The sequence below is a fragment of the Tachypleus tridentatus genome, chromosome 11, assembly GCF_004210375.1.
Source record: "Tachypleus tridentatus isolate NWPU-2018 chromosome 11, ASM421037v1, whole genome shotgun sequence".
Taxonomy (NCBI): Eukaryota; Metazoa; Arthropoda; class Merostomata; order Xiphosura; family Limulidae; genus Tachypleus; species Tachypleus tridentatus.
In genome coordinates this window covers 67,275,938-67,407,369 of record NC_134835.1, presented here as the reverse complement: position 1 = coordinate 67,407,369, position 131,432 = coordinate 67,275,938, and the positions used below count along the sequence as shown (strand labels likewise).

General features: G+C 33.4%; 2 protein-coding genes across 4 annotated transcripts; one reads left to right on the top strand and one right to left on the bottom strand.

Moving 5' to 3' along the window:
• The first annotated feature begins 12,873 nt into the window (after positions 1–12,873).
• LOC143232369 (apolipoprotein D-like) lies at positions 12,874–23,569 on the top strand. The gene is made up of 5 exons (XM_076467711.1): positions 12,874–13,117; positions 15,502–15,632; positions 20,516–20,601; positions 22,385–22,480; positions 23,193–23,569. The coding sequence occupies exons 1-5, from the start codon at positions 12,989–12,991 to the stop codon at positions 23,324–23,326; spliced, it is 576 nt and encodes a 191-aa protein (XP_076323826.1). The 5' UTR covers positions 12,874–12,988; the 3' UTR covers positions 23,327–23,569.
• A 13,952-nt stretch (positions 23,570–37,521) lies between these two features.
• Positions 37,522–119,037, bottom strand: LOC143232368 (neuropeptides capa receptor-like). Of its 3 annotated transcripts, none has more exons than XM_076467708.1 (5): positions 118,739–119,034; positions 117,226–117,602; positions 54,345–54,899; positions 44,459–44,590; positions 37,522–38,298 (listed from the first exon to the last, which is right to left on the bottom strand). In XM_076467708.1, the coding sequence occupies exons 2-5, from the start codon at positions 117,476–117,478 to the stop codon at positions 37,628–37,630; spliced, it is 1,611 nt and encodes a 536-aa protein (XP_076323823.1). In that variant the 5' UTR covers positions 117,479–117,602; positions 118,739–119,034; the 3' UTR covers positions 37,522–37,627. The 3 variants fall into 3 exon arrangements, with proteins under 3 accessions (XP_076323823.1, XP_076323824.1, XP_076323825.1); XM_076467709.1 differs by lacking the exon at positions 118,739–119,034 and adding an exon at positions 63,917–64,170 and having other exon boundaries at positions 117,226–117,349; XM_076467710.1 differs by lacking the exon at positions 117,226–117,602 and having other exon boundaries at positions 118,739–119,037.
• Between the last annotated feature and the right edge of the window lie 12,395 nt (positions 119,038–131,432).

Sequence of the window (131,432 nt, the reverse complement as noted above, 5' to 3'; positions counted from 1 at the left end):
AATCAGGTTATCCAAGCTTCTTGTCCAGTGGTTGCTGGTATTTCCATGTTTCTTACATGGCTTTCTTGACAAGATGTGTTCAGTCTCCTCAATATCAGGTTATCAGGCAGCCCTATCACATACCTTCCATTTTTCTAGTTATTACAGGGCATAGAATTCCCCTGTCCTTGCCATTCTGATTCATTCTTTACAGATATGTCAGCTGTCTATACATTCGGTACTTTTGTACTGTAACATTAACATGATACTGCATCCCCTTGCCTTACTTCTGTTTGTGTTATTGTCTCATGCTCTTCGTTTTACTTATCTCTTAAGCCATATTTCTTTTTCTTCTTGGCCTGCAGATGGCACCAGTTGAATTTCTTTGCTATTGAAATTACTCACATACTACTCCTTTTTTGCCCATTTTCCTTCCTTCTATTTCTCATCTCTAGCCTCATCTTCATATGGAGAGACGTTTACGCTTGGTGTGTGCACTTTTTTTTTAAATTGCCTGCATGGCTTCCTTCATATGTCCTTCTTCCCATCTCTTTATCCTATGGCAACCTTCTTTCTCTTGGAATCTTTCTCCCTTTACTCTTACTAGTTAGGTTTATTGTTTAATCCAGTTGGCTTATTTCTTTTTATCCCCTTCCCGATGAGCTTTGGTGCAGCCATGACACAAGGTAAGTCTTTATTAATGCTTTCTTTTCTTTCAGTGGCCCATGCTTCATATTTCATTTCTTTGATTCCACTTTGTAGTAATTGGTGCCTCAACAAATATTCTTTACACAAACAAATTTGCACTATATGCCATATTGGTTTTTGTGCCCTTTGCATGGCTCCACACACTCACCTATGAGATAGGATGTTTCACAAGATCACTGAATGGTCAATAATAACCTTGTAATATTTGCTTCATAAGTAGGTCACTTCCAGACATTACCATCCATGAAAGGCATGGATAAAGCAAGAGGTGTTAGATTCCCCTACCTACCATTTCTTGATTGAATAAATCAGGATGGTCTACCTTTCAAAATAGTTTTATGATCAACCATTGCCCTCTCGCGGGTGTAACTATTCTTCCAGTCTCTCCAATGCTTTTTTCTCCTCTTTCTTCCAGTGGAGTATGGAAGTCCTTGCCTATTCCAAGTTACTGGAGTGGTTGACCATTGGAAGCATCCTGGTGGCTGGATTCTACAGAGATAGCCTATAATCATTCAGTTCAGAGTCAGATGGTTATGTTTAGCTAGTGTAGAAGGCACACCTTCCTTTGGATTTAATAACACATACTATGGAGTGAAATGTTTCAATGCAATTCATCTCTTAGATTTGGTGTCCTCACTCTACCATTGCAATGATGTCAGTACCCCACAGGCTGGTTTTGGATATTGAGTGAACCAATCAACTTAAGTTCTCACACAGGTTTGATGTTGTTCATCTTCCTCCCTCAATTTTTCCTTCTGTCTAATGAGTCACTATGGGTGTAAATGGGATGTTTCCATTTCTATTCTGAGCACTACCTCATTCTTGCAATTGGGATGTTAATGAACTTTGGACATTTCAGACCAGTCTTATGGTCATGAAAACTGATTGCATGGGACTGGAGTTTATTCTGATACTGGTTGACACATTCCCAGATCTCTGGCTCAAAGCTAATCCTGTATCGTGCTCTAGAATTGGTGTTTTCGTCCCATCCACAATTTTAGGGCTTGAAGCTGATATGATTATCATCCTACCCTCGTGCAGTCTTTTGTACGTAATGAAGAGGTTTTGGATGTATTTGACTTATAATTGCAGTCCACTGTGCTATAGCCAGTCCACACTACGGGACACATTCTCTATTATCCTCTTTATGGGATAGAGTATCCACACTTATCCAGTTGGGATCACTTTCCTGACTTATCCTCTTCCACTCGAATGTTCTCCCTTCCTGTTACACCATGTTTGTTTCTGGCTGGTAATGGTGAGAAACCTGGTTCAAAAATACTGCAGTGCCCCTTTTCTGATCGTCTGATCTGTTTTTTCATTTACAGAAATATCATTCGGATGTTTTCAGGGGGTATGTTTGTTCTTCCCTTGCACAGGGATCTTTTCTTTTCAATGTGGAATTATAGCTTTTCTTATGAAAAGAGGGAAGTACCTTATTGGAAATTATAATTTTCCTATACTGAAAGTGTATTTCCAATAGACACTTCTCTGTCCTCATACTTCCCACCCTTTCTCCACAATCTTCCAGTGCTTACGTCTTCTACCAAAATTTAAAGTGATGGTTCAGTAGGATTGCATAGAGGGAGTCACGTACGTCACGTGAAAGTAAGGATCTCCTATTGGTGGATAGATGACACATGATGATCTACATAAGAGACATGCTTGAACCTCTTATGCCAATGGACGGAGGTGCTAAAGCCTGTGGCATGTGTTATAAAAAGTTCACACATAGAGAGCAGCACAAAACGGGAAAAGTATATCTTGTGAGAAATGCCTATCAGAAATACATTTTCACTATATGAAGATTATAATTGACAGTGAATGCTACTAATGAGTTACCTTCAGTCATATGTTAAAATGTGTGATATTATAACTCTTATATTTAGCACTCAGCAAATAAACACAAAATTATTCTGTCTGCATTAGTTTTGTTTTATGTTTAAATAAACAGTTGTAACGTTGGGTGGTGTTGACTGGCTGTCTTTCCTCTGGTATATCACTGCTAAATTATGTATGACTAATGCAGATACCGAAATTCGAAACAAAACAAACCAATCTTTCACTTCACAGTTAAAAGTACTCGGCAGTTGTTTTAATATCTATTTATGCAAAAGTCAAATGAAGAGAAAGTGGATTGATGATATTAAATACTACTATGATTCAGCCTTGTTAGGAATCAACCTGGCACAATCAGTGATCTTCGTGTTGTAATAATACTTGTACTATCCTTAAAAAACAAAACAACAGCATAAAATGTACACAAAACACTCGTCAAGGATGGAAGAACAGGCCAAAAACGCACCCGATTCTTCCTGATTCTATGTATCACCAAAAGACCTTTTTACCCCATGAAGAAGAAACAGCTTACAACTCGTACAAAATTCATCTAGTATCAACAATTGTAAATTATGTAAAACATATTCGATGACGTGATTGCCCGCTAATTGTGAATCTTGCTCCCTAACCACCAAGACTATTAAGAGTGTATATATTGCGCAAAGCCGAAAAAGTAAAAATAACAAAATAATTATTTTATTAATATTCCATCAATTACAGAATAAATTATTAACGATATTTAAATTACGTAGTTTAAAAAACGCAAAAATCTCCAATTTTTCAATGGAGACAGAATAATGTTACAGGTAAACATCAGTTTTAAAAATAGAATAACTTGTGTCTAATATAAGCTGAGTCATTAAATAAAGCCGGATGTTACGTCATATACTATATATTGTTAATTTTAGTTCATTTCTTAACTGTAGACTGTGAGAGCCATGTTTCAAAATTAGCTGCCCAACGGTGGAGTATATAACGATATTAAAACGTAAACAACGTTTTTACTGCGTTCAATAATTCGTCCATAACATTCTTTATTATGAAATACGTTCAATAAAATCCAATACGGCGTCCTATATTTTACAATGTGCTTTTTATTTCGAACTTTGTCTCTTAGCTAGTCTGAGTTTTGATACAAAATAACCTCTCATTGGCGAAACTTATAAAGACTAGACAACATAATAAATATATACCATGTGTATAATGGTTGATTCATTACACTACTTTAGATCCTTCTTTATGAGGTACGTTAAAGAAAATCCAAGACAGCCTCCTGTACTTTATCAGTTTCACTTTTTACGGAGCTCCAACATTTTGATAGTGACATTTAGTTGCAATATAATACAAAAACCCTGCTTTCAAAATATAATAACTTGTTCATAACATTATTTTAGATTCTTATTTATGAGATATGTTAAAGAAATTCAAGATAATCTTTTATACTTTCCACTATATAGTTCCATTATTAACTATCGTTAAATTACAAAAAATTGAATTAAATATGGTCGTTAAATTCAAATATTGAATAAAAAGATACCGACGACAAGTCACTAAAGTGTGTTGTGTACATATAAACAGAAGTTATTAAACATAGCAGAACTTGCTGAATACATTGTAATAATCTAAGTCAATCTTTCTAACGCAGTTAACTAGATGTTCCTCTGGTTCAGTGACCACCTAAGTAGGTGAATAATTCCAATGTTAATTGTCGTGTCGTTAGTAAAATATGAATAAATAATAACATCAAATTTCAGCAGTGTGAAGATTACTGCTACCGAATAGGTGTTATTGTGTGTGATTATAGTAGTTATCCTCCTTTTATGGTTGTTTGTTGGTTTCTGGTGTATCCTGCGGAAACATATATTCATTGAGTTATTCTACATTCCCAAACAAATGCTTCTGTTTATTGTTGTAGCTCATTCTAAACGGAGCAGAAGTCGTCATGAAATTATCTTTGCGGAAGTACCAGGCGTGTTGTCTTTCCATACCAATCGTATCGTATTCGAAAGCGTTTATTTCAAAGTGACTATTTTATACAGAATCTGCCGATGCAAGCATGGTATCTTGATATAATTAAATTTAAAAGTTGTGTTTATACATAGTAATAAATTAAAATATTGTACATTGGTTACATACTCGTAATATTTATCGCAAGCTAAATGTCTTGCCCTCCAGTGGCTCAGGGATAAGTCTGAGAACTTATTACACTAAAAATACATGTAAGTCTTGAATCATATGTTGTTTTTATTCAGACCTTATGTAAATGAAAATGTGCAAATTTACCAGTTTTTACATAGAAAGTAAGTTAATTTTTAAATTTCATAATTCAAGTCACAAAAGCAAAGTTTGAAGGGAATAATGGCTACTTTCATAAGCAATTAAGAAATAACACATACTAGCTAGGAACAAAATTTGTGTTACATAGTATAAAACATTATGTAGCTTTGTGCTTAACAACGAACAGACTAAATGCCAGTATAGATATTGTGATTCTTATATGGATATATATAGGTATTTAAATGGTCACCTGTGGAGCAAAGGGGAAAACATTTCAAACTATTAATATTCATATTTGTTCCATTACGTTACAGATGATGGCACTCGTATTTGTGAAGTCCATCACACTGACAAAATCGTTGGATACTTTTGTTTTAGGGTGATCATAGATCTATGATATAATTCATGTCTTGGATTCTTTTTCTTCTTTTTTAGGTTTTAATAGCCACAAGCATCTATTACAGTAAGTCTTCAGATTCAAATATCTGTATTATATTATAAGGGTAGGTTATTTTTCTAAAAAAATATCTTCAACAGTAGGACGCTGGTTATGAGTGAGGTCCTTTTTTGTTATAGCATTTTTAACACGAAACTTCAGCGAAGGTGAAACAATAGTTGATAAGGGTATATGGAATACAGGGTATCGCATTTGAGAGATCAGTTAGAAAAACAAGCTCTTCAACCTTTTCCCTTAAGAAAACCGAGACAACAGATATAAAGCATACGAGTGTTATCAATGCTTAGTAACATTAGTATATAAATGTAGTCCTCCGCTGAGACAGCGGTAAGTCTTCGGATTTACAACACTAAAATCAGGGGTTCGATTTCTCTCGGTGGACACAGCAGATAGCTAAATGTGGCTTTGCTATAACAAAAGCACACACATGTAAACGTAGGCTTCCAGCAGTTGCAGGTGAAGTAACTAGATGTCATAACACCAATTTATGTAAGGCCTAGTGGTAAGGGCATTCTGTAGTTTCGGGCTTTGAATCCCATAATCAAACATGTTAGCCCATTCAGCCGTGGATCGTATTTATGTGATGGTCAAACTCACTATTCGTTGGTAAAGAAAAACCTAAGAGTTGGTGGTGGGTGATGTTGACTAGTTGCCTTCCCTCTAGTCTACAACTTCTAAATTAGGTACGACTGGTGTAGATTAGCCCTCGAACTTTATGATACCACACAGCTCTTCTTCGCCCACAAAGTCTTATCTCTTGGTCTTCACATCGCTGAAAATTCTAACAACTCTTCTAATTTCAATTCTTGAAGAAAAACACGGTTAATATATGTACATCTTATTAGAAGAAACTTATAGGCTATTATTTTTTTTTATATGTAACTACACAAATAACACTTGATAATGCATATAGTTAATCTATAGGAATTAAGTGTTTACAGTTTTTTATGTAGTAGGTAAAATGAATTGGTTTAATTTGGGAACTCTGGACTGGAATGTAGTTTTAAGAAAGCTGGTAGTGAACAAGTACAATTTATCTGTATAATTTATTAGTTGAAGAAGAAGTCAGAGATTATCATAACTAAAGTAGAATCAATTGATAACGAGAATGGTAAACTGGAAGGTAAAATAACAGCAGGATTTCAAGAGGAGCTTAAGATTTTACATGCAAGGAATACATCAGCTAATAAATACATTAATGGAGTTGAAAAGAGATACTAGGGTTAAAAGTAGTGGATTTAACTATGATGAGCTTATTCTATTGAACAACAAATTTCAGCCCTTGGCTTTTGCAAACGAGAAACTATCGGAAAGAAGGAAAATAAAAAGGTCAGAGAAGGATGTGGATGACAAAGAGATTTTAATTATAGGTGATTCCTTGCGAAGGAATGTGGATAGGATTGTCTGTTAGGTAAATAGGAAGAAAATAATCAGACTATGCTACCCACTGGCAAAAGTGGAGGACATAACTAACCAAGCAGAAAGTGTAATAAAGGGGGCTAGCAGAAATGTAGTTTTTGTATTGTGCACATAGGGACTAATTGTGCAGGGAAAGGTAGATCAAAGGAGCTAATTAATAATTACAAGGGTTTGATAAAAGTATTTAAAGAAAAAGGCCACAACTTAATTATATCGGAGATAGTTCTCAGAATTAACAGTTAAGATGAAGTTATAAATGGGTCACTAGGACTAAATGCTAGGCTTGGCTTAGTAAGTAAAGATGAGTAGATTAGTTCTTCTGATTTGTGGGATCAGTCCAATGAAAGAAGTGAGCTTTCTGAGACAGATGTTTTCAATTGATACAAGAGACAGATCCTGCCATATTTAGATTTGGATCTAGCAGGCGAGTTAATAGCTCTAACAAAGATTTAAACTAGGACTAGACAGTGGTAAGTATCAGGTTAAATTAAATACAAAAAAGAGCTGTAGAGAAAACTTTAGTACAGGAAATTAGTATAGAAGTAGTTATAAGAGTAGGTTTAATTGTTGCTATTGTAAAACTAGAAGTACAAAAAATAAAATAACTTTAAATAAAATAAAATGACTTTAGAGCATTAGTAGGAATGAAGGATTTTGATACGATGAGAATAATAGCACATTGTCAAATGTACACGATTTAGATGATAGATATTTCTTTGAAATACAATTTTACGGGCTATTTAATAGGAATAGAGAATTAACGGGAGGGTGAGAAATGGATTTATATGAAAAATGTGAGTCACATTCTGTGGGAGTTGAGGATTTGGAAGATAATAGCAAAGAGACTAAATTCATGTGAGTTTCTATTAGTGGATATAAAGAAAAAAAGTTTTTAGTAGGATTTCGTTACCCAGATGATACTAAGAAAATTAGTGGGAAACTCTAAAATAATATTAAGATTTCAACTCTTAATGAGGTTATAATTATGGGTGAGTTTAATTTCAGGCATACTGATCAAGAAATGCTTAGATCAAACCATAAAGAAAAGGACTTTTGGAAACTATTAAAGATAACTTTCTTTGCCAATTAGTCAAGGAAGCTACTAAAAAACAATGATTTTTTTTAGATTTATTACTAAGTTCAAATATAGAAATGATCGAGACAGTGGAAGCTGAGGAACGTCTGGGTGCAAGTGACCGTCGTTCTACTTGGTTCAATGTTTTGCTGCGTAAGGAGATAAGGAATATTTTGGTTACAAATTTCAGAAACGCAAATTTTGATGGGATGCGACAAGAATTATCTGTTGTGACTTGATCAGCTGAATTGTTTGGAAACACTAATCATATGTGGAAAATTTTTAAAGATAAATTTTTAAACACTTAAGGTAAACATATTCCTTATAAAGAGAAGGGGTAGCATCAAGTAAACAACCAGATTGCCCAACAAAATGTACAAGAGATAAAGTTAAAGAAAAGCATCATAATTAAAAAACGTTAATTGACTGGTGTGAGAGGAGATTTAAAAGATTACCGAAGATTCAAACAGTATTCCATATCTTGAACAGTTGATAGATCGAAACAGGATTGAACAAGATGACTGTGTTAATTGTGAGCGAGTTAAAAAAATTGAAAAGTTTAAAGAATGATAAGACTTCTGAACCAGATAATATTTCCCCAAGAGTTTTGTAAAAGGTTACGGATTGAATATGTAAGCTACTTGAATAATTGGCAAATACTATATGTTTGGAAGTTAATGTCACTCCTCTTTTCAAGAGACGTGATTCAAATTGTCCCCGTAACTATAGAGCCATTAGTTTTAGACCAGCTGTAGGAAAAGGTTTGGAGAGCCTGATAAAAGATGCTTTGCAAAGTCATTAAAAATGTAGAATTTTATTGGATAGTCAGAGTGGTTTCACTAAAGGGAAATATTTATATGTAGAAACGGCTGCTATGAGTTGAGAAACGTTTTTTATGGAGAGGAGCGAACAGCGTTTCGACCTTCTTCGGTCATCGTCAGGTTCACAAAGAAAGAAAAAGGTAACTGAGCGAGAGCTGACCACATGTTTGAAGGGGTTGTGTAATTGAGTATAGAAATGTAGAAGTGCTTAGATGTTGGATTATATTTATTAATATAGATATAAAGGTGTTCTTTTGTATTGGTTTATTTTGGGCTTGAGTTGTTGTATAAGTAAGGCTTCTTTAATTTTTCGTTTGTTTATGTTTGTTTCTTTATTTAGTATTTGAGTGATTTTAAAATCACGAAACCATATACTGCTGCATACCATATATTCCCAACATCAGCAGAAAAATAACCAATATTTGGCAAAAACTAGTAACAAAATACGACATTCCAGTTAATACCAAATTTATTCAAAACCCAGACACAAAACTGAGGTCTATACTGTATAAAAACTACACTGATAAACACCAAACCAACATTATTTATAAAATACAATGTGATAACTGCCACGACTTCTATATTAGAGAAACAAGAAGAAAAATGAAACACAGGTTCAAATAACACAAAAAGTCACTTTCACATGTTTTAGAAGACTGGAAATCAAATAAACACAATATAACCATAAAAACACCAAAATATATGATAGAGTTCTAAGTTTGTGATTTTCTTTTAATCTTTACTACTTTTATTCAGGTTCATCAATGAGCAACTTTTGAATATCAAGGTAAGTGACCAATGACTATAGTAGATTATATTACATAGAAACATGTTTTGTATCACAAACAATTTATTTGCATTGTTTAATGTAAAACAACTTTTCATATATACATACAGTCATGTGAAAAAATTAGGACACCCTATGAAAGCCTGTGTATTTTTGTAACAATTCTGGATATATAGATATTTAATCTCAATTTTAACAATACTGAGAGATTATAGGAATATAATTAAACAATTAAAACTGAAGAAAAGACTTTTCAAGATCTTCTGTAAAATGTAATTTGACAAAAATGCATATTATAACTGAGGAAATAGTTTGGACACCCCCACATTCATACCCACATAAAATGGCTCAACTCACACACAGGTGTATCACACCAGGTGCACATGATTAGAAGATCGTTACTCAGCATTGTGAGTAAATTTTGCCCTATTTAAACCTCAAACATTTAGTTTGGTGTGCTCCTGACTGTTGAAGTGAAGTGAGCACCATGGTGAGAGCAAAAGATCTGTCTGAGGCCTTCAGAAAGAAAATTGTAGCCCCTTATTAGTCTGGTAAGGGATTTAAAAAGATCTCAAAAGAGTTTGAAATCAGCCATTCCACTGTCCGGAAAATAGTCAACAAGTGGAGGGTTTTCAAAACAACTGCCAAGGTCTGATCGTCCAAGCAAGTTCACCCCGAGAGCAGACCGCAAGATGCTAAAAGAGATCTCCAAACACCCTAACATGTCATCACGGGACCTACAGCAGGCTCTGGCTACTGTTGATGTGAAAGTGCATGTCTTTACAATCAGAAAGAGACTGCACAAGTGTAACTTGCATGGGAGGTGTGCAAGGAGAAAACCTTTGCTGTCTAAGAGAAACATCAAGGCCAAACTGAAGTTTGCCAGAGAGAATGTAGACAAAGACCAGGACTTCTGGAATAATGTTATTTGGACAGATGAGTCCAAAATTGAATTATTCGGACACCAGAACAGAGGACATGTTTGGCGTAAACCAAATACAGCATTCCAGGAAAAGAACCTCATACCAACTGTGAAGCATGGAGATGGAAGTGTCATAGTTTGGGGCTGCTTTGCTGCAGCAGGATCTGGACAGCTCACAATCATAGAATCCATCATAAATTCAACTGTGTATCAGAGAGTGCTTGAGGATCATGTGAGACCAATTGTACGAAAACTAAAGCTGAAGCGGAACTGGACCCTGCAACACCACAATGACCCAAAACATACCAGTAAATCCACAAAGGACTGGCTGGAAATTAAGAAATGGAGAATCCTGGAATGGCCGAGTCAAAGCCTAGATCTTAATCCCATTGAGATGCTGTGGGGTGACTTGAAACGGGCTGTATATGCAAGAAGCCCCTCAAACATCTTACAGCTGAAAGAATTCTGCATTGAGGAGTGGGATAAACTTTCTTCAGACCGATGTCAGAGACTGGTAGATGGCTACAAAAAGCGTCTCACTGCAGTTATTTCAGCCAAAGGGGGTAACACTAGCTATTAGGGCGTAGCATGTCCTAACTTTTTCCTTAGTTCGAATATGCATTTTTGTAGCATGACATTAACAGAAGATCTTAAAAAGTCTTTTCTTCAGTTTTAATTGTTTAGTTACATTCCTATAATCTCTTAGTATTGGTAAAATTGAGATTAAATATCTATATATCAAACAATGTTACAAAAATACACAGGCTTTCATAAGGTGTCCTAACTTTTTCACATGACTGTATATGTACAGTCTTGGACAAAATGTTCGCATATTTCGTGACAAATAAAATCATTATGATTAAAATAGAATACAAATACACTTAGCACTGTTAAACTGAGAGATGTATGCTATGTTAAACAGCTACACATGTTATTTGTATAACAAGACAAGTTCAATGGACATCGTAAACAACTTATAAAAAAAAAACAAGTTTATAAGAAACATGTAGAAGGGAGTCCGGCGAGAAGGGAGCAATCGACTCGTACTCCGAGAGCCGTGGGTTCGAATTCCCGTCATAGCAAACATGCTCGCCCTTTCAGCCGTGAGGACGTTATAATGTTACGGTCAATCCCACTATTCGTTGGTAAAAGAGTAGCCATGGAGTTGGCGGTGGGTGATGATGACTAGCTGCCTTCCCTCTAGTCTTACACTGCTAAATTATGGACGAATAGCGCAGATAATCCTCGAGTAGCTTTGCACGAAATACAAAAAATAAACAAACTACCTAAAGATCTCCGACTTCTGGTGCGAGCTGTTTTCAGTAGAGAGCTTCAACTTTAATGAAGTACTCATCAGTGGCTCAACAATGAGCTTGGAGGTTTAGAATGCTAAATGTGAGGAATTAAACCCTCTGGAGGGTGAAATGCAGACAGTCAATTATGCTGTTTTGCGTTTAAGTAAACAAACTTTAACATATACTTTAGTGGTCATTGTAAAAAGGCAATAACAACTGTAGTGGTTGTATAACATTTCAGACATTGTTGTATCAAGTCTTACAAGAATTATGTAAGAGGTATAGGTGATTTTATACATGGCATCATCACAGTTAATAATGACATACTGCAAACAAAAACATTTTTCTTGTGTCATCTGGTCTGATAAGGATTGCGTGACAGCTTGATTAACACACTTTTTTTTTGCTATTCAAAAAACATAATTGCGGAACTGTCCGTCACTAAATCATGTTGAACTTTAGGAGTGTCACATTTAATATGATTCATTGACAAACATTCCCAGATAAAATAATGTCTCACACTCGATTTATCTGACTAAAAACGTAATAATATGAGCAGATCTCAAAGAATTAACCGCTATTTAAAATGAACTACAGTTAACATTTTTTAAAAAAGGAATACGCAGTTACACCATATGTTTCAAAATGTTCTCTGTTTCGCTTCACAACTTCTTTAGGAAAGTTAACCGAAACACAAACCGAAATTGACAGTGAAAAGCTTTAAATGGTTTGTGCTTCAACGAACGCCCCTGGAGAAACTGATACGTAGAGTGTCTAAGTAATAAAAAAAATATAAGTAATGTCATTTATTTGTCGTATTAATACGATTTAATTTCAGTATATTCCCTACAAAAATACAATCCTAATAATATAAGGATAAGCGATGATTGTTCATGCAATTACACTCTTCTCCCTCTCTGCAAGACACACAACACTCCACAAAGTAAATACTGTCTATACTTTTTAAAATATTAGGACAGCATATCAATGTGTTCTACTATTACTTTTCTGTGAGAGACAGACATGTAGTCGAAGTTGCATGACATAAAAATTAAGAAAGTTAAAGGTGAACCCTAGAGAAAGCACAAGAGAATGAGCCACATAAATGAATAAGAAAATGTTCGTTTTTATTTAAACTGTATGTGGTCCTTATTTGACAACCGTAATTAAACACTGACTTGTTTGTTTTCAAGGCCAGCTACTTTACTTTCTGTCTCGTGATGAATAACAAGGAGATATATTGCACAATTATACGCCACAGAAATGTCACGAGGAGCTTACGAATGCATCACGTGGTAGTTTCAAAGCGTGTGAGGTTGTTCGATGTTGGTGTGAGAAAGTTTATTTCATTGAATATCTCTTGGTATATAAGACCTGACAGATTCTGATCGTTTACTGTTGGAAACACAATGGGATCGTTGTTACAAATTCCACTCTTTCTTCTCTGCATTCTTGGTCCTGTAGAGGTCTTTTCTCAGGTGCCTGGTTTTGGTCAATGCCCAAATCATCCAGTAATGGAGAAGTTTAACTATCGCAAGGTACATAATTATATAATTAGAAAGAAATAGCAGAATTTAGGCTTTTGTTGGATTTTTTATTTATTCATCTAAATGTTTTATTTGTTTGTTTTTTGGAATTTCGCACAAAGCTACTCGAGGGCTATCTGTGCTAGCCGTCCCTAATTTAGCAGTGTAAGACTAGAGGGAAGGCAGCTAGTCATCACCACCCACCGCCAACTCTTGGGCTACTCTTTTACCAACTAAAAGTGGGATTGACCGTCACATTATACGCCCCCACGACTGGGAGGGCGAGCATGTTTAGCGCGACGCGGGCGCGAACCCGCGAATTACGAGTCGCACGCCTTACGCGCTTGGCCATGCCGGGCCTAAATGTTTTATAGTTTGTTTTGTTTTTTGAATTTTGCGCAAAGCTATTCGAGAGCTATCTGCGCTATCTGTCTCTAATTTAGCAGTGTAAGACTAGAGGGAAGGCAGCTAGTCATCACCATCCACCGCTAACTCTTGGGCTACTCTTTTACCAACGAATAGTGGGATTGACCGTAACATTATAACACCCCCACAGTTGAAAGGTCGAGCATGTTTGGTGCGACGAGAATTCGAACCCGCGACCCTCAGATTACGTGTCGAACTCCTTAACCACCTGGCCATGCCGGGCCACTTGTTTTATAGAATTTTAATTCTTTTTAAATATAACCCTATGCATTGCAATATTATTTCTATGGTTACCAATAAGTTTGTTTTCGGGTTAATACGAACAATGAGTGGTATAACTGTTCACATGGTGCTCAATATCGTGAAAGTAGTACACGATACATAAGCTATGCTTCCTTTACATTTATTTTTGTCACTACGAGGCTGATTAAGGTTTTTCATTTTTCACCATAACTTAATTGTTAAACGTTACTTGTATGAAATAGCAGAGTGTTTGAAAATACACATAAGGAAGATGTTAAGAATACCATTTCTCAATATACCAACGCTAATGCTACAACACCTGACCATAAAAAACGAAACTAAGACGGGCCAAATGCTTGTTATTGTGTGGAAACTTTAGTAAGGTGTCGAAAATTATAATTGTTAAAATCTTCATAAGGTAGTGCGCCCTCCTGTGACTCAGCGGTATGTTTGCGGACTTACAACGCTAGAAACCGGGAATCTAGACTCGTGGTGGGCAGATCGAAGATAGCTAGCCCATCGTGTAGCTTTCCGTTTAATTACAAACAAACACTGCCATAAAATAGTGCTGCTGACAAAATCCAATTAGGCACGGCTTGGCCAAGCTGTTAAGGCACTCGACTCGTAATCAGAGGGTCGCCGGCTCGAATCCTCGTCACACCAAACATGATCGCCCTTTCAGCCGGGGGGGCATTATAATGTTACGGTCAATCCCACTATTCGTTGGTAAAAAAGTAGTTCAAGAGTTGGCGTTAGGTGGTGATGATTAGCTGCCTTCCCTCTAGTCTTACACTGCTAAATTATGGACGACTAGCGCAGATAGCACTCGTATAGCTTTATGCTAAATTCAAAAACAAAATACAATTTAATCATATTGTAAACGAAACTAGGTTACTGCAAGTCAGATTAATATTCAGTGTCATTAATATATTGATTTCAAGATAAGTATCATATTACTACATCAAATATATTCAGAGAAAAAGTGATAATCATATATTATCCATCATTGAAAGATGCCCGGTCGCGCCAAACATGCTCGCCCTTTCAGCCGTGGGGGCGTTATAATGTGACGGTCAATCCCACTATTTGTTGGTGAAAGAGTAGCCCAAGAGTTGGCGGTGGGTGGTGATAGCTAGCTGTCTTCCCTCTAGTCTTACACTGCTAAATTAGGGATGGCTAGCGCAGATAGCCCTCGAGTAGCTTTGCGCGAAATTCAAAACAAACAAACAAACATTGAAAGATGAATTTTGTGAACCTTAAGAAAGGTTAAATTAAAAATAGATTTATCTTTGTTTGAGAAATATAAGCTACTACTTTAATCAAATAACAGTTCAACACTTTGGAACAGAATGACATCAGATTTAATTCCCAAAAACTACTGTGCAGAAACTACACACACAGATATACATATATATCCTACTAACCCTGAAGAAATTTAAAGCGATAATTTTACAAGTATTGGAAAATTCTAAATCTGTTAAGATACTGGTAACAGACTTTTATTTCTGTTTGTATTCTTCAGATAACTGTTTGTTTTTTTTCTTGTATATCATTCGGTTCAATCAGCTAAAAGCTACCAAATACACATTAAATGGAACAGACAATATTTTGATAATACTTGTTATGGATTTATCACTCAATGAAAAAAATTGCACAAATACAGTAAAATTGTGAAATGATTTCAGTTACGAGATACCTTATAAAAATTTCTTTCATGTTCTCTCCAGTTTCTGGGTGAATGGTATGAGGTGGCAAGGCAGTTTACGTGGTTTGAACTTGGCTGGAGATGTGTGTATTCAAACGTTACCGATCTAGGAGGCAAGGTTCTTGGATTCATGGACAAGGCGGTAACCATTTTGTGAGTATATCGAAACTTTACTAACATTGGTTAATTAAATATAAAAACAAGCTGGAAGAACATTGTGGACAGACAGAATCGGTTGTATAGCATCAAATATCGTTATTCTTTTCTCACGTTTACGAGGCTGATGAGAAGTTAAGAGCCTACGGATAGGTTCTTATACGTCATAAACGTTGTGTTAAAAGACCACTGATTTTAAGACAAGTAAGGAGTGTGTGGATAGATTTCTATACGTGATAAACATTGTATGAACATACTATTGATCGTAAAAAGAAATCAAAATGCTGATCAATATTTAGCTGAGTTATGAATAACAGCTTATGTAGCAAAATTTATCCATGCATAACAGATAGATTGTTTGTTTGTTTTTCGCACAAAGCTACTCAAGGGCTATCTGTGCTAGCCGTCCCTAATTTAGCAGTGTAAGACTAGAGGGAAGGCAGTTACTCATCACTATCCACCGCCAACTCTTGGACTACTCTTTTACCAACGAATAGTGGGATTGACCGTGACATTATAACGCTCCGATGACTGAGAGAGCGAGTGTGTTTGGTGTGACGGGAATTCATTTAGCTTGTAATTGGCAGGCAGCAATCGAATTATTCTATCTGAATAGATGCATTTTGGTTTTTATGATTCCTTTTACTTCGAGAAATGAAACCTAACGTGACATACTGTTTTTATATAGTCTGGATACGCCACGAATTTGTTTCATGAGCGATCTTAATTTTGATTGGTTTACAAAGGAATTTTTCAACGTTCGACTGGCTCGACTGCTCTTTTTTATCTCATTGTCGGTCAATCTTTATTTCTCAAATTGTATTTATTTCCGTTAGCTATGAAATATAAGATTAGGGTAGACTATGGAAGTGTGTATGGTAGTGCTTGGTCTTACTCTAGTAGTGGTATGAATGTTGAAATCTGGAAACATATTTTTTGCTTGGAAGTATTATTGTTTGCTTAGAGCAATACGGTTTTAAAATATCATACCTGATAAACGTTTAAGAGTTTTATTTTATTAAGATTTTATCGAATAAGTTATATAAACATGATTTTATTTTGTTTTTAATAATTGAAAAAAAAATAAGCAAAAAAAGAAACTGACTGATGACCTCGATAGCCTTTTGTTAATTGCATCTTATGTGTTCCTAATTTATTTAGCTAACACATAGTTAGTGATATTAATCGAATAATGTAAATATGAATATGTATCGTTTGCTCGAAAGTGTGCTCAAGGCCGTCTGGCTGGGTCTCTTGTTTCAACCACTTGCACCACTTTACAATGATGTGTTGTCTATCACTCAGTCAGTAGACTCATAAAGGACGCTTAACGTTGTAATTTATACTTTCATAACGTCATTAAAACGTCTTCATGAAATGAATCACGAGGAGAATTAATTATGCCCTCTGAAAGATACATGCAACACAGCATCAAATGTACTTCAAAAGCAAATACAGTAAAATCTGTATTAGCCGAAAACTGCATAGAGCGGAAACCTATTCAAGCCGGAAATATCAAAATTTTGCAGCGTTATCTTAAGATTTCTCTTATAAAATGCCCTCTACATGGCGGAACCTGCGTAACGCGGACGGAAAACTATTTCACCTACCTCATCCATCAACAATTAGGATTATAACCTGAGTAAGGCGGAAAATATGTTTTTGATTAAATATTAATTTCTCATTTAATTCATAACTTCTTTAAATATTAATAAATTCTTGTTCAATTAATAATTTGTTTAAATATTAATAAATTCTCGGACATTTTGTAACAGTAAGCATTGGTTAAATATATTCTGTTCTTTTTTCTGTTGTCATTACTTTGCAGTTAAATTAGATTCATTTCATTTGTCTTTTAAGAGCACAAATTCTACTCTTTAAAGAGTTTTCACAAGCTCCCCCGTTAGTACAGCGGTATATCACCGGATTTACAATGCTAAAATCAGGATTTTGATTCCCTTTGGTGTGCTGAGGAGATCGACTGATGTGGCTTTGCTATAACAACAAACAAACTAGTTCTCACGAGAAAAATAAATTCCTCTATTTGCTAATTTAGGAAACATTTATTTAATACCATCATTTTAAAAAAAACTACTAAATACTCTCATTTTTTTAAGTTGTTTCTTTTGACGATTCTAGTGAAATCCAAACTCTGATTGAGAAGATTGATGCAGATGATTCTGTGGACAAAGAACGTTTTGAGAACGTTGACAAGAATGTTTTAACAGAAACTGATGAAATTGAGTTAAAATCGCAAGATGGTAACAGTGTGATATATTCAGAAGATGAATAAAATGGAAAAGATAGTGAGGAAATAGAAATTTCTACTTCATCACAAGTGCTAAGTTATATCAACTCTATAAAATTGTATGGAAAAATAAAGGGAGAAAATGAGCTTCATGGAAAGACCGTAGAATTGGCGTTCTCTTTTAAGCGCATGAGAAAGCCCATTAAAAAACGAAACAGTTGAAATTGGACATTTTCTTCAAATAAATTTGACTAAGATTTTATGTACTTATGTATATTTTGAATGTCTATTTTTGTTTTTATTCTAATAAATATAGCATAAAGAGTATAATAACTTTATTCACAATTCAGTGATGACGAGAAAACCCACTTGTAAAAACGGCGGGTTTGGGTTGAGAAAAATTTTTATGTAGAGGAGCGAACAACGTTTCGACCTCTTCGGTCATCGTCAGGTTCGCTCCTCTACATAAAAATGTTTTTCAACCCAAACCAGCCGTTTTAACATATATATTTTTATTCACCGTTGTCTTACTTCCCTTGAGTCAAGCAAGTATAACGTTCCGCTGAAAAATTATATATAATTAAGGAAATGCATGTTCATTGCATAAGCCGGAAAGCCAGCTTAAGCCGAAAATTTCGCTCGGTCACGTGCGATTCTGCTTAAAACAGGTTTTATTTTATTTGTTACTCTTAACTATGGTCTTATTTACTCTGGAACTAGAACACGTTTGGTGCCTTAAGAAAATACATCTAGAATTTTATATATGTGTTTGTGATTTTAGAAAGAATACGTATTTACTATTAGTCCAATGGTCCTGGTTCTGTATTACAGCAAATCATGTGTTTAGCATGTGTTTATTCATGTTAACTACAGTTTCTCACATATCAATAAGCCGCACTAAAGCACTTTCGTTGCTATTAAAACTCTTTATTAGTTTTTAATAGTAATAACTCGCTGCAAGAGTAAACTGGTTTTCAGACGCTTGTAAAATAAATAGCATAATTTTGTATGTTCGTGATAGTCGCTCAGGGTTATTTGCGATTTTTGCTTTTTAATTCTGCTACTGGTTTCATACCTTATAGAAAGTTGTTCAGTCACGTTAAATTAAAAACCTAACACCCAAAGCTCATCAGCACATTAGTAGTAGCGCCAAGTGGAAAAATAAATATATTGGAAGTATATCGCAAATGTTAATAGCATTTCTTACTTTAAATAACTTCTTGGTTAACTTCTTATCAGTGTTAGAAACTTTTTAATACAGGGAGAAGTAACTAATTCATTAAACTAAGATTTCATGTTGCAGATTATTTCCTGAAACCTCAAGGCTTTTTCATGGTTTTTAATTGTTTCATTATTCAAAATATCTTTAAATGCTATTGAACTAGTTTGAATACATAGTATTTGTTTTCGCTGAATTTTATTTCGTGTGTTTCAAATTACGTGACGTGATTCATAAGATTGGAATGGAAGTCACGAACAACCTTGTAGCTGGAATATGTTTTAACATACTAGAATTGGTCTGCATTTTGTTATTTCTTTTTCACAGATATCAAACACATGTTGATATACGAGGGCTGTTCAAAAAATACGCGGACTGTTTGAATTGCGCGGCTCCAGTTGGTTCCAGGGGAATCCGCTTGGTGTCGCTAGGTTCGCACAGATCAGCTGATTACGACGCCATATCTCGATTGCAGATATCTTCATTTGTGTATTAGCTACGCGGTTTTAAGTGAAGTGCGATTTTTTTTCGTTTGGCGGATTTCAGAATGAATGACCTGAAGGAGTAACGACCTGCTGTAAAATTTTGTGTTAAACTTGGAAAATCTGCGACTAAAACTTTTGCTATGCTTAACACGGCTTACGGTTATGTTGCTATGAAGCGTACGGCATGTTTCAAGTAGCATGAACGTTTTAAGGATGGTCGACAGTCCATTGAAGATGATGAGCGTCCTGGACGTCCTTCCACGTCAACTGACGACCCACACGTCGACAAAATCAACACCCTGGTGCGGGCAAATCGACGTCTGACTGTCAGGGAGCTTGCTGAAGAGTGTGGGATATCAGTTGGATCTTGTTACAAGATTTTGACCGAAAAATTGAAGATGCACTGCGTTGCTGCGAAATTCAGCCCTCAGAACTCGTGAGTTTTTGGCCAAGCACTCGATCACTGTTCTTCCCCACCCCCCTACTCATCTGACCTTGTTCCTTACGATTTTTTCTTGTTCCCCAAACTCAAAAGACCCTTGAAAGGAAGAAGATTTGAGACGATTCCCGAGATTAAGGCAAATGCGACGAAGGAGCTGGAGGACATTACAAAAGAAGCGCACCAGGACTGTTTCAACAAGTGGAAACACCGTTGGGATAAGTGTGTGCGTTGGGGAGGAGAGTACTTTGAAGGAGTCCCAGACCTGTAACTTCTAAATAAAGTACATTTTGTTTCATGACGTCAGTCCGCGTATTTTTTGAAAAGCCCTCGTAACGGCTGTGAGTAGGTAACTAGAATAATATATTTTTAATAAGTTTCATTTAGTAAATTATAGCAAACCGTGATTATGTATTATAATTTATATTCAATATTATCAATACACAAAACTTATATATATATTCATATATACATTTTTTTTTTCTGCAGTAGCACGAAACTGTTTTTTTTTGAAAGGACTAACCCTCTCGATCCGAAGGATCCAGCTAAGCTTGTTTTCCAACCGTTTGATGTCGGTAAGTCACCAGTAATAAAAACTAACACATTTTATACGGATAGGAAACAGAAAGTTAAATTCATTGGACATGATAAACATGAGATAAGTATGTAATAAAGAACTACAATGATAGCTGGAGCTTCAGTGACAAACCCAAAACATAGATAGCAGTGATTAGATCAAATACCTGACTGAAAAGTAGAAAATGTTCCTGAAAGATGTTATTAACATACGTTTCTAAGGTTTATCAAAATAGGATAACATATTCATAAAACAAAATAATGTATGAGCTAGAGGCATACCTTCTTTATTTGATATATGAAAACAAGTTGACATTGATCAACCATTAAATAATGGAATTAATCTTAGCATTATATATGACACAGATTTAAGGCATAAGAACTAGTTTTGAAGTTTATATAATTTATTTCTTTACACCATATTCAAAACTTAATTTTTTTAAGTTTTAATAACAGCATGTTATGTTAAAAACTAACTGTACTTCTTTGTAGCATTTTTGTATAATGGTGTACACAATCTTACAGACTTTAAACTTCAAAACTTATTTATCATACGGACAATTAAGTTGTCTTTAGGTGCTTAAAAGTCTTAGGCTACAAAATATCTGGCGCTTCAACATGATATCGTTTATGGATTTTTTATTCTGACTTTTCAAAACACTAACCGTGGATCCGAGGCTCTGTCAAATAGAATTTGAACACAGGTCTCTGTTAGATATATATACGACTGTTTCAGTTTAAGTTGAATGCGAGTATTATGAATTTGATAGTTTATCTAGCGCGAATGTTATATTTAATTATTTTTAGATGTCGTAGTTCATCGTAGGTTTGTTTACATAATGTTTATCAATCATACGTTGAGTGGTTCAGGCGTTGTGAACTGATGTTGTTATACTATTGCGTCATGCAACTAAAACCTTTTGAGTTTTCTCATTGTTTTAACCGAGTATTATTGCGTTATAATTTCTAATAGTGTGTGGAACAAATTAGGCTTCTCTCGGAGGATAAATATACGTCGGAAATTTCGTTCGACAGATAAATGTAAATTGCATGATTATGAATTTAGTCACAAATGTTGTATAGTGGCAGTTTTTAAAATGAAATTATCATAGATTTTTATTGCAATGACAGAGCAGAGAATAATAATTCGTTTAGTGAATTGTTTTCTAAAATAATGAACCATCTTGTATGGACTTTGACAAAAGAGAGACAATTATTTAAAGCTTTGAATACAACTGTGCAAAGAAAATTTTTAGATATGTTTGACTTGTTTTAATATATTATTTTAAATTGAAGGGACTGTATGCTCTTTGTTTATTATCTAAATTTATCACTAACAATTCCAAGACACCTACCGTGAAAAACTCGGTCCATACCTAAAACCCTGACAGCCTGATTTTCACAGAGACGACGTCTCTTTATATACTTGTAAAAAAAAAAAAAAACACTTCTGTTAATAATACGGCCCGGCACGGCCAGGTGGGTTAAGGCGTTCGACTCGTAATCTGAGGGTTGCGGGTTCGAGTTCCCGTCACACCAAACATGCTCGCCCTTTCAGCCGTGGGGGCGTTATAATGTTACGGTAAATCCCACTATTCGTTGGTGAAAGAGTAGCCCAAGAGTTGGCGGTGGGTGGTGATGACTAGCTGTCTTTCCTCTAGTCTTACACTGCTAAATTAGGGACTACTAGCGCAGATAGCCTTCGAGTAGCTTTGCGTGAAATTCAAAAAATAAAAATTCAAAACTGTTAATACATCCATATTGCAATGCCTTTATTTTCAGTTCCTTTTCGTTTAAAGCTGTGGATATTGGACACCGACTATAAGGAGTACTGTATACTCTGGACCTGTGTCGATTTTTTGAAAGTAGCACATGCAGGTAATTATCTGAATTTTTTTTATTGAAAGTCCATTCAAATTAATTTACTTTTTGCTTATTATGCTGCTACATATGTTAATATTCGGGTTAAATGTCTTTGTCCCGTTAATGCAATGAAAAAAAACAAAACGTTCCGTTCGTTCGGTCATGAGTACCCAATAAGGCATTTGATTAGACATGAGCTGTCCCAACAGTTTGAATCAAGTGTCGTTAATTTCCTGCATTCCTGTAGCCTATCACTTGTAATTTAGGAACTTCCACCGCAGATGGCGCTTGTGTATTTTTGCACAATATCTGCCAAAAGGTTTTTGGATAATTTGTGCGAGATAAAATAAATATTAATCTTAAACGTGTTAGAAAATATTGTCTAAATAAATATAACACAATTTTTGTAAGCACTTGTCTGAAGATAAAGCATCCATTATTTTATATGAAAATATTGTGTCTTTCTTATATGTTGGAAAGTTCAAAGGTTTATTATATCCAAAATAAAAAGTTAATTTGCTAGACTATCATTACGTCGTTTTTATGATAGTACAGGCTTATTAACCCTACTGAAAATAAGCTAAACATTATATTCTTGTCTTTATTTACGTTTAAATAAATAAAATACTTCATGGTTTTATTTTTTTTTTTTTGAAGTGTACATTTTTTTGCTATTAATAATGTACTTTAATATAATTTTAACCTTCTATTTTTCGTTTCTTTGTAGAGAACCTTTGGATATATTCTCGGAATAAAACCGTAAGCCGGACTACTAAAAAGAAAATCATTAAGTTTTTAGATAAAAACAAAATTAACAGACATGGCCTGAAGCATACTGACCAAACCAACTGTCCGTGGTAGAGAACTTAATGTTTGGTTTATTTTAGCTTTTGTTTAGCTTGAAATTTGGAAAATAACCAAGAAAACGTCTAGAAGTAATCTTCTTCATTTAGAGCTTACTTTTAAATAGTGTTTTTTTATCTTATTTTGATACTATTATCATTAACGCAGCAAAATATATTTTTTGTAGTTAATATAAACATTTTTATATCGATACAATAAAGTTTGTACCTTCTTGTCAACAATAAGTTACAGTTACTAGCATATGCTCGTGACCTTATTTTTATCTTCGTGTACGTCAACGTTATTTTGAAAAAAAAATTAAAACATGAATTTCAGTTTTGAACGACTTGTCACGTTCAGAGAAGTTTGGAGTCTGTAGTCTCAAGCTTCGAGGCTTCTTCACGAGAACAATCAAGTGATTTGTGTAATAACATATATTCAGAGCCTGATTAAAGTTTAGTGGGGCTCTAGGCCCAGGTAACAATGGTGAATAACAATAACGATCATGACAATGATAATGACTCTTTTTAGGCTCTATTCTGTCAATTTTACGAGCCATAATTTTTCTACTTGAGTGGCCGATGGGGTCCTAGGCCTAGGTGGCCTATGCGTTAATCCGGTACTGCATATATTAATATATATTCTATAATCCGTGTTGTTAAAACAGAACATCAGGTAACCTGCAGCTACTTTAGTAGTAAAAACATTACAACTGAAAAAGAATTTTACTCGGATAACAAAAAAATCTTTACATGCGGCCTTAACACATATACCCGAAAAAAACAACTTTTTTTAATACCAAATTTTTTATGCAAACAAGTCGTTGTTTTAATTCCCTAAGTGTATGAAAAAACTAATAATTGCGTTAGCTTTTACATATCAAGTTTGATGTCTAATTTCCTAAAGTTTTAAACTGCTAAGTACACAGACAGTTGGTAAACAGATATATCAAAAGATAAAATTATGTTGCATTTCAAAGCGTAAATGTACTTGAGTTTAAATAATTAAATGAAATACCCTGTTATGTAAAATTTAAAACTTGTTTATTGTTCAATATACAGAGTGTAATATTTATGCTTACAATATTCTACCTTTCCTCTTCAGGTGTAACAACTACAAAGATTGAATTTATGGTCCAGATAATAGAAAAAGTAAAGGGTGTATACATTAATAACGTTTAATTGCTTGAGCCTAACAAGACAGCAAAAAAAAACTATTGGAAACTGTTATAAAAGTAATATTGTTTTTTATACGTGAGAAACCTGCATCACAAAATTAACTGGAAATCAGCCAAATTAATATATGAATCTGGAAATTATTTTTAAAAATATGTGTTGAAAGTTAGTCAATCCAAAGGTTGCCAGACTTCAAACACCACAGAAGGTTAGCTGAATTGAACCTCCCGTTCTGATATAACTTACAATTTAGGGATCTGGAACTTACGTTATTAAATAAACAGTTTATGTGTTTCAACATATCAGTCGGTAGAGAGATAAGAAGACGTGAAAGTATAGAAAACTGTATTCAAATCGATTTTGTGTTGTTTCGTTAGCGTGATACAAAACATTATTTTAGATTTTACCCAGAATTGTGTATCACCTGCTGTTAGATTGTTAATATTCTTATAATCGTCCGAATAAAACAGTTTCGACTATCTTGCATTGTAAACTATGTGTTTGAAACATAATTCTTATATATATTACACATTTTCAAAGACTGATATAGTCTGATTGTGCTATTTTGTTAAAAGACAACTCCATTGTAATCATGGATCATTATGGTTATATCACAAAAGTTGAAGAAATCCTCCAAGATAAGATTTGTTTCACCTAATTGACAACGAACTTGACACCCACCTGAGAAAGGTATCTACTTCTGAAAAACACATTAGAGCTTCTTTCAAACAATCTGTATAACATTTCTCAGAACAATTAATTCAAGAACTCTGCACATTCATGATATTGCCAAAACTAAACCCCCCTCCTCCAGTGGCACAAGTGTATGTCTATGGACTTACAACTCTAGGAAATGGGTTGCGATACACATGCTGAGCAGAGCACAGATAGCCCATTGTATAGCTTTGTGCTTAAATTCAAACAAACAAAAACACAAAAGTCACAGTTCATAAATCTGGTTTCCGTCTACAACCTGTTGTCTCTGTCAACGGATTCTTCATTTTCAATTGTCAAATGTGACTCATTTGTCAGAAATTCAGAAATATTTGTCAAAGCTGAAATATTTCGAACGACTTGCCGTTATCGTCAGTTTCGAAGTGAAAAGATTTTTTACACACAAACCAGTTTCCGAAGCAATAAATTGTAGTATTGACTGTTTCACAAGCGAACTATTTTCTGGCATCATTACTTTCTTGGGAATTTTTTAAAAAATATTCCATTTTACTTCTTCCTGGAACAACGTTCAACATGAACATCTCGATTATGGCCAGATCGAAGGAATAAGCATGATCTATCCAGTTGCTTCTGTTCTCCCAAACACGTTCATGATTAAAATCCAAGATCAAGTTATTTCCACGCTCCTTCATCCACCGATCTTCTGGGTAAGGTATATTGATGACATGTTTACTAGTTTCAGTGATTCATCATCCGTTGAAGAGTTCTTTTCGAACTTGAATCTAATCAATCCTGACATTGTATTTACCAGTAAACATGAAAAAAAATCGTTTACTTTCTTTTCTGAATGTTCTTGTTAAAAAACACGATAAGTTCCATACATCCAGTTATCAAAAGAATACTGTTAAAAAACACGATAAGTTCCATACATCCAGTTATCAAAAGAATACTGTTAAAAAACACGATAAGTTCCATACATCCAGTTATCAAAAGAATACTGTTAAAAAACACGATAAGTTCCATACATCCAGTTATCAAAAGAATACTGTTAAAAAACACGATAAGTTCCATACATCCAGTTATCAAAAGAATACTCAAATAGGTTTATACATACTTTGGAACTTCTACTATGGCTCTTCGTCTGCCACCCCTGGGACAACGGTAAGTCTACGGATTTACAACGCTAAAATCAGGGGTTCAATTCTCCTCGGTGGACTAAGCAGATAACTTATTGTGGCTTTGCTATAAGAAACACACACACTCACACCATGACCATTTTAGAAAATCAAGACTATTTGTTCCGGTATCGAACATTTTCAATTGGAACTCGACAAATTGAAAAATAAATTAGCAACCCAAGACAGTTTTCCTTTAGAATACGTTAACAAAGCCAATTATAAACTTAAGGAAACATTCAAAGTCTCAGCGCAAGTCAACTAATAATGAAGGTTGTAATTATTGCACAGTTCTTTTTATTCGAAAAATTTTACATTCAGTTAGAATGTTTAGGGGAAAAATTGTTAAAAATTCAAAGTAACTTGTTCTTATGGATCGTGTTTCTTTATGGCATAAAACTAAAGCAATATCTATAAAAGAATACCATTATTTTGATAGCTTTGGTCCCATGTATCGAATGAGCAAAGGGACGAGTTTACATGGGAGAAACAAGTTCCTACATGTGTCAAAGAAGAAAAGAAAACCCTCTTCGCTTATGAACACGTGACCAAACATGGTCGTTCGTTTCAACCTGAAAATGTTGAATATCTCAACAGAGGAAAAAAACACAAACCGGCAGAAAAATAAAAGAAACCTTATTAATATAGTACAGTTTTATTTTTCTAACCTTTGTTTAAATCACCTAATTTTGAATTTCTTTGGACATTTCTTTCATCTTCTCTATTTTGATGGTGAGTTTATAACGTCATACAATTGTATTATATTAGTCTATCGAAAATGCCAACTGTGCATTAGGACATATGTCATAATTTAAGGTATTCGAAACTTTTTTTTACCAAGTTTTATTAAAGATTATAAGTTGTTTTTTGTAGTTAGTTAATCGCAAGGTTACACAATGGGCTATCTTTACTGTGCCAATTAAGAGTATCGAAATCCGGATTTTAGCGTTGTAAGCTATAGACTTACCATTGTGACATTGCAGGTTAAGACAAACAACTATAAAATATTAACAGTCTTATAGCAGGTTATACATAATACCGGGTAATATCTAAAATAATGTTTTAAACCACAATTTCGGAATAACACAAAATCGATTTGAATACACTTTTCGAAAGTTTTACATGTTCTTTTCTATGCAACTATCGATAGTTAAAACACATATACTGTTTATTTAATAACGGAAATGTCAAGTTCCTATATTGCAAATGACGTCATAGAAGGTTTCAGCCTGAACTGACTTTCAGTGGTGTTTGAAGCTTGGCAACATTTAGGTTAATGTTTAATGAACCTTCCACAGTTTGTATTTTGACATATTTTCCAGTTCTATGTATTAATCTGGTTGCTTCTCAATTAATTTCTTTATCAAATATTTCCTGTAGAGAAAAGTATTACTAATTATTTGACAATTTTCAACGTATTTTTCACATCCCACAGCCTTGTTGCACTCAGCCAATCAAGTGTTGATGTATATATCCGCTATTTTTTCATATTAACTAGATCACGAGTTAAGTCTTTATACCTTAGTAGTTGATAAGGTCTGGTAGAACGTTGAAACAAATAGATATTATACTATATATATATAATATATCCGGCAATAAACAAGTGTTAATGTATTCCAGTGTGCTCACTAGCTAGCAGCACAAGCGCTAGGAATAACAAATAACTCATTGAGTGAATAATAAATCAAACTGGTTAGAAAATTTCACATAAAAATTTGTACAAAACCAAAAACAAAGATTTTCTAAATGTTCAAACATTTCGAACTATTTATTAAAAATGTTTTGTTCCAAAACTGTAATTATATGGCTTGTAATTTTATTGATAAATGCTGATTTCGTTATTGTTTCTTTGTTTAGAATTAAACACAAAGCTACACAATATGATATCTGTAGCTTGCCCACCACGGTTTCTAGCGATGCGAGTCCGCAGACATGCCGCTGTGCCATAGAGAAGAATCTCGTTATTCAATAGGTTTGTTTGTTTGTTTTTTGAATTTCGCACAAAGCCACTCGAGGGCTATCTGTGCTAGCCGTCCCTAGTTTAGCAGTGTAAGACTAGAGGGAAGGCAGCTAGTCATCACCACCCACCGCCAACTCTTGGGCTACTCTTTTACCAACGAATAGTGGGATTGACCGTCACGTTATAACGCCCCCACAGCTGGGAGGGCGAGCATGTTTGGCGCGACGGGGATGCGAACCCGCGACCCTCAGATTACGAGTCGCACGCCTTAACACGCTTGGCCATGCCGGGCCAATATTCAATAGGATTAAATGAAATGTGGAAAACCCCGAAGAACGTTTTAGTTTTCTAACATTACGAACGACAAAGACAGTGTTGAAAAAAATTATTTTAATACTTAATATGTCTAAAAAATGAATTGATTTTGTTAATGGTTATTGTTTGTCATATGACAAGTGAAACTACTAAATATTGAAAACTTAAATGTTAAATACTTTGTTTTTGCATATTCATGATTTTACAATTAGGAAGTTTTACATTTTTATATATAAAAATATATAAATATAAATTTATATATATATTTGAATTTATGTACTTAAATACCGTAGAACAAAGCATTTAGAGTGAGTAAGGGGACTAGGATGAAATGTTAGTTAACATATTATTAAACTATAAAAGGGACTTTTTTGTGCGTATAGAACATCCTATCCACTAAACTGAACTGAACAGTAAATAACCCAAAGCCAAACCTTATCATTCAAATATTTTTCAAACTTTTCCATAAAATTTCTTAAATTAATACATCTACCACATACGAAGATAACCAGCTCTCAAGGTTAACCACCCTGTTAAGAAGATTAGGCTCTGTTAGCTAAAAATGATCTATGTCCTGCCAAAATTTATATTTGTTTCTCTAGACTTATCATTATAATTAAATATGAAAAAAGATAACACATCAACACTATTAATTCCCTCAAAACTTTCAATCAGATACTCTCTAGCGCTTCTGTTTTTAAAGGAAAGCAAGTTTAGAGATTTTAACCTCATATAACAACCTTTCCATTCAATGTATAACCTACGTACTTTTTCTCTGAACCCTTTTCAACAGTTCAATGTTCTTTGCGAGGTAAGAAGCCCAAAACTGAACAAGCATTCTATATGTGACATATAAAATGACACAATAAGAGTCTTTAGACTTGTGTTCAGTATTTCTGTAGATACAACTTGAAATCTTATTTGCACTGACAGCAGTAACGACTCGTTGCTTGGCTGGCTTAAGAAGCTGTGAAACAGAATACGTATGTCATTGATGTAAATAAAAAGGAGCAAAGACTCTAACACTGAGCTCTAGGGAATCTGAATTGCAGGATTAATCCAGTTTGAGTGCACTCCATTTATAACAACCTTTTACTTTCTTATATCCACTCAGCTTCTTATGCAATGAATTAACCTACCCCTCATACCTACAGAGATAGTATTTTAACAAGCCCTTTATGTAATACTTTGTAAAATGACTTTTGAAAATCCAGATACACCAACTCCACACCATTGCCCTCATCTAGATATGCAGTAACCTCTTTAAAGACTATCAAAATATTAGCAAGGCAAGGCTTTCCCCCAGTGAAACCATGCTAACTACCCAATAAAACTTTGGAAAGCATCTTTGATCAGAGTTTCAAAACCTTTTCCCACTACTAGTGTAATACTGATAGGCCTATAATTACTATGGCAACGTTTATCAACTTTCATTGAAAGAAGAAGTAACATTAACCAACTTCAATTATTTTGGCACCTGCCCACTTTTCAAGGATTTATGAAAATAGTAGTAAGCGGCTCACGTATCCAATCCTCAATCTTCTTCAAAATCCTTCGGTTACCTAAATCAGAAGTTTTAACATTTTTTAAACTTCCTAATTACTTCTTAACAAGGTCACAATTAATGTGATTATTTTGTCCAATCCTCTTACCATCTAGCAACTGTTCAGAATGAGGAATATTGTTCAAAACCTCATTAGTAAAAACCTATAAAAAAGTATAGTTTAAGAGTTTAGTCATTTTATTAGCATTTTATATCAATATTCCTTTATCATCTCTAAAAGACCCTGTTTCAACCCTAATACTTTGCTTTATGCTTGAATAAATCCTTACTATTTATTTTTACATTTCAACCAACTTTTTATTGTTTTTGACGTAATAATTTTTGTTGGATAATTTTCTTATATTTGCAATGTTTCATTTTTTTAATTTTTATCCTTTACATCGTATGTGAGCCAACCTACGTTTTTTTAAATTTACAACCAATTTTTTCTCTGTAAGAGCATGTCTTTCGTAAATATATAAGAATTTACTTCAAAATATTTTCCACATTTGATCACCATTTTCAACCAATTCCTTTGCTTAATTTACAGCAGATAATTCTTGTCTCATTTCTTCAGTATTCATTTTTTGTAACTTGGAACCATACTCTTATTATTCTATATTTAGTATCCAACAAAACATCAAGTCTTAATGAGGAATGTTCTCCACTCTCTACCACATCATCAGTTTCTTCATTAAAAGTTAACAGTAAATCTAAACTAACATTGTTCTTAGTGATTCGCTAATCAATTGTTTAAGGAAAATTTGAACCTCTTCTATAAAAATCTAACTCTTAACATTTCCTAGTCTATATGCTTATATAACCTCATTAATAGTTGAATTTTAATCTCAACGTGTCACTAAGGGTCCTTTAAACACCTGAGAAGTGATTAGAACTCGATACACGTTTATGTACAGATGCTTTAATAACTTATAAAACTGTAAATAATAATATCTACCTTACGTTTACACAAGTGCCAGTAAGGATCCTTTAAACACCTGAGAAGTGGTTAGAACTACGATAAACATTTATATACTGATGTTTTAATAATCTGTATCTTATATAACCTCATTAACAGTTGAATTTTCATTTCACTGTAGAACATCTCATTACTGTCATCTGTTTTATTTGGTTATCTGTAACGCTTCTAGCTAATAGCATTCTCCCCGTATAACTACTGACAGAAATCCGAATAGATTCAAACTCATTGCTGTTAGCTTTAGTATCATGACTTGATGAAGCTGTAACTTATATTTTACATTTTAAGCCATTCTCACGTTTTTAGAACTATATTACTATTAAACAGCCTGTAAAAGTTTATTTCAAAGAAATTTCTCTCATACCAGTTGTCAACATTCAGCCAGATTGCTGTTCCAACAACAAACACTTCACTACATCTTATTTTTCTTCATTATTCTGATCATTTCCATTGTCTAATCGTAATATAAAGATATCTTTACAGTTGAGTCAAAAGCCTTTCTAAACAAGCTAATCCTTACCTAATTTAAACGTAAACCACCCATTCCTCCAAACTTCTTTTTGCAATTGAGCTGATCCTACAAATCCAACCACCAAACCGTTACATACCCATGTTTAGCATTTAGTCTTAGTCACTCATAATTTCATTCACATAGTTAAGTATTGAATGGACTATTAAAGTGTTTTCATCATATTAACTTTAGCAATTTTTAATTAATAGTGAGGTGATTTTGATTCTTGATCATTTGTTTTAAAAATTCTGGAGCCTGTGATGTTCCAGTGAAATTCAATTAAGTTATAATAAGCCCACCTGTGTCTCAGTCTAAGGGATAAAAACATTAGCAACTATGGATGTATAAGAAAGGAAGAGGTCTTCGGAGAATCTGATCCTCCCATGTCAGTCAAATACTAAATAATGATCTACAATATAATGATCAATGTAAAATATTGAGCTACAAGTGGGCCACCTATCGACAGGTTTTATTTATTTTCAAGTGATAATTCGATAATTGAGAGCCATGGATGTGTGGCTGTTCGGAAAAAGTTGTGAATAATCCCCAGGTTTTAAGGTATCTGTTTTTTTTTGCATTTTAATAAAGACATCTTTATAAACTGTTGTTTTTTAATAAATAATGTTTTATTTTATTTCCCCAAAAGTGTAATAACTTATTACAAAATGACATATTCCGCAATAAGTTTATTTAATTACTCCAAATCGTTGTTATTATAGTCCAGTGGTCGGTAAGTTCACCCGTTAAAATTCCTTTTAAACGAATTGTAGAACTTATTTTTATCCTTTTTTCGCTCATCTCTGCTAACAGCCAAGTCATTTCAAGACAAAAATTGCACTCACACAATAATGCCTTATTTATTTTCTCTCATACTTTTTGTTACTGTAGTTTTCACTTTCTGGTGTCAGCTACAACTACTGGGGATATTAAAACCAGAATTTACAAAATATATATCTTCTTTTCATAGCCGCTATTCTCGCGCCACAGAGTTACCATGGATATATTCAACTCTTGTCACTATTAGGCTTGATAACTAAATTATATCTGATGAGTACTGTCACTTGAAGTCCAGTTGTTAATTTTTTTTGTATATATTTATATTTACAGCATAAAATTGGCACAAACTAAATTTTATGATGAAATTTATTTTAATTTTCTGATTTTTTTCTTTCCAACTTTAGATGAAAATACTCTTAACAAAATCAACAATTTAAGAAAACTCAAATAAGACAAGCATTAAGATGAAGTGTTTTGTTTTTTTCTTACTCATAAAATATTGCTTTTATAAGGGGAAATTTCTTGTATAATCCAACTGTTTTTTTTCAAAATAAACAAATATACTGCTATTAAACAACACATCATACTTTTAAATAATTCACTCTTTTGTTATTTATCCAAGAATATATTTGTATCGTTATCAATTATATCTGGTTGTATTTATAAAATTTCATTTATTGTAAACGCAAATTGTGGGCTTTGCCTCCTGTACTTACACAAATTAATTAATTTATTAATAATTTAAATGTAATGTTAGTAAAACCACACTGAAGAAATATTGGCAATACTATTTCAAATAAGGTGTGTGTGAGTTTTTCTTACAGGTTGTTGTTTTCAATTAAACACAAAGCTACACAAGGGGCTATCTGTGCTCGGCCTATCACGGGTAGCGAAACCCGTTTTTTAGCATTAGAGGTCACAGACATACCGCTGAGCCACTGGGGGTGTTCGTATAGCAAAGCCACATTGGGCTATCTCCTGACTCTACCGAGGGGAATCAAACCCCTGCTTTAAGCATTGTAAATCCGAAGACTGACCGCTGTACTAGCGAGGGACTCTCAAATAAGGTCTACGTTTAAAATATGACCGGTTTATCTTAAATAACATGAATTAATGTCAAATGTTCTTTACGCCTCCACAAAATTGGTGAGATAATATATTCAGAAATGTTACCTTATTAAGTTTCTAAAGATTTAAACAGTTTGTTTGTTTGTTTTGGAATTTCGCACAAAGCTACTCGAGGGCTATCTGTCCCTAATTTAGCAGTGTAAGACTAGAGGGAAGGCAGCTAGTCATCACCACCCACCGCCAACTCTTAGGCTACTCTTTTACCAACGAATAGTGGGATTGACCGTCACATTATAACGCCCCCACGGCTGGGAGGGCGAGCATATTTGGCGCGAGTCGGCGCGAACCCGCGACCTTCAGATTACGAAGCGCACGCCTTAACGCGCTAGGCCATGCCAGGCCCGATTTAAACAGCATTTTAAGTACATTTCACGATCATAAGTTGCATTTTTGGGCTAGTTTATGTACTTGAGACTGACATAAACATCTTGAGCTAATTAAATTACGTAAGATATTGTGACTGCAGGTAAAAATACTTTTAACAGTGGATGATTAAAAAAGCATGCTATTTTTAGTTTTCTTTTGACCATAAATTAGTTAAAATTAAAACATATTACGATAAAGACCACAGATACTCATGCAAAGTGATCATGAGCTTGTAACTTGCTTATTACGTGATATGTATTAGAATTAAAAGTGTAAGTTTGATGTTAGTAATATTGTTGGGCTATTCACTGTAAATACTTGAGTCAAAATTTTTCTCTACGTTACGTGATTGGCACTAAAGATGTCTTACATCGTGTTATATAGAAATTAAAGGAGAGCAAATCGAACATTTGAATTAATGCTAACCGACTGTTCTCTCAATATTTACACCCTGTTATCGAAATGTATTCAAGTATGGGAATAAATTACCAGATTAGTTTAAATAAGAGAATAAATTACCGGATTGGTTTAACGTAAAATAATAAATAAACCACTGATATAAAATAATTTAAGGAGTTTGTTTTTTGTTTCACTTATTAGCGCAAAGCGAACAACAGGCTATTTGTGCTAGCCAGTCCTTGTTTTGATAGAGTAGAGAGAAAACAGACCCTCCGCCAACTCTACTTCAATGGAATAGTGGGATTCAACCATCACTCTTGCAACGCATATATGTACCCAAAGTAAAAATCGCAATTTTTTGACAACAGGAGGCGAACCAAGACTACCAGACTCACAATATAGTATAGTAATCAATAAACCGTTATCAGATCAAGCCAAAAAACAAATAAAGACAATGTTAAATGTATAATTCAAGCCTACAAAGGAAACTATGAGGTTAGCTTAAGTGAGATGAGATAAGGCTAACTTATACCTTAATGGGGAAAATGAAGATAAAACTAAAAGAGCATAAACATGGAAAAGGAATTATGATATTAGAGTAAAACTATTTGAAAGAAAAAGAAATAAAATAACCAAATTATGTGATGTAGAAGTACAGTAACTAGAACATAAAAATAAATTACAATATTACACTAAATAAGGCTTTATATGGTTAAAGCATACCTTAACGAATTTATCTGTGTATATGTAGCCAAGAAGGTTGGGGGCCAGCAGAGGTTTACGCCCTCTCTTCGGCTGGGCGATACGAAAATATAGTGATGACTGGTAATATGGATGTGCAAGAGATGAAATTCGTTATATGATGAAGATGGATGATGCACAAAATATTCCTGTTTCGTTTTGCAACCGAGGAGATGGAATGGTGTTGAATCAATAGTAGATAAATTCAACCAAAAGTTAATCCACAGAATAAATACAGTTTGGTTAGTTTTTCCTTCGAGTATCTGTATCAGTAGGATAGCCTGGCTGCAGGAACCTTGCATAATGGTTTAAGAAAAGCTGAGCAGACAGTAACAAACAGGAAGAAATAGTCCAGAAGAGCGATGGTTCTCTGAAATATACTAAGATCTATGCAGGACTAAGTAATTGTACGCTGAAGGCTATCAGGAAGGCGTGACGCTCCAAAATCTGTTATAGTCTGTGGTAAAAGAGACAGAGGCAAAGACTTGAGCAGTGTAACCATATGTCAGACAAGGAAGAATGTAGCAGAAGTGGTAGATGCAAAACTTAGGAAGAGGGTGACTTTGGATTTTTCAGCATTGATAGTAAGGTATCAACGGTGTTTACTGTAGCCTGTAGGATTTTGTTGAGAATCATCGTTTTGTAGATACCAACGAAAGCTATATCATTACTGTATTAAACAAAACCATGAACGCGAGATTAAGGGACAAGCATATCAACAACATATACTATATAAAGAAGAGATAACAGAATAGAAACTCGTGAAAGGACAATGAAAACCCTTGTGAAGATATTCGTCCGTCAGGTAAGGATAAAAGAGTGTATGGAACATATCTATCTATTTATAGATATCGTGATGCCACAAAGAACAGAAAGCTCGTTCAAGTTAAACAGCAACATACGTGAAAGTTTACATCAGTTCAGATTATAAAATTATTCAGATGATATGTGAAAGTTTAGAAGCTTATCCAGAATTAAAAATAGAAGACGCCTAACCAAGAATTAGGTTGTGTAAGATCGAGTAAAATTAACAATTTTGTTTAACTTAAGTTCTAAAGCGATTATATAAATATATTGAAATGACAGACCAGTACTAGGTGAAAAATTATACTTTAGTTATCAGTATTGATATTTTGAAAATGTTTGTGTGTTTAAACGATTGTTACAGTTTATAACAATGATCTTATTTTGTAGGATTTGTTTTTTTTTTAGTTTAAATCTACACAATGCGTTAAATATACTTTCCCCGCAGCGGGTATCGAAACCCTATATTTAACATTATAAGATCTCAGACTTACCGATGAGTCACAGTAGTGATTATTTTTAGAGGAAAAAAACGAGCAGAAAGACAAAAGCGTTTAATTATTGAATAAGACAAAACTCGTTACAATGAAAATAGACCACTCAGATAAAAATAGAAAACTCGGTTTCTAGCATTGGCAGTACGCAAGCATACCGCTGTGCCACCAGAAGACTGTCTAATGCAATCAGCTTTCAGACAATTTGCATATCATTTGTGTATGTATGGGACAATACATTTTTATCAATTTAAAGTAACGAAGCTTCATTGAACCGACGTGGTTTGCTAAGTAGTATAAAGTTTAATAAATGTTTCTGATACTGCCAGCCTATTATTAATGCTTCTTAGAAAATCGTTGATTCAACTATTATTTATAAGTTCACTCAATTAATAGTCCGTTTCAAGCCATCTAGTTTGTTCTGATTACGAAATGAATAAGCTGATTTCATCAGATTCCAATACAACATATAGAATTGATTGATTTAGATAAAACAGAAAAAAACAGCATTTGTAGCTTACAAACAGTTACCACTGGGGAAATATACTCACTCTTATTACTTATCCTGTAGTCAATGTTCACCAGTGGCACAGCAGTACATCTGCGGACTCACACCGCTAAAAATTGAGTTTTGATACCCGTGGTGAGCAGAGCACAGATAGCTCTTTGTGTAGCTTTTTGCTTAATTACGTACAACAACAATCCACAGTTAGTTTGTTTGTAGATTTAGAAATTAAACAACGTGGCATAAAAGGAATAACGTTTCTCTGAATATAACGGTTTTCAATAAACCTATTTAATAGTTGGTTCCTTTTATGATCAAGTGATATTGTTACTGACCGTTTAATTAAAAATAATATGTCGTTTTAAAAGTTCTACATTAGTTCCTTATCAACATTTTGAATAGACCTAAACTAGCAATTGCATTAAGTAATTACGATTAAAGTTATTTCAGTTACAATAGAATACAATTATACTATTAAGAAGTGTGAGAGCTTATAGTACTAAAAATTAAATTAAGATACTCGTGGTGAACATAGCAGAGATAGCCCGTTGCATAGATTTGAGCTTAATAACAAATAAACGCTATCAACAAAAAGTGAAGCCTTGAAACACCATGACTTCAGATTTATTACTGACAGACAAAATTCATTAAAGAGAAACTACTACATTTAAGTTAAATTCAATTTTATTGGTTCATATTTACATTTTTATAACTGACATTGAACGTAAAATACATTGTAATATTTAAGTCCGGAATTATTTTTTTATGTTATTTACAACAACTCTGACAATTTTCTATTGTTTGCTGGAAGTTGTTCAATGTTACATTTTTCAGAATCATATTTCGTCACAAGAATGTTCGGTATGTTTATACCACCGTATTTTCGCACATGGAACTTTTTATGGCTGATTTTACCATTGTGATACTCAGAAATGTGCGAACACGTTATGTCATTTTGAATGGAAGACTCTCCCGGGACTGGAAGTTCAAGGCCCAAACTGACACCGTTACGATTATTGTTCAAAAACGTATCCTCATTCGCTTCCGCTTCTTTGTCATCATGAACTGACATATCTCTCTCAGGTTCTTTGGTATTATATGGAGACGTGGTTGGTATTTTGTTTTCTGTTGAAACAAAGTTTTGAGCACAACTAAATCGTCTGTGTGGTAGAAGATTGGTTTCATTGGCACTAGTGCGTAACTTGTCTTCTGCAATCTTACCTTCTTCGCTGAATTTGCGCTCACTCCGTATTGAATAATGACGCTCACTGGGACCCAGGGTGTTCTGGCTTGGACGACGTGGATCCCGAAAGGTCGAGTGATCTCTGGGACGAGTCTCTTTTGATGAAGAGCATAAAGCCGCCTTAAATGCTTCTCTGTATTTTTCTGACATCAAAGAGTAGAGAATAGGGTTGATGGTAGCACTAAAATAGTAGAGACAACCTGCAAAACAAGCAAAGAATGTAACAATCGGTAATCTTGTTTACCAGGATTTTAAAAGCATTTCTATTTGCATTAATGGATCGTATTAAAAACAAACAGTAAACAAAAAAAGACTTTTGCATATGCATATAATTTTGAACAACTATACCAAAAACATTGAAGAAGTCATCAGAAGTGAGAAACTCCCAACGTTCACTAATCACTATTGTGTTTGACCAGCTACAAACGGTCGCCAAAACAGCCGAAATATGCAAATATACAAGTTTAACAAGTGGGAAAAAAAATATTTGTTTTATTAGTATGAACAATTTTCTAGTTTGGTCTTGCATATGTACATTGATTCTTCATTAACAAATTAGAGATAAAAAAAAGCTTTAACATAAAATGTGGGGTTGATCCTCAGTCTGGTGTCTTGAAGTCAAAAGTTGCTGTGAGAGTCCTCTAAACAAATCTGTTGTTGAAGAAACTTGATAAAGGGACTCACGTGTCCACTTTTTTTCTCTGAACAAAAAATGACATTCCAGTAGATAATTAACCGGACAAACGGTTAAAATTTTGCAGCCTTTTCATTTTTAACTACGTGTAGCCAGTATCAAATTACAGCGATCATTTGTTGATAGTCCTTATTCAGTAGACAAACAAGCTGTGATTACATTTATTGTTATATTTATGTATTACAGTGATATAGGAATGCATGTGAAAAATACGAAGTACACATATTCCTACATTCTTGTCTGTAGATTTATGATTTATGGTATTTATAGAGAAATCTCAAAATTGAACGCTTACGTTTTATTATCATACTGTTCGTATGACTATGTGACCAGTATGGATGTTTGAATAACAATTTGGAGCCTCAGCATGGCCAGGTGATTAAGGCACTCGACTCGTAATCCGAAGGTCGCAAGTTCGAATCTCCGTCACACTAAACATGCTCGCCCTTTCAGTCATGGAGCATTATAATGTGACGGTCAGTCCTACTAATCGTTGGTAAAAAAGTAGTCCAAGAGTTGGCAGTGGGTGATGATGACTAGCTGCCTTCTCTCTAGTCTTACTCTGCTAAATTAGGAACGGCTAGCGCAGATAGCCCTCGTGTAGCTTTGTGCAAAATTCAAAAACAAACAAACAAAACAAACAATTTCAGTATTTAACCTAGTTCAACAGAGCTGATAGGACTTAGCTAATGGGTGTTAGCCAATCAGAGAATAGTGGTGAAGTTACTATAATAACTAGTCTGATTCATTGATCCAGGTTGTAGCTACGAAAGATGGCCACAGGGGCCTGGCTCTTTCAAAATCATCTAAAAATAACCGGATTGGTACAAGTTACATTAATTTACTGTTCAGTTGTGTTAAAATAAAATGTGAGTGTTGATGACGCTTCTAAAAATGCCATTTATTGTCCTTCCCTCTCAAAGAAAATATCCTGGCTAAGGGTTTAAATTATCCTGATAATCCTCCTGTAGCTTTGTGCGGAATTCAAAACAAATTAAACAAACCAAAACCAATTTTGAAAGGAAGTTTTTGTTCAATCATTCCTATTGGATTGTTAATAATTATCTATTTCACACCATTTTTTTTTTATTTGGTTGTAGCTACTAATTTTGTCTTCGTAAGATTGAGTTCAGACAGTTCAGACATAATTTAAGATGTGAGACGTGGCCTTTAGAATAAACTCCTCCATTTAGTTTTAAATTTCTAATTTCCTGCCACATATCACACTGGAGAGAAGAAGGCGTATTTCTTCCACTGTGTTATTTCTATCTCAGCAGGATAGCTGTTTTCTTAAACACAACAGATTACACATACACTATAGTTTGTCCATAGTTTTATTTGCATGATATATGCAACGTTACTTGTTTTATGGCTTGGTTTTGTGATTGAAATTGAACCCAATGAATATATACGAAATTGTGACTACAACTGAAATTAAGGATAATTAGAACCATATAGAAATAATTAAGGTTTAGGTTTATGCAACAAAATTAATTTTAATATAATACATTACACAAAATTGTAATAATCAATTTCACCGGTCAATACAGAACACAAAATGACTAGCGACTAATGTACATCAATTCACTTTAATTGGATATTTCTGACTTTGATACGGTTTTAAGAAAGTGCTAGTTTTGTTTTGCGTTTTCGTATTTTACCAAATTAGTGTATGTATTATTGTTATTCTAAGATATCTGTATAAAGATATCCAATAAATACAAGTCGCCATTTTAAAGGTTAGGTTCCGTCATAAAGTTCGTTCATAGAGTTTAGTTATCTCCGATTACACCATAAATTCCCATCGTACGTTTTAATGTGCTAATGAATTAATTTTTCAAGTTTAAAAACACTCGATTGTAGATTTAAAAACAAATCCGATCAGAAATGACGATAAGAGCAAAGTTAATCGAACCGAAACTCTTATCACACAACGATGTCTTTTGTTAAGCTGAGAAATCGATAATGTTACATTAAATATTGATAGTCCTTTCTACAATATTACCCTTGATACTAGTAATAGAGGGAAAACAAACTGATCAAATACTAAGTGCTCTACTTGATTTAGTCATCTTCAGCTTAGACAGTTTTATTTTTTAACAGATCATCTGGCACTCTTCTGAGACCGATTGTAAGTTAAAAGAAAACTCTAAAACATTTTTTCTATTTTTCTTAGAAATTATCCAAAGTAGAAGGCGGGTAAAAAAGAAATCTTGAATGTTTTTAAACTTGGCTTATGACACGATATGTTTATAAGTCAAGGGATCAAAAGCTACTTTAGATGGGCTGGGCATCAGAGCATTTATTATTTAACAATATAAAAAAGGAACTAACACAGTGAGAGGTCACTACAGTAACTGACTTTTAGACACGTCATGAAATTCAGATTCATTCTCGCTTGTGTTGCTTGATAAAATCAATGGAGGCCTCGAGCACATGAAAATACTTGAGCGTTAACACTCTCTGGATAGAAGTTATTAAGTCAGAGAGTATGTCTATGGAAGAATAAACATGTATATTCAGCTACTGGAAGTATCTAATAATCAACAAAAAGCCTGAAAATCCTTGTAAAACGTATCATCACTGTTAAGTTTAACAGTGGATTTAATCTAAACGAAAGTAAACCCCGCATAAAAGTGGAGTACTATAAGGTTTCTATCAGTTGATACACACCTACAAAACTGGTGTGAAATAAGGTTACTAGTGGTTTCTGGGAACCACACGTAAAACTGGTGTGATGTAAGGTTACTGCTGGTTTGAGTACCTTTCACATGAAACTGATGTAATGTTAGGTTGCTACTGACTGGTGTAGACTTCACATAAAACTGGTGTGATGTAAGGTTGCTGCTGGTTTGAGTACCTTTCACATAAAACTGATGTAATGTTAGGTTGCTACTGACTGGTGTAGACTTCACATAAAACTGGTGTGATGTTAGGTTGCTGCTGGTTTAAAACTGATGTACCTTAGGTTGCACATAAAACTGATGTAATGTTAGGTTGCTACTGACTGGTGTAGACTTCACATAAAACTGGTGTGATGTAAGGTTGCTGCTGGTTTGGGTACCTTTCACATGAAACTGATGTAATGTTAGGTTGCTACTGACTGGTGTAGACTTCTAAAACTGGTGTGAAGTAAGGTTGATTCAGACAACTAAAACTGATGTAATGTTAGGTTGCTACTGACTGGTGTAGACTTCACATGAAACTGATGTAATGTTAGGTTGCTACTGACTGGTGTAGACCTCACATAAAACTGATGTAATGTTAGGTTGCTACTGACTGGTGTAGTCTTCACATAAAACTGATGTAATGTTAGGTTGCTACTGACTGGTGTAGACTTCACATAAAACTGATGTAATGTTAGGTTGCTACTGACTGGTGTAGACTTCACATAAAACTGGTGTGATGTAAGGTTGCTGCTGGTTTGAGTACCTTTCACAAAAAAATGATGTAATGTTAGGTTGCTACTGACTGGTGTAGACCTCACATAAAACTGATGTAATGTTAGGTTGCTACTGACTGGTGTAGACCTCACATAAAACTGATGTGATGTAAGGTTGCTACTGACTGGTGTAGACCTCACATAAAACTGATGTAATGTTAGGTTGCTACTGACTGGTGTAGACCTCACATAAAACTGATGTAATGTTAGGTTGCTACTGACTGGTGTAGACCTCACATAAAACTGGTGTGAAGTAAGGTTGATTCTGGCTGGCAGAGACGTAACTTAAAACTGATGTAATGTTAGGTTGCTACTGACTGGTGTAGACTTCACATAAAACTGATGTAATGTTAGGTTGCTACTGACTGGTGTAGACTTCACATAAAACTGATGTAATGTTAGGTTGCTACTGACTGGTGTAGACTTCACATAAAACTGATGTAATGTTAGGTTGCTACTGACTGGTGTAGACTTCACATAAAACTGGTGTGAAGTAAGGTTGATTCTGGCTGGCAGAGACGTAACTTAAAACTGATGTAATGTTAGGTTGCTACTGACTGGTGTAGACTTCACATAAAACTGATGTAATGTTAGGTTGCTACTGACTGGTGTAGACCTCACATAAAACTGATGTAATGTTAGGTTGCTACTGACTGGTGTAGACGTCACATAAAACTGATGTAATGTTAGGTTGCTACTGACTGGTGTAGACCTCACATAAAACTGGTGTGATGTAAGGTTGCTGCTGGTTTGAGTACCTTTCACATAAAACTGATGTAATGTTAGGTTGCTACTGACTGGTGTAGACTTCACATAAAACTGATGTAATGTTAGGTTGCTACTGACTGGTGTAGACCTCACATAAAACTGGTGTGAAGTAAGGTTGATTCTGGCTGGCAGAGACGTAATTTAAAACTCTGTATATTAAATAGAAAGCTGAACGTAATGTAAGAGAATATGATTAAATCCATGTATGTATGTGTGTGTTTGTCATGCTTCATAGTTTTTGTTGATCGATGAAAACTGTATTAATTAAATGAGCGCCACTGCAGCTGGGTTAGTCTTAGCGAAGTTAAACCGTTTAGTTTTATGTAACGTGTACTGTTTTCTGAGTTCTACTTTCAACAAAGATATTGAATAGCTAAAAATCATTTTAAGTCTTATGTTACTTTGCGTGATTGCTACTATTACTGATGTCAACGAAAATAAAAGTGACCTAACAAGTTGATGATTTGCTCTGTTCCTTTTGTTGAAGCTATTCAAACAAAAGAATAAAAGATGACGGTTTTACATAGGCTTTATCTTATCCATGTATATGAAACTTATATTTCTTTTTTGTAAAAAGTAGTTTTAGTTAATTGAAATTTAATGTAAATCTTTTCTTCTTTCTTTGGCTTTCTTACAATAAAACATAACTTACGGTATTATCTATTCCTTACTATATTCGGATAAATTCCAAACAAAGAACATAAATGTTAAACAAACTATATATATTATTCTCTTTTCTAACATTCCAAGTGAATGACGTATCAGATAAGATCTGGTTTAAATCATTTCAAATAAATTGTCGTATGTGTTTTAGATTTAGTAAACTTTTAATTATTTTGACGTGTTTATTTTAAGTAAATTACGATACATAACAGTTATGTGCACCAATGGTACAATGATAATTCTAAAAGCTTATACTGTTAAATATCCATTTTCGATACCAGTTGTGAGCAAAACACGGCTTGATTTACACAGCATTATGTAACTCTGAGATTAACGAGAAACAAATAAATATTTTTTCTATGATTTTGTTATATATTTATATACAAGCAAAATCGCCCGTCCCCAGTGAAGTGAAAACTTAATCTATTTATACTGCTCACCACGAAAACTAATTGTTAAGCATAGTAGTCACTCTTCTCAACAATAACGTACGGTATATTTACATTTTTATTGTTTAAGTTACGTCACACCTCACCTTCAAATGTGAATGATAGTATTATTAATTCTTAACAATTTAGTGTAGAATATCCTGATTGTGAAATAAAATTTGATATCAGTATTATTCATTTTTGTTCTCCCTTCATTTTTAACGTGAATTTTGAGGCTTACTTGAGTATAAAGCTTTTCAAAGGGGAGACAGACGAACGCTGGGACATAAACCACGGTTCGCAATATGTATAAGATATAATATTTTATTATTATAATTATTATGATTTTAATACCTAATACTCACCACCAAGATAATACAAAACCTCATTCAGGGTACGTAACATCATAGTCCATTGTTCCCTATGGACATAAACGACAAGTAGACGTTGGACGTGAAAAGGAGCCCAGCAGAGAAAGAATGCAATAACAACTGCCACTGAAATTGAGAAATACTTGAAACATGTACAGATAGTAAATAATGTTTCAACATTTAAAAATGATAAAACAAGAACAACAAACCCATTTATTTAAAATAATTTATTTAAAAATATTCTATAATTATGAACTGACAAATTAGAGATAAGGCAACTAACTAGTCAACAACATTCACTGTCAACTTTTAGGCGACCCTTATCCCATTTAACATTCGGATTAGACAATCACTCTCACAGCATATCCAAGGTTTCAAAGTTCAGAGCAAATGCTGCGCATACACAGTCTGGGCCATGCTTGCCCTATAGTATTAGGAATAACATAGTAACAACACCTTATCTAGGCTTATCTAGGTATCTATTTACCCTTTAATAATAACACAAGGATAAATGTTTAAAAGGTAAGACATAATGTTAATGGAAAATAATATTGCTTGAACGAGTTTTTTATTTCCAAGTTTCAATTATCATGGTATGAACTCTATGTGCTCCTAAGAAGTCCGTATTAATTACTTAGCTGACTGTATGATACTCATACGGCACTGAGTAACTAAGGAACTTAATTAAAAAGTTAATTAATTCTTCATTGAGTGAGGTATTGACAATATCTTGTGTCTCGTATGCGTTTACGCTGTGCTCCAAATGATACGCGATACTTCTAAAACAAATAATTATCGGGCGACATTTGTTTATAAATGAAACATGAATAATATTCAGAGTTCTATGGATTTTACTAAAGTTGAAAATGTACAGTTTAAAGCAACAAACATGCTAAACTATAAAAATAGCGGGAAGTTTGATAAGATTTGCTAAACAGAGTTATATTTGTTTTCAGAAAAGCAAACCAAAGAGCAGAACACTAATTTATTTCAAGCCACTTATTTATGGTTGTTACTTAAGGATGTGGAGACAGTTTCATCAAACGATCACGACAGCAAATCTAAGCGAGAAATAATTTTGTATAGAATTATATTCAATCTCAAATTTCACAAAGTGTCAAGCCACATACCAGAAGCATACTAGACAACCTGTCGTGTCTCTCAACAACACATGCAGCAAATAGACCCAGTACGAAAATAAATAAGGTCTTGGTTTTGCCTACAGGCGTGTGAAACGCCTAAAGGTAAGATCAATGAGTTCAATTCTGGTCACGTCCATTTCTTCTAGAACTTATAACTAAGTACAGAAAACCGACAACACAAGATGTCAGGAAACTTACACAAGGGAGCGTGTAACGTACACCGATTTATACACACTAAAATTAAACTGTAATGAAGCAATAAAGAAATACATATTATATAGCAAATCAGAAAACAGAATAAATATTACTAATAAAATAATATTAAAGTGTAATACTATAATACCATAAAAATTTTAACACAGAATATTGCTTTTGTATATATAAGAAATACCAGTTAACATTAAATTATATACATTTAAATACACAATAATCGAATCACATCATCAAAATAAACTGATATGCCTTATATCAAGCAATATATTTTTTACTTTTATACGTCATGTATCAAAACGAATACACTTTACTGTTTTACAAGACTCGTACATCAAGAAAATTCACATTTAACCTTTACAAACTGAAAGATGTATCTCAGAACGCCTTACAAGTTTTATATATATTTCAAGGGAAACATGCACATCTTAAATCGTATTTTTTGTATGTGTGTATGCACAAATAAAATTACATTTTTTTATCTTCTATGCAGTGCCCCCCAGTGGCACAACAATATGTCTGCGGACTCACACCGCTAGAAACTAGATTTCGATATCCTTGGTGAACAGAGGACAGATAACTCATTATGTATCTTTGTGCTTAATTCAAAACTACCAATCAATCAGTATTCTATGTACTAGTGAATAATCAAGCAATCTCAGTTGTTGGATTTATTGAATTTGATTAGAATAGAAAAGACTCATGGTTGAAAATGATGGCTTAACTCGACCTCACCTCAGTCGTGCCAGAAATTCAGTCAGCAAGATATGGCTAAATGTTGTATCTTGACTGTAACCTAGAATGTTAGCACTAAAACAGAATGCTGTGCTTTTTAACAGTAATTTTATATGCATATATTCAACATCTACAAATGACTTCACAGCACATATGAAAATGTTGATTGAACCAAAAGGAAAACTTCTATTACCAGGTTCTATACCCCACTAATTAGCAACAACAACTCCTACAAGATAGTATAGCTACGTTTTCACATGCATGAGAGTATCTCCTACCACTTCATGCTTGTCCTGGCAGATATATATTTTCAGTGAAGAAGGGCCAGTCATAATAATAAGCGTTCTGGGTTGTAGATCGAGAAGTCCAATGTTACAACCCAAAGTATGATATACACTTCACATTTTCAACTATGGACGTATTGTAAAGGTAAAAGTCAATCTCATTATTAGACTAAAAGTGGTATGACATAGCCTTGTGGTTAGGGCTTTCAACTCGCAATTATATGATAGCAAGTTCGAATCTTTGTCTCGTCAAATATGCTTACCCTATCAGCCGTGGGGCGTTATAATGTGTTAACCAACCCAATATTCGTTGGTAGCCCAAGAGTTGGCGGTTGGTGGTGATGACTAGCTGCCTTCCCTCTAGTATTTCACTACTGAATTAAAACAATCTTAGATTTAAAATGCTTAAATATATGGTGGGTACTACTAACCAGATATCCTCAAATAAATGTGAAAGCTTATAAATTTCTTACTTTTGCCAAACTAAATATATTTTTCACCATCAGCAGTGAAAACATCAGGCAGACTCTCGATGAGACGTAAGCTACGATAACATGTTTACTTTACGAGTTGAAGGCTTGCAAACTTACATGTGTTTCAGGCCAACTAAACTGATTACTCACCAGAATCAATGATATTTATATCTCAATATTCTGACCAAATATTTATAAGATGATTGTGTTCTTTGCATATATATATATACGTTTCTATCCGTAATTCACAACATAAATAAAGAAATTCATACATGACCAATTAAAAACTGTATATTTCTCTACACAGGATATGTATTGTCCAGCATAACACATTTAATAAATGTGTATATATCTAGAGTATATGACGTACCAACAGTGATTCATCTGTGTTAACAAGACCAACTATCAATACTTGTTTGATCCCGCATGAACTTGTGGTTAGGTCGCTCGACTCGCTATCTAAGGGTTGCGGGTTCAATTTCCTATTACACAGGCGTTACAATGTGATGGTCAATCCCACTACTCGTTGGTAAAAGAGTAGCCCAAAACTTGGCGGTGGGTGGTGATGACTAACTGCCTTACTTTCACTCTTACACTGCTAAACTAGGGACGGCCGCTGATAGCCTTCGTGTAGCTTTGCGCAAAATTCCAAAAAAACAAAACCAATATTTGCATCTGGAACCCCATCATCATGCTGCCATCTATCAGCTAGAAAACCTAACTCAACAGGTATTACGAGGGAATAATTGCACACAAAATTCAGTGGACTGAAGCTTTTAAACTGCAATTCACGCAATTTAGACTTGATAAGTAAAGCTAATTGATTCCTTTAGTTTTTATATTTATCTAATATCATAATAATTATTATAAACCATTCATTTTAGCTGTTAACGTTATAAGTACTGAATTTAATATAATTAGTTGTTTTATCTGTTAAGATCAAGTGGCCTAGAATCACGTATAAACTACATTCATTGTGCTAGAAAGTAAGAATTAATAAATGCCTTCAACTGTTGACCTCATATCTGCAAAAGCTACAAATAAAATAACTGCTCATATTGCTGTAATTGAGTTGCTAATATCAAATATCCTTTAGATATTGTGCACTAAAAACATTTCAATATAACAGAAATTAAGAAATCCAACTTCTGTTTGGTGTTAAAATTCTACGTGTGTTTACTGATGAGCTCGCACATCATCTTCACTTATTGAATGAATCTCAGATGGTCTGCCCTGTAGGAACACAGAATAACTATTTACCATAGTTTAGAATATGGAATATTCTCTGTCATATCAGGTATTAGGTTTCACCATCAACGCATGGTTGTAGCCAACAGTCATAGCACCATATATATAGCTGGTCAGCTCAGTCTCAATAACATTAATTGACAAGTCATTGTTGATGTCATCACTGATGCTCTGATTAACTGAATCAGGCCATTCTTTCCTTGATTCACAGTGAATACTCATGGAAGAACTTGTGCTATCTTCCTCGTCATCCCTCAAGTTAGATCTAGTGCTATCACTATATTCTGTTTTATCAGTCTTTTCAAACACCAATATCTTCTCAAGTAAATGCATGAGAGGTTTATAAATAATTTATATGGCTTTTGTTTGTTTGGTTGGCTGCTGGTTGGTTTGTAATTAAGAACAAAGCTTCATAATGGGTTGTATACGCTCTGAAAACCACGGGTATTGAAACCATCTTACTAATGTTGTAAGCTCCAAAACATACCATTGTACCAGTGGAGTGTATTTATATAATTTTATCTGTCAATGTCACATATGCTATGACTTATATAGCCCGTTAGTAAACTGGATGTTAGGTACAAAATCTGGTCCTTAATCCTGCCAAAAGTGGACCATTACGGTGTTCCTATTGTATACCAAAAACAAATCTGACCTATGTGTTCGAACTCATGTGCATTCGTTGTGTTTTCATAATTTTAATGCATACCTTTAGTACTCGTTTTGTGAAACATAATTTCTTATACACTACCCATAACCACTTCACATTTTCTCTAGGCACTTTGACACATCTATTTTGAGTAGTGTAAGCTTGTTTTAAGTTCAAATATCAGTACATTTGGCTAAAAAACATACAACAGTTGTTCCGTTGCTTTATACACTATCATGAAGCTTATGATTTAAATCATATATGACTAATTTAGGTGTGGAAGTATTTTGCTCCTTAACCAGACTTTAAAAGTTTGCTCTTTAATTCACATAGGCTTCTATAAATGTTTGAATCATTCTATGTACTATTCAGCTAATGCCTTATTGACACAGTAAGATGTTAACCAGTGGATGAAAAGCTTTGGCTTATTTGATAAAGTAATTAATAATGACCATTATTTCTTTATTACCATTAGCAAGTTAGCAAAAATATTCAGGACCCTTCTCTGTAAAAAAAAAACAAAAAACGTCGTAATTCTCTACCTAAGTTGGTTTCTAGCACGAAATATTCTTTCTCTAAACAACATATACATACACACACAATTCTGTGCTTAAATAACCTTCCATTGTTTCAAAATTTACGAGATTAAAAGAAAACCTTCAGTGACTTTACGGTGTGACACTTCTTGACGAGTTTTAGTCCTTAAAATGCGTAAAGTACGAAGTATCTCCAGCCTCTTAAACTTCAGGACCAGTAGCTACACCTCAGATCACGATCCAAGTTTCTGTTTTCATAGCACTAAATCAGTACAAAAGTATGCAGTCGTATCTACTTGCACAAGTACCAGTGATGTTGTGTGCTTATCTTATGTTTAAAACGTATGCACACTACTGAACATCAATAAACACCCAAGCAGCATCTAACTTCACTGTCTTCTCTCCTTGAAATTCATTGGCTGTTATTCGCGGACTGCGTCTACTGGTGAAATTATCATTGCCACTAATATTCAGCATCACTACTGCTACAATAACGGTTTCGAAATAATGAACAAGATCACATCATATCGTGAAATAACATCTTAGTATAATGTTATCCTAGATGATGCTGTACACCAGAATTTTGGTCCTGCACCATTGTACTTCATGTGATCAGATTTTTTTTTTTTAAGTTAATCAAAGATTTCAGTAATGCATTGTTCACTCGAATGGTAAACTTGTTTTCTTATACAAGTAGAAGAGGCAGTGTTTGATAAATACTACAGTTGCAAGCACTTTGATCTTTGTAATGTATTACCAAGATTCAATACTTGTCAACATAAAACTGGCATATATTATTACAAGTTGCACACCTTCCATTGCCTTTTATAACGTCATTGTAATTTCACTATTACTAATTACTAAGATTAATGAAATTTGTACCTGTGATGAATGAATGTTGGATCATTAATTAAAGAATATTTTAATGAGTCAGATTTAAGTACTTGATTACAGTCTTTAGTCAGTCTAAGACGTGAAATAAGTTTAGTCAGTGGTACTGACACGTTTAAAACATTAGCACGTTGATAATATAATCCACAGTATAGAAAGCTGATGGCTTACTTCGAAGATTCAGGCTAGAAATGATAAATCTTTAACCATCGTAATGTTAGTTGGATCAGTGGACACTTATTCCTTTTATATTGTATTATTAAGAAAATCTACACTTATATGCATGATGTTAGAGAAATACTTAGGCTCAAGAAGTCTTGACAGGAATGGACCTTTTGAAAGAGCTCGGGTTATAGGGTTTTTATTTGTATCTATCTACATTTATATATATTATTGCACACTTTAAGTTCCCACCCATCTTCTTCATTTGATAAAACATTTCAATAGGCTTAAATGTGTAAACAGGAATAATTATCTCATTAACAAGTGATACTGCTCTTTCATTGCAAGATACGTTATTGTAAACTACATCAGTCAGGTTGAATTACATGATATGAAATTAATACAAGTGATCTTGAGTGCTCAAATCATTCATATTTTTTTCATTTACAGTGATTTTAATCATTACAACTAGAAGACGAACAGCTGTTTGACTACAGTTACAATTAACAATGGCATAAAACAGTATGTTGAGCAATAATTCTCTGAGCAAATGCAGTTCAGTTGCTAAAGAGCAGTGTGTTTTTGTCTAAATACAATCATCCCAGCAGATAATGGCAATACAGTAGATTGACTTTGCAGTACACCAAGCACAGCACCTGAACTTCAAATATGCTGAATTATTTTTCTATATATGTAAGTGTTATCTATGCCCCACTGTTCATGGGTTTTCACTGTTCAACATCGGATGATTTTTGTGAACTGCAACTTACCTGTACTACAGACATTGTTTATTGATAAGTTCTGCACCACATCTACCCCTATACAGCCCATAACAACGTTAGAGACCACGACTTTTACCCTGTGATAGACAGTACCAGTAACCAGAATGAGTCATTATGTTTTGCTTACCATGAACTTACCTCAATTAGTCATAATGAAGACAGTTTTGTTTAGTCAAAATGATTGGTTCACTTGCAGTGTCTGATACAGGGCAATGATTAACAGCTTCAATGTCTACCAAAATTTCACATTAATTTCAATATATGTTTACAAGCACATATAACAAGTTATGTCTAGTCCTGGATGAACGGAGCTGGTAGACACAGATTTGGAAACAAGTAAGTAGCTGCATGCACCATAGTTGGTAGTCAGAACCAACACAGACTTCTCTAGGTTGATTTAATCAGAACAGCAAATATCACTGCTTTTTAATAATCCTTCTTTTCTTATCTAACAGTTATTTTGAAATAGTCATGCCGTCACTTCTATTAAACATACAGAGTATTTCTTCTTCAATGTCCAATCAGCTCACGCATAGAGCAGGTACTTTATTTGTCTCATTCAGAGTTTCATCAGTCAGAACCTTATTTCTATAGAAGCAGAGTTGCCATGGAAACAGAAACTATGTATCTCTCACTGTCCACTGATAATTAAAAGTATAATTTGTCTCACCTATTGGAGAAGTTATTGCAACTCGCAGCTGCTATCCTAATGTGGCATCTCTAAATACTTCTAAGTCACCAGTAGGACGAGTAAGTGATAGAAATTGACAACCTGGAAGTTATATAGAAACCTACTTTCCCATAATAAGGTGTTCAATATTCCCACATATTAGGGGTGAGATCGATAAAGAGACTCTAGCCAGAAGATCTCGAGGTACCAGGTTACAACTCGTAACCCTAGTATAAAGGTCAAACAAAACAATACTTCTGCATGTCCCTCTGTATCCGAGGTGAGAAACTTAGTTTAAGTAAGAGGATCGTCGAGCCCATTGCAAGCTTTTCAACGACTACTGCACTCCAGAAATTTTTCTCTTTCATCTTAGAAATTATCTTTCCTACTAACAAGTTCAAAGTGCAAGAAAATAAAAAGAATATAAAACCAAACAAACTTAAATTCTGAAACCAATATTCATTTTTTGTGGCACCAAATTGCACTTAAAAACTTAGTTTAATGTATTCTAAGATATAATTGACACCAACAGGCAAGTTTAGACCGTGATAAGATCAATAACATTTGATTAACAGAGTTTTAAGTAAATGTAGGTGGCTTGACTAGAGATAAAGAGAATAAACACAAGGTTTTCAGTAAGAAAATCACAAATGAACAGGGGAAAAAGAAAATTATATTATGGATTCTTTATTTCAGAGCCAAGAAAACATATTTCCAAAATGTTCTATTATATTAAGCTAGCCATATTTGCCACCATATCCTAAATGACAAGCAGCCAATTTCATCAATCGATCAGTGATGTAAATATGAGCTTTGTTTAAAACTGTATTACATCCTACGAACTTCAACATACAATGTTTCCACATCATCAAAATAAGAGAAACCATAGTTTCCAGCTTCTTTAAATTCACGTGCTACCAATATACTAGACAGCTTATTGAAACGTATTCAGCAAACAATCTAAGTATGAAGACAAATAAATCTTAGTAGTTAGCCAAAAACGAGTGTGTATACCCAGTTAGTCTAGAATTCGTGAACGAGTACAAAAATATTTGCTAAAGATTTTTAGTAATAAAGATGTGTTCACATAACACATTATACAGAGAATTAATTTATTATATCTGCATATCTGTACATTTTGTTATTTCATATAATTAATATATTATAACAAAGCCATTACGTCTCTCTTTTTGCTCGTTAAAACTAAATCATCTCTATCTGTGTTTTTCTCTTTCAGAACTCTGTTCTTATCTTAAATGTATTAGTTATTCAAATCACTATTACTTTCAAAATTGAAGGGTATTTTTCATACTTCCTTACACTATGTTTCGTGTTTCCAAAAGTAACAAAAAACTTTAACTAACATTACATCAAAAAGTATCAAACATGATACGCGATATTTGAAGCATTTCGTTATTTCTTGTGTTACTTTGTAGTTTTTATTTCTTAAATAAGCTCTTTACTACATTTTTCAGAGTGAAGTAAATATCAAAAAACTGTATTTTATTCAATACGAAATGGTAGCTCACGTTAGGTAACGAAGTTCAAACCATAAATAACTGAGGAATAAAAATTAACCCTAAAGAAAGTCATATAATAAAATTTTCTATGAGGGTAAGTTTAATACAAAATATTCTCATGATTTGCACTAAGTTTGCACACATTAACATGTATGTGTTTAGTTTTTACAGTTGTTTTTAGAAACTAATTTTGATAGTTAATTCACTTTTACTACTTTACAGTTTACGGGTGATAACTTTTTAAAAGTCACCAGTATGAGCCCGAAGGTGTTATAGTTATGTTTATATTAGATATAGTCTGGCATCATAAATCCAGCATCTGTGTGGTATGACTTCCGGCCTGTAAATCTGAGTAAGCATCGCGTTTTATGGTCAACAGATGCCTGTACTATTACGCTAACGTTTTCACGTTTTCATTCTTTTTTTGTGTGTACCAAACTTTACACGTTATCTTAACTTATGTTTTAAAATGTGTCTGACTTGTTTATCTATACTTTCATTTCCTGCTTTGACAACTATCTGTGCATCAAATTTAAACAATAATTTTAAAAATGTATTATACGATATTATTAGCATACCTAACATTTTGTGCACCGATCGACGACCACGAAGTTTTCTGGAATCATCGCCAGACGATGACCGTTTAGAAGATTCTCCAGATGATACACGATTGAAGCGTGAGTTTCTCAGCGTCAGTCCTATTTTCACATACAGAATTATGATCAATGACATCGGGAGAATGAAAAAGGCGAAGATGGAGAATTGCAGAAGAGGCAAGCTAACAGCATTACTTTCCATTGGAAGTGCACAAAAGGCAGAACCTTCAAGATTGTTCCCTGATCCCTTAGGATATTCCACGTAGTTGACTTTGGTGAAGATAGCAAACGGTATTGCACTAATGCACGACACAATCCACACAGCCGTAATTATTTTAATCGCTCTGGAAAGAGAAGATAATGTCTGGATACTTAGAGGATGGCATATAGCAATGTAGCGTTCTGTTGTAAATGCGACAATTGTCAGTACTGAAGCATAACTTGTCATCTCAGCTACCATGGCTCGTAGTTTGCACACTGTCTCTCCCAACAACCAGGGATACTGTTGCCAATAAAGCTTTAGATCGTTTGGAATTCCTGGAAAAGACAAATATACTTTATAAGCTTTATATTCCGAAATACAGTTGATACTGGAATCCAACATAAAATTCGAATCCAATCACGTCACTTTATTTGAAAAAAACACACACACACAAAACGTTTTTAGCAGTATTTGTATTATGTAACATGCAACTCAAGCTAATGATAAGACTTATCATGCTGTTCTTTCTCATCACATTGGGTTTACAGCAAGGATAATGTATATAAAAATAATTATATTTCGTTTGTTATACATTGCTGCTGACGAGGAATTTCACTTAGTTCCATAATTCAACACTGGAATGAGTTTCAACTGGCAAATGCTAAGCTAAACTATCATTTATATCAGCCGTTTATGACACAGGATACATAATTTAACCTATCAACAGTGTTACTATAATATAACAACACACTTGTGGTTTTACGTTATGCTCTGCTAGCTGAGCTAACACGACTTTTAACAAAAGTTTCCCTCCTCATATTCTCGTACACCACAGTAGGAAAATTTTGCAACTTTCTTATTATATTTTATACCCAATAAACCTAGTAATAAACTTTGAAATGTTATTATTTAATGAATGTAAAATTTAGCTAGACATGATTTTTTTTCTGAAAATATCCTTATAGTGTATAGCCTAATGGTTAGGGCGAATCCCACTCATACCAAACATGCTCGTCCTTTCAGCCGTGGGGGCGTTATAAAGTCACGGTCAATTCAACTATTCATTGGTAAAAGAGTAGCCCAAGAGTTGGCGGTTGATGGTGATGCCTAGCTGCTTTCCCTCTAGACTTACACTTCTACATTAGAGACGGCTAGGGCAGATAGCCGTCGTGTAGCTTTGGGCGAAATTCATAACAAATAAACAAGGTCCCTTAACTGTTTGACGGTATTTAATGACTCAAAAATACATCTGATAACATATAAACATATGAACAAAACATCTGATTAGCTAGTTACATGAAACTTAGTACGGTAAAAATTTAAAAAAAAACGTTTCTTTCAAAAATCAAGTCATTTTAAGCTGTTTAAAATTAAGATGTACAGAACTGCGTTTATATAACTTGAAATACAGTGAAGCATGGAACATCTCAGACTGACTGTGGATGAGTAACGTGCCATCTCAATTCTCAGATGCGAAAACCTTAGGAGCCTTCAAGGAAACATGTGTTCGAAAACATCAGCAATATGACGTCATGGAAAACATCAAAAAAGTCTGATATGTGGTTAAAAACATTGAATTTTTTGTTACACTTAAATTAATGATATTTCTTAAATACTTGTTCTAAAATAGCTCATTAGTAACTTTACGTATTTTAGTACTATAAATACAACTCCTTGATTGCAGAATACTTACAAAATCTTATTACGCTTTCACATTTATGTCAAATCTCATCTTTTCTGCCGTCAAAATATTCACTACTACGGGTTTAATCTCAAGTTAGGTCAGTATTATGGATTTTATTGAACCCTTTGTTAACTGCATCTTTAATCAGTTCTGATACAAAGAAAGATCACACCAAGTAATTTTTCTTTTACCCCGCAACACTGTTACAGTACATCCTACACTGATTCTTTTTTTAAAATAGTTGTGTTTAATTTGAACAATAACGTATCATTCCAGGAGTTTAAGAGTATGTTTATTAAGGCCCAACTACTCCTGTTTTGGTTCATTTTTACACAAAATTTCTTCAACAAAGATCTGAGGAAGTAGGAATATCGTAAACAAGTTGTTTTGTAGCCAAAGTTTCTGTTGTGTCAAGAAAACAGTCTCTAAAGAGATATTAGTGTACATTTCAAGTAGAAAAAATCTTGGGCTACTCTTTTACCAACGAATAGTGGGATTGACCGTGATATTATAACGCCCATACTGCTGAATGGACGAGCATGTTTGGTGCGACCGGGATTCAAACCCGCGACCCTCAGATTACGAGTCGGACGCCTTAACCCACCTGGCCATGCTGGGCCGTAAGAGAATTGGAACTTAATCATTTGAGATATCATGGATATGGATAAATATCTATTACAATAAGTGATACAGTAAGTACAAACTTTAGGTTAAAGAATGATTCGGGCATATGGGTCAACAATGACTTTTTTTCTCAATAAACTAACCAGTGTATGTCAGGTGAATACAATTCCAGGTTGGTGCTTGGTTAGAACTTTAAGTATGTTAAGTATTCTATGATGAATTCACCATGGAATTAGAATATTTATTACACTGAAAGGCAAGATATATAGCAACTCATCACTCCAGAAAGATCCTGTTCATTCATTGAAGCTTCCAGTTACTATCTAATCTTTGCTTTAATATTCACTTCAGATTCATTATTGCATATGTACTTCACCCAAACCCAACAAATGTAGATCGTAATATACATATCTCCTTTTTGGTTGTTTGTTTATTTTGAATTTCACGCAAAGCTACACAAGGGCAACCTGCGTTGTTCGTCCATAATTTAACAGTGTAAGACTAGAGGGAAGGCAGCTAGTCATCACCACCCACTGCCAACTCTTGGGCTACTCTTTTACAAACGAATAGTGGTATTAACCGTCACATTACAACGCTTTCACGGCTGAAAGGGCGAACATGTTTGGTGTGACGGGGATTCAAACACATGATCCTCAAATTACAAGTAGAGGGTCCTAATCACTTGGCCATGCCGGGCTTTTTTTTGTCAATTGTGTTGAAAACAGAATACGAGCCAGTTCGGAATGACATCGTTCATTTTTTTGAAGTGTGTTTAGAACAAAGCCATGCTGTACTATTTGTTATGTCTATCGCGTAGAGTCAAACACCAGATTTTATCATTTTATGTTCGAAAACGTAGCACTGTCCCACCGGGAGAAAATAATTATTATTATTTATATTTTTGTAGACTTATTAAATACCATTTATTCACAGTTGCAGTGATAAAATTTCTATGAGCATGAACAAAAACTATAAAGAAAATCTTTTTTTTGCTTGGGTGTGATTACGAGTTCTATCTAAAAACTCATTAAAGAAACTTTCAATCTGGCTTAGGATTAGGATTAACATTTGTGAGATATCATTTTATATCAATGCAAGTTTAATTGTTAATGAGTGAATTTCGTATTATAATCGCACATATTAAAACGTGATATAATTCATAAGTGTATTTATGTGTTTTTTCTTATAGCAAAGCCACATTGGGCTATCTGGTATCCAACAACTCATACGAAAAGAAGAAAACAAGCAATGGTCCCGTCTATATCAATAAACTTGTAGGGTAAATTTGATTAAGAAAATTTCGTTTAGCTCAACCCTCATTTTTAAAAAATACATTAAAGCTCGTATCACTAGGGGACTTCAAAGGATTCGCCTGTAATTTTAACACGTTTTAACATGAATTGTTTTGATGCATCACGGTTAAAGGCACATCATATACACTTTTCGTATAATCGACTTCTCTTCATACTTATTAAGCGCATGGTTCCATTTCTGTTGATAAAGTGACGTGTGAAATGTAAAAGTAAATTTGTGGTGCTTCTTTCTTAGATGCAGATAGAGCTCAATGTGTCATGATGCGAAATAAAAGAATCCGACAAACTACAGCTTTAAAAGCAAATAATAATTATGAAAATATTATGTTTTATATTTCAATTTACTTACAATTCGCTGCAAAATTTTGGCATGGTAATTTACATACAACTTAAGCAACATGATTCTACCTGGTCGTGGAATGTCTGTCATCATAGCAACGTGTCTAACAATGTCTGTAATGATACAGAGCGTGTGTTAGTTTCTAAGTGAACTTTAAACAGGTATTATCCAATGGAAGAATGGCACGCAACATGCTTTAAGCGTGAGCTGAAAACAGATAATGACTGTTGTTTGTCCTGATTACCAGAGTCAGAATTCTATAAAACTTAATAAAAAAAACTACATTCGAGTTCGGCATTTCGAGATGGCATGCCGTTTGTGACGGATTTACCGTTATACGTTTATTTTAATACGTGCATTTGTTTCACCATAGTTTTTTATATGTATGTTGTTGGCTATGTATTGCGCAACTCTCCTCTGTTCTTTAAGTTTGTAGAAGATTCTTGAGAGTAAGAATCAACAATATTTGTTTTATAAAAACGCTAGATCATTTTCGAACACTGTTTAAACTTCGAAAAACTTGCGTCATTTGTATAAAAATAGCTAGCCGAGAGACTGTTATAGAAAATTATTATTAGTTAGCTACAGTCAGTGTGCTACAGGCCTCGGAAGCTAAAATTGTGATTAACACCTATTAACTGGAAACTGCAGAATTTGACCAGGGACGTTTATAGATTTTCAACATTACAAACCATTCAATTTCAGTGAATTAACTTCGGACATTAGTAGTTCTACTGGGAATTAAATATTGTCTTCAGTGAAAACTTACGGGTGCTCCAATCTGAGCCAACCGTCAAAAGAAGTGTATAGCTGTATCAACAAAGGATTAATTTGTTCTCTGTGAACGTCGATAAGGATAAAAGATTCAGTTCCAGATATAAGATTGATTATTATTTTTAAGTTTGTAAAACTGTTGTATATAAATCATTATTTGTTATAAATTGTATAGTCTTTTTGTTTGTATATTAAAATATATTTGTGTTAAGGATGAAAATTGAGTGTATCAACCCTGTTGGCAAATATCATGAAATTTAATAAATATTAACATTTAATTAACTTCTAAATTAAAACTAAATTTTACAGTTATTAATAAAACGTAGTAACTCGTCCGAAATAAATTATAACACGTAACAGGTTTAATCTTAAAACACATTGCAACACTCATGAAAAACTAACTTTATATGAGAAATATCCTGGTCGTGGCTAAGGAGTTTAATAAAAATATATTTGAAACCAATCTTATGTGTAGTTTGCCCGATGAACTGGAAATAAGTTGAAGAGTAAGTATTTACAGAGAGTAGTTTTTAGATAATTTATTTAAAAAATTGGGAACTGTGAAAATTGTAAGCGAAAACTGAAGAAATCTGATAGCCATTACATGAATAACTTGTAATGTGTGAATATATATATATATATATACACACTTCGTGCAATGTTGCCATCTGTAGACAGGTTTCCCATTAAATGAGATACTTGTGTGTGTTTTACTAGTATTTATCACGTTTCCATATACGTTTGGCATTTTGTGATCGTTTTTTAACAGTAGAATGGGATGAAAGTAACTGGTTATTTTAAGAAAGAGTTTTTGTCATTAATTAACTACTATAGAGCAAGAGACCTTATAATTTTCATTAGGCAATGTTAATGTAAAAATAGGAAGAACAGTTTTGCAAAATATAAAAACAACAAGTCACTGACAACTTGAAATTTCCATTTTTCACGAGCAAGAGATCAGTTTTCCCGCCCTTTCCCCGTATCAAATCAAGAGTTCTGAATTAAGTAAGGATGTAGGTGCTGATGGTGATAAAGGGGAAGAACGCTATCAAATAACCATCTTTTGATGTATGGTGTTTTCTGTTGTAACAAGAAAAAAAATTTTAAGGACTGGCAAAATCGCTTATATAAGGAATTTCTTTAATATAATATTCACTACACAACCATTCATCCAATTCTTTATTCTCCTGTAATACAAGACAGGTTTTCAAGGTTAATATATGCAACTTTATGGAATTTTTTCGTTTAAGTTGTGTCTTTATATAAATTACATGATAAAAAGTCATGATTTATGAAATATCTAAAAAGTTTTCTCACATTTATATTTGTATATATTTCTATCCTTATCAACGTAGTCAGAAAATTGTGTGTTTGTTTTCTTATAGCAAAGCCACATCTGCTGAGCCCACCAAGGGGAATCAAACCCTTGATTTTAGGGTTGTAAGTCCGCAAAAAATGTGAATATTATTCATATAATATTCGCTGTAAACACTGCCCTATGACTGTGCATCGTTGAAAGTACGAAGACAAAGCTATTAATAAATGCATGAGTGTCCAATGAGAATTCAATTTTAAAATTTTCGACCCAAAACATGAGTAATAAAGCAAAAGTTTCTTAACGTATTTATTGTAAATTTAGAATTACTTTTTATACATTAATTCAATGTGCAATACATTTCCATCCAAGTATTTTTAATCTGTTTATTTTTTTGTTTTTCATCTTATTTTAACCTAATAATAACAAAAAATACATGATGGATGTTGTTTGAATTAAGCACAAAGCTACTCAATAGGCCAGCTGTGCTTTACCCACCACGGGTATCGAAACTCAGTTTTTAGCGTTGTAAGTTTGCGGACATACCGCTGAGCCACTGAGGGGCTACACGATGGAAGATCTCCTTGAATAGTTATAATATTTTTGGATTATAAATGTTTGAATTTTACTAATCCTCCATTAGAGTTTTCACTAATCCTCCGTTAGAGTTTTTACTAATCCTTCGTTAGAGTTTGCGCTTTATATTCGTATATTAAATGGAAAATAAAATCAGTTATTATTAGATTCAACTGTGTGATTAGTTTGTCACTTACAATCTTTTAGTTAGATAAATAACTGATAAAATGTTGATTCCCTGATCAAACTCTGATGTGAAGGAGCAGCTTCTTGCCAGCTGTAACCAGACCTCTGACAATGATAGATAATAATATATTTTTTTACTTCTTTCATATGGTATCAAACAACAGCTGTAATAATCAACATAGGTGTTCTATATATTATTGTATACGAGTGTATGAAGTTTTTAATATTGTTTTACTGTTTGTGAGACGTAGAATAAAAGCTCTTTATCTCTAGGCCCAAAAATATCAAAGAGCCTGTCATCAATAATTTTACAATGTTTGAAAACGTAGTATTATTGTGTACGTTACAAAAAATGGCAGTGTTTTTTAACAAATATTTCCTCAGAAGGCAAGTGATTTTGCTGAATTCTGGGACTCTAGAAGATTTTATTTCTCTTGAGCTATAGCTTAACGATATTCTAGACGAGTTTCTTTTCTGTTGAGCTAAAATTAATGGTACTTTAGAATACTTTGTTATCTTTTGAATTATGGCTTAATGGTATTCTAGATTAATCTATTATCTTTTGAACTATAGCTTAATGGTATTCTAGAGTAGTTTGTTTTCTGTTGAACTATAGCTTAATGGCATTCTAGAATAGTTTGTTTTCTGTTGAACTATAACTTAATAATATTCTAAGATAGTTTGTTTTCTGTTGAACTATAACTTAATATAACTTAATATTCTAAGATAGTTTGTTTTCTGTTGAACTATAGCTTAATGGCATTCTAGAATAGTTTGTTTTCTGTTGAACTATAACTTAATAATATTCTAAGATAGTTTGTTTTCTGTTGAACTATAACTTAATAATATTCTAAGATAGTTTGTTTTCTGTTGAACTATAGCTTAATGGCATTCTAGAATAGTTTGTTTTCTGTTGAACTATAACTTAATAATATTCTAAGATAGTTTGTTTTCTGTTGAACTATAGCTTAATGGCATTCTAGAATAGTTTGTTTTCTGTTGAACTATAGCTTAATGGCATTCTAAGATAGTTTGTTTTCTGTTGAATTATAGCTTACTTAATCCAAAAATATCCTAACACTGATTGACTTGAAGTCTTCCTCACTAAGAAATCGTAATTTGTTTACGCAAATATTCTGTTATTCTGATCAAAAGTAAACAAACTATATGGAATAGAACAAAAAGCATCTTTTAAGCTATCAGCTAATGGTGGTAAAGCAACAGCTCTTTGCCGTTATGTTTAAAAGTAGAAAAACTGATTTGCAACGTATGTATCAAGATCGTTTGAAGTCAGTGCTTTCAGAACTGTTTAAATCGAATTACTCGTTAATGTACCATTAGAGCTAGAAAGTTTTATCAACACAAAGTTTCAATCTTTGAAACCAAATCAATATGTTATTACTATAGGAACTAATGTATTATGCTAGAACTATTCAAGGCATAGTTTTCATATAGAGTGGTTAAAACAAAAACCTATTAATAAAATAAATAAGTACAAAAATATTATATATATATATGTTAAATATGAAGCATAGTTCTAATTTATCTACTGCGGTGGATATACAGGATTATTTAAAGCATGGTAGATAATTTTATGCTCTCTCCCATTTGATATGCAATTCAGGGGTTTCTGTAAATAGTAATAAAACTTCTCAATTTTTAAATAATATTTTTAAATATGTTGCTGAGTTTCTATATCATTTAAGCCTTTTTCAAATTCCTGGTAAATTAATTTCGGAATTGAAAACAATAACCCGCTTAAAATGTCAGAAAACTTTTCTGTATAATGAACAGAATTCTTCTCTGTGATCCTTTAATTCAACATGATTTTTAGCATTTTTTTGCAGGGCGTGGTATAGTTGTTAACATGAAGAGTTGCATATCACGGAGTCAAGATCAGATCTGTGATATATTGCCTTAGACATTTGTGATAAAATTAAAACCGTGGTTTAGAGCAGCCACTTAGCTCACGTGCCACATAGAGTGTGCCCATGTTGAAAATTACGAATTTAAAGCTTTACGTAATACACAGATATATTTTTAATAAACATATTCTCTTCGAAGCTAATGTAGCTTGGTAATAATTTCGGAGAGTTGCTCAAATAATGGAACTAGGGTATAATATATAATAAAACAACTGATATGTTTACTTGAAATGTTTGTTTAATCTCATGTGCACAAGCCAGATTGAAAAAGCTACGGTGCCTGTATGTAAACAGTTTTATCTAAATTGAAGACAATAAAGAAAGGATACGTCCTTCGAAACATTTACATAGATTTACCTTTTCAATTGGAGCTGCATTTCTGGGATAATCAATCAGAATTTCTTTTGTTAATATTTTGACAATTGGTTTTTAATAAAATCTACTTGATGATTCTGAACGATAAGCTTGTTTTTGAAAATAAGAAATGCTTTATAAATCCAACAATGCTTATCAAACTACTTGAATGACGGAGAGACTAGCTGAATTGAAAATTCTATAGAGAATCACTATTATCGACAAAGATCTGTTAGCATAGGAGGAACGAGTCATCCATACCAATACTGTTCACATCCATCTTTCTTAATCTTTTTTTCCTTCGACGTTTTCTTAGAGATCGTACTGTGACATTGGTCGATATATAAGACCCGTTCTTTCTTTCTCACTGCTACATGAAGCTCCATTCTCTGCACAGAGCTATTCTATGTCCGGAAATCTTGTTAATAGGCTATTTTAGACCTCTAACAATACTTAGTCAGTAGAATTGCGAAACGTCGTGGAGTTATTTCCTAAATAGTTTTGAAACCAGTTTTCTACAAATAGAAAATATTTTATTAATTACTGTAAATAATCTTAGTAGAGTTCAATGCCAGTATTTAATGACATTTCCAGATAGTTTATTTACACGAGTTGTGTTAATACACAGGTAGATCGATCTGTGCTTTGCGTCATATTAAAAGTAATTTGAAAATCGCTTAGAAGGTGTATTCATCTTTCAACAAACCACACGAAACAGTCGTGAAAATACAACATGCAGCACATTGTTTACATATGTACCAGTTCCTTGAAATTCAAAGAATCTTCTGAAATGTGATAACGAAGAATCTCTGTTTATAAATAGGAACAACATGTTCTTGATATCAAATGTAAGCCTTCAAACATATTTGCATGGCATAACTGCACTTGCAATTGCTTAGAAACTCTAATCAAGAACTTAGAGAAATTTTGTTTCTTTTTTTGACGACTTTTAGGTTAAACTAGCTCCACGAGACATCACTACATAAATGAAGTAACTGTGTTTAAATACAGGAACAAAACAAAATAATTGGTTCAACCCTTAGGTTCTATGATTTATGAGACGCTCATTGCTAATGCACGTTTCAGAAACAAAAACAAGAAACGTATTGATATGTTTAGTTAACATTAAAAGAGAAGTTATCTTTGAAATAAACTAGAACATTTAGGTTTTACGTTGTGACGCTCGCTTTGCATATTAACCTACATTCTAAGTCTAGCAAAAAAATAATTGTGATTTTCAACTTTGACCCCTTTTTGCGTCCAAAACTAACATTATTCCAGGGTAAGTAAAGAAACGTGTATTCCAAGTGTGCTACTTTATCTTTCATTTATCATGTTGTGAATTAGTTAAAGAGCAGTAACAGCTGAGAAATTGATTCAATTTTAAAGTATTAGGTTTTGCTTTTCAGAAAACGACACTACAAATCTAACATTATCAAACGGACTTAAATCGATGGCGAATTTAGTGATAATTTAACAATTAGCATTTTTTAATAACCTAAAGATAATTTTTTAACTGCTTGCATGAACGGAGATTCACAGTCCTTAATATCTGTATGAGTAAAGAGAAAATAAATGAAATAATCACTGCATTTTTTATATAATACCAAGGAGAACAGTCGCCTCACGTACGTCCTGCTGCTATTAAAGAGAACAATTCCAAACTCCCTCGGGTAACATCGTAATTCCGTTTGAAAACAAAAACATTTTCAACTGAAGTTTAAGTGCAAATCTTAACTTGAAATCTGACATTTTTGTTTTTAGGTAATTTTTTCCCATGTCATTGTTTAATTCTACATCAGTTGAATTCAAATTTAATTATTTTCATTGTAATTTAAGATTAGAAAATTATATTGGAATGATATAATATACTGGTATATTTATTATAAAACATTTCAATACAATACAAACTTCACTTTGTATTTAAGTATGAAATACCATTGTTCTATGGTATAAATATTGAAATTTGAAATTGAACTTGGTATGTTATTGTTGTATTATATAAAACGTTAATTTTTAGTTGGACTAATATTATTATTGTTGTATAATATAAATATTTAGTCTTTGATTGTGCATTAAATACTGTACCTTACTATTTTAGTGGCAATATTATGATATTATTGTATAATAACAACAGTAGAGACTTTGTTCTATAATATTATCTCTATCTCTCGGTCCAGCATGGCCAGATGGTTAAGGTACTCGACTCGTAATCCGAGGGTCGCGGGTTCGAATCCCTGTTCCATGTTCACTCTTTCAGCCGTGGGAGCGTTATAACGTTACGGTCAACCCCACTATTCGTTGGTAAAAGAGTAACCCAAACGTTGGCAGTGGGTGGTAATGAATAGCTGTCTTCCCTCTAGTCTTACACTGCAAAGTCCCCCAGTGGCTCAGCTGAATGTCTGTGGACTTACAACGCTAAAAACCGGGTTTCGATACCAGTGGTAAGCAGAGCAGAGATTGCCTTTTGTGTAGCTTTGTGTTCAATTCAAAATAACAACTACTACAGTTCAAAATTAGCGACGGCTAGCGCAGATAGCTCGCGTACAGCCATTTGCGCGAAATTCCAAACAAACCAAATTTATTTCTTACTGATTGAGAAAATTACAACCTCAAAAGAGACCGTGTTATCCCTCATACTTTCTATGGATATCATACAACAGTAATGTGTGGCATCCTTAAACTGTCTATGGATAACTTACAGCATTGTTACTTGAAACAGACATAGCCGCAGTCATGGCAGCTCTAGCATATCTTATGTGGTCATGCGCATTGTGGTGCTACACATATGATGCATGAATCTAAAGTTTTGATAGTAATTGTACTTATTTTTTCTCTAATATATACATATGTATAGGACCTCTAATGGCACTAAATTTTTTGCTTTTATATAGTGTCAAGAAATCTTTCACAAATGCAACCAAAGAAACATTTAGTTTTAAGTAAATTAATTTCGTGAAGCAAAATTAGCTATATTTCGGAGATTTTAACTGGTGATTTTGAGACATTCACAAGAGTTGTGTAACTGTACAGAGAAGTAATATTAGTTTTAAAATGCTTTCTCTTTACCATCAGTCACAATAATTCCATTACGTTCATTACTCTGCGTGCTTTCTTTACGAGAGCTCGGCCGACAACTTCACACTTCAGTAAGAAAGACAAGCTTACTAGACATTTAGTCTCCAACGGACGATCAATAGATGAAGAAAAACATTAATTTGTTATCTCAAACATGATGGACAATTTGCATAAAGAACTTTATTTTCCAACTTGATTTTGCTTCCTATTTGAAGTAAAAACAACTTTTGTCAGGGCACTACACAGTATTTTCCTGTAAATGTACTTCAAGATTAAACTAAGAGATGTTATTCTTTAGTGTCAGCACGACATGATCAGCTGTTTAAAGCACTCGACTCGTAATCCGAGGGTCGCGGGTTCGAATCCCCCACACAAAAAATGTTCACTCTTTTAGCCGTGTGGGCGTTTTAATGTGACGGTCAATCCCACTATTCGTTGGTAAAAGGGTAGCCCAAGAGTTGACGGTGGGTGGTGATGACTAGCTGCCTTCCCTCTAGTCTTACACTGATAATTTAGGGACGGCTAGCACAGATAGCTCTCGTGTAGCTTTGCGCGAAATCAAACACGTTGTCGCTAGGTCTTTCATTAGGTATTATAAACCTTTTTTCTTATTCACTTTTAGAGCAAGAACATAAAAAAGATAGAAACGAAAAGAGAACAGAACATACTGTTGAGGGTCAAATTTGTTTCATATTATAATATTTTTTCCTTTCAACATTTCATTGAACATTTTGAACAAAAAAGAACATTTTTGTCTCATGAATTCAATGAAAGCTTGCTTATGTTTGTAAGATTTCTCTAAGAGAAACAACAAGTTCTGAGTCTTTGATTCCCATATGCTTCATGTATGTGAACCGTGTTTTGAAATATGATGAGCTTCAAAAAAATTTGATTTTCACTGATAGACAAACTTTATTATACCTACATTGGTGTCCTTACCGAAGTTGTGTTCTAAACTGTGTGTAGTGTTTACAGATAAAAATCATGTATAATTAGCGACTGTAAGATAAAATACCTTATCATAAGTAATTTTTGTTTGTTTGTTTGTTTTGGAATTTCGCACAAAGCTACTCGAGGGCTATCTGTGCTAGCCGTCCCTAATTTAGCAGTGTAAGACTAGAGGGAAGGCAGCTAGTCATCACCACCCACCGCCAACTCTTGGGCTACTCTTTTACCAACGAAAAGTGGGATTGATCGTCACATTATACACCCCGCGGCTGAGAGGGCGAGCATATTTAGCGCGACGCGGGCGCGAACCCGCGACCCTCGGATTACGAGTCGCACGCCTTACGCGCTTGGCCATGCCAGGCCTTCATAAGTAATAATACGATATAATATATTGCTGTTTGAAATAAAAACAAGTGTCAAAAATATCAATGTACGTTCAGTGTCGTTCGTAAAGATCCATCTACAATATTGAGCCCGACATGGTCAGGTGGTTAAGATGCTCGACACATAATCTGAGGATCGTGGGTTTGAATTCCCGTCACACCAAACATGTTCGTCTTGCATCCGTGGGGGAATTATAATGGAACAGTCAATCCCACTATTCCTAAAGTTGTCCAAGAGTTGGCGATGGGTGGTGATGACTAGCTGCCTTCCCTCTAGTCTTGCACTGCTAAATTATGGACGGTTAGCACAGATAGCCCTCTTGTAGTTTTGCGCAAAATTCAGAAGAAACCAGCATTTAAGTACATAAGATTCATGCAAATTTCTAGTAACATAATTCATTGTTTTATTTATTATAAAAATGTTTAACAAATAAACTTTAAGATTAATCAAGAACAATAGATTATCGTTTGGGATTTTTTGCATGAATAAACATTGATGAGGATGACCTCGTGTTGATCATTTCTTCTGTCTTTTTAATGTTGCATAACTTCTTCAAAATATACATTAAATAAGTATAACCTATGAAAGCTTTACAACAACAAGCCTATTAGAAGTAAAAGCGTAGTGCTTAACCTTAAAAGAGTTATATACAATATAACTTAAGGTATTGAAAGAAATCCGCGGTAAAACTACCACACTTCAAAAATGTTTGCTTGATATCAGTGGAAACCACAACAACTAATAGAATCATAGGTAATGTTTCATTGCAAGTTTCGATTAAACAATTTCAAAAAGTTTGCCATACATAGTAAGTACCTTCCAAAATGTTATCACAGAAACACTTGTTTACAATTTTTGTGAATTAAACACATAAATGGTTCATGCGTTATTAAAAAAAAGTGTAATTACTGTTGTTTATTTCACGTTAGTTCCATGCATAGGAAAAGTTGTAAGACAAACGTAAGATGGTGAGAAGGATAGATTAAAGAAACAGCCCGAAAAAAATTGTTTTGATACCGACCCTCGAATAAGATCAGGAAAGAAGTGAACTAAAAACTAAAAACAAGTGATCAGGAGAGTGATACGCCTAATGCTGCATATTCTATAATACGTACGAGTACTATTCGTAGAGTTCACAGGCCCGGAATGGCCAAGTGGTTAAGACGCTCGACTTGTAATGTGAGGGTCGTTGATTCGAATTCCCGTCGCACCAGACATGCTCGCTCTTTCAGCCATGGGGCATTATAATGTAACGGTCAATCCCACTATTCGTTGGTAAAATAGTAGCCTTAGAGTTGGCGGCGGGTGATGATGACTATTTACCATTTCCTTTAGTCTTACACTGCTAAAAATTAGGGACGGCTAATACGGATAGCCCTCGTGTAGCTTTGCGGGAAATTAAAAAAAACAAATGATCTACAGTTCACAAAGTACACTGTGCAAAGTTTTCCACTTACAAACTAACAATTATTAAATTTATTACACGTCTTTCTAAAATATAAACCTACATGGCAAAAAATTGGCATAAAATGAACCTTCTTCACAAAAAGAACAAAAAGCGTCCATTTTGTGCTGCATGCTATTAATAGAAAATTAGGTACTGCATTAAGCAGGATTGAAAAATTCACAATTGTTTTTCAGAGGTGACGTTAAATCATTGAGAATTTTTCCGGTAATCAGGCGCTTTATTTTACCTCCAGGATCGTTAATCAACATTAAAACAAATCATTTTCACTTTGCTTTTGTTGTTTTCTTTTTTATTTGTTTTATAAAAAAAATAAGGTTGGTAATTAATATGTTCTCTTGGACCAGCAGATATCTGTGAGGTTACAATTTTAGAAATCGGGGTTCTGTACCCTTGCTAAGCATAGCACAGACAGCCCATTGTGTTTAACATAACAATATAATCAAAACAGAAACATTTTTTTTACATAAATTTTTGTCAATTTAGAATTAAATCTCTTGCTTTGAAAAATGCAATGAAATATGTGCATCTATATAAAAAGGTCGGTTGAAAATTTAATAATTCATACTAAAGATTTTTTGAACCAAATTAAGTCTAAATGAAAGGTTAGAATAGTGACAGGACCCTCTAGAGATGATAAAGGAAGACATATATAATGGTTCTGAGATGACTCGATCACTGAATCCTGCTTTTTCTTTAGTTTTTAGTAATGAAGATTTAAGTAATATTTTTCACCTTGAAAAATTGACAGATAGAAACTAGATCAGACAATATGATTGAATTAATTTTGAACTCATTAAGAAGAAATTGTGAGATAATATTTGGCCAGATAATATTTCCCAAAGGATTCTGAAGGAGCTTAAGGATTAGATATGTGAGCTACCTGGTACTATGTTCATAAGTAAGTGAATATTGGGCAGGTTCCAGAAGATTAAAGTTGACTAATGTAACTTCTCTTTACAAGGAAGGTGATAAAATTGTCCAAGTAATTATTGACATGTTAGTCTTACATCAATTGTGAGCAAAGTGTTTGAAAATTTGAAAAAGAAAAAGATGCTTTGCAAAGTCCTTTAACAAATTTTAAAATTTTATTTGGATAGTCAGTATGGTTTCTCTAAGGGAAAAACTTGCCATAGAAATGTTTTGACCTTCTTTGAAGAGGTTACTGCGTATGTAGATGAGGGTAAGAGTGTTAATGTTTTTATATCCTGATTTTCAAAATGCCTTTGACAAGGTGTTACATAAAAGGCTTGGAGAAAAATTATCTCTTTCGGTGTGGAGATTAATTAGCTAATAGATGGATGACTGGATGTAAGAAAACAGAGGGTTGTTATAAATGAGGTTCAGTCAAACTGAATTAATACTACAAGTGGGATATTTCAGGGTCAGTCTTAAGATTTTTGTGAAGCGTAGTGATATTTCATGCTCTTTTTTAAAAAATCAACGACAAGCAAACCTCGTTTTAACCTCTTTAGATTTTTGATACTATAGGTGACACGCTTACTGGTGTACTAGTGATTTCAATAATTCATTTGTTACACAGAGTTGCCTTCACTAATGCTAAAGATTTTATATTATTTCAGATTTTATTTATAAAATTATTCTACTTTTCACCAGAAGTTTAAATAAATAGATTATTAAACGCAACTAATGACTTTTATAGTGTAGAACGTATTAGATTATTAATGACAACAAACATGATTATATACAGCCAGGACAGTCACACAATTACCAAACATCTGATAGAGTTACAAGTGCAGTCGTACAACCACCAAACTTGTAATCGTATTACAAGTCACACAAACTCAGAACTTGTTCTCTTATTAGAAGCTCAGCCCCAGCACCAGATCTGTGGTAGAATTACAAATAATTCAATACAAACCCAGAACTTGTGTTGGTACTAGAGATATATTCATAAGATAATCAAATATGTGACAGAGTAATAAGAAATACTTTCTAGTGACCATCTATCAAAACGGATTACATACCTACAAATGTTGTCCAAATTTTTTAATCAGACAAATTCTTGATTGAAAATTCTAGCATATGTGTTAATTGCAAGTAAACCCACACAGCCCCAAAACCAGTGAGTTGCACTTAAACCATTCAAACATACAACTATCATAAATATATTATCACATAGACACTGAAGGAAAATCATATTTTGAAAAGAAGATTATTTCCAGATAACTGATAGATATATTTAAATATCATGATACACATCAACAGAACTCAACGACGTCTCTATCTTCAATACACGAAAAATCGTCATAACTTTCAGTTATCTCTAGTTATAAACTTTAACACAAAACATCGTTTGCCTAAATAGCAGAGGTAGGAATAATCCACACTTATTCCGGGTCTATGATTTATATGCAAAAACGGCTCGTTTGGGTTGAGAAAATATTTTACATAGAAGAGCGAACAACGTTTCGACCTTCTTCGGTCATCGTCAGGTTCACAAAAAAAGAGGTAACTGACCGGAAGCTGACCACATGTTTGAATAGGGTTGTGTAACTGAGTGTCGGAATGTAGAGGGCGGTATTAGATTTTTGAATATATAATTTTATTTATTTTATTATATTAATATAGGTATAAAGTCGTTCCTTTATATTGGTTTATTTTGGGTTTAAGTTGTTGTATAAGTAAGGCTTCTTTAGTTTTGCGTTTGTTTATGTTTCTTTCTTTATTTAGTATTTGAGTGTTTTCTATGGTTATGTTGTGTTTATTTGACTTGCAGTGTTCGAAAACGTGTGAAGGTGACTTTTTATGTTCTTTGAATCTGGTTTCCATTTTTCTACTTGTTTCTCCAATATAGAAGTCCCCAAACCTCATAAACCAGATTGTCCATTACGACCAATAATGTCCACATATGAATCGTTTAATTACAATCTTGGTAAATACGTAGCATGGGCATTCTCCAAATATGTAACATCAGCCAGCTTATTCATAAAAGACTCTTTTAGTTTCAAGTCTAATCTAAATCAACTTAATCATAAAGCCTTAATGGCCAGTTTCGATGTTATATCCCTCTTTACAGAAGTTCCAACCACTGAAGCCTGCAAGATAGCCTTAGAACTCCATATCCGAGACCCTAACCCAACTATAGAAATTCCCAGTGACCAGTTAGCAACCCTCATAGAATTCACCACGATAAAGACAAACTTCATGTTCAACAACCAAAACTATATACAAACAAATGGCCTAAGCATGGGCAACCCAGTATCACCAGTTCTAGCCAATATTTTTATGACACAAGTTGAAACACAAGCAATTAACACAAAATTACATCCACCATTATACTGGTACAGATATGTAGATGACACGATTGCGGGATTCAAACCTACAGAACACATACTTAATTTTTTCAATCACATTAACTCTATACATCCCAACATTAACTTCACATGTGAACAGGAAGAAAGCAATCAAATATCATTTCTTAACCTCAAAATTACAAGAACCGATACACAATTTAAAACAGAAATCCACCGAAAAATCACCCATACTGGACTATACATTCCTTGGGACTCAGCACATGAAACAAAACAAAAACTCAACATACTAAGAAACCAAATAAACACAGCCATAAAACTATGCTCACCAGATAAAATTAACGATGAATTAGACAAAATAAAACAATACTTCATCAACATTAATAAGTTTCCTCCACAAACCGTAGAAAACATTATTCGCACACACCTAGACAGAAAGCAAAATCAACCAACTACAGTAAATACAGCTCACAAATCAAAAAATCACGAAACCATATACTGCTGCATACCATATATTCCCGACATCAGCAGAAAAATAACCAACATTTGGCAAAAACTAGTAACAAAATATGACATTCCAGTTAATACCAGATTTATTCAAAAACCAAGTATAAAACTGAGGTCTATACTATGTGAAAACTACACTGACAAACATCACACCAACATTATTTATAAAATACAATGTGATAACTGCCACGACTTCTATATTGGAGAAACAAGTAGAAAAATAGAAACCAAATTTAAAGAACATAAAAAGTCACCTTCACACGTTTTCGAACACTGCAAGTCAAATAAACACAACATAACCATAGAAAACACTCAAATACTAAATAAAGAAAGAAACATAAACAAACGCAAAACTAAAGAAGCCTTACTTATACAACAACTTAAACCCAAAATAAACCAATATAAAGAAACGCCTTTATACCTATATTAATATAATAAAATAAATAAAATTATATATTCAAAAATCTAATACCGCCCTCTACATTCCGACACTCAGTTACACAACCCTATTCAAACATGTGGTCAGCTTCCGGTCAGTTACCTCTTTTTTTGTGAACCTGACGATGACCGAAGAAGGTCGAAACGTTGTTCGCTCTTCTATGTAAGATATTTTCTCAACCCAAACGAGCCGTTTTTGCATACAAATTTCTCAACAAGTGGGTTTCTCGACATCACTGGGTCTATGATTTATGTTGACAACTTTGCTAGGACGCTCTCTGCGCATGTTCGGTGCTTATAAGTGGGTCATTAATTTTGAGAAACGCGCAACGTCTTGTACAGGGTGTTCGAAAAGTCACTATGCACTTATATATTTATTAACAGACAAAACTGCACAGTGATTTCCGAACACTCTGCACTTCGCCACTAGTTTGATGGCTTCTTCTGTTGCTTCTTTTAGTTGCACATAACACATCTTTCTAGTGTACGTTATTGTTCACTAGGATCTAAAACACTTACAGGAAACCGGCGATGTTGCGGAAGGGTAGGATAAAATTTGTAAACGCTTAATTGATATTGACAGAGGAAGGCTAACTATTTTTGTTTTAGTGTGTATGTAAAATCACACACAGAGGTGCATAGCCGTTCTTGATTTTGAGCTGATAGACTAGAAGGAATGCGGTTAATAAACAATATCCACCAGCCAACTTTAAGGCTAATCTTGTGTGATCAAGTAGTGGGATTTGGGTTGGGTTGTTTTGAATTTCGCGCGAAGTTACACGAGAACTATCTACGCTATCCGTCCCTAATTTAGCAGTGTAAGACAAGAGGAAAGGCAGCTACTCATTACCACCCACCGCCAACCCTTGGGCTACTCTTTTACCAACGAATAGTGGAACTGACCGTAACATTATAACGCCCCTACGACTGAAAGAAAGAGCATGTTTGGTGCGACGGGAATTCAAACCCACGACCCTCGGATTACGAGTCGAATGCTTTAACCACCTGGCCAATCCGGGCCGTCGTGGGATTTGACCGTTACTCTTACTGATTAATCATGACCCAAAGTTCGGAGAATGCGTTGTGGCAACGGAAACTCAAACAATGAATTTTCAGATTTACAGTCCGGGCGCGATAACTTTGATACTTTTATGAGAGAAACTAAACTATTTCAATGAAACGATTCTCTGAACTGTGTGTGTTAAGGTTTATAAAAGTAGTAATTATTGCCAAAAACAAAAGATAAACAAGAATAAAAATTTGTAAATCTTATTTCGAACAAGTAAGACCATCCTTAAGAAAGTTTTGATAAAATAACTAGTAAATATCTACCCCTGAGGGAAAGACATGAATTATGCGTTTACCAGCAGTTTCTACCCATATACAGTCAGCTTTAGATAATTTTATGAGAGCTACGTGCTGTCAGTGGGCAGGTAGAAATTTATAGTTAGTGTACGTCGTTTCAAAGACGTTCTTTAGAATTCAGCACAAATGTAGCGCCTTTTAGCATCGACTGGATGAATAGAACATGATTTAACGTTTAGCAAGTCTCCTGTTAACCTTGTTGGTTACCGTAATCACAATTTCGCACATGATTAACAAGGTGTTTCCTACAATATAATTATTGGGTTCAAAGGCTGCAACTTTCAATGTACACTTTTACTCAGGAAACCTGTTAATTCCACTCTGCCTGTAAAAATAAAAAAAATATATTTACTTTCCTTTCGACAAAGATAAATTTTGACTGAATGTGAAGTAACAAGTAGGAATGATGAGGTTTTTTATTTCAATTTCTTTATGTTTATAATTTCCTAATGATTAGGGACGTAGGATCGAATCTTGGTTGATCTCAATTTCCATTTGCCCAAACATTTTTCGTAACACTTTTATTGCACTGTGAGCTACCTCTAACACATAATAAACTTCTTCAGCCTACATTAATCCGTGTTCATTTGTAATAGGTAAGCCTTTTTAAACTCAGGTTGCTGACCTTGAAAGCAACACCAAAGGGCGAGCATGTTCGATGAAAGGTATTCGAACCTGCGAACCCTAGCTTGACAGACGATAGCTTTAAACACCAAGCCTCTCTTATAAATAATCAAAATAAACTACCTACTCAAGTTCTGAAGCCCCAGTGGTATGTCTTCGGACTTATAACGCTAGAAACCTGGTTTCGATACTCCTGGTTGAGAAGAACACAGACAGCCCATTGTGTAGATTTGTGACTAATTACAAACAAACAAAAGTTGTACCTCTGTACTTTTGTTTACAATGTATAGTGGATTTCCTGTCCTCTCAAGTATTTAAATAACTTTTATTTAAGATGTACTTTAAAGTTAAAAGTTTATTTAAACGTTTCTAATAAAAGTGCCCTTCAACAGCTTAACGACAAGTTTGAAGACTTACAACGCTAAAAAAAGAAAGAAAAAGGTTTTCATTCCCGTGGTAGTTACAGCACAGATAACCCATTATGTAGCTTCATCCATAATAGTAATTTACAAAAAATAAAATAAAAATGGAGATTAACGAGGGTAAAAGGTTATTACTCTGCAAGTTCTTTTCTCTTATTACTCCTGGACTAAAGTTAAATGCTTGTAGCCTATAGTTATGATTAAAAAAGTTTATATTTGTGTAGTTCACTAAGGTTTCTTTTAAATCTAGCAATGTTTATAAGCATCATGTTACATTACGAGAAGATATAAAAAGACAAAATTTAAGTTGTAAAAGCGTAACACCAATAAAATAAGTAAATGTTGTCTTATCCGAGGTTTTCTTCGTTAAAACCAAGCAACCATACAACTTTATTTAAAGGTATAATTACTGTAGAGGCTACGAAGGAATTTATTATTGTGATATATTTTTCTATATAATGTTCTATGTATAATAATTGAATTATGCTCACAAAGTATAGTACCTTTTCCCTCGCGGAAAATTATAAATAAAAGGATATAAACAATAACATGCGTAACCAGCTTTATGGAGGGGTAGTAAAATGTGTTTCTGACTTAAGCTCGGTAATTTTGCACGTACACGTTATTCAAATATAATTATAAATTAATGCTTTATAATATTTTTAATTCATTTCCATCCGCTCTTTCCTAAACTTATCCCTTTTAATACAACTTTCATATCCTTAAAACTCGAAAAGATAAAAGTAAATATAAATAACCTACGATGCTCTACAATATTAGAGGACTATGATAAAAATATGTTTATGCTTACCACTCATTAGTCCTGCACAAATATATCTTAGGGCACATATAATCCTTAACTATGATGTGTTTGTTGTTATATGCAAAGCTACATAATTACGCTGTCTCTGCTCTACTCAGTGCATCTATTGAAACCCGATTTTTAGTATTACAAGTTTTAGACTTACCGTTGAGCAACTAGAGGGTACTTAATTATGAAAACATTGTTCGTTTTATTATCGTTAGAAAAGTTTTTGGTCTCTGTAGGGAAACAAAACAGAAGATATAAACGAACTGCTGAGTGTATGAAATAAACAATGCAGAACCTTTTAATACATTAAAGAATTAACGCAAGGTAACGAACCAAGTTGAATACCACAACAAACACACAGTCCAGATCAATAAAATAATAAAACGTAGTGACTAGTTTAAAGAAAGAAAGTAAAGATATGGAGCGAAATATATAAGTGATACACCATAAATAAAATAAGAAACAAAACTAAATTATGAAACAGACTGGCGAAAGAAACTAAAAATATTAACCAAATTAAAAAGTAAGAGAAATAAATACGACAGGAATGTTGACTAAATCAAAACACAAAATATATCAGTGAATAACGAATTAACTCAAAATCATTGGTCAGATTAAAGAAACAAATACTTATCTGATGATAAAAACAAAGAGAGAGAATAGTGTACCAAACAAGTAAAGAAACAAAGTAGAGAGACTAGTGTACCAAACAAGTAAAGAAACAAAGTAGAGTGAATAGTGTACCAAACAAGTTAAGAAACAAAGCAGAGAGAATAGTGTACCAAACAAGTTAAGAAACAAAGTAGAGAGAATAGTGTACCAAGCAAGTTAAGAAACAAAGTAGAGAGAATAGTGTACCAAGCAAGTTAAGAAACAAAGTAGAGAGAACAGTGTACCAGGCAAGTTAAGAAACAAAGTAGAGAGAATAGTGTACCAAGCAAGTTAAGAAACAAAGTAGAGAGAACAGTGTACCAGGCAAGTTAAGAAACAAAGTAGAGAGAATAGTGTACCAAGCAAGTTAAGAAACAAAGTAGAGAGAACAGTGTACCAAGCAAGTTAAGAAACAAAGTAGAGAGAACAGTGTACCAAGCAAGTTAAGAAAAGAAACAAAGTAGAGAGAATAGTGTACCAAGCAAGTTAAGAAACAAAGTAGAGAGAATAGTGTACCAAACAAGCCAAGAAACAAAGTAGAGAGAATAGTGTACCAAACAAGTTAAGAAACAAAGTAGAGAGAACAGTGTACCAAGCAAGTTAAGAAACTAAACAAAAGCTATAATCCAGCTTAAGATTTTAAATCTAAGGTATAAATCAGACTAAATTGATTTGATGGACCTGATGTGCAGGATATACTTAAGAATTTCTCATTGTATCGTTTAAAATATCGAATCTAAAAATTGTTAAAATTACTTAATACATTACGTTTCTCTTTGTCAGAGAGACGTGCTGTATTTAATCTTTAGAAAGATAATTTTTAAACTATCATTTAATTGTGCTACAAAAACAACTTTATAGAGAAATAGTATTTATATTTTAGGTAAAGCTGACTCAAAATATGAGCTAAAAGTGATGAAAGATTCATATCTATCACCGCAATAGTTTGTTTATGTTATGAAGTAGACTTATTTGATATAAAACTTATGAGATATAAAATATCTTGAATTTGGTTACAAGAGTGTTCTTAAAAAAACAATGAAGTTAGCACCAATAAGCTCCGCGTGGCAGAGATTGGTGAGTGTACTTTATTATTTTAAAATCTAAAATTAAGAAACCTAAAATGCTTGTTGGAATTATCTTCAAAATCAGTCATAAAATTATCCACTAAACCTGTGCAAATATATTAATCTAATATCCTTTAATACTTGTAGCTGTATCGAAAATGAACATTTTTCCAATAATAGCAACTGCATGTTAGCTACTCTATACATACATATGACCTGATGTATTGTGTGTGCTAGCCGTCCCTAATTTAGCAGTGTAAGAATAGAGGGAAGGCAGCTAGTCATCACCACCCATCATCAACTCTTGGGATACTCTTTTACCAACGAATAGTGGGATTGAACGTAACATTATAACGTCACCACGGCTGAAAGGGCGAGCATGTTCGGTGCGACCAGGATTCGAACCCGCGACCCTCAGATTACGAGTCGAACGCCTTAACCAACCTGGCCATGTCGGGCCGATCTGATGTAAGCGATCTAATTGGAATTTTGTATATATATTAAATTAAATTAAAATATCAAGTATTGGTTGTTTATTTGTTGTTAAGCGCATAGCTACACAAGTGGGCTATCTGTGGCGTGCCCGCAGCGAGTATCAAAACCTTATTTTTAGCGTTATAACTCCTAAGTGTTACTGCTTATTAACGACAGGAAGAATGAGAGATAACAGATGAAAAAATCTTCTTCAAATGAAGCTACTCCTACACATCATAAAATACGATTTTTTTTCCATTAAGTCAGGACAGTCTAAGAATTGTGGGTAGGTAATCTGTTACTATATACTGGGGTGAAATGTATTGCATTGACACTTGATGAATAACACAGATTTGTTGGATGAAACGTTCCAGTACTTGTAAATAAAAAGTGTTACTTAATATTATAGAAAAAAAACTTCTCTTATGCTCATAAATATTTCATGATTTTAGTCCGTGTAAATTCGCTCACAGATGTAATAAATTGTGAACCCCCCCCAAAAAATAAAATATTTTTTAATTAACTTAATACAGATCTGGTGGACATTTATTATGCGCCTAGTTTATTATTAATGGGAATAAAACTCATCGTACAGTGTTAGAAATGTTGTTTAATTAAGTTTAAAGTGACTGTCTGCTTAAGAAACAAATAAAAAAACGAGTATGTTTGGTAGGTTTCTGAAGAGTAGTAATTGAACACATAACATGATATTACACACATTATAAAACGTCAAAATACGTCTTCCACAACAAAATGGGCGTGGCTTAGCTGTGTTAACGTGTCTGGACTGTGACTTTAAAAAAATTTGCGCTCCGTACTTTGGGCTATAGGAATGCAATAAGAATGACAGTCAAATCTCACTATTTTATTAGAGTAGCCCAAGACTTGAATAGCTGCCTTTTCTTTCACATCTCAGGTCAGAATTAAAAGCTGTTATACAAACAAACAATAGGATATTTTACAAGTAAACTTTAGAACAAACAAATTTTCCAACGTGATTCAAATGGAATTTAACGTTATAAATTTTTTGACTAGAGTACCAACATTATAAAACTATGAGAAATTTTTATTATCATGTATTTTTATCGTTCTTCTCAGTAAACTCGAATAAAACAGACAAAACTATTTACTGACGAATCGAAATTTTGAAGGACTTATTGAACCGAATATAAATATTTGCACTCGCAAATGTTTCAAAGTAAAAATATTTTACTGAGATTAAGCAACAAGTTTTTTTTTGTCCAATTAACATTCTCGTTTTCACCAAACTTCAGATGTTGGTGTTTTTGTACCGCTATGCAATGGGAAGAATTTTGTTGATTTGGTTTTTAACTGTTCATTGACCAAGAAGTAAGAGGTAAATGCCAACAACGGATAAACATAGTGTTTGTGATGCACAGTGAATGATCGGCGGACATTCGTAAAAGATCTACCGAGCCAACAAAATACGTGATACTCTTGTGAAGTTTTAGACGCAAACTAAAACGTCTTCTCCTTCGAATTGTTTTACAGTTCAAATAGTATATTAACAACAAAAGTCTAGGAAGTCTGTAAAAAACTAAAACTAAAAGAAATTGTTGTTTTGGGCTCTGAAAAGTGTATTCACACCTTACAAAGATAACTATAACACTGTAATTCATTCATATTTAGGATCATATCGAAGAAATGTGTTTTAAGCAAGAAATATGATGTCTAGAAGTGCTCGAGTCCTTAAATGTTGACAATGAAGATAAACAGAATAATAGACCAATCGCTGATATGTATTTCAACTTAGTTGAACTATATGTTTATCCTTTATCATTTTACTGAAGTTTTAGTGTTTAAAATTCAACCCTTCTTAATGACATACCCGTACGCTTGAGAAGTTATACACTACAAACTCAGGGCTCGATAAGCGCGGATGTTACAGCACACGTAGCTCAATATAGCTTTGAGTTAAAACACAAACAAACAGAATAGTTTTCAATTTCTAAGTAAATATTTATGTATTGGTATGTTGGTGATATAATGAACTTTTATTAGTTGCATACCAGACGTATAAAAGACATAGCGATATCCAATGTTCAGATTAATGTGTTTGTTTTTTTTAATTGTACACTGAGTAAGGCAGAACTTCAGACAGAAACATGCAGGCTTTGAAAACACTGTTCATCAAAACATCACCGAACCTCATGGCTTTATCGACCATAAGACTTTCTAGGTTATTACTTCCTGTCTCTGAAGGTTTAATTTAGTTCTTTTATTTTAGGTCAATTTTGCTAAATATCAAACATTCCTCTGTATCGAGTGTTTTAAAAACGACATCACTTTTCACTCAGCTTAGGTTTAACTCTGAGCCTTAGCGTTGAGACAGTAGTTTTTAATATTTTTAAACTGTTATTTACCTATTCTAAGGTATAAAACTAAATTTCTTGTTAACTTTGATATTAATAGCTATAATAATTGATACCCAAACGTTGCCTTATTCTACTTAGTGTCTAACAATTAAACGTTAACTTTACGTAGAAAAATGGGGAAAGCTTCAGAGTGTTCTTTGGTTCTTGATTCTTCAGCTCTAACACAAATCTAATTTGTGTTTTTAGAGCATCAGTTTTGGCTTTAAAGTGCCTAACGTGTTTAAATATTTTTAGAATACATGAAATAATTATTTTAATTCTGAAGAAAAATGTATAATATAAAATTTTAATTTAAGTGTTAATAACTAAGCGGGCTGCAGTCATTTTTCATTCAATATTTTAACTATATCACTCTGTTAAGTATACTTGTAAGCTATGCTAGGGATGTGATTGTTTGTTTGTTTATTGAATTTTGCGCAAAGCTACACGAGAACTATCTGCGCCAGCCATCCCTAATTTAGCAGTGTAAGACTAGGAAAAAAGCACCAACCACCGCTAACTCTTGGGCTAATTTTTTTACCAACGAATAGTGGAATTGATCGAAATATTATAACGTCCACACGGTTGAAAGGGATGAACATGTTTGGTGTGACGGGGATTCGAACCCGCGACCCTCATACCGGGCCAGGGAATAGAATTGAAAATCCGCGTTGGATTTTACTAATTATTTTTCCACCTTTAGTTTGTTACATTTTTTTGATGAAAACATAAATACTGTTCTTATAGATCACTATTAACTTTCTGTTGTTCTATTTTTACGTGCACGATAAGTATAATTACCAAATAAAACTTTGCCCTCAACAAAACATTAGAGTGTGCTAATGAAGGATATTTATGGAACGATCTTTACTTATTTGGTTATTCACTTATCTAAATAAACAAACGTCTAAAAGAGGTAAAAGAAGAAATGTGAAGTATCTGCCTAATGTTCATGCTACTTTATGTAATGTTCATGTTAATGTTACTTTACGTGAGGTTTCAAGAATTTTGTCATATTTAAAAGGTGTAAAAATATTCAAAAATACCATCAAAAGGCACTCTTGTCTCTTGATAATTACAAGTTTTTCAAGGAGGCATGGTCCCCAAATTCTCTCCTCCCCTTAGATTTTAGCTCCCCAATTCAGATTTTTTTTCTCCAAAAGTAGCATGTCTTTCTATATTTCTATCTACGGCTCCAACAGTTACATGAATCCAAACTGTTTATTGTATAATCGATGCATACACACACAGAAATAGTGTCAAAAACGATAACTGACATCTGTCGAAAGTGTAACATTATATTTTAATAAGATAAATAATATTGTTTCTCTGGAATATGCTTCTAATCTTAGGTAGATATAATTATCAACGTGACAAGTAAAATAAAAGGTTTAGGTAACAACAGTCTCTTTAATTAAGTATTATAATTTCATATGTAAACTTATATCTATTATTTTTTCATTGCCTCAATATCTATTACATATATAAAATAAAGTGCAATTCAATGTCTCACTTCAATATAGATATCTTTAACAAAACTTGAATTAAACAATTTATTTTCCCACTACCTTACTTTATGTTGTTTGAACAAGACAATAAATGAGGAACATTCTATATAAACCAGCCAAACATAGACTTTAGAATGAACATATGATGGATTCCAAGATTCAATTGTAAACACGCTTCGTTGTAAGAGTTTAATGATTAGTTGGATTTTGCGTACAGTCTTAAAGGATTGATGGAATATCATCCATAGTGAATCTATTGAATTACATTGTGTGAAGTAGATTACGTATCCCAACCAAGTTATTAAAGTTTCTGGTAGATAACATCCGGTAAGCTATTGTACTTGTTGAAACTCTTTGCCACTTTATGACTTAAAACCTCTTCGACAGCACAACCTAATACTGCACTAGCACTACTTCCTTTCTTTTAGTAACAATTTTCAAAGTCCCAACCCAAATGCTGCATCATGGTAATTCAACATTGGAAGAATGACTCTTACAGTTCTGTGTGGTACCTGTAACAATAAATGTCCACAGTGAACTCTTGGGGTCTTCTCATTCAAACTCCTAGGCTCCATTTTTCATTTAGCTCCTATAGTCCAAGTCATACTTAACGTTATTTCACAACGACTGCACATTTCTTTCTTATATACATGAATGCCTAAAGTAAAAAAATAGCATTGAAAAATTCATAATGTTGATTACGTCAAAATAAAACTGTTCGTGTGAATCCTCTTTGATAAAATTTGGCTTAGATGAATAAATCCGAAACATTGAAACATTCAACTACAGTGGTATTTAGTTTCCACGCTCTATATGCTAGTTCATTTTGTTGTTGATATGAATTCTTAAATGAATGTGAAAATGGAAAAGATGAATATCGTTTGTTTGTTTTTGTTTTAATTTTTTTTATAAATTAGTGTCTAGATGCTCATGTTTCGCCAAAGTGAGATTTGACATCATATAGCGAGAGTGTGTTTAATAACTAGAACCTTCTTAACACCTTAAAATTTGATATGAGCAGCATAGTAACGTTAGTTATCAGAATACAGACGTTGAATAGATTATATTTAAATGGTTTTGGAGTCGCAACACGTCATTACAGTTCATGCTGCCAAGTGTAGTTAATGCTTTATCTGATGACTGTTTACCTTGAAAAATAGTCTTTCGGTGTAATTTCTGTTGAAAAAAGTTCCATTATAAGATTGTCATGTTTAAAGCACACCACTTCTCTCTGAGTCATTTCTCTGTTACATAACTATCTCATAAAGCCACATAATTCAATAAGCAATTTCTAAAACATCGCTCAATCTAGAAACCAATAGGTTGTGATGAAAAATACGTTGGGAGACAAATTGTGCACAGTTTGAAACAATTGTCAAAGAGGATGTGTGCAGTACTGAACAGCGAGATATATATGTTATTGCAGACTTAATATAACCAGATTTAATAACATTAAGAAACCTTTAAAGGGAAAGACATAACCATTTGCCACGAATTAAACATGATCTTAGGAAACAGATTTTGAGTTTCACATCAAAATAAAATTTCGAAAGCTGATACAAGTATGAAGGAAATAAAAACCCGATCTAAAACAATTTTGGAAAAGAGCAATTACTATAAATATGGAAAATATTAACACTACAGTCTAGATTATAATATATCAACAGGTGTTAATAACTTAAGAGACAATACCTTCAATATGAGTCCCAGAGGTCGAACTGAGCTAACAAATAAAAAAAGAGCTAATCAGGAATTGGTTGAACTTAAAATAAACGGTTAATTTTTTTTAAAGTCCAGGAGTCAATGGCGGGAAGCCTTGCAACATGCTAATTTATAGACGAAGGTGGGATAATAATGCAGTTTTCGCTATTTAAGATGAATGTCATAAAATATCAAAAGGTTTTAAAATAGATACTATTTTAAAAGAAGCTGAAAAAGCTAAGAGAATGCTTTTAGTTTGTCAAATGTCAGAAACCTGTAAAGGACTATTATCTCCACACCCAAAAAGATCATTTTATCCAAGCTTTTTATGTAAAACCTTGTCAAAGAGTGTTAAAAATCCAGATACTCCAAATCCAAACCCTTATCCTCATCTACTTAAGCATTAACCTTCTCAAACAATGTCAAAATATTTGTATGGCAAAATTTTCTTTCAGTGAAATATCTTGACTATCCAGTAAAATTCTAAGCTTTGTTCAATGAATTTGCAAAGCATCTTTTATCATACTTTCTACAACGTTTTTCAAAACTGTTGTAAAACTAATATGCCTATAATTACTGGAACACTTTATATCACCTCCCTTCAAAACAAAAGTTACATTAACTTACTTCAAATCCTCTGGTACCTATCTAATATTCAAACATTTATGAAAATAGTAGCAAGTGGGTCACATATTCAATCCCATCCATCTAAACCATTGTGAAAATATTACCTGGCCCAGTGACCTTATCTTTATTCAAACTCTCAATTTTTTCATAAGTAAATAAATATGATGATCTTCTTCCCATCTATCAACTGTTCAAGATAAAGATTCAAATCTTCATTCGTAAAAACATGAAGCAAAATGCAGAATTAATAATTCAACCATCTCATAACCATCATATACAAGCCTTCCTTTATCTTCATCTGAAGGTCCTAACCACACTCTAAAATTATGTTTATCATTAATGTATTAAAAAAAACCCTTACTACTATTCTAAACATTTTCAGACAACCTTTTTCATACATCGTTATTTATGTTCTAATTTCCTGTTTGACCACTCTTCTGACTTGGTTTGCAGAGTACAAACAGCCTTTTGTGTAACTTTGTATTGAAACTCGGTTTCTACAATTATAAGTTCGCGGTAATGCCGCGGTGCCACTGGAAAGGGGGCATATTGTAAATCTGTGTACCGTGTGTGCTCATTATAATAAAAATATTACACATACCGCTACCCGCTTAATAGACATACAAACTGTATAAACTAAACAAATTTACAATACTTGTAGTATAAGATTAAGCAGTAGTTTGTTTTTCGGTGTGTCTATTGATACGGGCCTGGCATGGCCAGGCAGTTAGAGCACACGACTCGTAATCTGAGGGTCGAAGGTTCGAATCCCTGTCGTATCAAACATACTCGCCCTTTCAGCCGTGGGGGCGTTATAATGTCACGATCAATTCCACTAATCGTTGGTTAAAAAGTATCCCAAAAGTTGGAGTGGGGGATGATGACTAACTAGCCGCGTTCCCTCTAGTCTTACACTGCTAAATTAGGGACGACTAGCGCAAATAGCCCTCGTGTAGCTTTGCGCAAAACTTCAATAAACAAACAAACAAATAATCTACTGATATTTGTGCCATTGTTGTAATTTATAGCAAATACGTACAGTGAACCATTTTAGATGAATAATACTTATTTACATCTATTTTTCATTTCTATCAATAATAATCAATAATCGTATTCAACTTTCAAAATAAAAAAACGCATTTTATACTGATTACTTTGAATTTTTTAGCAAAATTATCTCATTGGATATAACAAGCCTCGCAACATTTACACAACAGTGCACACGCGGAAGACAAAGTAAAACAGACACGGCCAATTTTAACTTTAGTGACATCAAGAATAAAAGCACGTATGAAGATTAAATAAATAAACAGAAGCTCTCCCCCTGCTAATCAAAATAAACGTTTCTCTCTGTCCCTACCAAATGATTGATTTATAAATCTATTATAGAGCTAACGACTTTATCTGTTACTGTTAGCAATGAAGTTAACTCCTGAATATTGAACTTGTGTTTCGAAGAAAAAATAGAGATACAGTAGTTTCGCGTATACGCAAAGAAAATTAGCGTCTACTGTGAACTAGACCTGTGAGAGCAGCTAATAGGTTTGGTTTTCAGTTTTTGAATTTCGCGCAAAGCTACGAGGGCTATCTGCGCTAGCCGTCCCTAATTTAGCAGTGTAAGACTAGAGGGAAGGCAGCTAGTCATCACCACCCACCGCCAACTTTTAGGCTACTCTTCTACCAACGAATAGTGGGATTGACCGTTACTTTATAACGCTCCCACGGGCTAAAAGGGTGAGCATGTTTGGTGCGACGGGGATTCGATCAGCTAATAGAGCAAAATGTAGTAGAAAAAATAAAATGCTTTTGTTTTCACTGTGTGAATGAATTGTATTCCGCCATTGTGCAATAGCAGTATAAATTTAAAAAGGGATAAAATCTTACACATTTCCTTTGTTTTGCATCATATTGTACTGAATAACCCTAAAGGATCCACCAAACAATAGAAACCATTACAACAATATTTATTTGCTTTCACACTTTTTTTACTAAAAATATTGTAAAAACAAACTTTTAATTGCCGACAATTATTTAAAATGAAAGAATAAGGTTTAAATATGTTCCAAACAAAACGTGTACGTGAATGTACAAATAATTGTAATAAGGACTTAATTAAAATTCCACGTGTAATTCTACGTGTACCTTTTTCACGTGTGTTGTAGTGTTATCTACAATACGTCTAGTTTTGTTTGTATATTTTACGCTTGTTTTATCACCATCTTTTGTTTCTAATTATATATTATATCATCATTCAGAAATGAAACGGAAAGATACTTCGATAGTGTCAATCTCCTTTTTTATCGCACACATCTAGCCCTTAGTCGCACTCTTATACTGTCAAAACTAATTTGAAATGCGTTGGGCGTGACCAAAAATATCCAATTGTTTTAAGATATAGTAAAAAGTAACTTAAAAATACAAACATTATATTATTATCCTAGCTCAACTCAAAATTAAAACACCCAAGTCTCATACAATGTAAAAGCTATAAAATTTATTAGCTTGATCAACGTGGATATAGAATCAATTCAAAGATTTAATTTTAAGTAAATGTCTAATTTTATCTAAACTTACATGCAATATTGTAATATCTTAAGACACTAAATGATAGTTTAAATAGAGAGTTAACTAGAAATAATTATGTGTTATAAATGGCTAACACATTAGATAGAGAGGTAGTTAGACTGTTTGTCTATATTGAATTCTCTGATAATTTAATTAGAAAGTTAACTAGAGTCATCGTTTATCGTAAATTACTCTGGTAATTTAATTACAAGGTTAGTTACAGTCATCGTCTCTCGTAAGTTACTCTGATAATTTAATTACAAGGTTAATTACAGTCATGGTCTATCATAAGTTACTCTAATAATTTAGAAAGTTAGCTCGAGTAATCGTCTATCGTAAGTTACTCTGATAATGTAATTAGAAAGTTAGCTAGAGTAATCGTCTATCGTAAGTTACTCTGATAATGTAATTAGAAAGTTAGCTAGAGTAATCGTCTATCGTAAGTTACTCTAATAATTTAATTAGAAAGTTAGCTAGAGTAATCGTCTATCGTAAGTTGCTTTAATAATTTAATTAGAAAGATAGCTAAAGTTATCGTCTATCGTAAGTTGCTTTAATAATTTAATTAGAAAGATAGCTAAAGTCATCGTTCATCGTAAATTACTCAAATAGTTTAGCTAGAGTCATCATCCATGTTTGTTTGTTTTTTAAGTAGCTTTGTATTAAACTACTCTTTAGTTCAAGCGAATTAATTTATTTATATCTATTGAAACAGAATGTGCAGGTAATATTCATCTATTTCATGAAAGCAGAGAATGATCCTTTCATAACAGCAAATTTGAGTTAAGATTGCTATCTTTCCACATGTTCATTTACAAACGCCAAGTTTATTTCATATCTTGATTCTCCAGTATGTGATCGATGGTATTATCATAAAGTTTTTACGTTTTGCTGTCATGGGAGATCTTAATAAACTCATGCTTCTTGAAAAAAAAAAAACTTATGTATCGTTAATGATCTATTTCTCACTGTATGATAGCTCTGGAGAATTAAATTCATAAATATCACCTCGAAGAAAAATATGGATTTTTGTGGGTATATATTATTAATCACGTCAACTTGGTTCTTCATAATAATGGGAGATTACCAATAGAGGAAGGATTATTAGCAGTCTGATCGCTATTTAGTCCTAAGTTTATATTTATAGTCTAGTATATCAAATTATTCATAGAAAATTAAAAAATAATAATAATTTTCTAACTATTGAAAATGGTAACACTAGATTATATTTTAAATAATAACAACCTTTACAGTATTATATAATACATTATTTCATATTTTACAGTTGTATATACGTACGTAATAATGTTTAATTTGTATCATTACTTAAACATTGGGATTTACTTTATAACATATATATTCTGAGTCATCATGTATCGTAAATTTCAGTAATAGTCTAATTAGAAGGTTAACTAGTGTCATCGTCTGTAGTAAATTGCTTTGATAGTTTAATTAGTACATTATCTAGAGTCACCATCTATAGTAAGTTACTGAGATAGCTTAGTGTCATGGGTTTTATTTAACAATCTACATATATTCTGCGCTGATTAAAGCTCGTAAAATGTTTTTGAAATTATGGTTAAAAAGTCGCCATCAAAGCTGTTTAACAGCTAAGTTACATTCTTAGTTAAATTATGTTCATAAATAACCTTATTTTCAACTTTAGTTATTACACAATAATACACTGTATTAATCTTATGTAGTTTCAGTTACTGGAACAGATGAATCTTCATGTCTCGCGATGGGTCAGTGGCAGGCTAACGGACTTACAACCATAAAATCCAAGATCCGATACCTATTTTTATTGCAATTACTAATATAAGATATTCAAACTTATAAATGGTTGTTTTCGCTTTTGAAATATTTAAACTAATTTCACTGGATATTTTTTTCAAAGTGGAACAAAACTAATCACCAAAGTAAACTGATATTTCTTACTTAAAAAAAAATACCGTTTCTAATTTATTTGATATCCTTCAGATAACCAAACGTACATATTATGTTCAAAAACACGAATTAAGTCCAAGCCACAAAAATCCCAGAGCAGTACCAGATAAACATGCATAGCGGTATATTGTAGTAATTTTAATGAAAATACTTTGTGTGTTTTTTTTCAGAATGACATAAAAATATATGCATAAAATGAAGTTTTTAGAGTCTGAATTTAAAAGAAAATAATTTTCTTCAGTGTTTCCTTATTTCTAAAAAAAATAATCTAAATCCAAAAATCCTAAGCGTATTCATAAAATTATATTTAATTGTGAATAATTTTACAAAGGGTAAAAGGAACGAGAAATAAATACTAGGAGCACGTGCACTCACTCTTTTATGTTTTCAAACACACAATTAAAATTTATCTTGATTTATCAGTAAAAATATAAATGTTATTAACACAGAGTCAGATATAAGTAAAACGAGATAAAGTAATTTATATAGATTTATAATTAGAAGAAAGCACCTTTACATTTATTCAAAACTGTTGTACATATTCATTTGTTACAATATTTTTATATTTAAGAAGTATTTGTGTTAATATAGGTGTGCTATAGAATGCCAGGCAACCACTAAAAAAACGTCATTTTAATATTATTTACGTCATGAATTTTTGTGTTTTCTTATACCAAAGCCACATCGGGCCATCTGCGGAGCCCACCCAGGGGAATTAAACCCCCGCCTTTAGGGTTTTAATATTATTTACGTCATGAATTTTTGTGTTTTCTTATACCAAAGCCACATCGGGCCATCTGCGGAGCCCACCCAGGGGAATTGAACCCTCGCCTTTAGGGTTGTAAATCCGAAGACATACCGTTGTACTAGCGGAGTGTGTTTTGGCTTCTTCTTGAACGCAAAGCTGTATAATGAATGAACAGTTTGTACTCTGTCCGCTGTGGGTATCGAAAATCAATAAAGTGAACGTTATAAGCTCTGAAGATTATCATTGTACCATGTTGACATATTTTTAATTATTACAGTTTTTATCCAAATAAAATTTTATGTTTATACACGCAATTAGTTTTTTTTAAATTATTTATTTTGCCCGAGATCTTAAATTCATTCATGATGTTCTAAAAACACGTAGGTCCAAGAAGTATTGATAAAAATGTAATAGAAACCCTATAACCCAAGCGCCTTCGAAAGGGAGACCTTTCTTCTTCAGGGGCAAACTGGGAGTAGTAGTGTGATAGAACGAGTGAATGGTCTGGTAATATGGACGCTTAGCTCGATAATAGTGGTTGGCGGGCTCGAATTCCATCATCAGATATGCTCACTTTCTCAGTCGTGAGAGCGTTATAATGTGACAGTCAATCCTGCTATGCGTTGGAAACAGCATACTCGTATCTTAGGAGTTGGTGTTTGATGCGTCAGTTAGCTGCCTTCCCTCTAGTTTATCACTTCACGAAAGAATTCAACATATATATATATATATATACATAATGAAATGTAAACTTCTCAAATCAATAACTGTTTGGTTGGTGATAGCTTTTATTTGTACTGTCAAAAAATGCTATTCAAAATATTTATTTTAAATTGGATTTTTATAAAAAGGCAACTCTGTTTATATGAATCTTATATTGGATTGCAATAAAAAAAGAGCGTTCCGTTTATGCTAGTAAATACTGTCATTAAACGCTAATGGTTTCAAAAATACCTCGAAAAATTTGAGATACAGGAAAGTGTTTTAATAACACAGTCGTGAGTAGCTTGTTTGTTTTCTTTTTATATTTCGCACAAAGCTACACGAGGGCTATCTGCGCTAGCCGTCCCTAATTTAGCAGTGTGAGACTAGAGGTAAGGCAGCTAGTTATAACCATCCACCGCCAACTCTAGGGCTACTCTTTTACCAACAAATAGTGTGTATAATCGTCACATTATAACGCCCCCATGGCTGAAAGGGCGAGTATGTTTGGTGCGACGGGGATTCAAACCCGCGATCCTTGGATTACCATTCGAGTGCCTAAACTACTTGTCCATGCTGGGCTCTGTAGTAGTTTCTTAGGTCTAATTAGTAAATGAATTGATTTCTCCTTTAAGTATCTTTAATTACAGAAGTTTCGAAGATTAGAAAAAGTTATTCATGACTTTTGGCGTTTAAAGAATTTAATCTAATCATTAAAGTCAACCTTTTACTTATTTATGTGAGCAATAAAAGTAAGTTTTTAAATTTTATAGCAACAGTTATTGTAATTATCTGTTGGAATTGTCTTTTCTTCAGAACTTGAAAGTTAATATTTTATTTCTGAAAACCATAATTTAAAGAAAGTTAGTAACGTAAGTTTGGCGGGAATACATAATTGTAGTAAGACGATCTATTAGTAAACGGTGAAGAAATATTTTGTTTTACTTATTCAATTGTCACTAGATAACAAAACTAAATTAAACAAATACAATATCTATATATTAGAAGTACATATGATTTTCTAGTAAAATAAAACAGCCTCTATAGAATTTAAGATGAATATATTAATTAAGCCCTGAGAATCCATTGTAAGAAAGTGTACAATTCTTTAAAGAATGCTCCACAGTTGCACAGTGGTACGTCTGCGGACTTACAACAGTATAAACCGAGTTTGATACCCGTGGTGGCCAAAGAAGAGATAGCTCATTGTGTAGCTTTGTGCATAAATGTCAACAAACAAAGAAACGTTCTTTACATAAGTCATTCTTAGTTGTTACATTATCCCTAGTTATTGTTAATATACACCTTACGAAAATGTTTTACGACACTGAATGAGAATGTAGCGATATTTTAAATAAAATACAATTTTAGTTTAAGTAAAAATTTTTACGTACCACTTTTTTTTTTTTTACCTTAACTAAACTTCCACTATCTCTGGTATTGATAACTGAGTTTTAATATGCGAGAATACAATATAAAGTGATATTTCACGCACAGCATTCTGAAATATTGTTGAGATAAAACATTTTCACAATAACGATTTTCTAAGTAGGTACATTCTGGGCGTTTCAAACATTTATAAACGGACAAAAAATCATTTCTTCATTGTTACTTATTTTAACAAAATATCACGAAAATTTTACATTAATCAACTACTGTAGTTGTTTTCACACATCTACTGATGTCAATGGTAATAACAAAATGTATTGTAACAATAGAAAATAGTGTAACCTAGAAACACAGAAACTATTCACAGCATCTGGAAAGTGAAGTTTAAAGCTGGCGTTATTAAGGTAGCACAATTGATATTTAAAAGTGTTTCTGTAAAAACACAATATAACGAGTTACCTGATAACCTATATTAATAGGTTCTTTTAGAGCAATAATTTCATTCATAATGAGTAAAGCAGACGTTTCATCAAAACGTAACTGTAACTGATTGTTATTCGCTCAGATCTGTGGTCTGGAAGTTTTCCTACACGTTACTAACGTTTCACTCTTCTTTAGAATTTGATTTTTCAATGTATTATTCGATTATTTCTTGATTTTGACTAACATGACATCAATTTGAGAAAACTCATGCATTAATTAATTACATTAATTAATTTACGTTTTTTTCCCCCTTTAACAAAGTTCTTTAACTCGAATTTCAGTTTTGATATTGTTCTCCAGTTTGTATTATGGTTAATTTTTCTTTAATGATGAGTAAAACTAAACATTTCTGAATAGTGTTATTTTGGGATACAATAAATTCAGTAAATGGTACCAAAATCTTTTTTCGTCTTAACTTGGCTTGATGAGAACTACTCAATGCTGTTCAATCTCTGTTATCCGTTACTCATAAGATTTTTCTGTTTTAAGTTATTAAAAGTGCATAAATCACTTTATATGAGAGATTGTGTACAACTGATTTACAAAATCTGATCGTAAGGCTTGTATTTTTTTCACTAAATAATATATTATATAATAACCAAAGAACACAAAAGAAGTTGAAACTAAAACTTAATATTAGTTTGGCACGATTAATATGAATAGTAAATTGGGAAATTACGAACTATTTATCGATTTTATGTAACCATAGTTGTATGTTTAAAATGTTGGGATATAATTTATCTAACTTCTAATAACACATGGTAAAGAGGTCTCTTCACATCACAAAACGTTAAGTTTGGGTGGAGAGAGCACGTGCTTTCACACTAACTGAGTGTGTTTGCGCGTGTGTTTTTCTTATAGCAAAGCCACATCTGCTCAGACCACCGAGGGGAATCGAACCCCTGATTTTAGCGTTGTAAATCCGGAGACATACGGTTGTACTAGCGGGGAGTCACACTAACTGAAGCGAGTAACTCATTATAGTTCTTTTTGCAGATACCACAATTGCGTATCATCAAATAAATCATAAACCAGATAAGAAGTAAAATAAAAACCAATGTTACAAAGAGAATACTACGTGATTTATCATCGTACTCTCTTATCATGTAGACTGAAGTTTGAACAGCAATAGTTAAAAAAAAACAAAAAAAACAACTTAACATTCTTTGCAGCCATTGATTTGTCTCCAACTTTTATAATTCAATAATTTTATTATAAAATTTATATTTAAAGATTATCTTTTTCCTACTACTTAAATGTATTTTTACAGTAATTTCACGGAATTTTGTTTCTTAAATTATCAAGTAGGTTGACTATACATACATAAACAAAACAGAGTAAAATTTACATACAGCAGTAGTTTTCACCTAAACCAAAAACTAACCTCCTGATTAACAAATGTATTAAAAACTCCTTTTAAAACGGCGGTACTCTGTGGCAAATTTATAAGTTTTCTATTATTACAAAAACGTAAAGACCCGGCATGGCCAGGTGATTAAGCCCCTTCACTCGTAATCTGAGGGTGGCGGATTCGAATCCCTGTCACACCAAACATGATCGCCATTTCAGCCGAAGGAGTATTATAATATGAATGGTCAATCCTACTATTCGTTGATAAAAAAGTAGCCCAAGAGTTGGCGGTGAGTGGTGATAACTAGCTACCTTCCCTCTAATCTTACACTGCTAAATTAGGGATGACTAGCGCAGATAACCCTAGTGTGTTTTGCGCGAAATTAAAAAAAAAAACACGTTAATTACTACTAGCCTATCCCATTTTCAATAATTTTATTTATACAGTATACAGGTTTATATTTACTTAGAAAATAGAGCGTTATTGTTGTTTTTCACACACTAGATCTGGAAATATTTGCGTTTGCCCGTTCTTAAACTTCTGAGGTCATTTACACGAAGCTGCAACCAGCAGTTTTACACAAAAACAAAGCATTAGCAGGCTGTTCTTTTGTTACACACGTCTTGTCTCATCAAAGAATCTTCATCATTTTCCGTTACGCCCGCGAAAAATAATAGAGCAATAGAAATGTGATCGGCGTTTATCCCAGTTACGATCAATAACGTTGAATGAATGATCTGGTTAATGGATATAGGCGCGAGAAAAACTCTTACACAAACGACTTGTCTTTATACATTTCCAGCAGAAAACAAGATAAATACAATTTTTGTAAATTTCTAGGTGCATTCAGAGTTTCAAACAAAACATTCAAGTTAGTGAATCAGGAGTAAAAAAAGTAGCTGATCAAATTAATTCGTCTGACAAAGGAGTTACAGTATAACTAAAAACAAGGCTTAACTCAAATATCTTTCATTTTCGTTCGTAATTTAAGCTAACGCCTTTCTGTAATTCATTTTCTTCATCAATACACCAGTGGATATCTTATTACCATACAAAAATCATAATTAAATAAATGATTATACGTTTATGACTTCAGTAAACAAATACAATTGTTTTCATGTAAGTCCTGGTTATACCTTTTATAAAATTTACCGTACTACCTTTAATGTCAGTACAATTACCTAACGGCATACAAATGTTATTAATGTAATTTCTTTGCTATTGTATTAGACGTCTCATAAGAGTTTATAGAGTTTTTAGGAAATGGTAATTGGAGTTTATAATCCTTAAAAGAATGAACATTCCTTGTTTATCCAAAATATTTGATTTGTTTATAGTGAAAAGTCCAACACTTTGTTTCACGAGTTCCTCTTAAAGCACTGTCCAAAGTTTGAAATGATCTTAGTAAAAATTAAACATCTAGAAACAGCAACATGGAAAAAAAGCTGAGACAGAAGTCACTGTTGTCATTTAGAACATTTTTTTCTCATAAGGGTTGGGCGTTGCCTAGAGATAATCATGCTGAATTGTGAATACAATGGTTTATAGTTCTTGACCCATTGATGCAAAAACGAGTTTCACTCTTTGAGGATGAGGGTGCACCAGAAAAGAGCTAGTCAAATCCAAATCTCGATGTCATGCTAGACAGAAGTGGTCCAAGGGTTGACACTTGGTTCTTTTCACTAGCTGCTTTCCCTGCAATCTTTCAGTTTTAAATCAAAGACAGCTAGCGCAAGTGCTCTTCGTGTAACTTCACTTTGACTTTCCAAACAAATGATCAAGCTTTGTTCTCGTTAGTACATATACTACAGTAAGGGAATCGATTATTTAAAGCCTCCGAATTTATTTTTTCTTGAAAATAAACCGTTGTGTTACACAATAAGCTCAAAAATATATCACCTTTATTGACGATCTTGAAGCTACACAAATTTAACTATTACGTTCATTTATTCCCGTTGTCAAAATATTTGTATTTCTTAGTCATATCCAGTTGCATTATCAGTACAGTTGCAAATATCCAATTAACATTCTGGCAAATGTTTCGCTGGAAATAAAATTATTGTTGCCATCGATCTTGCAAATTGGTTATTATAGTTACGTGACAATGCTGTATACGTGAGCGAAAATGAATGAATTCCAAGAAAACGTGACCATGCACAATCTGAACCAGAATTTATACATCCAGGTGGTGCTACCTGTCACGGTAAATGAAACTGAAAATTCGGAAATTTAGTTTGTGATTCCAATCTTTCTGTCTAATGCAGATTTGTTCATATGTTTGATTAAACAGAAAGCCATCGTGCCATGAAAACTTAATGTTTCATATACGGAATAAATTATAGTGTTGTTCATGCACGAACTTCTTCTCCCCTCTCCTTTATGTTGGAAAAATTATCTTTGATAAAAAAAAAGAGGAAATAAATTTTATTTACCAAATGTTATTTACAAATATCTGAAGTTTACTATATTAGGCCTGAAAATTTAGTGTAAAGTGATAGGCAAATTGTACAAGTAAATACGGTTGTGAGTACAGCGAGTATCGGATAGTATATACAAATCGAGAGAAAGCAGGTAGAAGCTAATAATTCTGTATAGGAGTTTAGGTTTCAACCTATACACTGTATTACTATTAAATTAATTAGAAACTGAAGAACGAACGAAAATAGCAATAACTTCAGACCTTAGCTCAAACCTTTAAAAAAACAGTGGTCCACTTTTAAATTTAATTAGCAAGTTGAAAAATAGAACTAGGTAGTGATTCTAAAGTGTTGCTAAACTTAATCAACAGACCACGAGAACTCGTCGCGAACAACTTCAGTTCGAGTTACACTCACACATTTACTGATTTTAAACGTTATAAAGAGAAAAATCGAAAAGACAGCCAGTAATTCATTGCACTGTTTTTATATTTACTCAGTAAATCCAAAAGAGAAAAAACCAATGCAAAAATATATTTTCAAGAAAATGTAAGGTTTGTTATCTTGGCAGTGTAGTGTTAAACTTAAGAAACAGTGTAATGTTAAACAGACAGTGTAGTGTTAAACTTAAGAAACAGTGTAACGTTAAACAGACAGTGTAGTGTTAAACTTCAACAGACAGAGAGAAATGTTAACACAAGTTGTAATAGTTAATAAAAACGATATTTTTCTTACATTCTGTATACAAGAATTAACTTCATGTAACAGACTCATGGAAATTAAATATTCTTGTAATGGTTTTTATTACTGGGCAGTTTCTTTTAATTATTCAATAAATAATAATGGAAAGTTCATCTTACTTAACGATAACAAAAGCATTTTATTCTTCAATTTATTTCTATATTTACCCTAACTAATGCTCACCTATAACTCTAACTTCACAAATAAACTAAGAGAAAGTTCACTAACTTGCTAATTTTCCCACTTCTGTATTTCTTCGTCTAAACATAAATTAAAAACTCACATCAAATTAGCTAAATAATAACTTACTGAGAGTAACAGACAACTGACCAAATCATGCACTGACTATTCATTGATTAGCAAACTTAGGTCCTCATTAACTCAGTCTTACTAACTGTATTCTAAATCGCTTTCATGTACGGTTGAATCTGTTTCTTAATTTTTCAACAAGGGTACTGTAATTAAGGCCACACCCATCACATGACGCTATTCGTCCTTCCAGCTAAACAACTGTACCGATTTCTAGAAACGTTGAATTTATTAATATTAAGTCAAATAATACCAGTAAGCAGTACATGGTTGTGCCTACCTTCTATATTAGAATTAAGTACGAACAACAGATTAAAGGAAAGACTATATTAATGCAAGTATTATGGGATAATAGTACAAAGTTTCTCTTACAGAGAGCACTATAATAAACACTGTACTAGATTTAATCACAAGTGACAGACGGAGAGAAATAATAAGATCCCCATACTGCACTACTGTTAAAAATAACTAGAAAGCCAGTAACAAATTTAATATTTTGTGTATACAATGTGCAGCTGTTAATTAATAATTAAGAACAAATAACAAAGTTGATAGAAGAAGGAAAGTCTAAAGATTGTTTGACATAATTTGCAAACCGAAGAAAGTAAAAGCGAAATAACAGTTAAGCCTCTTTTAAATACTGTTAAAATGGTATGGAAAGAATTTGGAATTAAGCACAAAGCCACACAACAAAATGGACTATCTGTGCTCTGCTCCTCTCGTGCATCGAAACACAGTGGTTGCTTGTGCGTTAAGTCTGCAGACAGAACGCTGTGCCACTGGGATGTAGGTAGGAAATGTAAAATGAGAAAAACCTAAGCCTTTTTCTCTACTTTCTTAGGTATAATAAGAACACTGATTGAAGGAATTGTGAAACTTGATTTTGTTGTTTGTTTTTGTAAAGCTACACAAAAAGTATAGGCACGGTAGCTGTCACGGATAATCGAACCCCGAATTTAAGCGTTTTAATCCGGAGACTTACTAGTGACCCATCGGGTAATTAGTAAAACTTCAATCCTTCTTCTAAAGAATGTATCTGTTAAGCTAATGTGAGCAATGGCTGAAATAATAAGAAAATAAAGGTTAGAAACTTTTACTTCTAAATTTAATGACAAGAATAGTTGAAAAACTAGCGGATTCGTCTGGAAAAATTTAAACATAATTCGCATAACGAACGAAAAAAGAGGATTAATCATCACTTTTTTTCTATTGTAAAGATTTAATTGTAGAAAAATCCAAATTTCTTGGTTAATCCAAAATAATCATAAAAATATTTATTGCAAAACATGATCATTTGAAATTTATTTTTAATTGGCTAATAAATTTCACATGAAGAGTTACTAAAATTTCCAATTAAAATTATAGTTGTGTTAATTATGAGTAACAGGTAAGCTGCGAAAATTCTCTAAGATCATTTTGATTTAAATGGTCAGTTAAGTATCTTCGCTTTTAGCGATGTTGTCGACCTTATCCTAAAATCACCTGACAGGGATGGCCTGCTTAGCGAATTACTAAGTACTGAAACAGGAATGTCATACATGAGGTTTCATTGTAATGCTTATCAAAGCATTATTATTAAAGCATCCTAGTACTACAATTGACTAGAATATATATTGACTTAATTAAATGTAATATTTTAAATTACATTAATGCATATGAACTTTCATCTTATTTCATCTGTTGCAAGTTCTAGTTCGGTTCCCTCAAAACTGTAAAATAGTTTATGCTTATATGATCTCTCATGCAATTGAACTAGTTATTGTTTTAATCCACAACCACATTTAGGGTTTGTTTATTGTGCGTCCTGTTCACTGTGTGGAATCCAATCCAATGTTTTCGCATTGCAAATCTGCGGATTCACTGTTGATCCAACATGGGATCTTATTTAAAGTGAAGGCCACATTTGAAAGGAAATTTATGAAAAACACAAACCAAAACATACCATCTCGGAAAGCCAATTAAAAAAAAACTAGCAAAGAATTTAAGGGAAGTCAGAAAGAACAGATATTAAATCTACATGGTGTTATGAATGTTTAGATTTGTGTTGGAGTAAGATTAGAATAAAGATGGTGACGATGTTAAATGTAATAATGATGTATAAAAATGGTGAAGATGATAAATGTAATAATGATGTATAAAAGATGGTGACGATGTTAAATGTAATAATGATGTATAAAAATGGTGAAGATGATAAATGTAATAATGATGTATAAAAGATGGTGACGATGTTAAATGTAATAATGATGTATAAAAGATGGTGACGATGTTAAATGTAATAATGATGTATAAAAATGGAGAAGATGATAAATATAATAATGATGTATAAAAGATGGTAACGATGTTAAATGTAATAATGATGTATAAAAGATGGTGACGATGTTAAATGTAATAATGATGTATAAAAGATGATGACGATGTTAAATGTAATAATGATGTATAAAAGATAGTGACGATGTTAAATGTAATAATGATGTATAAAAGATGATGACGATGTTAAATATAATAATGATGTATAAAAGATGGTGACGATGTTAAATGTAATAATGATGTATATATAAGAATATCAAAAGAAAGTTCTTCAATTAATGCTTGAATTCAAGTGAAAGGTCCACAGTTTCCTTAACATCGTCAGAATTGTTTTTATTTATTATGTCTTGGGGTGTCTATACTGTAGTTGTATTTAAGCTACAGGTCTCAAATTTCTTTGACATTGTTAGAATTGTTTTTATTTATTATGTTTTGGGGTGTCTGTACTGTAGTTGTATTCAAGTGACAGGTCTCAAATTTCTTTGACATTGTTAGAATTGTTTTTATTTATTATGTTTTGGGGTGTCTGTACTGTAGTTGTATTCAAGTGACAGGTCTCAAATTTCTTTGACATTGTTAGAATTGTTTTATTTATTATGTTTTGGGGTGTCTGTACTGTAGTTGTATTCAAGTGACAGGTCTCAAATTTCTTTGACATTGTTAGAATTGTTTTTATTTATTATGTTTTGGGGTGTCTGTACTGTAGTTGTATTCAAGTGACAGGTCTCAAATTTCTTTGACATTGTTAGAATTGTTTTTATTTATTATGTCTTGAGTTTGTTTGTACTGTAATTGTATTCTATAAACGGCAACTTGAAACTACTAGTCAGGTTACCACACCCACGTGATGCAATGATGCCAACTGGAAGTATATCCAAACTGATGATACCTGTTTTAATGATATTTCAGTACAGTTCTTCTACGTATGACTTAATTCGTATATACTTGATGGTCAGAAAGGTTGTTAAGCATTCTTAGCTCACATGAAGGCTCACAATAATGGACAAAGAGATTACCGTGAGAACCACAGAATAAAATCGAACCGTAGAAACTAAAACAAATAGGTTTGTTTACTTCTGCATTTTCTAAATGATAACATATACAAACTAAAAGATATAAACTTAGATATGCTAAATTCAACCGAAAAATGTTTTCCATCTCCTGCGATAAATTAGAAGCAATTTCAATACGACAATCTCGTAATATGTGATTTGCTTCTTAAAACAAGGACTAAATCCTTCAGAATAAGCTTTAAAGTACGCATCAGTCTTCATTAGATGACTATATTGCTATCCAGAAAGCAGATTCTAAACGTCAGTGATTATACAAGCTGTAGATATGAATTATACATACAATATCACAACTAGTATATTTAGCAACGCATTAATCTAAGTACAGAGAATAAATACAAATGACACACAAGTATTGTTGTCAACTGGATTCTCCTAAATCGTAATTCATCCATCCTGAAGGAGTTCCATGTATTCAAGCGCACGACATGAACTTTCCTCTCACAGGGCAGATGTTTTCTGACATTAGTTTGTGTAATAATTTTACTGATTTATTGTGCAGTTCCTAAAATACGTTTGCTGCTATAGACATATTTAGGATTCTTCGAAACCACTGTGCCACTCCCTTTTGGATCTTATCTCCTCTAACTCTACCGTTTTCTGCAATTCTTATTAAACCTATCCTCTACACATAGAATATATATTTATCTAAAGATCATAAACGTGTAACAAATACATATTTGTGTACGCGTGAAAACAGTGACATTGATGCTCATACTTCTACATTTTAAATCTCATATAGTGAGTATAAATAAAAAAAACATGTGTTTGCTCAGGATTTTGTTTGTAATTAAATAAGTATAAAATTACACAATGGGCTATTTGTGTTCTCCTCACCACGGGTATCGAAACCCGGTTTTTAGCTATGTGAGTTCGCAGTCATACAAGTGTGCCACTAGAGGGCGTTTACTCTATTTGCTTTGTTGAGGCTATTTTTTAAAATGTCTCAAAATAAATCCACAAAATTCTGCTATCTATAGTAAATAAGATTATTTTACATGAAAAAACAACAAAGAAAAATGATTAGATTGGCTATACAATACGGCATCTTTTGTTCTGTTCATTACGAGATATTGAACCACGATTCTAGTATTGTAAATCTGCAAACTTGCTGCTTACCCACTTGAGGGACGTCCAATAATCAGAAGTATTTTCAAAATAAATGTTCAATTACACATTAAAGTGTGATATAAAGTTAAAAATTCTAAGATCTGTGTAACATAAACAAAATAAATATATTTTTTCTTTCAACAAGTAACACTTTAACAGGAAAGAAAACAATGATTTACAAGCATAACAACGAATTTTATTGAAACACACTCTGTATTTCGAAAGTACAAACCAACGTTCTGTCGGAACGTGTAGAATATTCCACAATAAATAAAATTATTCCTTATACTTACGGCCCGGCATGGCCAACTGGGTTAAGGCGTTCAACTCGTAATCTTAGGGTCGCAGATTCGAATCCCCGTCGCACCAAACATGCTCACCCTTTCAGCCATCGGGGCATTATAATGTGACGGTCAATCCCATTATTCGTTGGTAAAATAGTAGCCCAAAAGTTGGTGGTGGATGGTGATGACTAGTTGCCTTCCCTCTAGTCTTACACTCCAAAATTAGGGACGGCTAGCGCATATAGCCATCGTGTAGCTTTGCGCAAAATTCAAAAACAAGCAAACCTTATACTTATAAGTCGCTGTTTATCTGCCTATTATTATACTAGCAGAAGGTTACTCAAGTTAGAAGCATTTTTATTTGCTTTTTAAAATTCTTTCAAGATCCAAATATACGTCCCACAATGGCACAACGGTGTGTCTGTGGACTCACACCACTAGAAACCCGGTTTCGATACAGCGTAGTGGGCAGAGCACAGATAGCCCATTATGTAGCTTAATGCTTAATTTCAAACAATGAATCCAAATGCACAATAAATATCTATGTAGAAGTTTGATTTGTTGCTACTGTAAACATAACATTCCACAATCTTTTCACTGAATATAGATATCGAATTTTGAGTTTAGGTAAGCCTAAAGCAATACACTTCAATGGAATGGAGTCACTTGACCCGAGTCAGATAATTTGGTGTGTCTGTAGTCCTATCAAACTCTTTTTATTCCATTTTCTTCGGCCATTTGTCTCCTGAAAACAGCCAGTGATTTTCAGCTGTAACTAGAAGCTCATAAAGTTTGAGTTATGGTTCCTCATTAGCTTTAAACCATTGTTTACTGTCTTGTTAATGGAAATAGAAATTGTGCCCAGTTTTATAGCTGCTCATTACCATACAATAAGCTACAAGTTATCTTGTAAGATGCTTGATCTTTTCCTGTTATTTGATGAGGCTGTTAACTAAGTGTGAAATTCCACGAAATCACTCTAATTAGAGGGCAGTTAGGAAATCTAACAGAAAAAATGGGATTTTATTTTGATGCTGAAAAAAATATTTCTTGTACAGTTTATCAGAAGAAGATTTCAAAATAATATACTAATGACAGTAATGCTATTATATTACAAAACTTCTCTACAAATATAGGTTGCTTATGGAGGGTAAAGAAAACTTCAAACACCTTATAAAACATACAATCATATAGTTATATGTCATTGCTTTGAGCGATATTTCTAAATAGCTCTTTAGAACACAGTGTAGGTCGTTACTGTCTAAAACCATCACTTAATATTCTGTATTAAATAATCCACTTGATTACTGATCAGACCAGTACGTATCGCTGTCAGGGGCTCCACTTGTAATCTGAGGGTTGCGAGTTCAAATCTCCGTCACACTAAACATAGCGCTAGCTCTTTCAGCAGTGGGGACGTTATAAAGTTTCAGTCAATCCCATTATTCGTTGGTAAAACAGTAGCCCAAGAGTTGACGGTTGGTTGTTATGACTAGCTGTTTCCCTTTAGTCTTACAGTGCGAAATTAGGAATAGCTATTGCAAATAGTCCTCGTGTAGCTTTGTGTAACATTAACAAAAACAAACAAGTAATCCATGTCGCTGTCTAAAATATACCATCTATGTCATCGATCAGGTATAATCATTTTCTGTTAACAATGCAGTGCAAAAATGTCCATGTCGATGTCCATATTAACAGTTGTGAAATAATGTTTAAAAAAGTCATAATTTTTGTCATTGTTGAAAACAGTTCACAAAACTAAAGTTTTGTGATCATAAAATCGCTACCTACAGAACAGCGTTTAAATATTTGATTCATTACAACCTTTATGTAATTTTTCTTTAAGTGATTATGGTCCGTTTATATTTTAAAATATTCCACTCCTAAAAAAATTCATAATTTATTTCAAATGCTTTCGACAAATAAATATAATGCAGAGTTTGCCTACACGTGTCATTTAATTATTTCAACTTTTAGAGTGGCAAAATTTTCAATTCCCAGTGAAAATAATTTCTCGATGTTGTTGTTCAAATTAACCCGATGTCTCTGTTAAAACATTGCTGTATATCAGTAGTGTCGAGAAAACCCACTTGTAGAGAAGTATATATGTAAAAACGGCTCGTTTGGGTTGAGAAAATGTTTTACGTAGAGGAGCGAACAACGTTTCGACCTTCTTTGATCATCATCAGGTTCACAAAGAAAGAGAGAGGTAACTGACCGGAAGCCATCAACATAATTGCACAGAACAGAAAGTTATAAAATAATCTTACAGAAAGAGACATTAATTCAATTAAAAACCTAAAACAAGACAAAAACATTGAAATTCTAAAAGCAGATAAAGGAAACGCTATAGTCATATTGAACACGAATGAATATATCCAAAAAATGAACATCCTATCAGACACAAACAAATTTAAACAAATAAACACAAATCTAACAAAGACACATGAAACGCAACTAAACAAATTACTACTAAAAATGAAAAAAGCCAAACAATTTCACGAACACTTTATTCCTACCTACGCAAAACCGACTCACGCACACCACAAATATACGGCATCCCCAAACCTCATAAACCAGATTGTCCATTACGACCAATAATGTCCACATATGAATCGTTTAATTACAATCTTAGTAAATACATAGCGTGGGCATTCTCCAAATATGTGACGTCAACCAGCTCATTCATCAAAGACTCTTTTAATTTCAAGTCTAATCTTAATCAACTTAATCATAAAGCCTTAATGGTCAGTTTCGATGTTATATCCCTCTTTACGGAAGTTCCAACCGCTGAAGCCTGCAAGATAGCCTTAGAACTCTATATCCGAGACCCTAACCCATCTATAAACATTCCCAGCAACCAATTAGCAACCCTCATAGAATTCACTGCGATGAAGGCAAACTTCATGTTCAACAACCACAACTATATACAAACAAATGGCCTAAGCATGGGCAACTCAGTATCACCAGTTCTAGCCAATATTTTTATGACACAAGTTGAAACACAAGCAATTAACACAACATTACATCCACCACTATACTGGTACAAATATGTTGACGACACGATTGCGGGTTTCACATCTATAGAACACACACTTAATTTTTTCAATCACATAACATCAACTTCACATGTGAACAAGAAGAAAGCAATCAAATATCATTTCGTAACCTCAAAATTACAAGAACCGATACACAACTTAAAACAGAAATCCACCGAAAAATCACCCATACTGGACTATACATTCCTTGGGACTCAGCACATGAAACAAAACAAAAACTCAACATACTAAGAAACCAAATAAACACAGCCATAAAACTATGCTCACCAGATAAAATTAACGATGAATTAGACAAAATAAAACAATACTTCATCAACATTAATAAGTTTCCTCCACAAACCGTAGCAAACATTATACGCACACACCTTGACAGAAAGCAAAATCAACCAACTACAGTAAATACAGCTCACAAATCAAAAATCACGAAACCATATACTGCTGTATACCATATATTCCAGACATCAGCAGAAAAATAACCAACATTTGGCAAAAACTAGTAACAAAATATGACATTTCAGTTAATACCAAATTTATTCAAAAACCAGGCATAAAACTGAGGACTATACTATGTGAAAACTACACTGACAAACATCACACCAACATTATTTATAAAATACAATGTGATAACTGCCACGACTTCTATATTGGAGAAACAAGCAGAAAAATAGAAACCAGATTTAAAGAACATAAAAAGACACCTTCACACGTTTTCGAACACTGCAAGTCAAATAAACACAACATAACCATAGAAAACACTCAAATACTAAATAAAGAAACAAGCATAAACAAGCGCAAAATTAAAGAAGCCTTACTTATACAACAACTTAAGCCCAAAATAAACCAATACAAAGGAACACCTTTATATCTATATTGAAAAATAATATAATAAATAATAATAATAAAATAAATAATATAAAATTATATATTCAAACATCTAACACCGCCCACTACATTCCGAAACTCAGTTACACAACCACTCACAAACATGTGGTCAGCGTCCGGTCAGTTACCTCTCTCTTTCTTTGTGAACCTGACGATGACCGAAGAAGGTCGAAACGTTGTTCACTCCTCGACGTAAAAAATTTTCTCAACCCAAACGAGCCGTTTTTACATATATATTGCTGTATATCATTATTCAAAGCAAAACCTCTATACCTACCTGTCTTAGTAACAAATATTTTTTAAACTCATAATTAATTTTTTGTTATTATTCGAAATCATTTCTTTAGTTTATTGTTCGAGAATATCTATGTGTCACTTGCTTAAGATAGTATATCCATGTCACTGTTCAAAACAATATTTCTATATCATTGTTCAAAACATATTATACCAGTTTCTCTTGTTGGGCTGATTCTTAAGGATTATTTGACGAAATATAATACTAGGCCCAGTCCACTTAATAGAAACTAAAGTGTTTTGTTTATACAATTACAAGCTCTACAAATGTACAATTTCAAGAAACAATTGATAAACGTAGATATAACTTCACAAATAATTATAAACAACTACTTACTTACTAATTTTCTTGTATCTACGATAATGCTCTTATCTGTATTTCTTCATCGACACAAAAAGTTATTATTCATCAAATTAAAGCAGCAGATGAACCAGACATTTCACTTACTACAGTAGTCAGTAACCTATACAGTCACAAGCCTAATAATTAATTAGTGGCTACAACTCTGTATCCCACGTTTCAAGTGCTAATTTGCTTCCGTATTCAGAAAAGTCCTGAGAAGGACTATTTTCTGTTCTGTATTGGCTGTAGCACTATTCAGTATGCGGTCTTCTTGGTGAAGTCTGTTGTGTTATCTGCTTGACCAAGGTTTCTCTCATTTGACCTTGAATCAGTTAACTATTTGATATTTTTAAAAGAAGTATTCAGGTTTTAATTGTTTGTATTCTACGTTGATTATTTAATCTCTCAACAGTATCTTATACTCTCGCTTTACTGGCATTTTATGTCGTTCAAACAAATTTCCAAACTTTCCAGAAAACTATAGTCATTAAGATATACGCTCATCATTTCATTTAAAAATACAAAATACAGATATCTATATTACAAAGATATATATACTACGACAATATTGTTTTCATGTCTGCTTTCCTTCCCTTTCTTCTTTGCTTACTTCCATCTGAACAATGTATCTATACACCTGTTCATATAATATTTATGTCATTTTCAAAGTAACACACTTCAATGATTGCTCAAAAACACACTTGTAGGAAACAATTTAAAAATAAATGTTTTGTTAGAAGCTACGGCTTTTAAAGTAAGAAATAATATATAGTATAACACTCAAGTGCACAAGTGTGCACTTGAGAATAATCGCACTAGCAATCGAAACGTCGCATCTGTTCTAAAAGATATTACTTTTTACTGCAAAAACTGTAACTTGTAATAAAATAATACTTATAATCAGTAAAAAACTCAAAACTCAGCTATTAGTTCAAAACATTGTATAACATACCTACTTTTCCATTTATCGTCCATAACAATAATATCTGGTTTGTTTAAAACGAACACTAATCCACAATCCACAAGTATACAGTACTTCTTTGTCTGCGTCGAAATAATATACGTAGAGTATTATTAATAACAATATTTATTTGTCGTTGTTTTGAAAACGAATGAAATACCTTCATTTCTTTATCAAAAAACATATCTCATTGTTACTGTTCTATGTCGCTGTTTAAAACACTGTCGCCATGTCTAATCGTACACGATATCTTTATATCATTGTCCTCAAACACTTATATATCTCTATTCAAGTAATACATTTATGTAGTCGTAATAAAAGACTTCTTTGTTTATTTACAAAATAATACCACTGTTCTGTTGCTCAAGACAGTATTTCGATGTTATTTTTTCAAAGTAATACATTTAACATCACAGTTGAAAATAATATCAGTTGTAAAAACACCTCTGCCTATAACCTTACCTCTGTGTCACTGCCAAAACCAGTATCTCCATTGCAATATCTGAAACACTGTTTATATGTAATTATCAAACACTCACCATAAACTTATTGTACAAAATAGTTATTTCATATTATCTGAAGTCACCATCCAAACCATCTTTTTTCACGTCGCGATGCTTAGTAGAGAAAACTGAAATGAACAAAGGTGAGGGTTAGCTCTGTAATAGAACTCTGGATTTCGGAGAAGGTGTGCCGGTTTCGATTCCGTGCAATACCGTGAAATATTCTCCGCACCTTTTGCTATAGGTGTGTTATAAAAGTGACAGTCAATCCTTTAGTCTGTTTTATAATTGATACGGTGCTAGAGACTGGTTACTTTGCCTCTGGCGAGTAACTGAAAATTAAGGATGGCAGCTGACAGATTTTGCCATACACACAAGTGTTTTAATAGATGTGCAAGATTTATGCTAATTGAATTTATATATGCTTATCGGATGAAAATAAGCAATACGTAAAAGGCAACAGCAATATAAAGTAATATATGAAATATTAGTCTTTTATAAATGTGACTGTTCAAACGTGCAGAGAACCATGGAGGTAATAACCACCAAATTCTCAAGTACGTAATGCATTTGCTCATTTAGCATTACGCACTTCCTTGTATTTAAGTATTGTATTGCACTTTGACGTCGTCTTAAATTCCGTACGTAGTTTATTTATAATACATCATGTTCTACTTGCTTCAAAAACTTTCCCGATCTGGCTACCGGATTCTGGTTGCAATTTTTAACATTTTTTGTTCAATAATTAGTGACAAACTACACTGCACTTGTACGAAATAGTTGGTGTCGTGATTTACAAATACACAGAGACTGTTATCTTTACGTCAAGCTTCGGACAGTTTTTCTCTTGGGAAATAATACAAGCTATTCACATTTCTAGGGCAATTCCACCACCGAAACGGAAACAACACGTGAGGGAGCTATCCTATACACACCGACAGAAATAACCTCACGAAGGAGACAACCACACTCGCTCTCCGACACTTGACACACTTTATCAGCTGTTAATATAATCAATTTGGAGATAGCCTGAATCTATAATACATTCCTTTTGTGAAAGTGATGGCCACAAATTTACAAGGTTCTCGGTTCAAATGAATGTTTTTCCAGGCTACTTCTGGCCTTTCAATACATTTTGTAAGAGACCTATGGACATAGCTTATTTCGGAAAAACCGTATACATTAATTACACGGATAACAAAATTATTACAGTACATGTAAACCCGTATACTCCTTCGTATATATGGATAAATATACATGTGTAGAATATTCAGAGTGGATGATGTTAATGCACAACGTGTTTTCCAATACAAGTTACCACACACAGGTCAAGGCAAGCAAATTCAAACAAGTTTTATTTTTCTGCTTTCTATACTTAATTACTTATCTTCGGATGTAATATTATAACAATACCCATATAGGTGCAATGCCAAAACAATTCACATTTTCAAACAATTAACATAATTTTTTAGAAAAATAAAATATTCAAACTGACGTTTAATTTCTATATACTGTTTATATTGGTGCACAACTAACATCCCAAATTAATAAATATAAAACTTGAATGTTTAAACAATTAAAATATCCAGCTTATATATTCAGAAATTTATCATACCTTATATCTACGTGAAAGTAAAATATTCAAAGAATTAACATGGCTAATTTCTAAATGATATCGATAAAATAATTAATTAAAATGCGTAATTTATAGATAAAGATATTCAAATAATTATCATGCCTAATATCTACATAAGAGAGAAATATCGGAAGAATTGACATGGCTAATTTCTAGGTGAGCGCAATGTATTCAAATAATTAGCATACATAATTTGTAGATAAACGTATTTGAATAATTAACGGACCAGATATCTGTAAAACCCAAAGTATATTCATAAGGAAATGAATTCCATTAAGAGACGTTTTGAAAATACAAAACAGAGAAAATACGTTTGGAAGTTTCTCAACTTAAATCTTCAGAATAAGTATCTGCAATGCTTTTACTTCCAACCTTTAATTCTTTTTATGCTATGACGACGCCTATTGTCAGCCTGCCAACACCACAATAGTAAATGCGAGTTATCTAATTAGAGCTTTTCGAGTTTGTGTGTCACGTGACAAGACTGCTGCAATTTACAAACACAACAGAAACCTCTTTTCAATAAAACCCTACAAATAACTTCTATTTGATTAAATGATCTGGAGAAATAATCAGTACTTTCGCAGTTCGTTCTATAAACTCTCAAGATATCTGTAACTATCCATTTCATGACGGCGGCTCACGCAGTCTTGCTTTATATAGGTATTTATATAACTGTGAACGATGTAGATTAGAGTTCTTAGGCTGTGAGGTTTATGCTCTATATAAAGCTTAGGGTTAAACGGATAAAACTAAAGATGGTAACCTGTAAAACCTATACGTATGTGTATTGGTTTCTTATAACTATTTTATTGTGTTCCGTAGATAGAAAGTAATCCAGTGTTCTAGGTAAAACGCAGACACGGTTCTTCTGGATCAGTTGATAAAGTCCCTTTTCTGGAAAACTGAAATATTTAACTTATCGTCTAATTTATAGATACAGCTGAAACATTCGCATAACTGATAACCCTAACTTATAAATAAAAGTTGAATATTCAAGCAAATAAAATGCTCAGTTTATAGATAAAGAAAAGTATATTTCTGAAGTAAGCTACAGTTCTGTGTAAAACTGCTACTTAACGCATAACTGGGATCATTCTGTATACAAGTAATAAGTTTAAATCTGAAATTAAAGTACAGTTCTATATAAAACTGTTATTTGTCATGTGACTAGGACAGTTCCCTTTACATGAAGTACGTTTAGATCTGGTTAATAGATATAGTTCTGTATACAACTGTTCCCTAACAGGGGATAGTTCTGTATTAACATGATAAGACAATTAGCGGCCTAATTTCTAACAAGTGAAACGTTCAAACACCTAACATGGTTAATTTCTGTTAGAGAAACTATGTGTAGAAAGATATATAATAATCATTATATGATTTTTTTTAGCCAACACCAAAATCAAATCCATTAATGTGTTCTATTTGAAGATAGAAAGATGGAGATTTAAGGTAATTTTTTTTCAAATAATTGCATCTGATTTATTGAAATACGTGTTGTTTTGCCGAGTAAAATGTAATCGTAAACACGTATTCCTGTCAGTTCTTAAACACATTTCTTTGCTCCTGTAATTTCATTTTACGTGATTAGCATTTTATTCCTTGTTTTATGTAAACATTTGCAATAATAAATTCAGTTCACGCAAGTTCGCGAAATATATCGCTGTACTAACTGAATATATACTTTTTACGTATAGATGACTGTGATTGTTTTCTTTGTTTGTTATTAAGCGCGAAGCTACACAATGAGTTGTCAAAGCTCTGCTCATCAAAAGTATTACAACCCAATTTTTAGCGTTAAGAATCATCAGTAAGTCTGGTTTGAGAAATGTAAGTGTGTTAACTTGTGGAGACAAAAGTCGAGAACGAAATGCAGTCAAACACTAAAAATGTTTAAACCAAAACAAACCAGTATAACTTAAATCGCTCAACTGGTTGTCACAAAAATGTGTCAGTAATTTATTTTACTGATCGGTGTTTTTGTGACACCATACTAAGACTAAGAATAACACATCTTCAACAAATCGTTTTAACTAAACGAACTTCTAGTAAGAACATAATAACATCACAATTGCATACCTTATGTGCTACACGTCGCTGCCGACGAGGCTTATCGCACAATGCCAGGTGTAAAAGGTCGGTTGAACATGCCAATCTGAGAATCACGCTTCACCAGATTAAGGCGCTATATCACATTATAACAGCTACTTGATAGTCGGAATACCAATATACATATATTCCACACTACAGGAAGACGAAATTCCTTCTTAAGACAAATGCTTTGTTATAGTACTAAATAGATCTATTAGTGAGGTATTATGGTCAGCAGGGAACCAATAGTGACAGAAAATCGGTATAATTATCCATATAAGTAGATAATTGTTTTTTTGTTGTTTTTTTTATATATGACTTTCAGCCTTATTTGTAAGAGCACTATTTTTCTATTGCTGGCTGTGCTATGTTTACTACAGCGTATGAATGCTTTTATATATATTACGGCCTTAGGTATTGCTAAACTATGTTGATCTTTGAAGCAAACAACAGGTGTTTTGTAAATAATGACCTAGTCCATTTTCTTTATGTTAGTTCCACTAATAATAATATCGAATATAATGTGTAAAATAATTATGATTAATTCTTAAATAATCCTTATCCTTGTAAACGTTATATTGCATTGTTAGTTTAATATATCCATTAAACACTAACCTAAATCTCCCATCACGGCCGAAATTATTGAGTTTTAATTGGGATTGTGGCTGATAATATGAATCTCTAACGGTAAGTGTCCTCAGTTGTCAATTCAATGTATTCTAATCAATTCGCGTTCTAATTTTTTCTGTATTTGTACACATTAATTAGTTGTTGTCAGTTTGTGATATAGGATAAGCATAACAAATATTTTAACCCTTGTTTTAATCTATGAAGACAGCTTTTTTAATCAAAATATTTTTACCTTTGTTCTAATTAATGTAGACAGCTTACTTATAATCAAAATATTTTAATAATTAAACTCGATAAGAGGATTCCACTCTATAATCTATGAAGACAGCTTTTTTAATCAAAATATTTTTACCTTTGTTCTAATTAATGTAGACAGCTTACTTATAATCAAAATATTTTAATAATTAAACTCGATAAGAGGATTCCACTCTATAAACTTCAGTTAACTTCACAGTCAATGTTAATCTCAAATAGGATAATGTACTACACACAAAGCACCAACAGGATCGTGTACCACATACAGAGCACCAACAGGATCATGCACCACACACAGAGCACCAACAGGATCATGTACCACACACAGAGCACCAACAGGATCACGTATCACATATAGAGCACCAACAGGATCATGTACCACACACAGAGCACCAACAGGATCACGTATCACATATAGAGCACCAACAGGATCATGTACCACACACAGAGCACCAACAGGATCATGTACCACACACAGAGCACCAACAGGATCATGTACCACACACAGAGCACCAACAGGATCACGTATCACATATAGAGCACCAAAAGGATCATGTACCACACACAGAGCACCAACAGGATCATGTATCACGCACAGAGCACCTGCTGTTTTGTTTTTATTACGCCCCCCATATTAAACTACAGTAATTTGGGTGAATTTGTTAGAATCAATGAACTAATGACGTTTCAATAATTATAATGTTTGTTATTAATTCTGTAATATTTCAAAATATTTATTTATTGCAGGAACAAACCGCATCTATATTTGTAATCGAATTCATAGCAACAACAGTCTATTTAATTAAAACTTAAAACAACTTCAAAAATAATCAATGCCCAGCAAAAACGGTTGAATTAACACAATGAATCATATAAGCGTTCTTGAAGGTAAGAACATAATCTTTGTATATATGTATATATCTATATATAGTTACGCCTGTTAACCTTAGGAATAACATCACACACATACGTGATTTAAAACTATCTTCCAGACTTCCTGATACAACATGTGTTCATCATTTGGCACATTAATATATTTTAGCTTCACACACACACGATATAAAACTATATACCTGACTTCCTGTAATATGTCTTACATCTTTTAGCACATTAATATATTTCAGCCTTTCTTTTCTTAGTCAAATACATAATAACATGTCAAATATATAAATAAAATCTTAAACGTGTTCTAAAACAAATCGTCCTACAACCAGAATAATGTTTCTACTTTGGATCTAAGACGTTTTGACCCTTCAATGTTATTACTGAAAGGTATTGCAATAGAGTTGATTCAGTAATTCTTTTTAAAACTAGCATAATATTGAACATGTGATTTTCAATGCGATTTTTAGTAATGATCTATTAGCTATTCTGATTTTCTCTGCTACTGTCTTCTTTTGAAATTTATTGTCAAGGTTAGTTAAGTAGGAGCTAACATTTTTAGCAGCATGAACTCGACCTTCCATCATGTATTATGTTGTATTTTTTTCCCGAGGTTTTGCCATAACGCTAATTTCGTGAAAAAATTGTTTGAGAAATTCAGATCTAAAGCATGATTTTGCAAAGCTAGATGTCTTAATGCTTTAATAAATATACACTTGTTATATCCACTTAAGCTTATAGTTCCATCCGCTGATCTTATAAAAGCTTATGTGTGTAGGAGTAAAAGTGCTATTTCCTTTACAGATGCTGGTTGAAAAAAACAAGAAAGATAGAGTTTATTTCGATAATTCTACTTGAAAACGTAATATAAACGATATTTATCCTTTATTGGGTTTCTAGTATTAAGGCATTTATGTCTTTGAAATTACGTTTCTACGAGCCAGCGATTATTGTAAGCCTGGTCAAGACGAATCACTTCTTAATGACTGGAGCAGTTTTCTCCGATAAACTTACTGAAAAAAAGTATTCTCCCTGTAAACGAACTCAGATGAAGATAGTTAAAGAATGAGGAATATTCTAAAAGACTAAAGCTATCTGGAAACGAAATAGAATTATCTTAAATACTAATATACAATAAAGCTTCTCAAAATGAATATCAGTGTGACATGACCGCTCTTCGTCTAAATGCAAGTGTACGTTATATGCTCAATTAATATGAAAGAAAATGTTTCCATACAAAAAACATATGCGCTTACAGTCGACGTAGTGCTTAGAAATATTTAGTAGCTGACAACTCGAATTATTTATACGACAACATACTCAGTGCATTACGACACAAACTGATGAACGTTAGTTATACCATGATTATGTAGTTCCATATTCGTTCAAATATTTATTACATTTCACTGTAATCGTTACTTGGAACTGATAACTTTTTCCAGAATTTTCCATGTGACTCAGAATGCAATTAAAAATTCCCAGATTTACATCTTGAAAACATGCCAATGGCTCAGCACTAACTTAAGAGCTTATAAGGCCAATATTCGGGTTTCTATACCTGTTTTAGGCACAGAACAGTCCACTGTATAGCTTCAAGATAAACAGCAAAGAAATTAATCACTTAGAAATTATTTAGTATATTGATAAAACAAAGAAAACGTTAAATTAAATTATTTTTCAACAATTAAATATGTGCTCATAATGTTTTTAACATATTAGTCATCATTTGTTACTAATAAGATGGATACATTATGTACTCAACGTTTTTGTATCATGTTACTTTTTTTCCTAAAATGTATTTCATTCCTGTGTCTCATACTTAAAAAATAGATTTCTGATAATCAAGTTACTTTCCTTTTACACGTGACAGGTTGTTTTAACCAAATAAGTGAGGTTAACATAAATATGTTTCTTAAGTTTTTGTGAGAGTAAAGTTAAGATGCACTTGAGAAAGAAAAGCAAACCAAAGAAAACTAATACGAAATCCTATTAATATTGTAATTGTAGATAAACCTTAGAATAAACAAAAATGAAATAAATAAATAGAGCTGTATAAGGTAGCTAGTCATCCTTAGTTTTGAACTGATGGACTAAAGAGGTTAATAATTGTATTTATAGTAAAACTACTAATTTTATTCGCTACTATCTCTCATTTTAAACTACTGGCCAAATGGAAGGTGCTAGTCAACAGAATCGACCAACAACGTTCTAGCTTCTCTATTCAAATAGTAGGATTTGGCTATCGTTTATATAATTTTCCCCTCGTCTCAAACTGAAAGTGCGATTTTGCCAAAATGAGACGCCATCTATAGACCCTCGGATCCTTATTCTGGCACGATAATCACTATGAAAGCTTGGCCTTCCATAAATGTTATACGCAATTTCTAAATGAAATGAAACTTCTGAAGAACCTGTTATTTCCTATAATTTGGTGGATTATTTTCAAAATTTCATAAAAAAAGATAAAAAACAAAATATACTACAGCCTTTAATATGATGAATTACAGATATATTTAAGTAACTATATCTTAAACGTTTTCTACATAAAATAAATATTCAATAAAAAAAAGACTGAAACAGCGGACAAGCAGAACGAATGGTAATTATTTCTTTATGTAATGTCGATAGAAGTGGCACAGCGGCATGTCTGCTGACTTGGAATGCCAGAAACCTGTCTTCGATATCGGTGGTAGGCAGAGCACATGTAGCTCATTGTATTGCTTTGTGTTTAACTTCAAAGAAATGAGCCGTTGATTCTCCAAATGACATATCTTTAAAGTCATTTACCGTCATTTAATTAAAAAAACATAAGTTAAACGTTAAGTTGATATTCAATTGTATGTCACGTGCATATAAATCTACAGAAAAGTTAAAAGCTGTCAACTTACCAAATAACAAAATGAGTAAATCGGAAATGGCTAGAGAAAACAGGTAGTAATTGGTCGGTGTCTGGAAGTGGGAGTTCCTCGTGATAACCAAGCAGACGATGACGTTTCCAATTATTCCACTGACAAAAATTAGAACGTACACAACTGTAATGGGCACTACCACTACAAATGTTATTTGTTGTGGTCCCATGTTGGCTTCCAGATATTCTTCTTCGGTCATGTTTATATGTGGAAGTAAAGCTTGTTCATCCATTACGGAAGCACTGACAGATTATTTCAAAACAACCAAACGGATCCCTTTCAAGTTGAGAAATCAGTTCAGTAGACTTTATGAATTGTAGAAGGACCTCAACAGCAATGAGCACTGGTTTTAATTGCTCGAATACGAAAAATTGAAATGTATTAGACAAACAACAACAACAACAATTTTTGCGTTTGAATATTTAAAATAGTATCACAAAATATTTACGGTGGAAATGTAGAAAGAAAATATTATTTTCAAACAATTATTAAATGATGAAGTTTGTCATTAACTTAAGAAGTTATGACTGGTATATTGATAAAGATATTTAGTAATATAAAGTTATAGTTGATTAAGAAGTTATGACTAGTATATTGATAAAGATATTTAGTAATATAAAGTTATAGTTGATTAAGAAGTTATGACTAGTATATTGATAAAGTTATAGTTGATTAAGAAGTTATGACTAATATATTGATAAAGATATTTAGTAATATAAAGTTATAGTTGATTAGAAATATTAAATTTTCTTCTAGTTTATAGCAATTTAAGAAAGCACTGAGTGGCGTATCTTTTTTTAAAAAAATAAAACCATGCATTTAATCATCTTTTAGTTGAGAGCTACTTAAATATATAATGAATGTACATTTAACCTTCATTTAGAGATAAGAGATAGCCAGAAAGAAATTATTTGACTTATTTTAATCAACACACGTCTTATTATTAAGTAAAACTATGCATTTAACCATTCTTTACTGAAGAATCTCTTAGAAAGACAATGACCGACTTTCGCACTAAACGAAGTTGAGCCTATTTAGAGTCTTCGGAATTAATATCGAAATAGATTCTTCTGTGAAACATTCATCAAGGCTTGGTTAAAGTATGGAACACCAGATACAGTGGAGGATTTAACTTTTAGTTTAATGAACAGAATATCAGAGCCATTACAGATTTTAACCTTCTGATACAGAGTATCATATCCATCACAGACTTATCTTACTGTCCCTAAAAACAAAAACAAATATCACTTTCTTATCTAGTCGTCCCCATTGTTGAACCACTCAAAGAACATAAACTGGTAACAAACTTTTAACATTATATTAATAATTCCTCAGAAAACTTGTCTTTCTGAAGTACGTGCCTGTATCATTATCTATATATGTAAGTCGCTTTCTGTAGTTTCCTCAACTACAAAACTTGAGTCTATTGGCATTAGTTCAGCTTCAGAAAAAAATCTACTTCATAAAACAAACTTAAAAACAAGCCTCTTACCTGGCATTGTGAACGTGGCACCCAACTGATGTAAACAAAAAAAAAAAAAAAGAAACTTCAGAAAGCGACACAGTTACTTTTACCACAATTAAATATAGGTCTGCTCGCGGATCATCAGCAAGAGTTCCAAAAACAACAAGTTTACTTTAGGTTACATTGTATCAATATAAAGATTTTGTTGTGGGCTGTCCAGGAAGCGGCTATTCCTTTTTCTCTCTCCTCCTTTAGTCCTCGTGGTGCTCTGCCTGGCTGACAGTCTACTCCAGTTGTGTGTGTCGTTCTCCTTATTTATCGGCTTGTACGAAAACCCAACCACCGACCGTATACTGGTGCGTGGGCTTAGCTGCACTGTCGAGTGTGGCAATAAGCCAAAAATATTTTCCCTCAGCGTCACCTATGTAACGGCGGTGCCATTTTAAAGCTTACAAAAATTAACCATATTTGTTGAACTGTATATTGTGTATCAATGCGTACACGTGTTCTATTTACCATACACAACAACATAATTTTCGACTCACACAACATGAAAGTCTTTCTCCAAACAATAGACAACAAAACTATTGTTTGTCGGAGACTGCCACTGTCCTCACTCTCTGTACTCGTAAACTGATTTGTAACAGATATCAGGGTAATACACTTTACAACACACTATCAATCCTCTGTGATATCCATATGCACCTATATTGATTTCTTTCAAGTCACTATTGTGAACCATTTTAAGTTAGATATGAATGATATTTTCATAGGTACATAGTGACTCACTATAGGTCAAGGTTAACAGTTAGAATCAGAAGACATTCGTAAACTTAACGTTTTCAAACAAGTTTTTCTTTGTTGCTGATTAATGCTTACAACTAACCTTCAGCTGAAAGTTTTTAAGACCAGTCCGCTTATAATTATATTATTATTTTTGTAACAAAAGATTTCATAAGGATACACTTTATAGTGTAGAATATTGGTCATGCCGTTTTTAATATCGATGGTACACTCTTACACTACTGTTTGTACTGACTTTAATGCATTTCATTAGAAGTGGCTTACGCTTCGGAGAGTAGTGACTTTACACTTTTACTTCATGTCTTATGTTTTATTATGATAGTAGCAATATATTTTACATATTTTATTGTACCACAGGTATCAAAATGGGCCCGGCATGGCCAGGTGGTTAAGGCACTCGACTCGTAATCCGAGGCCCCAAGTTCGAATCCTCGTCACAACCAAAATTCTCGCCCTTACAGGCATGGAGGCGTTATAAAGTTACGATCAATCCCACTATTTGTTGGTAAAAGAGTAGCCCAAGAGTTGGCGGTGGGTGGTGATGACTAGCTGCCTTCCCTCTAGTCTTACACTGCTAAATTAGGAACGGATAGCACAGTTAGCCCTCATGCAGCTTTGCATGAAATTCAAAACCAAACCAAGGTGTCAAAACCCGGTTACTAGCGTTTTAAGTCCGCAGACATATAGCTGTGCCACTGGCGGGTGATGGTGGGGCTATGATAAACACCACCGATACATTATTTTAATCAAGGTTCTTTCACTCTAGCAAATTTTAGTGATGATGCGATAAGATATAATTGTGATCTTTATATATCAATCTTCTTTATTCTACCCCTCTGGTTCAATCGACTGGTCCACTTGGGCTAAGGTAAACCAAGTACCAGCGTTGGATGTTCTCAACGGGTGTTGTATCTGATGCTGGTGTTTGGGTATAGTGCTCACGAAACCTTGACGTTGCTGCAGTGTCTTTGTTTGGCATTGTAGTTTCGTCCCCTCGTAGGGCTCCATGGTGGGGGGGGGGGTCAGCGGACACCGAAACATTTATTCTTTATTATGGATCCCCCGAATAAAAAGTTAAATAAATAGTGAAAAACAGTCCATAGGTAAACGACCACGTCTTGAAGATTCTGAGCAGCAATCTTTAACATCTGTAACACCTGTACTTCATTTTCTTGTATTACATTCTCTTACAGATAAACCTTTAGGGAAAATGTCTCCCTTTTCATTCAGAAGGAACTCACTGGCTCTCCAAAATCAGTCAAAAACCTTCGCTCCGGTGACATATGGGTGAAAACATCCACATCTAAACACAGTGAACTCCTCTTACATTCTAAGAACATTAGGAGTATGCCCATTAAGATTACTCCACATGCTACTTTGAATTCATCACTAGGAGTTATTGCTGAGAGGGATTTGAAGAACATCTCAGAGTTAGAGGCCCTCGATGATTTCTTCACCCAAGGAGTTTCGGCAATACTGCATATCTCTACTCGTAAAGATGGAATTATAATGCCGACCAGTGTCTTAATATTGACGCTTATATCACCACGTCCACCTGCCACCATCAAGGCAAGTTATCTTAATTGCAGGGTACGGTCATACATTCCAAACCCTCTCAGATGTTTCCAATGTCAGAGGTTCGGTCACTCGAAGACGTCATGCCGTGGTTCCTTAACGTGTGCTCATTGTGGTTGCAAGGATCACGATGCCTATGAGTGTGAAACGAACCCTCATTGCGTCAATTGCAATTGCTCACACCTATCCTACTTTCATTGTTGGCCTAAATGGTTGGAAAAAAAAGAGGTGCAGCGTTTGAAAACGATTCATAACATTACTTATCCTGAGGCTCGAAAGTTGCTGTCCACCACTTCATCTCGGACGTATGCTGCTGTGCTTTGTTCACCTACTACTGTTGGGGTGCAGACAGATCTCTCTGAGCCTCCAAGAGAATCGTTCTCAAAACAAATGAAAAATCTTTAGACCTCCATTGTTAAGAAAGTTGATGAACCAACATCAACACCCATCTCTGTCCCTAACATACATTCCAAAAAAACCCAAGATCCACTTCCTTTGGTTCTGGGTACGGGCGTTTTCTCGGGCACATTTTCTTCCGCCTCCAGATGTAAAGCGATCGTTCATTTTCGTAATCATTTGCTGGAATCCTCATTCACCGACAGAGACCTGCTCAATCGTCCGAGAGATGGATCCACGAAGGTCGATAGACCTCCCTCGAATAAAGAAAATGAAGAAAATGTACGTGGTAGAAAACAAAAGGGTTCTCCACCCAATTCACTTACACATAAATAAAAATGACCACCTTGATACAATGGAACTGTCAAAGTTTACGTTATAATTTAGATGATATCAAAACACTGATTGCTTCTTACCATCCTGTATGTCTTTCATCACAGAAAACATTTCTGAAACCTGCCGATACAGTCACCTTTCGACGAATTTCTTTGTAGAGAAATGACAGGTTGTGTACTTAGTAGCACTTTGCCTAACTTTGATTAGCTTCTACATTTCTTACTGGTACTTTGATGTCGAGAAACCCACTTGTAGCACTTTGCCTAACTTTGATTAGCTTGTACATTTCTTACTGGTACTTTGTTCCATTCTAATTATCTAATACATTTGTTGGTATTATATTTGTTTGACAGTACCTCTTTTAGTCCCCCAGTGGCTCAACATTATGCCTGCGGACTTATAACATTATAAAACTGGTTTTAATACCCGTGGTGGGCAGAGCACAGATAGCCCATGTGTAGCTTTGTGCTTAACTACAAACAAACGAAAAAAGCTTGTTCTAAGGCAAATTCACTTCACACAGTTAACGTGCGTTATTTTCACTAGTACTTGATTTAAGCCAGACTGTTGACATAAAACCATTTCGTAACTTTTGTTTGTTGATAGAAACACGCTAAATACAGCTGTAAACACAAACTATTGAATCATTAAGAGAGTAATACAGTTTCATTTCCCCACTACATCATATTATTTGAAAAACGCATGAATAAACAGGGATTCCAAACTGTATTTAGTACGTGATATAATACTTTAAGAAATGTATATATTTAACTGTAATATATATTAACAATACAGCAGTAACTAAAAATTAAAGAATTTTCACATTTGTTTAACAAAGGTTTTCTGTAATATAATACCACGACATTCATTTCACCTTTTCTTCTCAGTAGTACTTAAATAGTTTTTCGCCCATTGAAATTCAAACTAATTCACGATGTTTTTCGTTATATTTTAGGTATAATGTAGCCTAATGGGTGTAGTGCCTAACCGTGGATGCCAAAGGTCCGAGTTTCAACAGTTATATTCTACTGAACTAGACGGTTAAAAGTAGCTACGAAGGTAGCAGGTGCTGTCGACTGGTTGTCCTCAGTCTGCCTGGCAGTCCTAAATTACAGATGGTTATGCCACAATCTTTGGGTCTCTAATTCATGTAAATCCTGGCTTGCCAAAACGGTTATGGCGATCTATTCTTAAGCTATGCGGCGCGTGCTCGAATCTTATCATCCAGCATCCTCACTCTCATAGCCATGGGAACATTATAACGGAACGTTCAGTCCCACATTTCGCAGGTAAAAAAAGTGGCCCAAAAGTTGACCGCGAATGGTACCTTCTCTCAAACCTATCATTTCGAAATTAGGAACGGCTTGTGCAGATAGTCCTACAGTTGCTTTGAACGAAACTGGAAAAACAAATAGAGTTACTTACCTCTGACCTATGTGATCTCTGGTCTTTATGGTTTTGTTTGTTTGTTTTGAATTTTGCACAAAGCTACTCGAGAGCTATCTGTGCTAGCCGTCCATAATTTAGCAGTGTAAGACTAGAGGGAAGGCAGCTAGTCATTACCACCCACCGCCAACTTTTGGGCTACTCTTTTACCAACGAATAGTGGGATTGACCGTCACATTATAACGCCCCGACGGCTGAAAGGGCGAATATGTTTGGCGCGACTGGGATGCGAACCCGCGACCCTCAGATTACGAGTCGCACGCCTTAACACGCTTGGCCATGCCGGGCCGGTCTATATGGAGTATAAAATTTGCTATAGTTAAGAAAACTAGGTATTTTATTATTTTATTTCAAAAAATGTGATAAAAAAATAAACTATAATGTAACTGTGCCGTCATTTCTGAAATAGTTAAGAATAAGGTAAACAAATGACGTAATGTTTCTCTAACGTTGTCCTTAGGATTTATAAATAAAAATAATTTCTTTTGATCATTTTACTTTATTTTTTCTCTTATTATATCAAGTACTTGAAGACCTAAAATTAAGACAATTTTTATGTTTTATTTGTCTGCAGTTAAGCACAGAACTATATTATGATTTATCTGTGCTTTGTCCATCACGGATATCAAAACCCGGTTTCTAGCGTTGCAAGTCCGCTGACATAGCGCTGTGCCATTAGTGGATGGGCACGATATTTTCAATTCCATCTGTGGCTCAACTTTAAGTTTGAGAACTTATAATGGTAAAAATCAGGGTTTAATGCCTGCTCTAGAATAACACTGAATTAGCAGTGATGCCTACTGTAGAATTAACGTCCAATTTTGTGCTTAATAAACAAATCTACAATTTTCTTGTAGTTACCTTAAAAATTTGAGAAGACAAAAAATTAACATGAAATAGTTTTAATGCAAGATCTTTTAAAAATGATTGATTCTATAGTTTCATACCTAAAAGTTACAATCATTGAAAGCATTAACTGAAGCGTTTCCTAAGGGTTAAATTTATTATTTTAATATGTCATATTACTTACTGAAAGATGTTGCACGACATTTTTACAATATGAAATGATAAATATGATCATGAACAAAAGAGAATAATTTTTCTACGTATTTTTTGCATAAATTTTATTATTATAAAAATATTATTTATTTCTCACTTTTCAAAGTCAGACGTTGACCTCGTGAATTACTCGGAGTATGAATCTACGAGTTCTCTGCTCACTTCCTTTTTTCGCTAAATCAAATTTCGCACTTTGGGGCATTTTGTGAGTTAAAAGAGTGACATTCAAATCTCACTATCTGATTAGAGTAGCCTAAGAGCTGGTGATGAATGATTTTGATTATCTGCCTCTTATCTAGTCACTCTATCACGTTAAAATAAAGGTCAAGTAGCGGACAAAACATCTGTGTTGCTTTATGCGAATGTTCAAGGTAATTTTAACCTTTTTGTACAACACAGGTCTAAACATGTTTACAACATCTGAATCGGGAGGTTTAAACTCAGGAAGAACCCTATTTGCATAAAAATGAAAACATATATACCTTTATCTTCTGAAATTAATAAAGAACTAAAGACTCTTATGAATAATTCATATATATCTGTGAATAAGACGATTCATTTGAACCAAGAGAAGAAACTTGAATTCGGCAGTGTTTTGTAAAGTCTAATAAGTTCAGTATAGTTTGGAAAAAAAACGAATTTTGCAGCATTTACTTTCGATACGAGCAATAATTCTTTATTTTTATATGTGCATGGATCCAATATTTATGATCCTATTCATATACTTTCTATCACATATGACATTTACTTATCACACTATTTTCATAACGAATCGTTCTATGTATGTGGTTTTATTTTGAAACAAATGGTATGTAATTATGACCTTATAGTAAAGTATCGAAACGAGTAAAACATAATAAGTTGTATAATTGAGATGTGATTTGTCATGGGGGTAACTTATAGACATTCCAACACAAAGTCTCTTTAACCCATAAATATCACCTCCGTTAATTCTACAAATTTGGCTTTAGGGATGTTGTATATATTTATAATTTGTTTTTGAAAATAACATTCGCAAAGGCATTTTTTTCTCTAGAATCACGCAGCATTTTCAGAAATAGATTTTTATTTGATGAAATGAATTTCTATTCAAACATTTATTTTTTAATCTTTTTTTACGTATTTTCTAGGGCGTCATATTATTCATGAGCAGTTTGTTTGTGTTTTAATTTCGCGCAAAGCTACACGAAGGCTATCTGCGCTACCCATCCCTAATTTAGCAGTGTAAGACTAGAGGGAAGGCAACTAGCCATCACTACCCACCACCAACTCTTGGGCTACTCTTTTACCAACGAATAGTGGGATTGACCGTCACATTATAACGCCCCCACGTCTGAAAGGGCGAGCAAGTTTGGTGTAACGGGAACTCGAACCCACGACCCTCGAATAACGAGTCAAGTGCCTTAACCACCTGGCCATGCCGGGCCTAATTAATCTTTTTTATACCCAAAGCCCACGTTCAACGTTTTATGAAGATCATCTATATAACACGGGGTTGATATCTTTCATTTACATTTTTTGGACACCTGAGTCCTGTTAGGCCTACCGTGGCCGGATGGATAGGTCGCACGACTCCCAATCTGAGGGACACTGGATCTGACCCGGTCACACCAAACATGTTCGCTCTCAATCTCAACGAGATTGGCCATCACGTTGTAATGCTCCGATGGTTGAAAGGGCGAGCATGTTTGGTGCGACCGAGATGGAACCCGCGACCCTCAGATTACGATTCGAATGCCTTAACCCACCTGGCCATGTCCCTGACCAAAACTGCATACTTCAAAATCCTTGTGAGACGTGAATCTATTATTGGCTTGCTAATTAGTGTCCTATTGTGTAACATCTACTGTTGTATCGATACATTTTAATGGCATTAGTAAAAAAAATACTCTGCTATTTTACACTGTTTCATTTGTGCATCTTTCGGTGACGTTAAAAACATATTGGTCTTGAAAAAAATGTTTTATTTCGTTAGAAGTTCCTACTTGTTCTGTGCTTTTCGTGTAATTATTTTTCTTTGAAATACCAGAAATAAATTTTCAAAAAATAAGATGTACGAAACCCTAACCCAAAAATAGTATTATGTTATATAACCCAAATAAAAGAGATGTAACTTACATTAAAACTAATACAACATATGAGGGAAACACAACTGGTATGAAGTTATATAGCAAATAAAGAAAACACACTCTATTAACTTGAATAACAACTAAAGAAGACGCAATTAGTATTAACTTATGTAACAAGTACAGAACACAATTCTAGTAAAACTCACATAATGAATAAAGAAGATGCAAGTGGTATTAACTTATATAACAACTAAAGGTGACACAGTTGGTATCTAACAACTAATTGATTCACCACCAGTATTTTTTATATAGCAATTAAAGGAGACCCATATGGGATTAACTTACAAAACAACTAAAGGAGACATAACTGATATCAACTTTTATAAAAAATGAAAGAGATACAATTGGTATTATGTTATATAACAAGTGAAAGAGATACAATTGATACTATGTTATATATACAACAACTGAAAGATGCTATTTCGAGATGCTTTTGCCCTCACAGATATCACAACTCAATTTTTCCGTTATAAGCTCCTTGATATAGCGCTGAACCGTCACAGAGCTTCAAGGAATTTAATATTGATTATTATTTTTTTAAATAACCAGTTAGAGAAAATATTCAATAAAGAATTTCCATCACTATGTTGAAACCACTAAATATTTGAAACTTTTATTAACAGAACTAAATTTAGAGATTCCATTATAACAACTTATTTTTAACTGTTTTTTAAAGCATCACTTCTTACTTTCGCTTGTTTTTCCTGCTTTTTTAACACGATTTTATTGTCTTTTGTAAGAACAGTCAATAAGGTATAAAACTTATTGTCTACTGAAATTTAATTTTCAATGTAATTTTAGTTTTAGAAGGTGATGTCAGCTTTAAGTCAGATATTAAGAAATATTATTTTCGGAAACAGTAATAATATAATTCTTTCTCTCACATCGAAATCCTTTTTCTTAGAAGGGGTGGGGACTCGTACAACCACAAGATTATACCTCTGTAGATCAAACATGAAATAGTTCTTTTTTTAAAATTCGAAAATAATTTTTTTGAGAAACACACCATTTCCAAGTAAAGCATGGAACCTGATTTACCTTAGATAAAAGTTATACATAAAGTAGAAAAAGTTGCGGCTGCGCATTGATGAGGAAGTTTCAAAAATATAGAACAAGATTATACCCAAGAAACAAATACTAATAAATATACTTTATTTATACACTCAGTTTGTACAGGTTTTTTTTAAACACAAATATATATGAGTATCATTTTATCATAAAAGTATCTATATTGTACGTATTTTCATTACCTAAATTTAAATCATATAATCTCTGGATTTAAATCTAAATTACTAATGTTGTACCAGATCATTAAGTTATTTTTATCAGTATGTTTTTCTTACACATTTAAGCTTACTAAATAAAACTCTATAAGAGAGAAAAGCTGTTATTTGAAAAATGCACTTTTTTTTTTCTGCTAAACTAGTGAAAACTTATGCGACATGATGTCTATCATAGTTCGTGTCCGGTCATCTCCGGAAAACAAAATCGAGCTCCTCACTTTGGAGGCCCGGCATGGCCAAGTGGGTTAAGGCGTTCGACTTGTAATCTGAGGGTCACGGACTCGAATTCCCCGTTGCACCAAACATGTTTGCCATTTCAGCCGTGGGGGCGTTAGAATGTGACGGTCAATCCCACTATTCATTGGTAGAAGAGTAACCCAAGAGTTGGCGGTGGGTACAGATGACTAACTGCCTTCCCTCTAGTCTTACACTGCTAAATTAGGGACGGCTAGCGCACATAGCCCTCGTGTAGCATTGCGCGAAATTCAAACAAAAAACAAATCCTCACCTTGGGACCGTGGATAAATTTCATGAGTGATGAGGTCACATCCTGCTACTATATTAGAACAGAGAGTGATGTTTATTAACTCCTTCACTTTAGTTCATCGCTTCAAAACTAGGAACAACTATAAAAAAAAAAAACATTGAGCAGCTGTGTACGAAATTACACAAGCAAACCTAATGAGTTATTGAAGTCTTGGTTTCATTTAATTACTTCTTAGGGGTAAAATTTGTAAGACACTTGAACTAAGACAGGCTGCCTGTTAAACACAAAAGAACTGTGGCCTAGTTGGTAAAAGCAAATGTTTGGTAACAGAGCCGTAGGTTCTGAAGCCCGTCTGATCATAGGTTTCATTTCTTCAAGAAAATTATAATTATCTACCCTTAAAGACGTCTATTAGCTAAAACTCCTAGAATATGCAGTTACAACAAAATCATGGACATAAATAGTAATTTTCGACATGAGTGGCACTTTGTGCAACACTGTGTGATTCACACACATAGCTATACCCTAACTCAAAACAACTGAAACAAGAAGCAAAACCAGGCATTAGTCTAAGTGGTCGCTCTTAACCGAGTAGTGAAATCAACTGTTAGTTACAGTACTCCAACAACTGAACGTGCGAGACATGCTCAGCAGAATATTGAAATTTAACCTCCTCTTTCATAGCCCGGAACGCAAACTGGTATGTTATAGTCGGTTAACATGTTAACATAATTTACCGGTCGACTTGTGTAGTTTAAGATTCCTTCCTTTATATGAAGCGAAAACTGGAAAATGTTGCTCTTTAGCAAATGTATTTTCATTGATGTAAACAGTTCTTGCTGATCTGAATGGTGGGCTCGCATCGCATAGTTATATAATCTAGAGAAAATTCTAGCTTCCTGATACATTGTGTCACTCTTAAAATTTGATAAAATCTTATTACCAACAGCTCAAGAGTAACTTGACAAATAAAATAATCGAATTATTTGTCAATACTTCCATAATATCATTTACTCCAAATAATTCAATAAAAATCAACCTATTTGAAACAGTTATTCCATTTTGGTGTAATAACGAAACTATCGAACAAGAGTCATCTATTAGTCGTGTGTCACCAAGTTACCAATAGAAAATTTTATCACATACTTGATTACTTATATATTAGTGTTTAATGTACTTTTTACTTTATAGGCGAGATGAGAAATAATTGTTAGTGAGAAATGAAATGTATATTTACTGCAATACGAATTTGAGGAACTATTTTAACACAGTATATTACGAAACGTGTATTTTATGAAGATATTAAATATGTCATAATAATTTTACTTCACTGGTTAATACAGATCGTTCTATATACAATCAATTCTAATTTCAGCCATGTTGAGGACAGCGTATAATTTTAAATGTCATTGTCCACAATTATGCAATTTTTGTTTTGTTTGTTCTCACTTGAGCTCTGACCACAAATATGCCGGACAGTCGAGGAAAAACTGTACGTCAGTGAACTTAATGAAAGGGAAAAAAATCGATGTATCGTTTCCAAACAGAAAGTTTCAGTCAACTGAAGATCGACTTACTTGTCCTGTGCAACTACCTTCAGAAGATAACACGTTTTTCAGAGACTTAGTTCCAAATCGCTAAGTCAAAGTGTGACAAGAATTTCAAGTAATATCCTAAAAAATCGTGTTTGTGGTATTTATCTAAATTTTCGTATTACAATATTTTCTAACAAAATTTTTATATTAACAGGAGAAATGTAAAACTCACTTTTTCTGGCATAATCGAAAAATTATACGTAGACACTATAGAAACTGAAGTGGTTGGTCTTACCAGCCCTCGCTGGTACAGCGCTAAGTCTACAGATTTATTAAGCTAAAGTCATAGATTCGATTCTCCTCGGTGGACTCAGCAGATAGCCCGGTGTGGCTTTGCTATATGAAAACACATACAAACACACTTGGTCTTGCCATGCAATATTTATGTGTGTGTGTGTATATATATATATACACACGGGTGTACAGTAATAGTGACAGTCAAATTCCAGTATTGAATCAGACAAGAACAGCTAAAGTAATGGTAACGGATGTTGACCCTATCACTTCAAAAGTAGAGACAGCAGCTTTGTTTGAAAATACAAGTATTAACAAAATGATCTTACTATCATTTTGGTATTTTAATTTATTCAGTACGATTCTATCTCAAAATTTTAATGCTATCATTAGTTTTAATCATTACTTGGTCTAAAATGTAAATTGCAAAACGTCCAAAACTGTTATTCCTGAAACCACTATAAAGTGTTATAAAATGATGTATGGTTTTTATTTTCGTAATATCTATGCAAAACTACATAATGGATATCACTGCTGATCGTTCTGAATTTTAAAATAAAAGACTGCAGGAACGAAAGTAAGTAAATCGTATCCTCCGCCGATACTTGGGCTACACTACTCAAATAGTCGAATCTGATTGTCACTTTTATAACGTACCCATGACCTCAAATTACTTAATCAACTGCTCTTTTTCGTTACAATGGTTGTAAACTGGAATTTTGGAAAAGAAAAATGGTCAAAATTTGAAAAGAAATTGAGATAATAAGTTTGTTTGTTTTTTTTATTTCGAGCAAAGCTACACTAAGGCTATCTGCGTTAGCCGTTCCTAATTTAGCAATGTAAGACTAGAGGGAAGGCAGCTATTCATCACCACTCACCGCCCTATCTTGGGCTACTTTTTTACCAACGAATCGTGGGATTGGCCGTGACAGTAACGCCACCACGGCTGAATGGGCGAGCGTGTTTGGTGCGACTTTTTACCGAGAGAAATATCTAATGTTCTCATAAAAATACTAACGTATGAAAATAGTTCATTGAAGTTAAATTGTTTTTAATGTTCGAAATCTATAAACGTTCCTAATCAAATTCTGTAGTTTCCCGATTAATAGTCGTTAATCATAATTATTGCTTCCGTAGCTTATAGTATGCTGACTGTAGCGACTAAACAATATTCTATTCTATCTCTCCGCGTCTTGCGTTATATAGCTTTTATGCATATTAGGCGAGATTCTCGAAAATGAATTTCGCAACAATATTCGAAGATACGCTAGTGCTTTCGTAAAACATATATTGTTGATTTTTGCATACGAGAATATTCTGCAAATTTAGAGAACTGGCAGTAATTGCGCAATACACATTTAACAGCGTATGTTAAAC

Bases quoted from the DNA above. Each gene is read 5' to 3' on its own strand.
- LOC143232369 (XM_076467711.1), top strand. From the start codon at position 12,989: ATGGGATCGTTGTTACAAATTCCACTCTTTCTTCTCTGCATTCTTGGT. The intron at 15,633-20,515 runs GTGAGTATATCG...TTTTTTCTGCAG, and splicing joins GACAAGGCGGTAACCATTTT to TAGCACGAAACTGTTTTTTT. The intron at 20,602-22,384 runs GTAAGTCACCAG...CTTTATTTTCAG, and splicing joins TTTCCAACCGTTTGATGTCG to TTCCTTTTCGTTTAAAGCTG.
- LOC143232368 (XM_076467708.1), bottom strand. From the start codon at position 117,478: ATGGATGAACAAGCTTTACTTCCACATATAAACATGACCGAAGAAGAA. The intron at 54,900-117,225 runs GTAAGTTGACAG...TGTCTTTTCCAG, and splicing joins TTTACTCATTTTGTTATTTG to GAATTCCAAACGATCTAAAG. The intron at 38,299-44,458 runs GTGAGTATTAGG...CTTGTTTTGCAG, and splicing joins GGTTTTGTATTATCTTGGTG to GTTGTCTCTACTATTTTAGT.